Below are 144,179 nucleotides of genomic sequence, written 5' to 3' on the forward strand. Positions count from 1 at the left end.
GACCCACTTGAAGAAGACAGGCACACTTGATACAATCTTACTTTGCGCATTGTCCATGCAGTAGTAGAAATGAGCGGCGACATTGGTAAAAGTGGGGTGTGCTGAAAAAAAGTGGGTGGCCTCCTACGAAAACTTTAGGCACTTCTGCTTATTTATTTAATTATTTATTTATTTATATTTTAAAATAATTAAGCACTGATCCTCTGTATTGTGAAACAAACCTCAAACTGTTTCTTTAATCTTCGAATGATCAGAGAAACTGCTCCCGCATGGTTATCTAGAAAAATGAGCCCGATGTGGTGATAATCCCAATGTTGCATCCAGCACTTTAAGGTATGTACTAATGAAGTGCTTGTTGTACTTTTCAGTTCTCTCTTCTTTAAAAAGGGTCTCCTTCCTAAAATGCTATTTCATATTTTGTTTTTTCTATCTATACTTCTGAATACGTTATCATCCCTGATTCGCGTTTTATATCATCAAATCGTGGTGCATCTGTGCCCCAGGCCTTGTGCCTCTTCTGTCCCCTTGGCACTTTGAAGTGGGCCTAGGATGGGATAAGTAGTTTAAAAGCAAACAGTGCCATCATGTGAGACACTAGGGCTAGTACAGTGACACCCTGAGGCCTACACTGAGACTAGGAAAGTGACGCAGGGGCACCAGGAACAGCCTCCAACACCATCACTAGCACACTGCCACAGGAGAACTAACAATGACCTGGGGGCATTGATGTGGCCACAGTGGCAAATAGGCACTTATACTCAAAGACTAACAGGGGGATGCTGGCACAGGGGCACTGTTAGTAAGATAATAAAACAGATAAATCAATGCTGGCACTAGGGCACTGGCACAGGGGGTATTGAAACAGGACTGTAGGAGGCCGGCCCTCTAAAGAGTGTCCCAAGCTAGGCACACTGTGCAGGGGGTCCAGGCAACCACACGTTGGTTTACAGAGGTAAGAACTAGATCACCTAATGCTCTAATTTTAAAGGTAGCTTGGTCGAGCAGTTAGGTCAGTCTTGGAGAAGTGGAAAGCATTTGTTGTACTCACAGTATCAATCTTGCAACTCACACACTCAAAGGAATTACTTGAGAACAATTTATAAAAAATACTTCTGATTTTTATGTAATTTTTAAGACCACGATTATCAAAATTGGTTAAGTGCCTTTTGAGATATGAATTTTTAAAACTTAATAAAAATAGTTTGTTTGTGCGTAATTACGCACCATAGGAATCAATGGAAAGTTACTTTAAAAATAGATATATAATTGTACAGTTAGTTTACCAAATTCTTCTTTTGTAGGTTGGTCGGGTGTCAGTGGGCACACTGTGCCAGCTGGAGACGTTCGGGCAGCTCCCGGTTCGGTGGGAGCAGCGATGAAAGGTCTCCCGAGCGGGTGCAGGGCCACTGCAAGGAACCATTTGGAAAAGCACCGCACAAGTTTGTTTAGAGGTGGTTCCTTGGGGTTCCCTTGGAGTGTTGAGGTCACAGGGGTTGGGGGACCCTTAGGACATAGCAGGTTCTTCATTGCAGGGCACAGGGCGCCCGGGTGCAGAGAGAATCGGTGAGCCAGGAGCTGTACGCAAGGATGCCCTTTGGAGTTGGAGGTAAGTCAGTTCAAGGGTCATTTGCAGGACAACGGGGGTGCTCTGGCAGGAAGTCCAGGGTGTTTTTAAATGGTCTTTACGTGGGCTTCCGCCTGGTCCTTTTTCAGCCCCAGGCGGACTGGTTTTCCTGGTGTTCGATGTTAGCTGACGAATACCCAGGTTGTTGGTACGGTTTGACCACTGGAGGTCGCAGTGCCAACAAACTTGGCACACTTGCAGGGTTTGTCCTTGCGGTTGTTGGTGTGTCTTTGGGTCTAGCTGCAACTTCCGGTTCAGGAGTTAGTGGCTGGTCAGTGAAGTGACCCTCACTGGTTTGTGGGTTTCTTGTTGTAGAGTGTTACCTCCACTCTGGAGGGACTTCTTGGGCAATATTTGAAGCCTGGCGGTCCTCTGGGGTTCTTTAGAGTTTTTCCAGTGTCCTCAGTGGCGATTGTAGGGTCCTGGGTGCAGTTGGTAGAGTTTGGCACCTTTTCTTTGTTGCAGCAGGTCCACAGTTCTCGTGCCTTTGATCACCTGGTCTAGGGAGGGCCCACTAAATACTGAATTTAGTGGGAGTTTTACGGGGAACCTGGCAGTGACCAATAGGACACCTATCTCTGGGTCGCTACACCCACTACAGTGACCACTTCCTGTGGCATGTCGAGTTTGTGTTTTTGGTTTGCACCAGGACACTGCAATGGCAGTGCTGAGTGCATCTGGATGCATGGTCCTAGAGGGTGGCACGATCAGTGCTGCTGCCCTCAGGGGCCTACCCTTAGTACCCCATGCCCTATAAGTACCTTTTACTAGGGACTTATAGTGGTAGCTATAGGGGTATCCAATTGTGCCAGTGCATCACAACAGTTTTAGGGAAAGAGCTCTGACCCAGGGAACCTGGTTAGCAGGGGCCTTGGGCACTACATTTTCTAGGCTACATCATACATCAGGCATAAAGTGGGAGCTAACCATGTCAAAAAGAAGCCTTTTTCTCACAAGGACCATCAATACTAACATGGGAACAGTGACAATGGGACCCGGACATGGGACACAAACACTAATGCTGGAACATCGACACAGGACAGGTATGCTGAGACACAGACACAGGGATGTCAGGGCAGAAGGATATTGACACTCAACAGTGGGACCTAATATGAGACTGTGACATGATATACTGACACAGGGACAGCGACTGGGACACATCATTAGTGTACCTGTGGATTCTGACAGTGGTTACTGATGCAAGGACACCTACATGGAGACACTGCTACTGAGACACGGACATTAGAACACAACACAGTGGCACCAACAATGGCATGGGGATGTTGACAATGTGGCAGTGTAAGAAGTTCATTGACATTAGTCACAAACATTGACACTGCGATACATGAGGACATAAACACACCGGCACCAAGGGCATTTCCACTGGGACGGTTCCAGTGGGACACAGATAATGGAACACTAACGTGGGGATATTGACTAAAAACACTGGCACAAACATTGATGCTGGTCCAAAACCATAGAGAAGTAACTTGGCACATGAAGAGTGTCATGGGGACTTTAAAATATAAACTTTTAAGTGCTGCATTTGCGTCATTTATTGACGCAAAAGCCGCGCAAACCTACAAAATACAATTGTATTTTGTACGTTTGCACCGATTTTGCATCAAAAAACTACGCAAATGCAGCCCTAAAAAAGTATAAATATGGGCCTTAGAAACTCCGGCTTACTGGGGAAGAGGGGGTGCAACACTCAGACACTGACTTGTGGTTGCTGACATGGGCCACTGACACTGGGATACGGACACAAGGGCACTGACCTGGGGGCACATACATAGGGTCACAGACCCTGACATTTACACTGTGACACTGACATGGACATTGGGCACTGCAACACTGCCAAGGGGTTACTGCCCAGAAATACTGTTTGGGTACAGGGACAGACACTAGGACAAGTGGGCACTGAAACAGACACACTGAAAGCAACATGGTACATTGAAATTGGGATACTGACATGGGCACATGGGCAACGGCACAGAGAAACTGACAGGGGGCATTGACACAGGGACTCTGGTGCCAGAGCACTGCCACTGGGACATGGATAGATAGGAACATAGGGACACTGACAATGGTACTGGAGCACTGGAGAAATAAAGAGACACACACACACATGTGCAGTAACAGTGGCATGTGGTCAAAAACCCAGTAATACTGATAAGTCCACAAACACTAATGCTGAGGCACTCACACAAGGGAGCCAGCGTTGGGGCATGAACACCAAGTGTGGAGGTACTGACATTTGGTAATTGGCAGGAGAGCACTAAGACAGAGAAACTGCAGCATGGACCGAGACCCTGGGACACCTGCAGAAGCACACTTAGGGATATATAGACACAGGGACAAAGTGATATCAATACTCACAGTGGAACACTAGCAGATCAATAGAGAGGTCCATTCCTGCCACTGAGACACAGCCACAGACATTGTGTGGCACTGACACTGGAAATGTGACACTCGAAAAATGATACACACATTGATGGGGATATTACAAATGGGAAACTCACGTCCGGACACCAAGGAGGTCAAAGGGGCCCATCTGGACATGGGACACTGACACTAGTATGGGATAATTGACATTTGGACAGTGATATGGAGATACTGAAAGACAGACACCCTAAAATCAAATTATTGACACTGTGGCATTGTAGTTGGGAAATAAGGCTACCTGGGCACAGAGACACTGGCACAGGCACTAACAAATACAGAGGACCACTGACACAGAGGCACTTATGAATGGATACAAACACAGGGAGACACACCAGAGACCACACACACGCAGACTATGGACGTAAGAACAAGCAAGTCTATGGTCCCATCTAAACAACATTCTTAAACAGCACCAGGAACGCATACTATTACCAAGAGCTGATCATCAGCAATACTTCCTAGCCTTCTCTTTCTAGATAATACCCCAGAATGGCAGCAGTGACCCCTCCGACCTGCCTAAAGTAACCCCAATCTCTGCCTATTACAGTTTGAGTTGACAGAATCCAGCTTTGGTTTCTAGAGGTAGTGAAGGTGGATGCTTTCTACTGCCACAGCCCAGTGGGGCCTCCATGAGGCCAGACTTGCTGCATGTGGAGATTTCTGAACACTGAGGCTGTCTGTTCTCGATTCCACCGCATGCCTCTCTCTTCCACCACCCTACACTTTCTGCCTCTTTTTGTTATTCTTGCAAGATCTTTTGCGTCTCTGCATTCTGTCTTTGTCATTATTTTATGATATTCCTATTCCTCTTTTTCTTTCTTTCCTGCTGATTTTGCTTCTGGTCTGGGTCAAAATCTGGTAATGAAAAATAGGTCTGGGTCCCCAAAGATAAGTGCCAGTGCCCGCTACCTGCAACCAACCACACAAGTTAAGTACTGGGTACAAGGCTCCAGTGGCGGCTGGCAGCTTTAGGAGGGAGTGGGGCGGGTGGGAAGCACACTCACACTCATTCTTTCACACACACACACGCATGCACCTCCATTAACAACACTCATAACATTCAAACATGCACGCATGCACCAAACATTCATTTTAAAAGATCACACACTCATTCTTTCACACACACGCACATCCATTAACAACACTCATAACATTCAAACATGCACGAAGGCACCAAAAATTCATTTTAAAAGATCACACACACATGCTTACCTTCAGCCTCGGAGGTCCCAGGAGGGTTGGGACTGCTGCCTTCCCTCATTGGCTGACCCTATGTCAGCCAATGAGGGAAGGCAGCAATCCCAGCCTCGTCACAGAGTGGGATGGGGTCAGTGAGACTGACCTGAACATGGAGAGTGTCTGTGACAGACACAATTCATGAGGGGCAAAAGGTAGGGGGGGGGGGGTGTGTGGCCCCTCCGCCCTAAAAGACGGGTCGCGCCTGCAAGGCTCTAAAACAATGACTGCCAGCTACCTGGCAAGCTCCTGCTGTTTATGTAGTAGAAGGGGTCCGAGCACCACACCCACTCCCTATGCTGTGCCCAGGCTTTCCCAGCATCCCATGCGTACCTTGTCTGTTTCTCCTACTAGCTGTTCCATTGAGGTGTGTCTTGGCGAAGATGATTTAGAACTGCCTTAAGACCAATTATTGTCAATGCTTGTTTATAAAATGTACCTTAAAACATTGGATTTGCCTTACTTTTCCAATAAGGTGTCTTGAAAGAGGGAACGCAGACCCATGCATAACTGCATTAATGCTGTATTTAGTTTTCTACGGTTCTATGGATATAACGGTGTGGAAAATACCCTTTCACACCTTTCATGAACATTTCCCAGTGTTCCGCACACTGTGCTTTGAAATGCACCATTTCCTATTTATTATCACTAATAGTGGTAAATGTAGAATACTTTAGAAAAACTGCAAAAGATGTTGCGTTCTTTAAAATCTCACCAGATTGTGCCTTTAATTAAAAAAACACAGCGGAGGACTACACCAACGTCAAACACCAAGAACCGAAACCCTCCTGTAGCTATTCCTTGGGCCATGTGCCCCTTAACATCTACCCCTGGCTACCCCTGGGATGGAAGAGGCCCGAGGTGGCTTCAGGTTTACGCTGCCCCTCTAGTCGCACATTTAATTGCAGCAGCCGCGTGTTTCACAGGAGAGCTTTGGGCACCTGCACGTTTTTATTTACAAATTAAGCACTGCTGGTGCTAAATTTCCAAAACCTGCCAGGACAGCTGGTGAAAAACTAGGACTGTCCCAGCAAATCCAAAAGGAAAACATTTTTCCTCACTACACGTGCTCTGGGGAGGCGTAAGGTTTTGGCGCTGTCTCAGGTTTGCCAGATTTTGTAAATTTGGGGCAGCATCAGTGCTTTAAATTGGCAGGTACTGTCTGGTACTGAGTACCTGCACTTCTTTCATTTGAAAGACAGAGTACCTGCACTTCTCAGCACTGCTGCAATGCATTACAGTGAGTGAGTACCGGCACTTCTCTGGAGCTGGAGACTTCCATTTAAAGCACTGGCAGCATCAAAACCCACGGGGTAGAAGTGGGAAAACCCAGCGCGCCGCACGGCCCATGGAACGCCTGATTGACGCAGAGGAAGGCAACGCGCTGCCTTACTCCTGACCTATCAGGCCATGAAAAGTCATGCAAAGTGGCTCTGCGTGGCCTCGTAGATATGGTTCTGCACTCTGTGCCGCCGCAGCGTCAAAAAAGTGATCCACCAGAGGCGCAAGCGGCTTGTAAATATGCCGTCTTGTTTCACACACTGCTGTGCACCTGCTGGTGTGATGGGACTGTGTCCTGAGCACTGCTGTGCGCCTGCTGGTGAGATGGGACTGTGTCCTGAGCACTGCTGTGCGCCTGCTGGTGAGATGGGACTGTGTCTAATGCACTGCTGTGCACCTGCTGGTGGGATAGGACTGCTGTCCGCCTTCTGGTGGGTTGGGACTGTGTCTCACACACTGCTGTGCACCTTCTGGTGGGATGGGACTGTGTCTAATGCACTGCTGTGCGCCTGCTGGTGGGATGGGACTGTGTCTAATGCACTGCTGTGCACCTGTTGGTGAGATGGGACTGTGTCTAATGCACTGCTGTGCACCTGCTGGTGAGATGGGACTGTATCTAATGCACTGCTGTGCACCTGCTGGTGAGATGGGACTGTGTCTAATGCACTGCTGTGCACCTGCTGGTGAGATGGGACTGTATCTAATGCACTGCTGTGCACCTGCTGGTGGGATGGGACTGTCTCACACACTGCTGTGCGCCTGCTGGTGGGATGGGACTGTGTCTCACACACTGCTATGCGCCTGCTGGTGGGATGGGACTGTGTCTCACACACTGCTGTGCACCTGCTGGTGTGATGGGACTGTGTCTAATGCACTGCTGTGAACCTCCTGGTGGGATGGGACTGTGTCTAATGCACGACCGTGTCTAACGCACTGCTGTGCACTTGCTGGTGGTATGGGACTGTGTCCTGAGCACTGCTGTGCGCCTGCTGGTGAGATGGGACTGTGTCTCACACACTGCTGTGCACCTGCTGGTGGGATGGGACTGTCTCACACACTGCTGTGCGCCTGCTGGTGGGATAGGACTGAGTCCTGAGCACTGCTGTGCACCTGCTGGTGGGATGGGACTGTGTCTCACACACTGCTGTGCACCTGCTGGTGAGATGGGACTGTGTCTCACACACTGCTGTGTGCCTGCTGGTGGGATGGGACACTGCTGTGCACCTGCTGGTGAGATGGGGCTGTGTCTCACACACTGCTGTTCACCTGCTGGTGGGATGGGACTGTGTCTCACACACTAATGTGCGCCTGCTGGTGAGATGGGACACTGCTGTGCACCTGCTGGTGAGATAGGGCTGAGTCTCACACTGCTGTGCACCTGCTGGTGGTATGGGAGTGTGTCTCACACACTGCTGTACACCTGCTGGTGAGATGGGACTGTGTCCTGAGCACTGCTGTGCACCTGCTGGTCAGATGGGACTGTGTCTCACACACTGCTGTGCACCTGCTAGTGAGATGGGACTGTGTCTCACACACTGTTATGTGCACCTGCTGGTGAGATGAGACACTGCTGTGCACCTCCTGGTGGGATGGGGCTGTGTTTCACAAAGTGCTGTGCACCTGCTGGTGGGATGGGACACTGCTGTGCACCTGCTGGTGAGATGGGGCTGTGTCTCACACACTGTTATGTGCACCTGCTGGTGAGATGAGACACTGCTGTGCACCTGCTGGTGGGATGGAGCTGTGTTTCACACAGTGCGGTGCACCTGCTGGTGGGATGGGGCTGTGTTTCACAAAGTGCTGTGCACCTGCTGGTGGGATGGGACACCTCTGTGCACCTGCTGGTGAGATGGGGCTGTGTCTCACACACTGCTGTTCACCTGCTGGTGGGATGGAACTGTGTCTCACACACTGCTGTGTGCCTGCTGGTGGGATGGGACACTGCTGTGCATCTGCTGGTGAGATGGGACTGTGTCTCACACACTGCTGTTCACCTGCTGGTGGGATGGGACTGTGTCTCACACACTGCTGTGTGCCTGCTGGTGGGATGGGACACTGCTGTGCACCTGCTGGTGAGATGGGACTGTGTCTCACACACTGCTGTTCACCTGCTGGTGGGATGGGACTGTGTTTCACACACTGCTGTGCACCTGCTGCTGGTGGGATGGGACTGTGTCCTGAGCACTGCTGTGCACCTGCTGGTGAGATGGGGCTGTGTTTCACACACTGCTGTTCACCTGCTGGTGGGATGGGACTGTGTCTCACACACTGCTGTGTGCCTGCTGGTGGGATGGGACACTGCTGTGCACCTGCTGGTGAGATGGGGCTGTGTCTCACACACTGCTGTTCACCTGCTGGTGGGAAGGGACTGTGTCTCACACACTGCTGTGTGCCTGCTGGTGGGATGGGACACTGCTGTGCACCTGCTGGTGAGATGGGGCTGTGTCTCACACACTGCTGTGCACCTGCTGGTGAGATGGGGCTGTGTCCTGAGCACTGCTGTGCACCTGCTGGTGAGATGGGGCTGTGTCTCACACACTGCTGTGCACCTGCTGGTGAGATGGGACTGTATCTCACACACTGCTGCGCACCTGCTGGTGGGATGGGACTGTGTCTCACAGACTGCTGTGCACCTGCTGGTGAGATGGGGCTGTGTCTCACACACTGCTGTGCACCTGCTGGTGAGATGGGGCTGTGTCCTGAGCACTGCTGTGCACCTGCTGGTGAGATGGGGCTGTGTCTCACACACTGCTGTGCACCTGCTGGTGGGATGGGACTGTGTCTCACACACTGCTGTGCGCCTGCTGGTGAGATGGGACTGTGTCTCACACACTGCTGTGTACCTGCTGGTGGGATGGAACTGTGTCCTGAGCACTGCTGTGCACCTGCTGGTGGGATGGACTGTGTCCTGAGCACTGCTGTGCGCCTGCTGGTGGGATGGGACTGACTCACACACTGCTGCACACCTGCTGGTGGAATGGGACTGTCTCACACACTGCTGTGCGCCTGCTGGTGGGTTGGGACTGTGTCTCACACACTGCTGTGCGCCTGCTGGTGAGATGGGCCTGTGTCTAATGCACTGCTGTGCACCTGCTGGTGGGATGGGACTGTGTCTAATGCACTGCTGTGCACCTGCTGGTGGGATGGGACTGTGTCCTGAGCACTGCTGTGCGCCTGCTGGTGGGTTGGGACTGTGTCTCACACACTGCTGTGCGCCTGCTGGTGAGATGGGACTGTGTCTCACACACTGCTGTGCACCTGCTGGTGGGATGGACTGTGTCCTGAGCACTGCTGTGCGCCTGCTGGTGGGATGGGACTGACTCACACACTGCTGCACACCTGCTGGTGGAATGGGACTGTCTCACACACTGCTGTGCGCCTGCTGGTGGGATGGGACTGTCTCACACACTGCTGCGCACCTGCTGGTGGAATGGGACTGTCTCACACACTGCTGTGCACCTGCTGGTGGGATGGTACTGTGTCTCACACACTGCTGTGTGCCTGCTGGTGGGATGGGACTGGGTCCTGAGCACTGCTGTGCACCTGCTGGTGAGATGGGGCTGTGTCTCACACACTGCTGTGCGCCTGCTAGTGGGATGGGACTGTGTCTCACACACTGCTATGCGCCTGCTGGTGAGATGGGACTGTGTCTCACACACTGCTGTGTACCTGCTGGTGGGATGGAACTGTGTCCTGAGCACTGCTGTGAACCTGCTGGTGGGATGGACTGTGTCCTGAGCACTGCTGTGCGCCTGCTGGTGGGATGGGACTGACTCACACACTGCTGCACACCTGCTGGTGGAATGGGACTGTCTCACACACTGCTGTGCGCCTGCTGGTGGGTTGGGACTGTGTCTCACACACTGCTGTGCGCCTGCTGGTGAGATGGGCCTGTGTCTAATGCACTGCTGTGCACCTGTTGGTGGGATGGGACTGTGTCTAATGCACTGCTGTGCACCTGCTGGTGGGATGGGACTGTGTCTCACACACTGCTGCGCACCTGCTGGTGGGATGGGACTGTGTCTCACAGACTGCTGTGCACCTGCTGGTGAGATGGGGCTGTGTCTCACACACTGCTGTGCACCTGCTGGTGAGATGGGGCTGTGTCCTGAGCACTGCTGTGCACCTGCTGGTGAGATGGGGCTGTGTCTCACACACTGCTGTGCACCTGCTGGTGGGATGGGACTGTGTCTCACACACTGCTGTGCACCTGCTGGTGAGATGGGACTGTGTCTCACACACTGCTGTGTACCTGCTGGTGGGATGGAACTGTGTCCTGAGCACTGCTGTGCACCTGCTGGTGGGATGGACTGTGTCCTGAGCACTGCTGTGCGCCTGCTGGTGGGATGGGACTGACTCACACACTGCTGCACACCTGCTGGTGGAATGGGACTGTCTCACACACTGCTGTGCGCCTGCTGGTGGGTTGGGACTGTGTCTCACACACTGCTGTGCGCCTGCTGGTGAGATGGGCCTGTGTCTAATGCACTGCTGTGCACCTGCTGGTGGGATGGGACTGTGTCTAATGCACTGCTGTGCACCTGCTGGTGGGATGGGACTGTGTCCTGAGCACTGCTGTGCGCCTGCTGGTGGGTTGGGACTGTGTCTCACACACTGCTGTGCGCCTGCTGGTGAGATGGGACTGTGTCTCACACACTGCTGTGCACCTGCTGGTGGGATGGACTGTGTCCTGAGCACTGCTGTGCGCCTGCTGGTGGGATGGGACTGTCTCACACACTGCTGCGCACCTGCTGGTGGAATGGGACTGTCTCACACACTGCTGTGCGCCTGCTGGTGGGATGGTACTGTGTCTCACACACTGCTGTGTGCCTGCTGGTGGGAGGGGACTGGGTCCTGAGCACTGCTGTGCACCTGCTGGTGAGATGGGGCTGTGTCTCACACACTGCTGTGCGCCTGCTGGTGGGATGGGACTGTGTCTCACACACTGCTATGCGCCTGCTGGTGGGATGGGACTGTGTCTCACACACTGCTGTGCACCTGCTGGTGTGATGGGACTGTGTCTAATGCACTGCTGTGAACCTCCTGGTGGGATGGGACTGTGTCTAATGCACGACCGTGTCTAACGCACTGCTGTGCACCTGCTGGTGGGATGGGACTGTGTCCTGAGCACTGCTGTGCGCCTGCTGGTGAGATGGGACTGTGTCTCACACACTGCTGTGCACCTGCTGGTGGGATGGGACTGTCTCACACACTGCGGTGCGACTGCTGGTGGGATAGGACTGAGTCCTGAGCACTGCTGTGCACCTGCTGGTGGGATGGGACTGTGTCTCACACACTGCTGTGCACCTGCTGGTGAGATGGGACTGTGTCTCACACACTGCTGTGTGCCTGTTGGTGGGATGGGACACTGCTGTGCACCTGCTGGTGAGATGGGGCTGTGTCTTACACACTGCTGTTCACCTGCTGGTGGGATGGGACTGTGTCTCACACACTGCTGTGCGCCTGCTGGTGAGATGGGACACTGCTGTGCACCTGCTGGTGAGATAGGGCTGAGTCTCACACTGCTGTGCACCTGCTGGTGGTATGGGAGTGTGTCTCACACACTGCTGTGCACCTGCTGGTGAGATGGGACTGTGTCCTGAGCACTGCTGTGCACCTGCTGGTCAGATGGGACTGTGTCTCACACACTGCTGTGCACCTGCTGGTGAGATGGGACTGTGTCTCACACACTGTTATGTGCACCTGCTGGTGAGATGAGACACTGCTGTGCACCTGCTGGTGGGATGGGGCTGTGTTTCACACAGTGCTGTGCACCTGCTGGTGGGATGGGGCTGTGTTTCACAAAGTGCTGTGCACCTGCTGGTGGGATGGGACACTGCTGTGCACCTGCTGGTGAGATGGGGCTGTGTCTCACACACTGTTATGTGCACCTGCTGGTGAGATGAGACACTGCTGTGCACCTGCTGGTGGGATGGGGCTGTGTTTCACACAGTGCGGTGCACCTGCTGGTGGGATGGGGCTGTGTTTCACAAAGTGGAGTGTGCCTGCTGGTGGGATGGGACACTGCTGTGCACCTGCTGGTGAGATGGGGCTGTGTCTCACACACTGCTGTTCACCTGCTGGTGGGATGGAACTGTGTCTCACACACTGCTGTGTGCCTGCTGGTGGGATGGGACACTGCTGTGCACCTGCTGGTGAGATGGGACTGTGTCTCACACACTGCTGTTCACCTGCTGGTGGGATGGGACTGTGTCTCACACACTGCTGTGTGCCTGCTGGTGGGATGGGACACTGCTGTGCACCTGCTGGTGAGATGGGACTGTGTCTCACACACTGCTGTTCACCTGCTGGTGGGATGGGACTGTGTCTCACACACTGCTGTTCACCTGCTGGTGGGATGGGACTGTGTCTCACGCACTGCTGTTCGCCTGCTGGTGATATGGGACACTGCTGTGCACCTGCTGGTGGGATAGGGCTGTGTCTCACACACTGCTGTGCACCTGCTGGTGAGATGGGACTGTGTTTCACACACTGCTGTGCACGTGCTGGTGAGATGGAGCTGTGTTTCACACACTGCTGTGCACCTGCTGGTGAGATGGGACTGTGTTTCACACACTGCTGTGCACCTGCTGGTGAGATGGGACTGTGTTTCACACACTGCTGTGCACCTGCTGCTGGTGGGATGGGTCTGTGTCCTGAGCACTGCTGTGCACCTGCTGGTGAGATGGGGCTGTGTTTCACACACTGCTGTTCACCTGCTGGTGGGATGGGACTGTGTCTCACACACTGCTGTGTGCCTGCTGGTGGGATGGGACACTGCTGTGCACCTGCTGGTGAGATGGGGCTGTGTCTCACACACTGCTGTTCACCTGCTGGTGGGAAGGGACTGTGTCTGACACACTGCTGTGTGCCTGCTGGTGGGATGGGACACTGCTGTGCACCTGCTGGTGAGATGGGGCTGTTTCTCACACACTGCTGTGCACCTGCTGGTGAGATGGGGCTGTGTCCTGAGCACTGCTGTGCACCTGCTGGTGAGATGGGGCTGTGTCTCACACACTGCTGTGCACCTGCTGGTGGGATGGCACTGTGTCCTGAGCACTGCTGTGCACCTGCTGGTGGGATGGGACTGTGTCTCACACACTGCTGTGCACCTGCTGGTGGGATGGGGCTGTGTCTCACACACTGCTGTGCACCTGCTGGTAAGATGGGACTGTATCTCACACACTGCTGCGCACCTGCTGGTGGGATGGGACTGTTGCTCACAGACTGCTGTGCACCTGCTGGTGAGATGGGGCTGTGTCTCACACACTGCTGTGCACCTGCTGGTGAGATGGGGCTGTGTCCTGAGCACTGCTGTGCACCTGCTGGTGAGATGGGGCTGTGTTTCAGACACTGCTGTGCACCTGCTGGTGAGATGGGGCTGTGTCTCACACACTGCTGTGCACCTGCTGGTGAGATGGGGCTGTGTCCTGGGGCTGTGTCCTGAGCACTGCTGTGCACCTGCTGGTGAGATGGGGCTGTGTCTCACACACTGCTGTGCACCTGCTGGTGAGATGGGGCTGTGTCCTGAGCACTGCTGTGCACCTGCTGGTGAGATGGGGCTGTGTTTCACACACTGCTGTGCACGTGCTGGTGAGACGGGATTTGCTTGTGATCAGTGATAACCTGAAACCTTCCCCTGAAACCTTCGGGGCAGAACAGGATCCCCGCGTAAGGTTCTCCCGCCTCAGTTACTACATGTCAAATAATCCAGCTGCGTTCACTCTTTGTCTGGGTGGATCCGGTGTGGTTTGTAGAGTCACAAAGCTGCCTGTTTCCCGCTCCTCTTCCAGCACAAGACTGTCTCGACTTTCAGGGGATTTCTGCTGTTGTCTTCGGCTCCGTCCTCCTCCGCAGCACAAGGAAATAGGACGAGGTTTGGGGAACTGGGGAGCCGGGTACTTCCTGCTGGCATGTAACATGTAAATCAGCGTTTAACGAGCGGAGGGAGCAGAAGAAACGGCAAAAACATACGAGGGAACCACGGGAGGCATCACAAGGCGCCTAGAATAATATTGTGTTATGTGCCAGGCGCTGCCCTGGGTCTTTCCCAGCCGTGGCCCATAAACAACCCGCGCTCACCCGAGAGGCTTCCGTGTCCCCGGGACACCTTGTGGCGGGGGTGAGGGGACCGGGAGGCCCAGATTATCACCAGCTGCCCGTTTTTAGAGGGGGGCACCTGACAACAGTGAAAGGCACCTTTTTTAGGTGTTCTGAAGCTGTGCTTGTTAGCAGCTTTTATGAATAAACAATTTAATTAACAGGGATGATTTCCATGGTATTTCTTTTCACAGGACCTCTTCTGTGTTCCTAAGTTGATGACAGAAGTCGTTCCTCGATGCTTTGTTGATGTAAAATTGTACTCCTGTTTTTGCGAAATGTGCTGTTTTTTGGTTCTCAAGACCTAGTCACCCTAGACATGAACAAATCGTGCTCCTCCTGCAAGATGCTTCCGTGCCACTGGGACACCTTGTAGCTAGGATAGTGTCACGGGGACTCCCGGATTTGCCGGGACAGTCCCGGTAGATTTCGGCGGCTTTGGGTCCGAACCCGGTTTTGAGTGAGGATCAGTTGAAACAGCATGCGCTACAAAAGAGTACTGGTTACATTTAAATAACATGTATGATACTGGCTTTAAAAAATTGACATTTTTAATTTATTTCCTTGGCAATCCAGAAAATGTATTTCTACATTGATAGGGGCTGTCATTCCACTCATGATGTTGAATTGAGTCCTTCTTCTATTTTTGCGAAATTTCACGGTTTCAGGTCCGGCTTTTAAAGTCTGGTCACCCTAAGCTACGCATGTCTCATTTAACAAACAAGTGCACTGTGGGGGTTGTAGTCTTCGCTCGTTTCAGTGACCCTAAAGGGTGTAAAAGGCCTGAGAAGAGTTACCTGCAAGAGGAAAGCCCTGACTGGAAACATTTTGGAGCGTTCTGCTTATGGTAGCGCTATACTATGTAATGAATGTAATTTAAGTTCAGATTCTTCGCATGAATGTCTCTGGTGTCGACGGCATCCACCAATCCGCGCAGGCTTCACATACCGAGGCCTGCCTGTGAGTCCCATAATTGTGATGGGGCCATTAAGAGCGGTTAAAGCCCCATCAATTGCAGGTGATCTGGGCCCCCCTCATCTCTTGTGTTTTATCAAGAGGTACTCGGGGAACTCAGACCTAACACTACTGATTCCCTCGCTACGTGCTCACCCTCAGGGCAGCAACGCCACAACCCCCCAGAATGGCGTGCACCCCTGTCTGGTAGCTCCGACATACCAGCCTTATCTGCCCTGGACTCTCCTTAGGCCACCCCAGGGTGCCTGGATCTCACACCATATGACCTCTCACCTCCAAGGTGAGACAGACACTTTCTAAACCCAAGAAGACCGCTGGACCAGGTGGGGAGTCAGGCCCGGTAGCATTGGGAAGTCAGGGGGTGTGATCTGTTGAGTTTGTGAAGGGTCCTTCGTGGGAGAGATTGTCTCTGCACTTTTAGGAGCTCCAGATGTTGCCTTCACCGCAGCATTGTCGATTTGTACCTTTACCAAGGGCCTATGATCAGTTCACAGTGTGCCCTGAGCCCCCGCATTTTGCTGGAAATAGTTTACTTCCGGGCAGCCCAGCAGGGCACAGCCAGCCAGTATTTTTACATGCCCACCGCCCTTGTTTGCTGCAATGCTGACTTGAGTTGTGCAGTCTGTTCTCCCCCCTGCAGAGGGCGCCAAGGAGGCCCCTGGCCCTCCTGCCCCTTCTAACTGCAAGTATCAAAGAGGAGGCTGATGTGTGGGCAGTACAAGCAGCGGCTGCTCTGCCCAACTTCAAAGCAGGGTAATTAACACCCGCACTTGTCACACTACAGAGCCGGTCTTAATTGCCAATTTACCGCTCACATTATGCGTTGTGTTGCATCCATCCACATGCATGAATCAGACTTAGACACATTTTCTAGAGTGGATAATAACTGCCCGCTTTACTATTGTGGGCAACCATGACTGCCCGGCGCTGTGAGATATGTGGGCCTGAGGCCAAGGTTTTCATATTATTCATTTGATACATCACATTATCTTTTCCAATTATTACAGTGAGTGAATGGAGGGCCTTCAAAGTCCTGGCCTCCTTTTTTCTTGCCTCCTTTTGGCCTTCGCATATTGCCAGTCCCACCTTTGATTTTGGAGGGGCTCACTCCATTAGAGTTTGTTTTACCATGCTTGCGTTGTTTCAGGGGGTAGCTTCCAGTTCTTTGTATTAGGCCCAACTCGCTACCTGGCGTATCTTATGCCCTGCCATCCGACGTGGCGGGTCTGGGCTGCGAGTGCTGTGTTCTGCTTACTCGCTTTGCTTGGCCACCTTACACCCTGCCGTTAAGGCATCCCCAGGTGTGTGGTTTTGCTCGCACACCCCCTTACTGGGTGTGTCTTCCAATCGCTTTTTGGTAAAACCTTGTTACCTTCCTTCCGTGCCCTTTTGTCCCTCTGGCATCGCGACTGAATGCCTTCTTCGTTGGGGTGGGAGGGTGGTGTTTCTCTTCTGCAGACGCTGCCGGGGTGCGTTGTCCTGGTCTTGATTAGACCGTCAAGCCGGCAGCACTGCTTAAATCAATTTTCCTGTCCCCTGTACCCCCCTGACTTTGATTCTATTGGGGGGTTTGGAAATAGCAAACCCCCCCAATTGGTGGCCACAGGATGGCCAAAGCCACCTGAGACCTTCCTGGGGGTAAAGGGGGTGCGTTGGCACCTATTTGGTGCGCGCCCCCCCAAACCGGTTTAACCGGTCCCTTCCGTTAAGGCGCCGGCCCTCAATGCCCCCCGTGGGGGCAGCCTATGCATGTCTGATCAACGTACCCGGCCCCAGCAGAGGGGGGCATCGGAAGTCTGTAAGGTGCATCTCTCTCCCTGTCTCTTTTCAGACTCTCTCCCTCCCATTCTGAGTCTCTTTCGCCTTCTCTCTCTCCGTCTCTCCTTCCCATTCTGTCTCTCTCTCTCACCTTCTCTCTCTCTGTCTCTCCCACCCTCCCTCTGTGTCTCTCCCCTCATCTCCATCTCTTCTCTCTTCTGCCTTCTGCCTTCCTCTTGCATGCACTCTTCTTCAGTTGAATTGTAGTAATGCTTTAGGCCAGGGTGACCAGTGGCAAACAGCAGAAGCCACCGGTCACTGAGCCCCTGTGTCACTTCTGGTACCACTGTGTTGCAGCTCTAGCATGTGACAGACAGGAAGGTAGGTTTTTAGGTTTCTCCTGCACGGTGCTTGCGAAGACTTTTGTATTTAAAAAAGAAAATCTTAAAAGGGGCTTAGAACCCGCCCAATACTTACCTGAACTTACCATTCATTGATACAAAAACTCCCCCTCCTGTTCTCACCGTTTTCCTCTTTTCCCTTTCCCGCCGCTGCATCCGCTGCGGCCCCACCCCCCAGCCCTCTCATTGGACAGGGCCTCCCGCCTCCCAGCTGCCACTCCCACCCTCCCCTCCTCTTATGGCAGCTGCGGTGCGCCGCGCCAAAGGCAAGCCCGTCTGCGCCTGTCCGCGCTTGGACCGCGCCCAGCACGAGAACCCCTGGCCCTCCCAGACACACCTACTCCCCCCTCACCCTCCACTCTCTCAACCCAGGCCCCCCCCCCCACATGCACCACAACTAGCCTTACACACACTCATGGCCCCTTCACCTGCTACACCTGCCACTTCTCCTGCTCATCATCCCTCACACCACACACCAACCATAGCGACCCCACCCTCAACAAACACGACACCCCCAACACAAAAATCACCCACCCTGCCCCCACCAACCAACCCCGCAACACACCAGCCCACAACCAAAACACACCCTGCAACAACACCGTCACGCACCACAGCAACGCCACCCACCACAACCACCTGAACTGCCTGCTACTCAACATCCGCTCCCTTCACAAACATGCCATAGAACTCTGGGACCTCATCACTACACACTCACCTGACATCGCCTTCCTCACTGAAACCTGGACCAACCTCTCCTCAGAACCCGACATAGCCATAGCCACCCCCAAGGAATACAAACTCCAACGCAAAGACCGCCTTCTGCGACACCATCGCCGACAGCATCAGCCTGTACGCCCTCACCTCCACAGACTACATCATCCTCTGTGATTTCAACTTTCACTTAGAAAACCCACAAGACCACAACACTACCTCCCTCATAGACAACCTCAACAACCTCGGACTCAAACAACTGGTCACCACACCCACCCACTCAGCAGGACACACGCTGGATGCAATCTTCACCTCAAGCCAACACATAGCCTACACCCATACCACCGAACTCCTCTGGACAGACCACCACTGCGTCTACTTCTCCTTCACCAAACCCCCCACACACTACCATCAACACACCACACCCTACCGCATGTGGGACAAGATCCCCACAGAACGACTAAACTCCCAACTGGCCCATAACCCCCCCCCCACACCAACGACCCCAACGCAGGAGCACACAACCTCTCCAAATGGATCACTACCTGTGCAGACACACTAGCAACCCCTCAGAAAACACATCACCACCCGCAACATCAAGAACGGCCCATGGTTCACCCCTGAACTCCAAGACTCCAAGCGCAAATGCCGCCAAGCTGAGAAAATATGGAGACTAGAACTCTCCTCAACCAACTTCTCCACCCTCAAAGCCAACCTTCGCACCCATCACCAACTCATACGCACCGCCAAAAGAGATCACTACAAGACACGCATTGACAACAACTCCCAAAACAGCAAAGAACTCTTCACCATCATCAACGAACTTGCCAAACCCAAAGCCAGCAACATAGACCCCACACACACACAGCCCCTATGTGACGCCCTTTCTAACCACTTCCTCCACAAAATCCTGGACATCCACAACAGCTTCATATCACACACACCCACCACACATACCCCTCTCTCACCCAACTCAACCCCCACTCAAGACCCCCCACCACACTATCCACATGGACCCCTACCACACACAAAGAAACTGAAAAAAACATGAACTCCATCCACTCCGGTTCCCCCTCCAACCCCTGTCCACACCGCATCTACAACAAAGCTATCCCTACCATCGCCCCCATACTCTACAACATAATAAACTCCTCTTTTGACTCCGCCACCTACTGTAGGAGGCTGGCCTGGTTTGTAGTGGGTACCAAGGGGTACTTACACTCTGCACCAGGTATCCCTTATTAGTGTAGAAGAGGTGTCTAGCAGCTTTGGCTGATAGAAAAGGTAGCTTAGCAGAGCAGCTTAGGCTGAACTAGGAGACATGCAAAGCTCCTACTATACCACTGGTGTCATATGCACAATATCATAAGAAAACACAATACACAGATATACTAAAAATAAAGGTGCTTTTTTTTTATGACAATATGCCAAAAGTATCTCAGTGAGTACCCTCAGTATGAGGATAGCAAATATACACAAGATATATGTACACAATACAAAAAATATGCAGTAATAGCAATAGAAATCAATGCAAGCAATGTACAGTCACAATAGATTGCAATGAGAGCACATAGGTATAGGGGCAACACAAACCATATACTCCAAAAGTGGAATGCGAACCACGAATGGACCACAAACCTATGTGAGCTTGTAGAGGGTCGCTGGGACTGTAAGAAAACAGTGAGGGTTAGAAAAATAGCCCACCCCAAGACCCTGAAAAGTAGGTGTAAAGTGCACCTAAGTTCCCCAGAGAGCACAGAAGTCGTGATAGGGGAATTCTGCAAGGAAGACCAACACCAGCAATGCAACAACGATGGATTTCCGGACGAGAGTACCTGTGAAACAAGGGGACCAAGTCCAAGAGGCAGATGCCCAGGAAATGCCAGCTGAGGGTGCAAAGAAGCTGCCACCGGATGGTAGAAGCTGTGGATTCTGCAAGAACGAAGAGGACTAGGAACTTCCCCTTTAGAGGATGGATGTCCCACGCCGTGAAGAAGCTTGCAGAGGTGTTCCCACGCAGAAAGACCGCAAACAAGCCTTGCTAGCTGCAAGGGTCGCGGTTAGGGTTTTTGGATGCTGCTGTGGCCCAGGAGGGACCAGGATGTTGCCAATTGCGTGAGGAGACAGAGGGGGCACCCAGCAAGACAAGGAGCCCTATCAGAAGCAGGCAGCACCCGCAGAAGTGCCGGAAAAGGCACTACAAAGAAGAGTGAACCGGAGCTCACCCAAAGTCACAAAAGAAGGTCCCACGACGCCGGAGGACAACTCAGGAGGTCGTGCACTGCAGGTTAGAGTGTCGGGGACCCAGGCTTGGCTGTGCACAAAGGAAATCCTGGAAGAGTGCACAGGAGCCGGAGCAGCTGCAAATCACGCGGTACCCAGCAATGCAGTCTAGCGTGGTGAGGCAAGGACTTACCTCCACCAAACTTGGACTGAAGAGTCACTGGACTGTGGGAGTCACTTGGACAGAGTTGCTGAGTTCCAGGGACCACGCTCGTCGTGCTGAGAGGGGACCCAGAGGACCGGTGACGCAGTCTTTTGGTGCCTGCGGTTGCAGGGGGAAGATTCCGTCGACCCACGGGAGATTTCTTCAGAGCTTCTAGTGCAGAGGGAAGACAGACTACCCCCACAGCATGCACCACCAGGAAAACAGTCGAGAAGGCAGCCGGATCAGCGATACAAGGTTGCAGTAGTCGTCTTTGCTACTTTGTTGCGGTTTTGCAGGCGTCCAGAGCAGTCAGCGGTCGATTCCTTGGCAGAAGGTGAAGAGAGAGATGCAGAGGAACTCTGATGAGCTCTTGCGTTCGTTATCTAAAGGCTACTCCTCCCCAGCCCTGACACCTTTTTCCAAAGGGAGAGGGTGTAACACCCTCTCTCTGAGGAAGTCCTTTGTTCTGCCTTCCTGGGCCAAGCCTGGCTGGACCCCAGGAGGGCAGAAACCTGTCTGAGGGGTTGGCAGCAGCTGCAGTGAAACCCCGGGAAAGGTAGTTTGGCAGTACCCTGGTCTGTGCTAGAGACTCAGGGGATCATGGAATTGTCTCCCCAATGCCATGGCATTGGGGTGACAATTCCATGATCTTAGACATGTTACATGGCCATGTTCGGAGTTACCATTGTGACGCTGTACATAGGTAGTGACCTATGTACAGTGCACGCGTGTAATGGTGTCCCCGCACTCACAAAGTCCGGGGAATTTGCCCTGAACAATGTGGGGGCACCTTGGCTAGTGCCAGGGTGCCCTCACACTAAGTAACTTAGCACCCTACCTTTACCAGGTAAAGGTTAGACATATAGGTGACTTATAAGTTACTTAAGTGCAGTGGTAAATGGCTGTGAAATAACGTGGACGTTATTTCACTCAGGCTGCAGTGGCAGGCCTGTGTAAGAATTGTCAGAGCTCCCTATGGGTGGCAAAAGAAATGCTGCAGCCCATAGGGGTCTCCTGGAACCCCAATACCCTGGGTATGTCAGTCCCATATACTAGGGAATTATAAGGGTGTTCCAGTATGCCAATGTGAATTGGTGAAATTGGTCACTAGCCTGTTAGTGACAATTTGGAAAGCAAAGAGAGAGCATAACCACTGAGGTTCTGGTTAGCAGAGCCTCAGTGAGACAGTTAGTCATCACACAGGGAACACATACAGGGCACACTTATGAGCACTGGGGCCCTGGCTGGCAGGGTCCCAGTGACACATACAACTAAAACAACATATATACAGTGAAATATGGGGGTAACATGCCAGGCAAGATGGTACTTTCCTACACCTACCCAGACCCCTGGAAGCACGCGGAAATTACCGCTCTCCCAAAAAAAACCCAAGCCGACTCAGAGATCCTCTCCAACTACCGCCCCATCTCCCTCCTCCCGTTCCCCGCCAAGGTTGCAGAGAAATTAGTCAGCACTCACCTATCCCACTTCCTTGAAGCAACCAACACCCTGACCCCTCCCAATCTGGGTTCCGAAAGAATCACAGCACAGAAACCACCCTCATCGCATGCACTGACGACATCAGGACCAAAGTCGACAAAGGCGAGACCGTCGCACTCATCCTCCTAGACCTCTCCGCAGCTTTTGACACCGTCTGCCACCACACACTCCGCACACGCCTCCACAACATAGGAATCCACCACAAAGCCTTAGTCTGGCTCTCCTCCTTCCTCACCGACCGAACCCAGAGAGTCCGCCTCCTGCCCTTCCACTCCAACACTACCAAGATCACCTGCGGAGTCCCCCAAGGGTCCTCCCTCAGCCCCACACTCTTCAAAATCTACATGATCACCCTAGCCAATATTCTCCGAGCACACGGAATCACCATCCTCTCATATGCAGATGACACCCAACTCATCCTCTCCCTCACCCGCAACCCCACCACAGGCAAAACCAACATACACGCCGCTCTCCTAGACACCGCCAACTGGATGACCACTAACCATCTCAAGCTCAACTCAAACAAGACCAAAGTCATCATCTTCGGCCCCAACAAAACCACATGGGACGACTCCTGGTGGCCCACCGCCCTAGCACCCACCCACGCACGCAACCTCGGCATCATCCTCGACCCCTCCCTCTCTATGACACAGCTAATCAATGCTCTAACCTCCTCCTGCTTCCACACACTCTGCATCCTAAAAAAATCCTTCAAATGGATCCCCCCAGAAACCAGAAAGACAGTCACCCACGCACTCATCAGCTGCAGACTGAACTACGGCAACACCCTGTACACCGGCACCACACTCAAACTCAAACGCAAACTCCAAAGAATCCAGAACACAGCCGAGCACCTCGTTCTTGGCCTCCCCAGACACAAACGAATCTCACCGCACCTCAAATCCCTACACTGGCTCCCCATAGACAAGAGAATCACATTCAAGATCCTCATCCACGCACACAAATCCCTCCACAACACCGGCCCAACCTACCTCAATGAAAGAGTAAACTTCCACACTCCCACACACAACCTCCGATCAGCCGACCTCGCCCTAGCCACAGTCCCCCCCATCCAGCACACCACCACAGGAGGCAGGTCTTTCTCCTACCTCGCCCCCAAAACCTGGAACTCCCTCCCCACCGACCTTCGCAAAACCAAAGACCTACTGGTCTTCAGAAAGAACCTCAAGACTTGGCTGTTCGACCAGTGACCCTCCCTGCCCCACCCCCCCTCCCCAGTTCCCCCCCTAGCACCTTGAGACCCTCACGGGTGAGTAGCGCGCTCTACAAATTTCTTTGATTGATTGATTGATACAAACGTCGCTCTAATTTATTTGCTTCTAATTGACCAGCACATCGTATGCACGTTGTCTGCTGTCACTTCCTGCTCTTCCTGCTCTGCTTTTGCCGTCCATGCCCGTGGAGTTTGGACTAAGTGCCCCTTCTAGTCACTACCCACTGCCTAGTGGCCAGTGTCCTTCCACTGGCTACTCACTCTGCAGGTACTTTTTTATCATTTCTGAACAAGCACTCCATACGAGTGCATGTGATTGTTGTCTTCCTGCACCTGGTAGATTTATATAATGCAAACTTGGCAAAGCAGCGTTAGCCACATAAATGAGTACTAGATGTTTTCCATGAAACCCAAATGTTACACATTGTTAAGGCATCAGGATTATGTGATTTGCCCTGAATCACTGGATGTTGAGCTAACGCCAATACTCGAACCTGCTTTCCGGATCCCAATGCCAGCAGCTCAGGCTGTTATTTCCTCTTTGACAGCGCAATTCTCACTTTACTTTGCACACAGTACAGTTAAAAAAAGCCATGACTTGCACAATGCGACTCACAGTCAATTCTACACTGCACACAAACTATCACCGCCCAATACAATCCAGCTCCAGATGCACATTTTTCAAGCTGCAGTGAACAAGAAGTAATTTTCAATTCTGTCTGAGATTAAAAAAAAACATGAAACCTTATTGTAATGGAGGACACGTTTTTAAACAGGAGAATCCTAGAGCGTAACATCGGAAGAAAGCAGAGAAATCGCAATGCAGACTTTCTTTTCACTAGGTGGCTTGGAGTGGGAGAATTCACCTTGCCATCTTATGTAAGCTCCAGCTCGTTTCCCAAACATTGACTTGAACAATGCTAAAATTCATATTAAACTTTATTTAGGCCCATCTAATGTCAGGGGAAAGATTGACCTTCTGCTCTATTTATGGCATGGGCAATCAAACCCGCCCTTCTCACCTGAACAGACACAAACATTTCTAAAGCGACAGTGGTTCCATTCATTGGTTGCATGTCAAACTAAAAAACATTGCTAAAGCCAACAGATTACACATAGGCAAAACATTTTGGCTTTGCCAATGCTTGCTTTCTTCAGCCTGTGAATGATAGAAACAGAGAGCTACATAGGGCCGTGGCTCATTGGCCATTTTTGTTTTTTGTTTTGCTATGCTGAGGCCTGGCCCCGGCCCACTTAGATCACTGCCTAGAAGCCCAAACCCCTGTGTGCAAGTCAACAAAGTGACAACCAGGATATTTGTAATGTCCAGGGCCAGAGGTTTCTAATGTATCAATGAACGTGTTTCACACCCATAACTCCTTTGTCTTCAAACTTTTCTTGACAAGGTGTACTTGTCTGTTTTTCTTTCTTGTGCAGACACACACAAGTCATAGGACACATCCCACAGTGTGATGCTCGGGATCTTCTGTGTGTCATTTTGAATGAGTGGTTCATGTGCTAAATCAGTGTCTGCCTAGAAAGAAAGTTTATCCAGAGAGGACCTCAGAAGAAAGAAAAAAATATTGATCGTAATAGTGTGTTTCTATACAGCGCTGCATATCACTGGTCTGCCGGTCTTGTGGCTTGTAAATAACATTTGCTTCATGGTTGTCAACAAAATTATACGATTTAACTCTAGTAAGTTAGGGGATCTATTTTAAAATTATTTTGTGCGACAGTAATTATTTCCACGTTCCTTCCCCCAAACAAGTGGGCCAGTGCTACAGTAAACCCAGGGTAAACAGGTGCCTTACACTGATACCACAAATGGCCATGTAGGGCATCAGATTACAAAAATACCCAATGGAAAAGTAGAGTCCAAATGGCAGCATAATACTTTGCTTGTACCATCGGAAATCCTTGTATTTGAGCTGAGCCAGAGCTGTGCCAGGAGTGTCTTTCTGCCGGCTCTCCTGACTGTATGGATTCAGTGTGCTGGACCACAAACTACTTTGTGGCAGCCATATCTCAATGGATCAGTGTTTTGTAAAACTTTAGCACATGTGTAAGTGTCATATTAAATTGTTGGAGTTAGAATTTGCCAGACTAAGTTGCACAGTATTTGATGGGAGTGCCCAATTGTATCATACAATGTGTTTAGGTCGAGCTTAAGCGTACAACCTCTTGTATACTTTTAGTATACTTTATTTCTGTGGGCTTAAAGCCACTTTATTTGTTTGTTTTAGTGTCGTTTAAAAATCCTTGCTTGTTAGTGGTAAGTCATGCCTCTTTGTCCCTCCTTTTTCTGTTTGGGAGCAGGGACTAACTACTGTATAATTACGCTTTGTGTTGTTTATCTGTCCTTGGGGGGACTTTTTTCTGTTTCCTGCTCGTGTTCGGTGAAGCTTCCCATTTCATTTGCAGAGCATTCTTCCTCTCAGCTAATGCAACCCTGTTGTTCCTGCATACATTTCACATACTTTACTTAATCTAAGAGTCTCTATGAGTGTTTGCTTTTTACAGGATGTTGTTACTTATTTGTTTTCAACCAGCATATTTCTCTTTTCTCCCCTCCCTCATATCCTGAATGCACAGCGTAAAACTTTTCATAAAACGGGTGCCGCACTTCATTTTTCAGCACAGCGCTTGAAAGTCATTCAGGATGTGTGGAATTTAAGATTGCAGAGTGCAGTACCTTACATGACCAAAAGAGGTCCCAAGGGACACCTAGGGACAGCCTGTGATACTGCACCCTTTCTCTGCTTCATGCACATTAGCGTTCCCACTGTAAGAGATGCTCTCCATCAACAAATGTCTCGTGTATGGTGCAGCGCCAAAGCTGCTCCCTTTGTAACTGGGGAACATGGTCTGAGTCTTGCCATCGGTGCACCATCCCATGATTCTGGGCAATTCAGTTCATCTCCCCGTGGCCCCCCAAAATAAATCTGCACTTGTACAATATAATATAATTGGTGCCCTTGTAAAGCGCTTCGATGCCTGCTGGTTGAGTTCACACTGTATAAAACTGCAAAACAACAGCAGTGATTTTGGAGAGATTATAAGCCATAAATCGTCCAGCACCAAGACTTCACATAGATGCCGAGCTTGATGTCGCTTTAAATTGTACACCCTGTCATCCTTTGTGGCATTGAAAGGTGCTTTTAGTTGAGGATGGTGCGGTGTCTGTCGGATTTCACCAGGAATGTTTACACACAGGCAAAAACGCATCCATACCCTCTCTCTCTCTCTGTTTGGAAAGACTTCAAAAATGTTGGTCATTTCACAGAGTAATGTGCTTTATCCCACTTACTACACCTACAAATCTGCATTCCTCTCTCTCTCCGCTGCCCCCTAAGCCCCTGTCGTGCACCATGCTTTCCATATAATAGTATGTTTCAGCCACTATAAGCATGGGATGAAAAAGTGAATTTACACAGATTGCCGCTTGTCACTCCAGTTCCAACTTCTTAGTAGCAGCAGTGAGGAGATGTCAGCCATCATGACTCAATTTTATCCCATTTAAAGCTCCACGTCTGTTGTAAACTCTTTAGCGAATGCGTTTCAGGAGAAGAAACATCTTCAAAAAATATTCTCTCCCAGCTACTGACAACTGCAGCCTAATCCACTTCCCTACTTGTGCAACCACATTTATCATACTTTTTCCACAGTTCTCCCCTGGGGCATCTTAAGGATTTTGGGACCCTGGGCCAAATGTATTTTGAGGGCCCCTGTTCGTAACAGATTTGAATTTATGATCCAGTTCCACCTCTTTATCACCCTCTTTGGCCATGTCACTGACAATGCACAGGCACACCCGTCCAAATTCTTTGTGTTTACAGCTAATATTCAGGGATAGTGATGTGTGTGATCAATACTTGTAACACAGCAGCTTGCTAATATTACTGCAAATAACCTCTGTGGCACCCTCCTATTTCTCATATGTGAGTGTAAGAGGCTAGCCTGGCTTATAGCGGGTACCTTGTGGTACTTACACCTTGTGCCAGGTCCAGTTATCCCTTATTAGTAGATTAGTAGTGTTCTAGCAGCTTAGGCTGATAGAGGTAGCTATAGCAGAGCAGCTTAGGCTGAACTAGGAGACATGCAAAGCTCCTACTATACCACTTATATCATATAGCACTATATCCTAAGAAAACATTACTAAAAATAAAGGTACTTTATTTTAGTGACAATACGCCAAAAAGTATCTCAGAGGATATACTCCCTTAGGAGGTAAGTAATATACACAAAATATACACACAAACCAAAAATCAGGTAAGTAAAACAGTTAGAAAAGTAGTGCAAAAACTGTAGAACACAATGGAATGCAATAGGAGAAAATAGGCCTACGGTCAACACAAACCATATACTCCAAAAGTGGAATGCGAACCACGAACGGACCCCAGGCCTAGTGTAGTGTGTAGAGGATCGATGGGAGTATAAGAAAACACTAAGGGTGTCCAAGATACCCCACCCCAAGACCCTGAAAAGTAGGAGTAAAGTTTCCCTACTACCCCAGAAAGACCGTAAAGTCGGGATAGGGGATTCTGCAAAGACAACAAGTGACTGCAAAGCACTGAAGATGGATTCCTGGACCTGAGGACCTGCAAAGGAAGGGGACCAAGTTCAAGAGTCACGCAAGTGTCCGGGGGGGCAGGAGCCCACTAAACCCCGGATGAAGGTGCAAAACGGCTGCCTCTGGGTGGAAGAAGCCAAAGATTCTGCAACAACAGAAGGCGCCAGAAACTTCTCCTTTGGTCAGAAGATGTCCCACGGCGTGCTGGAGGATGAAGAGTTGTTTCCACGTAGAAAGACTACAAACAAGCTTTGCTAGCTGCAAGAGTCACAGTTGAAGTTTTTTGGGTGTTGCCAGGGCCCAGGAAGGACCAGGAGGTCGTCCCTTGGAGGAGGAGACAGAGGGGGCACTCAGCAATACAGAGAGTCCACGCAGAAGCAGGCAGCACCCGCAGAAGCACCTGAACAGGCATTCAGAAGATCTGAGCAGGGCGGTCATCTCAGCACAACAAAAGAGGGTCCCACGAAGTCAGAGTCCAACTCAGCGAGTTGGGCAAAGCAGGGTGGAGTGCTGGGGACCTGGGCTGTGCTGTGCACGAAGGAAGTCGTGCAGAAGTGCACAGGAGCACTAGCAGCTGCAGTTCACGCAGTACACAGGATTATTGTCTGGCGTGGACTTACCTCCACCAAATTTGGACAGAAGGGCCACTGGACTGTCGGGGACACTTGGATCCAGCTCCTGTGTTCCAGGGACCACGCTCGTTAAGATGAGAGGGGACCCAGAGGACCGGTGATGCAGAAGTTTGGTGCCTGCGTTGGCAGGGGGAAGATTCCATCAACCCACGGGAGATTTCTTCTTGGCTTCCAGTGCAGGGTGAAGGCAGACAGCCCTCAGGGCATGCACCACCAGGAAACAGTCAAGAAAGCCGGCAGGATTAGGCGCTACAATGTTGCTGGTAGTCTTTTTGCTACTTTGTTGCGGTTTTGCAGGCGTCCTGGAGCAGTCAGCGGTCGATCCCTGGCAGAAGTCGAAGACGGAAGTGCAGAGGAACTCTGGTGAGCTGTTGCATTCGTTATCTGGTGAGAAAACCACAGGAGAGACCCTAAACAGCCCTCAAAGTAGCATTGGCTACCCAACCAGGTGAGAGCCTATCCGGAGGGGTCTCTGACATCACCTGCTGGCACTGGCCACTCAGAGGTCTCCATTGTGCCCTCACACCTCTGCATTTAAGATAGCAGAGGTCTGGGACACACTGGAGGAGCTCTGGGCACCACCCCTAGGGTGGTAATGGACAGGGGAATGGTCCTTTCCCATGTCCAGTTTCGCACCAGAGCAGGGGCTGGGGGCTCCCTGAACCAGTGTGGACTGGCTTATGCAAGGAGGGCACCATCTTTGCCCTTCAAAGCATTTCCAGAGGCTCGGGGAGGCTACTCCTCCCCAGCCCTTAACACCTATTACCCAAGGGAGAGGGTGTAACACCCTCTCTCAGAGGAAATCCTTTGTTCTGCCTTCCTGGGACTGGGCTGGCTGGACCCCAGGAGGACAGAAACCTGTCTGAGGGTTGGCAGCAGCAGTAGCTGCAGAGAAAACCCCAGAGAGCTGGTTTGGCAGTACCAGGGCCTGTGCTGGAGCCCCAGGGATGCATGGAATTGTCCCCACAGTACCAGAATGGTATTGGCTTGACAATTCCATGATCCTAGACATGTTACATGGCCATATTCGGAGTTACCATTGTGAAGCTACATATAGGTATTGACCTATATGTAGTTACATGCGTGTAATGGTGTCCCCGCACTCACAAAGTCTGGGGAAATTGCCCTGAACGATGTGGGGGCACCTTGGCTAGTGCCAGGGTGCCCTCACACTTAGTAACCTTGCACCTAACCTTCGCTAAGTGAGGGTTAGACATGTAGGTGACTTATAAGTTACTTAAGTGCAGTGTAAAATGGCTGTGAAAGAACGTGGACGTTATTTCACTCAGGCTGCAGTGGCAGGCCTGTGTAAGAATTGTCAGAGCTCCCTATGGGTGGCTAAAGAAATGTTGCAGCCCATAGGGAGCTCCTGGAACCCCAACACCCTGGGTACCTCGGTACCATATACTAGCAAATTATAAGGGTGTTCCAGTGTGCCAATCAGAATTGGTAAAATTAGTCACTAGCCTGCAGTGACAATTTGAAAAGCAGAGAGAGCATAAACACTGAAATTCTGGTTAGCAGAGCCTCAGTGATACAGTTAGGCACCACACAGGGAACACATACAGGGCACACTTTATGAGCACTGGGGTCCTGGCTAGCAGGATCCCAGTGACACAGGCAAAAACAAACATACACACAAGTAAAAATGGGGGTAACATGGCAGGCAAGATGGTAGTTTCGTACAGTGAGGTCTTGTTTTGGTCTCAAAGAAACTTTTTTTATGGATGCTGCATGAAACAAACGTAACTTTTCTTTGAAATGTCAGTAACAGTCTCTCACACATCACCCACATAAAAAATGACCAGAAAACTGTACTAAAAACAATTTAGGAAATGTTCAAGATCATCCGGCCAAGACTCTGCAGAAAATGGAAGTGCTTCAGTTAAATGCAGGACCACTGGAATTGTGGCAGAGAGGACCAAATTATACAGCAGGGTTGACCAATTTATGTGGCAAGAAAAGTCCAGTTATGCATTTACAATGCCAATAGCTCTAACTCAAGCAGATGTGAGACCTATTGCATTGCAAATGCTTGTTTTAAATTGCTTCCAGCTGGCTTTCAATAAACAGCTCAATTCAAAAACCACAAACAGTTCTTATTGATGGCAAGTTCAAATAAAGGCGACTCAAAGCTGTCTGTAAGATTCAGGCCATAGCTGCTTCTAGCTCTCTGGTTACATTACTCTTTCTATTTCTGTCCGTGTGATCGCACTAATTGTGCAATTCATTTCCTAGAATAAAATACATGTTACCAATCTCCTGTGATGAAGCAACTGTGACCACAGAAACAGTAAACACAAGACAATGAAGTGGTCCCTCCCTTCTCTGCTGAGATAAAATCTGATATGGCACCAAGCAGAGGAGAAAGATATGTTTTGATATTACAAAATCCTTAAGCAATAGGTAGGTGGAGCTTAACTACATGTAGACTGGCCAAAATGAATGCTCTGAAGGGGGTCTCGGCTAAATGTGTTATTTGCGTTCAACTGCGTCTTGTGCTTCTTTATGTTGTAACTACAGGCCTGCAAACAAACGGTGAGACAATGGGCCAGATGTACAAAGACCTTTTGCATTCTTAATGAGCTGAATCACAATTTCGGTCCGTTAAGAAATGCAAAATAGCCTTTTCCTATGTAGAAATGCCTTTGGGGAATCGAAAATGCATTTTTTGATTCCCTAAATAGGAAACCACAAATAGGGATTTCCTATTTGCGATTCTTGGCACACATACAAAGCATTTCCTAAATGCAAAATGAGCATTTAGGAAATGCAATTACCATTGACTTCAAGTCGATGGTAACCATGTACAACTTTTAAAAAAGCACCTGAAAATGCTTTACTTAAAGTGCAACACAGAAATCCTCATAGCGGGAGAGACAATACTACAATATTCACTGCACTTGGGAAACTCGCCCCATAATGCTTTGCAAGCATTCTTTTACAAAGCATTTTTGCCCATAACTCAGCCTGTGGTGGTCCCTCGACAATGGGATCACGTTCAAAAGGTTCACAACAACGTGCTCTTTCTGTCTACGTCATCTCTGGGTATGTTAGTGGGGACCCCAAAATAATAACCCTTCCAACCATTCAGTGTCTGTTTAAGCTCTCACATGGCTGGAACTTTTGTTTTACAGCTGAGAGTAGTTTGTGTTTTAAGGGCCTTGTTTGTAATATCATTGCAGTAGGCTTCCCAGTCCTGAAAATGTGTAATGCACAACGCTCTCTAGGGGCTAAATATGTACTTGCACTGTGTTATTTTTTGTCATTTTTTTTTCATGGGTTATGTCTTTTATGGGCAAACTCTAGATCATGATCATGACATGGTCATAAATGCTATTTGTTTGTGGTGTCCTCTGGGGGCTGTTCTGAGCATTACAGTCAACATACTACAATATTTGCAGCACTCGGACACTCCCCCCATAATGCTTTTCAAGGCATTCTTTTTCCAAAACATTTTTGCCCATAACTCAGCGTGTGGTGTTCCTAGGACAATGGGACCACCTTCAAAACGTGTTCACCACAACATGCTCTTTCTGACTATCCCTTATTAGTAGAGTGTAGTAGTGTTCTATCAGTTTAGGCTGATAGAGGTAGCTATAGCAGAGCAGCCAAGGCAGAGCTAGGAGACATGCAAAGCTCATGCACTACCACTTGTATCATATAGATACTATATCATAAGAAAGACAATACTCATAGTTACTAAAAATAAAGGTACTTTATTTTAGTGACAATGGGGGTTATTACAACTTTGGAGGAGGTGTTAATCCGTCCCAAATGTGACGGATATACCACCAGCTGTATTACGAGTTCCATAGGATATAATGGACTCGTAATACGGCTGGTGGTATATCCGTCACTTTACCGTCACTTTTGGGACGGATTAACACCTCCTCCAAAGTTGTAATAACCCCCAATGTGCCAAAAATATCTCAGAGGATATACTCCCTTAGAAAGGTAAGTAACATACACAAAATATACACAACTAACCAAATCAGGTAAGTAAAACAGTCAGAAAGTAGTGCAAACACTGTAAAACACAATAGAATGCAATAGGCCTAGGGGCAACACAAACCATATACTAAGAAAGTGGAATGCGAATCACGAATGCACCCCTAGGCAAGTGCAGTGTGTAGAAGGTCGCTGGGAGTGTAAAGGAGACCCCACCCCAGGACCCTGGTAAGTAGGAGTAAAGTACTACCATTTCCCCCAAAACACACTAAAGTCATGATAAAGGATTTTGCAAGGACCACAACAGACTGCAAAGCACTGAAGACGGATTCCTGGACCTGAAAACCTGCAAAGGAAGAAGACCAAGTCCAAGAATCTCTAAAGTGTCCGGGGGGGGGAAGGAGCCCACAAAACCCCGGAAGAAGGTGCAAAATGGCTGCCTCCGGATTGCATGTTTTGCAACAACGAAAGGAGGTAGGAGGTTCTGCTTTGAGCAGAAGATGTCGCACAGCGTACTGGAGGAAGTAGAGTCATTTCCTTGGCAAAATACCACAATCAATCCTTGCTACCTGCAAGAGTCACGGTTGGGGAAAAAGGGTGCTGCTGGGCCCAGGAAGGGCCAGGATGTCGCCACTCAGGTGAGGAGACAGAGGAGGCCCTCAGCAAAACATAGAGCCCATGGACAGGAGGGAAGCACCCACAGAAGTCCTTGAACATGGGTTCAAGAAGACTGAACACGGCAGTCATCTTAACACTGCAAAGAGGGGTCCCACGACACCGGAGGTCAACTCAGGGAGCTGAGCATCACAGGACAGAGTGCTGGGGACCTAGGCTCGGCCGTGCATGCAGGATTTCTTGGAAATGTGTACAGAAGCCCTTGTAGCTGCAGATCACACGGTGCACAGGATTTCTGTCTGGGGAGGGGAGGCAAGGACGTACCTCCTCCAAATTCGGACAGTTGGACCACTGGACTTTCTGGGACACTTGGGCCCACCACCTGTGTTCCAGGGGCCACGCTCGTCAGGATGAGAGGGGACCCAGAGTACCGGTGAAGCTGGAGTTTGGTGGAGCAGGGAGAAGATTCCATCAACCCACTGGAGATTTCTTTGTGGCTTCTAGTGCAGGGTGAAGGCAGGCAGCCCCTGGAGCATGCACCACCAGCAAGCAGTCGAGAAAGCCGGCAGGAGTAGGCGCTACAGTGTCGCTGGTAGTCTTCTGGCTAATTTCTTGCAGTTTTGCAGGCGTCCTGGAGCAGTCAGCGGTCGATCCTTGGCAGAAGTCGAAGAGAGAAGTGCAGAGGAACCCTGACAAATTCTTGTAAGTCGTAATCTGAGGAAAAGCCCACTGGAGAGACCCTAAATAGCCCTCAGAGAAGATTGGCCACCTTGTCAGGTATGCCCCTGTCAGGAGGGGTCTCTGACGTCACCTGCTGGCACTGGCCACTCAAAGACCTCCAGAGTGCCCCCACACCTCTGGAAACAAGATGGCAGAGGTCTGAGACACACTTGAGGAGCTCTGAGCACCACCCCTGGGGTGGTGATGGACAGAGGAGTGGTCACTCCCCTTTCCTTTGTCCAGTTTCGCGCCAGAGCAGGGACTGGGGGTTCCCTAAACTGGTGTAGACTGGCTTATGCAAGGAGGGCACCATCTGTGCCCTTCAAAGCATTTCCAGAGGCTGGGAGAGGCTGCTGCTCCCCAGCCCTTCACACCTATTTCCAAAGGGAGAGGGTGTAACACCATGTTCCCAAAGGAAATGCTTTGTTCTGCCTTCCTGGGACTGGGCTGCCCAAACCCCAGGAGGGCAGAACCCTGTCTGTGAGGTGGCAGCAACTGTAGCTGCAGAGAAAACCCCAGAGAGCTTGTTTGGCAGTACTTGGGGTCCATAGTGGAGCCCCAGGGATGCATGGAATTGGCTCCCCAATACCAGATTTGGCATGGGGGACAATTCCATGATCTTAGACATGTTAAATGGCCATATTCGAAGTTACCATTGTGAAGCTACATATAGGTATTGACCTATGTATAGTGCACGCGTGAAATGGTGTCCCTGCACCCACAAAGTCTGGGGAATAGGCCCTGAACTATGTGGGGGCACCTTTGCTAGTGCAAGGGTGCCTTCACACTTAGTAAATTTGCACCTAACCTTCAGCAAGTGAAGGTTAGACATATAGGTGTCTTCTAAGTTACTTAAGTGCAGTGAAAGTGCTTGTGAAATAATGTTTGCGTTATTTCACGCAAGCAGCAATGGCAGTCCTATGTAAGGGTATGTCTGAGCTCCCTATGGGTGGCAAAAGAAATGCGGCAGCCCATATGGATCTCCTGGAACCCCAATGCCCTGGGTACCTAGGTACCATATACTAGGGACTTATAAGGGGGGTCCAGCATGCTAATTGAAATTGGTAAATGTAGTCACTAGCCTATAGTGACAAATTTAAAGGCAGAGAGAGTATGAGCACTGAGGTTGTGATTAGACAGACAAAAACATACTGAAATACATTTAAAATTGGGGGTAACATGCCAAGAAAGATGGTACTTTCCTACAGTGAAGTGCAGGTTCTCAGGAGCTTCGGGAGGGAGTTCCACAATTTCGTCCCAGGAATGTAAAGGGATGTCTTGCCAGGGGCCGAGCAAATTAGGCACAGTGGCCAAGGACTGGTCTAGTGATCTCCACATGCCTGGGGGCTGATAAGGCACCGCCAGATCCTGAGTATACCATGGTCTTACTCCGGTCTAGCTTTGTACGCACAGCACAAAGCTTTGAGTTGTGGTCGCTTGTAACTGCTCGGTCAGCAGCTCGAAGGGCCAGTGTAGGGAAATGCCTCCCTTGGCATGGTTACCCCCTAACTTTTTTCCTTTTGTTGATGCTAGTTATGATTGAAAGTGTGCTGGGATCCTTCTAACCAGGTCCCAGCACCAGTGTTCTTTCCCTAAACTGTACTTTTTTCCTCACAATTGGCACAGCCCTGGCACTCAGATAAGTCCCTTGTAACTGGTACCCCTGGTACCAAGGGCGCTGTGGCCAGGGAAGGTCTCTAAGGTCTGCAGCATGTATTATGCCACCCTGGGGACCCCTCACTCATGCACACTGCCTCACAGCTTGTGGGTGCTGGTGGGGAGAAAATGACTAAGTTGACATGGCACTTCCCTCAGAGTGCCATGCCTTCAACCCACTGCCTGTGTTATAGGTAAGTCACCCCTCTAGCAGGCCTTACAGCCGTAAGGTAGGGTGCACTATACTACAGGTGATGGCATAGTTGCATGAGCACTATGCCCCTTCAGTGTCTAAGCAAAACTTTAGACATTGTAAGTGCAGGGTAGCCATAAACAGTATATGGTCTGGGAGTCTGTCAATTACGAACTCCACAGTTCCATAATGGCTACATTGAAATCTGGGAAGTTTGGTATCAAACTTCTCAGCACAATAAATCCACACTGATGCCAGTGTGGGATTTATTGAAAAATGCACATAGAGGGCATCTTAGAGATGCACCCTGTATACCAGTCCAGTTCCTAGTGTTAGGCTGACCAGTTCCTGCCAGCCTGCCACAACCAGATGGGTTTCTGGCCACGTGGGGTGAGTCCCTTTGTCACTCTGTGGCCAGAAACAAATCCTGCACTGGGTGAAGGTGCTTCTCACCTCCCCCTGCAGGAACTGTAATACCTGGCGGTGAGCCTCAAAGGCTCATGCCTGTTGATACAGCGCCCCAGGGCATCCCAGCTAGTGTAGGTGCCTGCCCCTCCAGACACAGCGCCCACTTTTGGCGGCAAGTCCGGAGGAGATAATGAGAAAAACAAGGAGGAGTCACCCACCAGTCAGGACAGCCCCTAAGGTGTCCTGAGCTGAGGTGACCCCTGCCTTAAGAAATCCTCCATCTTCGTTTTGGAGAATTCCCCCAATAGGAATAGGGGTGTGCCCCCTTTCCTCAGGGAGGAGGCACAAAGAGGGTGTAGCCAGCCTCCAGGACAGTAGCAATTGGCTACTGCCCCCCAGACCTAAGCACACCCCTAAATTCAGTATTTAGGGGCAACCCTGAACCCAGGAAATCAGATTCCTGCAACCTGAAGAAAGAAGAAGGACTGCTGACCTGAAAGCCTCGCAGAGACGAAGGAGACACCAACTGACTTGGCCCCAGCCCTACCGGCCTGTCTCCAGGCTCAAAGAACCTGCACAGCGACGCATCCAGTGGGACCAGCGACCTCTGAAGACTCAGAGGGCTGACCTGCACCTAAAGGACCAAGATCTCCCGAGGACATCGGCTCTGTCCAGAAACAACTACAAAATAGCAACAAGAAACCAACTTTAAAGAGACTCCAACTTCCTGCCAGAAGCGTGAGTCTTCACACTCTGCACCCGTCGCCCCCGGCTCGAGTTTGGAGAAACCAACACTGCAGAGAGGACTCCCAGGCGACTCCGACGACGTGGACACCCTCAGTCGACCTCCCTGCACCCCCACAGCGACGCCTGCAGAGAGGATCCAAAGGCTCCCCCTGACCGCGACTGCCTGGTAACAAAGGAACCCGACGACTGGACCAAACACTGCACCCGCAGCCCCCAGGACCGAGAGGAACCACCTACCAGTGCAGGAGTGACCAGCAGGCGGACCTCATCCTAGCCAAGTCAGTGGCTGCTCTGGAAAGCCCCCCTGTGCCCTGCCTGCATCGCCAGAGTGACCCCTGGTCCCTCCATTGTTTTTAATACAAAACCCGACACCTACTTTGCACACAGCACCCGGCCGCTGAGGGTGTGTTTTGTGTGCTTGTGTGTGTCTCCCTCCCCCCCCAGTGCTCTACAAAACCCCCCTGGTCTGCTCTCCGAGGACGCAGGTACTTACCTGCTAGCAGACTGGAACCCCTTGTTCTCCATAGGTGCGTATGTGTTTTGGGCCCTCCTTTGACCTCTGCACCTGACCGGCCCCGTGTTGCTGGTGCGGTGGCTTTGGGGTTGCCTTAAACCCCCAACAGTGGGCTGCCTATGCCCAGGAGACTGACTGTGTAAGTGCTTTACTTACCTGAAAAACTATTACTTACCTCCCCCAGGAACTGTTGATTTTTGCACTGTGTCCACTTTTAAAATAGCTTATTGCCATTTTAACCAAAACTGTGTGTACTACTGTTTTAAACCTGTGTGAAGTACCTAACAATTTATGCACTTACGTAAAATTTGAATCTTGTGGTTCTAAAAATAAATTAAGAAAATATATTTTTCTATATAAAAACTTATTGGCCTGGAGTTAAGTCTTTGAGTGTGTGTTCCTCATTTATTGCCTGTGTGTGTACAACAAATGCTTAACAATACCCTCTGATAAGCCTACTGCTCGACCACAAAATAGAGCATTAGTATTATCTAATGTTGCCACTATCAACCTCTAGGGGGAACGCTTGGCCTCCGTGCACACTATCTCTCACTTTGAGATAGTTTATACAGAGCCAGCTTCCTACAGCCAGCATTACTGCTCTGCCTTTCCAACACAGCAAGAGATGGGTTTGTTTATTAAGGAGGCTCAGGAGATCGTATGCAGGGGGTTGGTCTATTTGGGTAACAAAACTCATGTTTCAATAGGTTAGGACTTGGGGCAGCACCATAACAAGTGAGCGAGGTGCCCTCGCCCCCACTTCCTCCAGCAAACAGGCCTGGTTGGGCTCCTGTCATGAACGCAGGAGGGTGTGCAGGACCGAGCAGTGTGGTTTTGGGGATCAGTTCTCTTTCCATGCACTGCCAGGTATTCACAAAAACCTGGCGTTCTCTGTGCAATGCTTTCCATAGCGCTAACCCTGCTGTTTCTCGGCGCTGCAGTCTCTCCTCCGGGGCTGGTGTGTGAACTGATTGCACACATGTGGAAAGATCTCTGCAGCCCAGTTATGTGGCCCCAGCATGTTCTCGCCGCTGCTACCTGGAACTGCTACCCGAAAATGTTAAATTACGCTATCATAATTTCGTGAAATTCATGCTACACTTATTATGCAAAATTCTGAAACTTGGGCCATTACGTCACATCGCTTAACTACGCACCATTCAAGGCAATGGAGGGGCCCGCGGAGAGGGAGACTCGCTCTAGTCTTTCCGCGGGCACGTTCGGGAGAGGACAGGAAGTGGCGTGAGGGAGTTGGATTGGTGGCAGGTAAGTGGGGGTGGGTTTTAGTTAGGGCTTAAAAGGAGGGTGTGAGGGAGGGTCGGCCTCTTTCCGTGCCGACCGTTGTTAGGAAGGAGCAGAATTTGACCACCCACCCGGCAGTCAAGGAAGATCAGAAAGGTATGGAGACTTAGGGGTGTAGTATAAAAGGTGACGACGGATAGGGAAGGGAGAGTCAGTTAGGGCAGGTGATATTTGAAGGCATGGCAGAAGATGGGGGAGGGTGGAGAGCCAGATGCGGGCTTGTCCACCCTTCCAAGGGGAATTACAATGAGGTGAAGGAGCAGATTGAGGGGGTATGATCGAAGCAAGTAGGGCATGGGAGGAATAGGGGAGTGTAGAGGGGAGAAGAAGCGAAGAAAGGTTTGGAAGAGAGCGATGAGCAAAGGAAAACTGGAAGTTGGGGGTTTAGTTAATGTTTGGGTATACATTTGAAGTTCAATGTTGTTCATGTTGAAATCCTGTCCTAAATAAATGACCTTTTGCACTATTGGAAGTGTCACGGGATTTGTGTGTCCCAAAGTGTTACCACAAGCGCTCAAGAGAACGTGAGCAGCCAGACTATAGCTCGTGACACTTGTGTTCTCGATACACTTTCTTTTACAACAAACTGGGTCCTCACGTCAAAAAATGATGCAAGGACGTGGTTTTCTGTAAAATACAGCACTAAATGACAGCTTTGCATGATTATTTGTAATTTCATGTAATTTTTCCTGAAATTTTGTCTAGTAATGCGAAATTGAATTATGCAAATTTTACACACACCTACTACTGAGCTGTCATTGGCTGAAGCTCCTTGTTCACACATTGATGTTTGAACCTTTGTATTCCAAAACGTGTGTTGCTTCTGTGCTGACCAGTTCCTGCCTTGCTCAGAGCCTTTTCCTGATCCAGTGTTCTATTTGTTGAAGATTTTTTCCAATCCTTCACTGCATTTTACTTCACACTGTTTTCTGTATTCAGTCTGAGGTCCGGTGCAGGCCCTGAGCTGCTCCTTCTATGATTAGGAGCTGGTTTATTTCTGTCCCTGCTGTTGTTCCTGCTAGAAATGGGGTCTCTAGCTGGCAGTTGTCTGTGCCCTGTCCAAGGAGGGACCCTCACTAGTCAGAGTAATGGAACCACACAGCTAAGATAACCCCTGCTCACCCTCTTGGTAGCTTGGCTCAAGCAGTCAGGCTTATCTTAAAGGCAATGTGTAAAGTATTTGTACACATACACAGTAACACAGTGAAAACACCACAAAAGTACTCCACACTAGCTTGGAAAAACAGCCAATATTTATCTGAGTAAAACAAGACCGAAACAACAAAAATCCAACATACACAAGTAAAGATACACATTTTCAAAGAATAAATCTTAGTATAGTGCTTAGAAACACAATAGCTCCAACTGGGACTATCAAGGTGTCTTTACCGAGTCACTTCCAACAGTCCGACGCCACTCGCAAGGGAGTGTGGGCCAGTCACAGAGTCGCATGGACCCCGGGTACAGTACCTTGAAAAATGATGAGGAAACAGAGATACTGCACAGAGTCGGGGAGGTGAGGCGTAGCTGGAGCCAGTGTGGCATTAGTTTCCTACTGCTACTAGGGAAGTGAAGTGTCAGTTCCTTACTGCTAGGCAGGGTAAGGCATTGGTTCCTTACGTTGCAGGGGAAGTGATGCAGCATCAGTTGCGTGGCGTCGGTTTCTTACGACAAGGCAAGATAGATGAATTCAGCAGGTCAATATGCGAGGCGTCGACTTTGAGGTGTCCCGATCACACCACTGAGCCACAGGTGCCGTGGTGGAGTTGGTTGTCACAGATGTTGGTGACACAGCACTCGGGACTCATGCTGTGGCTGGACTTGAGAGGCACTGCAGCAGTATCGGGCCTGTGTTAAAGGTCATTGCACTCAGCGGCCACCATGACTCCGGTGCAGGCAGCCGTGCAGAGTCTGAGAGTGGCGCTGTTTCCAGTTGCTCTGGAGTCAATGTGCTTAGTTTTTTCATAGTTGCACCAGCGCTTACTTCCAAGGGTCCAGGAACTGGATGTGGCACCACTTGACAAGTCAGGACTCTCAGCAGGAGAACCCAGACACTCGCAGGTGAAGTCTTTGATGGCCCTGAGACTTCTTAACTGGAAGCAAGCTCAGTTCAAGCCCTTGGAGAACCCTGGAAAGCAGGATGTAGAAAGCTGAGTCCATTGCTTTCACTCCCAGGAAAAAGTCAGCAAGCAGCAGACCAGCACAACAAAGCAACAGGCAGACAGGCAGTCCTACCTACGGCATCCAGCTCTTCTTCCTGGCAGTGTCCTCAGTCCAGAAGTGTTCTAACTATGTTAGTGTCAGAGGCCCAGTACTTATACCCATTTCTGTCTTTGAAGCAGGCAAACCTCAAAGAGAAGTCTTTGTAGTGCACACAACCCTGCCTTTCCTTGCCCTGACCCAGACACACTCCAGAGGGTTGCAGACTGCTTTTTGTAAAGACAGACACAGCCCTATTCAAGTGCAAGTGCCAGCTCCTCCCACCAATCTAGCTCAGGAAGACCCGTCAGGATATGCAGGGCAGACCTCAGCTCCCTTTGTGTGACTGTCTAGAGTGAATACAAAAAACAGCCCAGCTGTCACCCTGACCAAGTCGTGTATTCAGCAGACAGGCAGAGGCACAGAAAATGCCCACTTTCTAGAAGTGGCATCTTCAAACTCACAGTTCAAAAACCAACTTCACCAAAAGATGTATTTTTAAATTGTGAGTTCAGAGACCCCAAACTCCTTTGTTTCCTAGTTTCTCATCCAGTTGTCCCTTCCTCATATTTCTGTCCTTAGCTCCTGTATTTTCTCTTCGGTCTCTGTGTTTTGTGTGCCTATTGCTTCCAATTTCTAGTTACTTTGCAGTCCCAATCTCTTGTTATAGATACTACTCAACTTGTGCTTAGCCTGGCCTATTTTGTCTCCATTTTTGTCCTGCCTAACTCGCAGCAGTTTCTAGTATCTTTGTATTTATCCTGCCTTGTTCCATCTCTAGTTTTAGCTTGGAGCCCTTGTTTTTGTGTGTGTGTCACATTTCCTATGTCTCTTGTGCTTGCCCAGCTTCTTTAGGTCTTGCTAATCCCATACTTGCATTCCAGTGTGCTCTGCTATATGTGAGGTTGTTTACTTAGATCAGTTTTCTCCCTGTTGCTTGCCTTGTTCTCCTCTAGTGCTCTTAGTGTTTGGTACGTGTTCTCCACTGTGTATCTAGATGGAGCATTGAGGCTTATTTATTATAAGTAAGTGCACTCCTTCTTTGTGCTCTAGGGTCCTGAGCCAGAATACGTTCTGATCCCCCTTTCTTTGGGATTTGCAGAGTGACTACCTCTAAGATTCATCTGCACAGACAAGATGAGTTTCCCTGTTGCTGTGGGAATGTCCAAGTCTGACCTCGGTACAACCCTTGTAGTAACCCAGTGCGTTTATCCTCTATTTGGTTCCTTTCCCTGCTTGTACACATTGGGGTTGCCTTTCCTTCCCTGCCCCGTTCCTGTCCCTTCTCCAGTTTGTGCCTGCTCTTTCCTGGTGCATGTCATTATCTGCTCCTCTGTGTTGGTACACAAACGCCCTGCTATGTGGTTGGATATCTCTTAACCTTCAGAGGAGCCCCCAACTCCTGAGCCCATAACACATACTGCCACTTCCGTCCTACTCTTCTTGTGACTGAGTCAGGTGTTTGTAAGTTTCGTATCACCGAGATACTGTATTTCGTATAAGCTTTCTATCTCTTTACTATCACATGTGAATTTAACACTGTTAACTGTTACCATTCATGATACACGAATACCTACAAAGTTAGGGTCACAGAGCTGCACCCCACTATATGCCATTATTGCTCCTGGGATGTCCAGTGTCCCTGTTACTCTTCTCTAGCCTCTTGTTTCTCTTTCATCCCTGAGTGTTGTATCAGATTCACACAAATTCCCTGTGACTCGGAGAGTATTTTGTAGATGAGGGTGACTACATTCTGATCCTTGTTCTAAAACCAGAAAACAATTGTACAGTCCATTGCTTTCTTGATTCCTGTTGTTGAAATGTGTGCGCAGCGATCCGGGTTGTGAATTTCAAATTTTAACCTAAAATAAACACAATAAATATTACAGAAAGCCGAAACTAACACCGGTCCCGCATACATCATCTTCAAGGCTGAAACTAAATGTGAAATTACCCAGGAAGTGTTACTGTCTGAAATCAATAATTCATCCAAATTGCTTTCAAATACATTGCTGGCAGAGTCCCCTTTTAATATAATACCATGACTATTAATCAGTAAATGAAGACTGTTTACCACCTCCTGGACAAAATGTGAATGTGTTAAGATGAATGTGTGATATAAATATTGCATATGAATAGCTCTACATGCCCACCATCAGCCAGATTACTGTTTATTTATGCTGCAAGAAGAGAGTTCTTTGCGATAGTTAAATATGACTCAGTCTGGTGCAAATTCTACCCGGCAGACCAAAATCTGCTCTACCACGTGATGAGCTTTCATCTTTCTAATCTTACAAAACCTTTCATCATTTCAGACTGTGCTACCCATTTTCCTTGAAAAGGTACAATATCCGAATTAATTCAAGTATCGCATTCACACATTATCGCCCTTCCCTCTTTCCACCCCACAATACTTGAGGCGAATATTCTCCAAATACTCTAATAACTTCCTATAGTAATCCTACTATCTGTTTCAAACATATCTAGATTAACAACACAGCTTTCTTTGTCAGCTCCTGCCTTCTTCATTTCTATGATCTAGCAACAAGACGCTTGTTGGACATCCCACCTCAATCAACATCCACCAGGGAGGAACACATTAGGGGTAGGAGCACTCTTTGAGTGACCGAGGACCAATCGTCTTTAATATTGTTGTCTTGGACAGCACACCCACCAATCAACATCCACCAGCGAGGAACACATTAGGGGTAGGACCACTTCTTGGGTGACGGGTGACCCTGGACCAATCATCTTTAATATTGTTGTCTTGGACATCCCGCCCCACCAATCAAAATCCACCAGTGAGGACCATGGCTTCAGTGATCCAAAACCAATCATCTTTAAGATTGGTATCTCAGTACTCACTTGCTAGGTACGGTATGTCTGAAATAAGGCACATGTATCAAGGTGGTACCTTTATAATGGCTGACCAGGGGCACGGCCAACACGCTAGACACACATGTATTAGAGACTATGCCATGCTGTGAAGGACAATACTTTGGAGTTCCCGCAGGAGCCTCCTTGACTTTGCTTCACTAACCGTACTTAAAAGCCTTCAATATTCCAGACGTTGGGTCTGCCAAATATGCAGACTATCAGTAATTTCCCGATAGATGACATACCATCAGTGACCTTGTGGGAGAGGGATCTGGGTGATCTGTTGGATGTGCTAAAGTGGTCATACTAGTGTGCATAAACAGTCTCTATGAAATATAAACAAAAGCTTATCTGTTTTAAAGGTTTACGTAGACTGTATTATACTCATGTTAAGCTACACAGAACTGATAGCTCCAGGTCCCATAAATATCCAGTGCTGTCAACACTTGGATGAATGTTTTCATTTAGTATAAGAGTGAAGTGTCATCCCTATCAACTGGAGGAAGGTGTTAGATATGATAACTCTGGATTCGCCAGATTTTGAAGTATTGGGATATGTTGCCAAGATACCAAAATCCATGAGATAACTGGTGGTGGTGCTCTTATTCCAGGGGAGAAGACTGGATGACAGGTCCCTCCCCTTCTCAGAAGAGATGGCTCAGGAGTGCTACTCTCTGTAACATTAATGCAGACCTTTTTTCAAAGACGCAGCCAATTAGATCTAGGCCCAGAGATACAAGGGCACCCCTGCGGATGTACTTGGTGCAACTGCAGGCAGATTTGTCCGACACTCAATTTGTTGCCCCCTTCAGAGGACCACTATTTGTTGGGACGAGATTTACACTCAACCCAATTGTTGTTTGTGTTGAAATATATATTAAATGGTACTTTGCTCTCTATTCCTCTTCCCCCTTCATTACCTTTGCCAATTGTTATGTTCCACATTCCATTTCAGAATGCTCTGATGAAGCTCATTTTAGCGTGTTGGTGACGAGCAGCTACGATAGAGGACTCAAGAAATAAAGGTCCATATTTGTATTTTTTGGTGCAAAACTGCACTAATACAGTTTTGCGTCACAAAGTTTACAGTCAGCTTGTGTCATTCCAAAGCACCGGCCGGGTGCCAACTTTATGGAATGCCACAAGCCGGCGCTAAGCTTGGGCTACGATCATAAAAAATGACGCTAGCCAGGTGGAGGTGGCGGTAGGGGTGAAATGGGTTTTGCCTCAAAAAATGATGTTAGTCTGGTTAGAGGCAAAATAAATTCTGTTAACCAGCCAAGCGTCATATCCTGACACAAAACCATCCATATCACATGACTCCTGTCTTAGCAAAGACAGGAGTCATGCCGACCACCACAATGGCCAGGACAGGGGACCAGTGTCCCTGGGCATGGCCATTGCACCCAGTGCCATGCAGGGGGCCCCATGTCAGGGCCCCTGACGGCACTTAGAAACTTTTTGTAAAATACTTACCCTACTTACCTAGGATGGGGTCCCCCATCCTCTGGTGTCCCACAGGTGTGGGTGGGTGTGTTCCTGGGACATGGGGTGGGCACCTGTGGGCCAATTCCATGGTGTTTGGCCATGGAAATGGGTCCACAGGTCCCTTAACGCCTGGTCTGACCCAGGCGTTTAAATAATGGCGCTAAGCAGGCTCAGTACCATTATTTAGGCCCGCTTCCCACCTGTGCACCATTTTTGCACAGGGGATAAATATGGCACTATGGGCTTAGAGTCATTTGTTGGACGGAAACGCCTACCTTGCATCTCATTGACGCAAGGTGGGTTCATGCATCTAAAAACTGACATTAACTCTTATATTTTGAAGCTAGAAGGGTCTAGCACCAAACTATAAATATGGAGTTAAGTTTGCGCCATTTTTGGGTCAAAATAAATGATGCACAAACGGCTCAAAGAGAGTAGAAATATGCCCCAAAGTCTTTACTTACCTCACTTATGTGTGGATATTTCTTCAAATTTGGCAACGAGGATGGGATCACTGCACAGGAGGCAGCCTTGAGTCCTCTCCCTTGATTCTGCTCACAGCTGCTGCCTTAGTACAACTGGTTGGGTCCGTCAAGTGGGCCATCATGAGAAGGAGTGCCCTGGGGGGGATCCCTGGTAGTCTCCAAACTCTCTCTTACAGCATTGTGGAGCAAAGTATTTTTTGCTGCTACTTGAACAGCTGTATTGGTTGCTGCTGTGTACACCCCATTTTCTCAAACCTGACTGCATGAGGAGGAATTTGCCATGATGTGCGTCTCGTACGGAGCAGAGAAGGAGCTGGATGGAAGTGCGCTGCATTGCGACACCTGCAGTTCCATAAATGTCCTAGAGATACTGCAGCACTCCTAAACAGTCTGCACTTGTTCATTAATCCATATGAGTCCAGTTGGAGTGAGGTCCTCATATTGATGTTAAAAGCATTGATTTAACAAGTAAGAGAGGAGGACAACTCTACAGCCACAGCTGTGACATAGTTGTGACCATCCATGCTGTGTGCCGACATTCCAAGGAAGGAAGACGGACAAAGTTGTTCTGGAGCAGGAGGACCGATCGAGGCGTATATTTAAGGAGGGGGAGTATTTAAGTGCAGGTGGAGCCATCGAGGCGTGTCCTCAACTGGAGCAGCCTCAACCCTCCATTCCAGCTACACGCAAGGTCCTGGTACCACCTCTGTTGGGCGTAGATACCTTCGAAGTAACGCCTCAAGTCAATGCCTTTCCTTACAGGAACTAGAGTGCCAAGTATGACGCAAAGTTTCCCCGGCAATACTGAAATCTTGTGACTGATTCTGGGAACTTTAGCACTGCATTTGAAGTGTATTCCCTCACCATTACAGAACATTGACTGCTCCGGCATTACTGAAATCTCCTGACTGATTCTGGGAACTTTAGCACAGCATGTGATTCGCATTCCCTCACCGTTACGGAACATTGACTGAAGTATTATATACGCATGACTGCCTGTCTTACTATCCGTGCGGAGACTATCATTGTTCTACAATTAAGGTAAAAAGGGAGGTAACTGTGCAAAGTATACACAATTGAAGTATTATCTGTTTCTGTGAAATTCCATATTATTACATATACAATTTCTGATATATGTATGTCTAACAACCTTTACCTTGCAATTTAAACTGTACTGTTAGAATCTCATGCTAGTATCTCTATATTATATAGTACAGCATTTTCATAAAGTATAAATATTGCTGAATGATTCAGTTACAGCATATTTTCTATTCAGCTGTATTCCTTATGTTACCTTAAGATTCCCTCATTTGCACACATTTACATATATACTCTTACATAATTTAGAGATCCATGCAGAGAAAATTGTGACGACTTGCCTGATTTAAATACTGAAGAGAAGAGGGGATGAGGATGCACAAGGAGATTTGAAATTGGATGCTTAACAAAATACTCTCAAAAACCTTAGAACAGTATGGGGAGAAAATCAATGTTGTATTGGAAAGGCATAAGCTTTTTACTAGGTCACAAGGAAAGAATGAGAAAGGGATTCATTATAGTGCTGCCTTATGAGGATTATCAGCTACATGCAATTTTGGGTTATCAACTGACTTCTCCATAAGAGATCAAATAGTAGGGTGAACGGATGATAACAAAGTTCAAGATAAGCTTCTTGGAGAAAATCCTGAATTAACTCAAGCTATAAGCTTTAATAAAAGCATATAACACACTGCGTTCTGTGTGAAAGAAATGAAGGAATCTTTAGATGCAAATGTTGTCACTAATAGCAGTATAAATATGACGTCAGAGAAAGTTGACAATCATAAAGTAAGCACAACTGAAGTAGATAAACAAAAGTCTGAGAGTGAAAAATTCTGATACTATAGATGTGGAAACGCTAACCACTTAGAAAGCAATCCAAAGTGTTCAGAGAGGGGAGTGACTTGTAGGAAATGCAACAACAGAGGACACTTTGAGAAAGTCTATGAAGACATGGGAAATAAAGTACATATGACTAGTGATGAAGACTTAGAGAAGAATAAAATTGTGATCTAGAATACAAAGGTAAACAATGAGATGACATATGCCATGTGTGACATATCACTGGATGGTGTATCTTTTAAAGTTTTTGCAGATTCCTGCTCCACATACACTTTGATAAACGAGACAACCTTTGAGGAAAACTTTCAAACCAAAGAATATACCATGTTACCTCCTGACAAATGTCCCGGGGGGTATAGCAAGGACACTATTCTTCTTACTGGAATGTTAGTTATGCACATAACTTTCAAGGATAGGACCACATTGGGAAAAGTGTACATTACTAAACAAGGCTGCAACCTCATAGGCTGGAAGCACCAGAAGGAGCTAGGGTTAAAACTGGATCATAATACAGAAGAGCAAGTTTATTTAGTTGGGATATCCGTTACAGGCATGGAGGTATGTGAGAAATTCCCTAAGGTTTTTACAAATAAATTAGGTTTACTTAAAGACTTTCTCCACAAAACTAAACTTAAACCTTGCGTGATGCCTGTGACACACAAAGCATACCCCCACCACTAGTTATTAGAGAGCTCCTGAAGAAAGAATTAGATAAACACGAATCCACAGGGGTAATTGAGAAAAATGAATGTGCAGAATGGTTAGCTACCATTGTCATCGCCTCCAAAGAAGGAGGAAAAATATCCGTCTATGCGGTGATCTTAGGGACCTCAATGCACACATATGGATAGGTAGTCGTCCCTTACGTAACATCAATGAAATGTTGAGTGTCATTCAAGGCACAAGCTGCTTCAGTGTGCTAGACATCTCATCTGCCTATTACCAAATAACTCTTCATCCAGACTCAAAGGCCCTAACATCTTTCATTACTCCCTTCAGAGCTTATCAATTCTGCAGGATTCCATTTCGCCTGGTATCAGCTGCAGCTGGGGCAGTGAGTAATGTAGCATATACCTCAGGGGACATGTAAGGTCCTCTGCTTTCAAAATGATGTTTTAATTTACGGTGATTCTAAGGAGAAACATAACAATGTACTTGAAGCAGTTGTACGTAAGCTGAATAATGCAGGATTTACCATACAAATGGAAAAAATGTAAAATACGTGTCAAGTCAGTGGAGTATCTTGGACATTTCATCTCTGAAGATGGCATTAAGCCTAAGAACAGCTTAGTTGATTGTCAAGTTAGCACCAGCACCCACTAAGAAAGAGGAACTTATTTTTTTTTCTTGGCTTGGTGGGATATATGGCCAAGTACATAAACCATAAAAAACTTTGCTGAACAAGGCCAGCCCTGAGAAACTTACTTAAGAAAGGAGTTCCCTTCATGTGGAGTGATCAGTGCCAATCTGATTTCAGCCAAATGAAGGAAGCTATCACCAATGCCCCTCCAATTAGGTATGTTTGATGTAAAAGCTAAAATCATATTAACTACAGATGCCAGTATGAAGGGCCTGGGTGTGTCAGTCTACCAAGTAATAGATGAGAAGGAAAAGGTCATAGCCTTTGTGTCAAGGACTCTTAGAGATGCAGAATTCAATTACTCCACACTAGAAAAGGAAGCTTTGACATGTTATTGGGCCATAAATCACTTTAAGTTTTATTTGTAGGGAATACTGTTTATCCTGATTACGGACCATAACCCCCTCATTCCCATGTTTTCCACTAAAGGCATTGAAAAAGCTACTCCCCGCATATCTAAATGGGTATTGGGATTACAAGGATACAACTTCAATATTGTCCATGTCCCAGAAATGAGAAACAAAGTAGTGGCCTGTCTTTCTAGATTACCCATAACATGTGAGGATCAACAAACCAAATCCCGAGAGGAAGCAATCTTTTCCGGAGAAGTGTGAGACATCGATAAGGAAGAATGGGAACAGTGTGTATAAGATGATGAAATCTTAGCTGCTGTTAAAGACAAAATAATAAAGGATTGGGTAAGCCAGTGTGATGAATTACCCGACAATCTTCAACCATATTGGAATGTGAAAGACACATTATCCATTGTGGGTCATATGGTTTTTAGATCCACCAAAATTGTACACCCTAGTAACATGCATGATCACATCATTGAAATTGTCCATGAGGGTAATTTAGGGCATAGTATGACCAAGAGTAAGATCAGGAACAACTACTAGTTTCCCTACTTGGACTCCACGGTAGAAGCAAGGGTAAAGGACTGCTTAGCTTGCAGCAACAAGACCAAAGTCAGACACAAGATCCCCCTTCTACATGTAGAGGTACCCACTAAACCATGGGACATGCTAGACCTTGACATCAAAGGAACCATGAATTTGCTCAATGTACATAACCAATACATGTTTGTGTAGGTAGGTTATCACTCACATTGGGTCACAACTAGAGCGGTGAACAACATTAATACCTCCGCATTAATAGAGTTCTTATCCAACACATTTTCTAAGTAAGGCAATCTTGATTCTATCATTACTAATAACGATGTACAGTACACTTCTATAGAAATAATGCTATTCTTAAAAAACGTGTCAGTTAGTCACGTAAAGACACCCCTATATTTCCTGAAGACCAACAGACTAGTTGAAAGGGTAAATATAATGATTAAAGACCCTATACAATTAGCCCATATCATAGGGGAATAAGTTGATAAATCCATAAGGAAAATTCTGTAGTACTACCATACCACTCCTAATGCAGTTTCAGGAGTATCCCTATTTGACTCTCTTGAAGGAAGAAGTCCAGGTTCCAATTGTTTAACTGGTTTAATGGTGGCAGCCCAGTATGGGTAGATAGGAACTCCGTCAAACAGAAAATAGGAAAACATCAAAATGAGTATAAGAGATGGTATGACAAGAAATGGGGTTTGGTGAGATGCGAATGGAGCAAAGGACAATGGGTTGTGATATAAAGACCATACACTACACACTCCAAAACCACGTAATTTTCCAAGCCAGAAAAAATTCAAAAGTGCAAAACGGAATACTGTGGGTCTAGAGGATGGGCATACTTGGATTATGAACAATGTAGCTCGTAGTCAGGGAGTGTTTATTCCTGAAGATAAAATAGTCAATGAAAGATTGAATGGATCCGCAGAAATGTCAAGACGTAAAGTGGCCAGAAATCGCCGACCTTCACGTTGGCAATCAGATCATAAAATGGATTAACTGCATCTTACTGGAACCTCCACTGTACACATGTAACCTATAATTGTCTTCTTCTTTATGTTATCAGTAACTATCTATTCCTGATAAAGGGTGATGTGTTGTAATTTATCTTAAGTGGTACATTCCCTCTTTCCCCCCTTCATTGCCTTTGCCAAGTGTTAAGCTCCACATCCCATCTCAGGATGTTGTGATGAACCTCATTGTGGAGTGCTGGTGACGAGTAGAAAGGAGGCAGCTTCACAGCTGAGATGGATGACTCTGCCAAGAAATAAAGCCTGTACTTACCTCGCTTCTGTGGGGAGATTTCTTCAGTTTAATCTCGCCTGTGCCCTCTAAGATGTTGAAAAACCTTACTAAGATTCCCTGGTTACGTCCATCAATGCACCCCTGTTAGGATAACGCAGGTTGCACCACCAAATAGGCACAGATATATGGCCTGTCCTGTGGCCCTTATAGTATCACTGAGGGGATCTGGGTGGGTACCAGAGGTTACATGCCCATTTAGAATTTGCAGTATTTTGGATCATTATTAGTTCTTAATATTTTGTCCTATTTCTGGGGTACCATAAATGATAACAGGTGTGTCATTTAGGGGACATCAGGAGATTGAACTGGCGCTAACATTCAGCCTCCTGCATCCTCATCATCTTCGGACTCTACAAACCCAGAAAGCTGTCTGAGAGGTGGAAGAATACAAGACAGGTCTAAGTCAGAAAGAAACCTTATTTCAAGCTTTCCTAAAATGAAACCACTGCCTGTGGAGTCACCTCTGAACTGGAAAAGCTCTGTCCGCTCACCTGGACCACATTAACATTCGCTGGAAGGATAGTGCTGCTGGGATTTAAGGTGTTTTGAGCTCCCACCTTGAAGGATTTAACATTTCTCTTTGTGTTCACTTATAGACCATGGCTGAAGACATGTTTTGTACTTGTTTAAGGATGGGCGGGTCTCACTCTTGAAACAATGCTGCAGGAATCGTTTCTAAGCGGTGTCCTCATCTCTGCTTGTGAGCTTGGACTGTCTGCTTTCATTACTCAGGCTTAGGGCAATGTTCAGGGAGATTTAGGGCCATATGTACAAACACTTTTTCCCAGAGACACAGAATTGGTAAAAACATTTGCTACATCTGGCCCTTAATGATCTAGGCTCAGTGCTTAATTTGTAAATAAAAATGTGCCGGTGCCCAAAGCCCTCCTCTTAAACTCGCTGCTGCTGCAATTAAATGTGCGAACACGGAATAGTGAGGCAGTGTAATCCTGAAGCCATATCGGGCCTCGTCAATCCATTTACAGCCTCTCCCTGCCCTCTCAGCTCACTCTTCCAGCTTTCTGCTTTCTCCCATTGTGACGCTTTTTCGTTTTTCTCTTTCTCCGTCTTTCCCGTGTGTGTCTTTTGATCGCAGAAAATGCTTGAGGCAGAAAAATAAGTGTTGGCGCTCCGCACCGGAAACAACAAGCACAAATTAAGCACTGCTTAGGCTGAATATTTAGGGCCATATTTAGGGCCTGGCTTGGGTGCTCTTGCACCAGGTGACGTGCTGCAAGAGTGATGCAAATCTTAAGTGAGATTTATGAAGTTACGAAAGGCCACCTTACATGGCCCTGCGTGGCTTCATAAATCTTAAGTAATGTCACACAGCGCAAATCACTGCATTGCATTACTCTGCGCCAGGGAGGTGTTTCCATGGCTATTGCATGGGTGTTCCCAAGAACTTGTAAACCCGGGAATGCACCAAGAAGACACATTTCCCCAAAAGAGGTGTAACGAGGAGAAATATATTTATTTCTGCTCGTTTTTTATCTTTCTATGTGTGCTGCACAGGGAGGGACACCTTACTGCACGAAAACAATCCTGCAAGCAATACAGGCACCTTTGCACCAAGGGGCTCCTGCGTTGGTGCTAGTCTGCCAACAGGGGGCCAGCTCAAGGGGGAAGAACAGGACTGCGCCACATTGGACAAATACGGCGCAATACTGCTCTTTCCCTGTGACGCAAGGTGACGTGCTGCGCTGCCCTGCGCCACAGTGCCCATAAATATGGGCCCTACTTTCAAAAACACTTGTCCAGTAACTGCTGTTGGGCCAGCCCCACTCACCCACCCCCACATATGGATCACTGACCCCCACATTGTGGGCACAAACAGTTGTATTTACTGGCATCACCAGTTACACCAGAAAACAGAGTTTCAGTTCCCTCCTCAGAACTCCACACAGCACGCGGTAAAACTTCGAATGTCCAGCCAGCACTTTTACTTCTAACAAGAAAAAGTACTTTAATTCACCCAGAAATAAATATTGAACAAAAAAAACAGTCATTTCTAGCTCCTCCTTAAGTATGCATGTCTCTTTGTGCAAAACAATGTAAAGCCCTTCCTATGGGGTTTGTCACAGAGTTCATATTGTAGAAAGCCCTTTCTATTTGATTTGTTAAGGAGGTTGCAATATGAAACCACTTTCTTTTCTATTTGTCACAGGATCACCTCATGATAATCTCTTCGTATTGTATGTCACGTGTGGTCTGTGTTAGTAATGTCTACCAGTTATGAGCAAAGGTCCCACGTCATTGTCAGGCTAGCACAGACGCTGGCCAGCCAAATTAAAAATAAAAATAAAAAACACATATGGGCGGAGCCAAAGCCCCTCTCACACGATTGCTTCCTAAATCTGTGTTGGTTGTTAGGTCCGCGTTGGCAGGCAGCGGAAGCAGTCTCTTGCAAGAAGTAAAAAGAACTTTTGTAGACACCCAAATAAATACTAAACATAAAATTACAAACCCCAGGCCTCTCCCGGTGACTGCTGAACTAAATAAATGTCTAAGAACAGTGGTCCCAACCTGTGGTCCAGGGACCCGGTAGGGGCCACAAAGCCTCCTCAGGGGGTCCGCGACTACTTAGAAAATTAAATAATATTAACAGGTTAATAAACTGTATAGAAATAAAGGGGGTAATTTTGACCCTGGCGGTACAGGACCGCCAGGGCTAAAACGACGGAAGCACCGCCAACAGGCTGGCGGTGCTTCCAGGCGTATTACGACCGCCGCGGTTGCACCGCCGGGGCCGGCGGTATTCCGCCACTTTTGCCCCGGCGGTGATAATCCGCCTGGGCAGCGCTGCTTGCAGCGCTGCCCAGGGGATTACGAGTCCCCGACCGCCAGCCTTTTTCTGGCGGTATGAACCGCCAGGAAAAGGCTGGCGGTACGGGGAATCGTGGGGCCCCTGGGGGCCCCTCCACTGCCCATGCCACAGACATAGGCAGTGCAGGGGCCCCCTGACAGGGCCCTGTGCAGCTTTTCACTGTCTGCATAGCAGACAGTGAAAAGCGCGACGGGTGCAACTGCACCCGTCGCACGGCCGCAACACCGCCGGCTCCATTTGGAGCCGACTTCCATGTTGCGGCCCACATCCCCGCTGGGCCGGCGGGTGGAAACTTGGTTTCCTCCCGCCGGCCCAGCGGGGATGTCCAAATTGGCACCGTGGGAGTGCGGCCGCATTGGGGGGCGCCCGGCGGTTACAGCTTGGCGGTCGGCGGTAGCCACCCGCCAAAGTTGTAATGACCCCCATAGTCGCTAAATGTACAATTAAAATTTTTAAAACCTGCTGTAAATGTCAAGTAATTTGGAATTAGAGGCTAAAATGTAAATTAATAAACTCAGATTGATTCGCAGCAGCAGTGTAGGTGCCTCAAACAGAATATAGTATGGACGCTATGAGCCTGATTACAACTTTGGAGGAGGTGTTAATCCGTCCCAAATGTGACGGATATACCACCAGCCGTATTACGAGTTCCATAGGATATAATGGACTCGTAATACGGCTGGTGGTATATCTGTCACTTTACCGTCACTTTTGGGACGGATTAACACCTCCTCCAAAGTTGTAATCAGGCCCTGTGTGGCTTCAGTTGAATTTAGAAAATCTCCAACCTTCATATTAAAATTGCATTTTTTATTTTTATTTGTTTGCAAATTAAATAAAATGTTATCATTTGTGTTTTTGTTTGATGAAATTATTGTTTCTGTAAGTTTTGTTTATTGTTTTGCGGTTCAAATCCTTGACAATGTTTAGGCCAGGGTCTCCGGCTTCCAGTAATGACTCAGTGGGGATCCCTAGATTCCAGTAATGACTCAGTGGGGATCCCTAGATTCCAATAATGACTCAGTGGGGATCCCTAGATTCCAATAATGATTCAATGGGGAATCAAAAGGTTAACAACTACTGTGTAGGAAGGTTTCTCATGCCTCAGATAGGAGTTAATCACAGTGGTAATTGCCATTTCCCCAGGTAAATAGTGCATGAATCCACTGACTCATCCACCAGAAGTTAAAAAATGCATTTAATATTGATCGCACATTTGGATACCTTATGTACGTCATTCTTGTGCATTATCGAATGCAGTCCATTTAAAACGTGATATTTACTGCATGCAGAAAAAACAGATGTGGTAATTAAAACATAATTACAGGTAGTGGAAACCACCTAAAAAACTCACAGTCAAAATACAGGTGGTAAAGTGTAGCTCATTAAGAAAAAGCACCAAATAACACCAACAAATGAACACAACATTGCACAAAAACACGTGCACTGTGTGAGCTAGAAACGTCATGCACAACTCTACACGTGGCAACACCTACAAAAAGAGCCATGAGCAGATGAAACACTCACAGGTTGATTGCAGCAGCCCACTTTCCCACTCCGCAGTAGACCACCATAAATGTAGACCTGGGAGGTCATATATCGTGCAATGCCAGATTCATGTTCTGCTACAACAAGCCGTGCAGCATGAGGACTGAAACCAGGCCACACAGCCAGAGGGAAGCAAGGCAGGATTAGAGCAGGATGTACAGAGTAAGGAAGAAACGTCTAACCATGAATCAGCCTGGGACCTACAGGTCACACAGGCTCAATGTGGATACCACACAAAACATACTTGCATCATGATAGAGTACCCTGAAGCCCAACATTGGGCTCTGCAATGACATTTCCTTTTTCTGAAAATGCTAGCCGCGCTATAATTATTTGGAACTGGATCTGTACAAAGGACACTATGGGGGTCATTACAACATTGGCGGTAAAAGCCGCTTACCGCCATGCAGAAGACACCGCCGCGCCCGTGGAACTCCGCCACAGCTATTATGACCCACAGCACAGAATCTGCCGAAATACAGACACCCACACAACTCCGCCACACCAAAGGTCAGTGATAAACTGGCGAAAACTAATCCTCCACCGTCACGCCAACAGAAACACGCCCATGCTATCACGACCCACGAATCCACGCGGTGGTCTTACAACCGCGGTATTCCATTGGCGGTACACACCGCCGCGCTCAAAATACACACACATCTCCAAAACACCGCCACATTGGACAATTCGAAATACACACACCTGATACACATACAAACACCACTCCCACACACCCAACACTATATAAAACACACACCCACATCACCCACAAACCCCTACCACCAAAAATTCAGAAAGAAGGCCAGAGAGAGACTACAGCAATAGACAACCCCACCACACAGAGGCACACAACACCATCACCCACAGAACTTCCACGCACCTCACACAACACACCATCAAACATCACCACAGTCATAAACACACACACCACCCCACACATCACCTACACCACCCCATGTCACGCCAAAGACACTCCAGGTTTTCCGAGGAGGAGCTTAGGGTCATGGTGGAGGAAATCCTACGGGTAGAGCCACAGCTATTTGGAGCACAGGTGCAGCAGACCTCCATAGCCAGGAAGATGGAGCTATGGCGAAGAATCGTCGACAGGGTCAACGCTGTGGGACAGCATCCAAGAAATCGGGAGGACATCAGGAAGAGGTAGAATGACCTACGGGGGAAGGTGCGTTCAGTGGTCTCCAGGCACAACATAGCGATTCAGCAGACTGGCGGCGGACCCCCACCTCCTCCCCCACAACTAACAACATGGGAGGAGCAGGTCTTGACCATCATGCATCCTGAGGGCCTCGGAGGAGTCGGTGGAGGAATGGACACTGGTAAGTCAAATCTTAACTATCATATCCCCCACTCTACCTGCATGCCATCACACACCCCCACCCTCACCCCCTCCCCTATCACTCCAACTCCTCACTAATGTACTGATAACACAAACCACACATCCCAACACCAAGCCCTGCATGACACAACTAAGCATGGACACCCATCACTAAAGCATGCTCACTGCACATACCCCTAACAACCCCCCAACCATCATCATACAAGCCCCCACACAGGAATGCTTGCACTGGGGTACACGCACACCCACCCATTGCACACCATGACACACACACATGCAATAATTATGCTTTTCCACCCCTGCAGGACCACTACGTAATGTCACCACACAGGAGGGCCCAGACATCTCCACTCCACCCACAGAAGAGGCCCACAGTGACGACAGCAGCTCTGGCCAACTGGATCCAGATGACCAGCCCGGACCATCGTGGGCCTCGGGACAGTCGGTTCCCCTCGCACAGGCACAGCCCAACACTGACCTTCCACCCTCTGGTAACACCAGCACAGCACCCACCCAGCGGTCCCATACCTCCGTCCCCAGGACACGTCAATCAGCGGTGTGTCCACCACTACAGGGAACCCAGGGTAACCTACCATCCCAACAACAGCAGGGACCTGGGGGCAGTGGTAGTGGGCACACGGTCCAGGGGACGGAGGCACAGCAACACAGGGGAACTGGGAGGGCTGCCGTGCGACAGGGGGCGGACAGGCCAAGGGAACCCACTCTCCACGAGGCCCTCTCCTCCATCATGGGAGCATACCACCACTCCCAGGAGACGATGGCGACGGTCCTGGACAAGTTTCAGGAGACCCAGCGGATGCAGGAGGAACAGTATTTGGGGTTCAGTGAGGAGCTCAGAACCATCAGCACCGCCCTGGGCACCATCGTAGGGGTGCTCAAGGACATTCAAACGACCATGAAGGACACTGTGGCACTCCAAGGGGCCCCTAACACTAGCCTGGACGATGAACTGCCCACCACCTCCGCCGGCGCTAGTGGACAGGACGCTCCGCCACAGGACCACCACACCAGCACCCCACCCCCTGCAGACGGAGAACCACCCCGCAAGCGGGCCCTGAGATCCAGGAACAGGACAGAGCAAGATGGCAAGACCCCCGCTAGGAAATGAGACCACCCTGATTGTCCTCCCACAGTCTCACTTTGTTACCCTGTCCAGATATGAACTGCCCCAGCTCCACTTCCTATGCCTATATGGGCAGTGCACCTGTAGACTAATAGACTGGACTCTGCCATGGACATTCCTCCGCCATCACCCATCACCATTTTGCCACCCCCTCCAATAATTAGCACTTCAATAAACACCCTTGAACCACAAAACAATCTGGAGTCAGTCTGTGATTTTGAAAATGTGTATTAGCAATGACAGTGACAAAATGCGTTTTCAAATGTAATGCCAACATACCTATGTCACACATCACAAGTCCATGAAGGATGCAAGCAGATGACACACGTTGGTAACCACACCTGTGAAACCGTAATGGAAATGTACAACTCAGTTACCAAATACTGCTACTAATTGACAGACAGGATAGAGGTAGAAGTGTGAAAGTGAATGTGATAGTAAAATAATTGTTCTCACCTGTGTGTCACTGGAAATATTGCAGTATGACTGACTCCCTGTTGTCTATGTCTTCTTCCTCAGCTTCCTCCTCATCACTGTCCACAGGCTCCACAGCTGCCACAACACCGTCATCTGGATCATCCTCCTGCAGAAAAGGCACCTGGCGTCGCAAAGCAAGATTGTGAAGCATAGAGCAGGCGATGATGATCTGGCACACCTTCCTTGGTGAGCAGAATAGGGATCCACCTGTCATATGGAGGCACCTGAACCTGGCCTTCAGGAGGCCGAAGGTGCTTTCGATCACCCTCCTAGTCCACCCATGGGCCTCATTGTAGCGTTCCTCTGCCCTGGTCCTGGGATTCCTCACTGGGGTCAATAGCCATGACAGGTTGGGGTAACCAGAGTCCCCTAATAGCCACACACGGTGCCTCTGGAGTTAACCCATCACATAAGGGATGCTGCTGTTCCGCAGGATGTAGGCGTCATGCACTGAGCCAGGGAACATGGCATTCACCTGGGAGATGTACTGGTCTGCCAAACATACCATCTGTACATTCATCGAATTATAACTCTTCCGGTTCCTGTACACCTGTTCACTCCTGTGGGGGGGGGACCAAAGCCACATGGGTCCCATCAATAGCACCTATGATGTTGGGGATATGTCCCAGGGCATAGAAGTCACCTTTAACTGTAGCCAAATCCTCCACCTGAGGGAAAACGATATAGCTCCTTACGTGTTTCAGCAGGGCAGACAACACTCTGGACAACACGTTGGAAAACATAGGCTGGGACATCCCTGATGCCATGGCCACTGTTGTTTGAAATGACCCACTTGCAAGGAAATGGAGCACTGATAGCACCTGCACTTCAGGGGGTATTCCTGTGGGATGGCGGATTGGTGAGATCAGGTCTTGCTCCAACTGGGTACACAGTTTCTGGATTGGGGCACGGTCAAACCTGTAGGTGATGATCAAATGTCGCTCCTCCATTGTTAACAGGTCCACCAGCGGTCGGTACAGCTGAGGATTCCGCCATCTCCTAAATGTCCCAGCTGACGGTGCCTAAGAAGGACAACAGCGACCACAGAGTCAACAAATTCCCAGGTATGTACCCACAGCTACACAGAACACGACACCAAATACAAAACTCTTCCTGTATGTGTGTTGAGTGTAGGCCTAGGTATGTGTGACGCAGTAGTAAATTAAGCCATGTGGGCCCCTGAAATGGCGGCTGCCTGACCTCTAAACTGGGACAAGGGGATGTGAGGTATCTGCGCTGGCGTTGTACACCGTCGCGGTAGGCGGTCGTAGACCGCGGCGCAATGCTGCATTGGTTAACATTGGACCCTATGGGTCCCAGGAGCCAATGATGAAGTGCGCCGGCGGTGATGATACGCACCGCCGCGGACGTAACCGCCGCGGACGTGACCGCCATTTTCTATCTGTTCAATCACTCGATACCTGATCTTCGACAGGAGAGGACCTACACTGCAAGTGCTGCTGTGACCTTGGTCTGGAAGAGACAATGGCTGCTGCGTCTGGGGAAAGGGCCGCTGCCTTCACTGCTCAGGAGTTGGAGAAGCTAGTCGACGGGGTCCTCCCCCAGTAGACGCTACTCTACGGTCCTCCAGACCAACAGGTAAGTACACAGGGAGCACGTTGTATGGGCTATGCTGGGTGGAGAGGGCTGGATGTCAGTAGCAAGGGGGCAGAGTTCAGCGACCATGAAGGACTGTGAATGCATGTGCCACATGGCAAGGGTAGGGATGGGGGCCACTCACTTCGACGGTGCAGTTGTTAATGACTTCTCTTCTTCCGCTGTACATGTCATGTAGGTCAGCACCCACCAGAAGAAGGACATTTGGCGTGCCATCGCCAAGGACGTCCGGACCCTGGGGGTCCACCAGAGACGGGGCACCCACTGCCGTAAAAGATGGGAGGACATTCGCCGCTGGAGCAAGAAGACGGCGGAGGCTCAGCTGGGGATGGCCTCCCAACGTGGGAGGGGTGCCCGTCGCACCATGACCCCCTTGATGTTCCGGATCCTGGTGGTGGCCTACCCTGAGTTGGATGGGCGCATGAGGGCATCACAGCAGACACAAGGGGGTGAGTACACTCTCATTCTGCGGACTTTGACCGCAGTGGAGGGGAATGGGTGGGGGAGGAGGGCTGTGGGTTTCCCTAGGCCAGGGCGAGTTACGTAGGCTAGGCCCCTCCGGAATGCAGGCCATGTGGCACTCCACCCCACCACTGTAGAGTGCCAAGTACAGGTATACATGCCCCCGTGTCATCTATGTGTGCAGATGTCCACCATATCCATGTAGGCCACATCCCAGGAATTGCATCTGTAGAGGCCAAGAGCGTGGCGTAGTGCAGGGGGCTGCTGTGTCTGTATTGTCCGCCAACGGTAGAGGTAAGCCATGCACTCAACCTGTCTTTCTTCTGTCGTCCCCCCCCTCCCCTTTTTGTGCTCTCCCTGTTATTTTGTGCATCAGCATCATCAGGCGGAGGTACAGTGGCACTGGAGCACGAGGGAGCTGCATCCCACATGGCCATGGAGGGCCACACCACAGACTCTGAATACACCAGTGGGACGGAGAGCGAGGGAAGCTTCACGTCGGTCACCGGATCAGCAACCAGTGACAGAGACTCGTCCACCGATGGGAGCTCCCTTGTGGTGGCGGCACCATCTGTGCCCCCCACTTCTACAGGTACAGCCGCCACCCCCCCCTACCAGCACCGCCCTCCCAGCAGCCCCTCAGCCTTCGCCCCGTGCCCGCTCACCCAGGAGGTTGGGCATCACCTTCGCCCCAGGCACCTCAGGCCCTGCCCCAGTCACCCCTGCTGCCCTCAGTGAGGAGGCCATTGACCTCCTCAGGTCACTCACTGTTGGGCAGTCTACCATTGTGAATGCCATCCAGGGTTTAGAAAGGGAGTTGCAACACGGTAACGCATTCCTGGAGGGCATTCATTCTGGTCAGGCTGCCCTTCAGCGAACCCTGCAATCTCTGGCCTCAGCACTGATGGCAGCCATTGTCCCTGTGTCTAGCCTCCCCCCTCCAACTTCCTCCACCCAGACCCAATCCCCTGTACCCCAGCCTATCCCAAGCACACCATCAGACAGGCATGCACACACCCCAACACACAAAAGTAGCTCTGGCAAACAGAGGCACCACACATCCCACAGGCACTCACACAAGCATCACCCACATACAGACACAGCAACATCCACTGCCTCCACTGTGTCCCCCTCGTCGTCGTCTCCCTCCTCCCTCCCAGTCTCGTCCACACTCACCTGCATGCACTACATCTACAGGCACCAGGACTCGCACCAGAACACCCCGCACCACACCCCGCTCACCTGCACTCACCACCCCCACTACCATTTACACGTCCCCTGTGTCCACTCCCAGTGTGTCTGTGACGCCCCCTCACAAAGTACATAAACGCGGGCACACACACACCCAACATCCATCCACCTCACGACAGCCTCCAGTACCTGCACCTGCACCCAAACCACCTAAGGTTGCACCTCCTACAACCACCTCTTCTTCCTCCACTCCCAGACCCCCTTCAGCTACCCAACCCAGTGTTTGTCAGAAACTCTTCCTCAGCGACGTTGACCTCTTTCCCACCACCCCCACCCCTCCAATTCATAGGTCCCGTAGTAGCACCTCAGCCAAAAAAAGTCCGGTACCAGTGGTGCGTGTTAAAGGTGTGTGGAGTGCACCGGCCACCAGGGCAGCCAGTGTGACACAGAGCCAAAGCACTGCCAGTCCACCCCCTGTAAAGCACCTTAAGTTGGAAAGTGGCCGACGGGAGAGGGTGAAGACTCCTGCCATCAAAACAGCTCACAAGGGTCCCGGGGGAAGTGCAGAGTCAGCTGTGACTCCTCCCAAGGTGGTGAAGGGCCAGAAGAAGTCTCCAAAGTCTGGGAAGAGCAGCACGGCGGAGAAGGCCGCCATCGTCCCCGCCGGCCGGGACGCCACCGCCAGCAGTATCGTCACAGGTCAGGAGACCACCGCCAGAGTCAGTGCCCTGGAGGGCACCAGTATCGTCACAGGTCAGGAGACCACTACCAGAGTCAGTGCCCTGGAGGGCACCAGTGTCGTCACTGGTCAGGAGACCACCGCCAGAGTCAGTGCCCGAGTCAGTGCCCTGGAGGGCACCAGTGTCGTCACTGGTCAGGGGACCACCGCCAGAGTCAGTGCCCTGGAGGGCAGCAGTATCGTCACTGGTCAGGAGACCACCGCCAGAGTCAGTGACCTGGAGGGCACCAGTATCGTCACTGGTCAGGAGACCACCGCCAGAGTCAGTGACCTGGAGGGCCCAGGCAGCCACAGCCCCGCTGGGCACTGAGGGACCGTAATGCCACACACCGGTCGGAGACAGCAAAGGCAAGCACCGCTGAACAGGGCAAAGACCGCCATGGTGAAGACCGCTGAACAGGGCAAAGACCACCATGGTGAAGACCGCGGAACAGGGCAAAGCACCGCTGAACAGGCCAAAGACCGACATGGCAAAGCACCGCTGAACAGGGCAAAGACTGCCATGGTGAAGACCGCTGTGTAGTGAATCCTAGTTTGTTGTAACGGGATAGCAGGAGTTAGCTTAGCCGTAGGCTTGTAAACTCGTGCCCCCGTCACCTAGTGACTTTTAACCTACTTAGCTTGCTCTGTCTTAGCCCATTTAATTATTTATTTCCTCTAAGATAGCTGCCTTGTTTATAGTTAGGCCACTTGTTATGAGTTTTATTATCAGTGTCACTGCGCCAAGGCGTCAAGATCAAACACGAAAGACAAACAAACAGTAGGTGTTCACACTTAGGGATTTTCCCTCTCTATACTTTCGAGGGACTGTTGATATTAATTGCCGTCCCAAGCATGCCTGTTATCTATTGTTTTGGAATACACCTACGTCAGGGGACCTTGTAGATCTGTATAAATACATCACACTTTAGACAGATTCCGACCAGAGGGCATCGCCACCATCGCTGATACCGATGCTGCAGTCGTCTTGATGCTGACCCAGTCTTCGTGTCCCTACGGAGTCTGAGGTAGAGACCTCATTCCAAGGTAACGAGGGTTGGGGGCTCCACTCATGGACACGGCTTTGGCAGATTAGGTTTAGCAAACCCAGCTCTCCTTTAGGTAGGAGGTTAGGCCTATTCTCATTAGGGCATTAGGGCATTAGGGTATTAGGGCATATTCCATCTTATACATACATATATTTATATATATATTTCTTTCATATATTGCAAAAATGGTGGGGGTCTTTATAACCATGACTCTCTTCTTCACAATACTGTTGCTTGGTATATTCATTATCCTAATCATTGCAGTTCATGCAACTTATCACAAATTGCAGTTATGTTAAATAAAAACTATTATAACTTCACTGCATCTGTGTTATTGCCTTTGTTTGTGTGAGACATAATATATCTGTGAGAAAAGGGTAATCTCCGTTTAACCACGACAACCCTGAGATATCTTACTTTGAGTCCATGCGTAAGCGACTGCCACAAATCACCTTTTACTATTGTGTTTCTGGTGAGGTGCTGCTAGTGAGCCGGTGAGGTTGGGACAACAGTTGCGACTTGTTGTAGGAAAGACTCAGTCGCCTACAAACAAAAGTACTGTTATCTTTAAACCAGCAGTCTTGCTCAGAGCAAGAGTCCAAACTACGACATGGTGCCACCAACGATGGTGTTTAGGCACTAATTTACGGATACCCTGACTATCACTGTCTCACAGACAACAGGTACCCTAAGTACCATTATACGGAGACGTCCGTGGTCTTTGGGAGAATCCTCCTCAGCTGAACAGGTAACACCTAATTAAGCTGTTGGTTGTTCGAGCTCGAACTCATAAAAAGGAAAAACTTCCCCTATTTGGTGTTCCGTTTCTCTAAACAACTATGGCTAATACCATAGACATTCCTGCAAATGCTAGACATGCGCTTACGCAACATTTATTAGCACATGGCCTTACAGAAGAGGGTGGGGATGTTACTCTGATAATAGAAGCAACTGAAGCATACCAAACAGAAACGTTTTACTGTTGGGTCACCTTTCCTGAGGCTGACCAAAGAACGCACACATTTCACACATATGAAATTGCAAACGTACCTGTACAGTACGAAGCATACCAGTATCATGAAATATCGCTCACATATCAAGAGCTTCAGAACTGGTTTGAAGGCGCCCTACCACATGTACTACGAAGAGTGAGGCTAGGTCCTTTAAGTAATGAGGGCCCTACGTGGCCTATGTTTGCCACATATACACCTCACCCAGGCATACAGAATATGCCGATCGCAGATTTACGAGTATTATATAATGAATTAGTGGCATTATATAGACGATTGGTTCAGTTCGTAATGCGAACATTGAACACTACACCAGCGCGTCCAGCACCGCCAGTAGCTGGTGGATATCAATTGGCTACTGGGATTAATCCACAGACAGTGCATACTATTATGGGTAAAGTGCCCACGGAACGGGAAAAAATACCGTTCTGGATTGCCCAGAAAACTAATCAACTTGAAGCTGTGTTTCCCCATACGGGACCACAGGAAAAACATAGGCTGCTCACTATCTGCTTGCCGTTTGGGATGGTTCCCTCGGTGGATGACTGCGCCACATGGGGCACAGTCTTCGCTGCCGTTTATACTACCACACGTGGCACCCCAACACTTGCCAATTTACCGGAGATGTTAAAACAAATACAAAATGAACATGGGGCTGCACCGGCCCTGGATCTGGGGATGAAATTAATGCGTAACTTTGACGCCGTCTCCTCGATAATACTGAGTAATATTAAAGGGGAAGCGGTGGCACTGGCAATACGCCAGCGTCTCCGGGAAACTCCAAATGTGGAACAAGAGAGACAGCTACTGAAAATAATTTCCGATACATATACTAGTATAGGACGGGATAGTTTGGGAGCCAAACCTAAAAAATTTGAATTACCAAGTACCACCCATAAGGAAGGTACAAAGCAGGCACAAGAGGGCTCTAAAAAGCGCTGGGACAAACAAAAAGATTTCAAAGACAGGAGAAGTAAGAGAGCTGATCCTCCACATCCGGAGTACTCCGAAAGGAGGTATAATCTCAGAAATAGGGAGAACATTAGAACTCCAGACAGATATACTGATTCACGTCCCTCTCGTTCCTTTCAGGACGCACCGGATAAACGTAGCGAGAGAGGGGGCCGTCAAGATCGACGTCCGGAATACGTGAAAGAAAAGAAAGACTCACCACAGTCTGCCATTAAAAAAGAAGAAAAGACTACTCAGCAAAAACAGCAGTTTAAAAAGAAGAAGGTGTCAGCACTGACAGTTAAAAATGCCAGTAGTGTTGAGAACACTGTTGAGGAACAAGAAGTGGGCCGTGACTCTGTTGGACAGCGCGGCAGAGGTCACGATATGTCGCCAGACTCTGAAAGATCATCTGGATGCGACAGCAACTAGCGATTCCATAGCGGTTGAGACAGCGGATGGCCACGTTCTCCCACCCGATCGGGTTTATGATTTAACAATTCATATAGAGGGAGACGTGGAACAAATTATTAGTGTAATATTTTGGGATGAACTTACTAGTGATATCCTGTTGGCCGAGAGAGACTGGCCACCTGAACACGTCCGCAAGCTCCCGCATGGGGAAGATGTCATTTTGCCTTCTTTCTCCGATCTTGTTCCAGAAGCAGACAAAAAAGCCTATGCTGCTGAATGGGCTTTAGCGCAGGCACCTGCACTATACCGTAATCAAGTAGGTTGGGACAAGGACTCTCCTTGTCATGTTATTCCCGTTAGGTCTACACCCCAACCACAGCCACAATACCCTGTTAAACATGAGGCGAAAGCTCCGGTGACGGAGATACTGTCACAACTTGAGTATCAGGGAGTGATTGAGCCCTGTACATCTGCAATGAATAATCCACTATTCCCTGTTGCAAAGCCAGATCATTCATATAGAATAGTGGTTGATTATAGACACTTAAATGGTAATACATGCACATATGCTATACAAAATTCACACAGCACAGCACTGATAAACAATATAGTGCGTAAAAAATATAAAACTACATTGGATATATCTAATGGGTTTTTCTGCCAGAATTTAGCACATGAAAGTAGGGACCTCAGCGCATTTTCATTTGGCTCTCAGAAATGCTTTTGTCGTTTACCTCAAGGCTAAGAAAAAATAGCCCAGGACTGTTTTCAGCCCGTGTAACATCAATTTTGCACGAGCTTGATTCCGATGCATTGTCCTATGTGGATGATATCTATCGCTCTGATGACGCCCTCGACATTCATCTTGCGAGGGTCGATCGGATCATCTTGGGATTTGCAGACCTCGGTTATAAATTTAATTTTAAGAAAAGCAAGATAGCTTTTCTTAGTGTATTGTTCCTGGGATATGAGCTATCAAACGAGGGGAAGAGCCTGGCCCGCACTTCCTAGAAAAGTGTGCTCAATTACAGCCTCCGAACACACTTAAGAAATTACAGTCACTACTGGGTTTCTTCAATTTTGGCAGAACATACATTCCAGATTATGCAGAACGCATCCAGCCACTTTATGACTTAATTCAGCCCAATTTTTCTAGCAGACGATGGACGATTGAACACACACACATCCTTAGAGATATGCAACGGGACATGCTGGAAGCTAAACACTTATACACACGTGACAATAAAACTAATTTGGTCATCAGAATAATTGCTGGTGCCCTTGGGTTTACTTATGTCACCTTTAATGAGGGTGAAACAGTGCCGATAGCATATAAATCACACTTATACTCAAATGCTGAAAAACGTTTTGCACCTACAGAAAAGATTCTGACAGCGGTTCAGATGGCTGTCATAGAGGAGAGGCCACTTGCCCAGGGGAAATGCATTATTGTTGTTTCCCCGGTGCCGGCCTTGGAGACTGTCACTAAAGCAAGCGTTCCGAACGCTAAGGCATTACATCCACGCTGGATTCAATGGGCAACATCTCTGACCGCCACTGATGTTGATTATGTATTTGACCCAAGACTTCAGACACAAGAATTTCTTCAGTATGAACAGGAGTACCCCGCTCCTCTACATATCTTGCCGCTGGACAGTTATACCACTATCATTTATACTGACGGATCAGCACAACCGGCTGTAGGTACAAGACATCAATACTCTGCAGCTTGCGCAGCCGTGTGTGGGGTACTGGAAGACGGAGTTTTCCACCCTCACAATACCTACACGCAGACCTTAGGGGACTGCACAGCCCAGTTGGCTGAGCTTAAGGCTCTTCTTCTAGCGCTCGAACATACTGAGGCAGGAAGCCAGACTTTGATAGTTTGTGATTCATATTACTGCGTCCAGTCATACAATGATTATCTCAATCATTGGAAACTGAACGGGTTTAGAGATTTTAAAGGGAACACCATTAAACACAAAATGTTGTGGGGAAGGGTGGCTGATCTTAAGGATAAGCTGCCATTTGTCCATGTAGTTCATACATTAGGACACCAACGTGTAGGAATACACGTTGCCGGCAATAATTTGGCTGATGAAGCGGCCAAAGCTTCAGTAGCTACGGCTTCTGTGGCTGCAGTGACTCGTTCTCGGACGAGATTGGATAATGAAATACTGATTGCCGTTAAAGCTTCGGCTGCAGGCAAGACCCTTCCGAAAGGATACCCTACAAACTATACTTACCATATCAGTGCACAGAATGTTGCTTATACAACAATTCCTGGGGTTGGAGATCGAGTGATCCCCAATGAAGACCAGAGACTAGAGCTGATTACAGCCGCACATGAGGGTGTCGCTTCTGCACATGCTGGTATACAGGCCACAATAACAATTTTACAGCAGCGATACTGGTGGCCTGGTCTATGCAGACGGACTAAACAGTATGTCCTTTGTTGTGACATTTGTCTGCAGATTAAGGGCTCTAAAATCAAACGCCCTCCGCAGACATCCCTCTTAGTGTCAGACAAGCCACTCCAGTGTGTGTACCTAGACCATTGTGGTCCCTTACAGCCTGATGGTGCATACAAATACATTTGAGCGGCTGTGGATTCCTGTTCTAGATTCCTGTGGGTATGGCCACAGCGGTCGGCTGACGCTCGGACTGTTATAAAAGATTTGCTGATCTTTATCGGGACATATGCGGTTGCAGCATTCCATTTGGACCAGGGCCCTGCATTTGCCTCTAAGGCATTTAGGGACACCATGGGGACGATGGGTGTTGAACTCCATTACTCCTCACCATACCATCCCGAGGGAAATTCGGTTGTGGAGAGGCGGAATCGTGATCTAAAGCAGTCCTTGACAGCTCGAGTATTAGGTTCAGGCCGCAGTTGGTTACACCACCTATATGGGGTCCAGAGAGCACTGAATAATCTGCCAAGACGGTCCTTGGGGGGGAAGTCTCCATATGAGGTTCTCTTTGGGATACCTATGTATGTCCCAGATCTTGATGCCCCTGGTATGGTGGCAGCAGACACACCATTTGACATAAAAGAACGTCTCACTGTTTTACAGGAGCTTCAGCAATTTCGTGATGATAGATCATCTGCAAGTGCTGCCACCTTAGGAATAAGGGAATTGGCGAAAACTTCAACTGGCTGGATTCCTAACATTGGGGATCTGGTTCGTGAGAAGATCGCTGTGAAAAAGGAGTTCGGTCCATCATACAGAGCACCTGTACCGGTCTTGGGAATAAAAGGCACAAGGACTGTCACCCTACCACCATTATTCGGTTCTAAATCGAATAGATTAATCTCCATTGATGACATCAAATTACACCATGTGGCCGATTCTTCACAGTATACCAGGAGGTCCCTTGGGTGGTTCTCGATCCCCTCTCACTACCCAACAGGACATCCATCTACATAGTAGGATGAACATCACTGCTACTGATTATGCAACTATGTCAACTGCTGTTCCAGACACTTCCTCGACCATGGGGAGGGCGGAAAATGAACTTTTGTTGGTTCCAGTCACATCTTCGGTGACCACACCGCTTCAAGATTTGGCTGTATTTTACACGAACACTTCCACGACTAATGACGTTGTCTATCAAGAACATCCACGAGCGGTGGATCAGAGTACAGCGGCTCCTGTGTTTGCAGAGACTACCTCTGGCTATTTCATTGACATTGATGATTTTTCTTCGGATTCATCCTCTACAGTGATTGACAATATTTCAAAAAGTAGTAAGCTATATTGATGGCTTAAAAAGACCTATTTGATCTACCCATGGAACTATCTATGGTTCTGTTTGACATTTATTGCATTATTTTTATGGATTGTTTTTGTGACTGTTTTCTTTTTGCTGATTAATGGTCACTATATTCCTGATCGCTCCTCTGTGGAGCCTGTTGATGAAATGTTAACACCACATCATTCTTCACATAAGGTCCGAAGAGATTTGTCCCCTGTGAATATTACAGCTATACCAATTACTGATGGGATTGTGTGGGACAAAGTTCCATTCGATATATACGGGCCTACAGAGATAATTCAAATACCATACGTGTTCAAAATTTCAATGTGTGATGTTATTACACCTAATGTTGTCTCTGATGATTGGGATGTCCAAACAGTTCATTCCATGCTAGCTGAAATGAAGGACTATTCCGCTTTTGGAAGTGATGATGTATATGATTATACAATGAATTATGGGGAAATGTTTTTCTATAACAATTGGGGACATCACTACCTACACTGTGCGACTAGATATAGGCCTCTCTTGAACTACACACAGTGGGAACACTGTTCAACACCACAGGTGGGGAGTCCAAAGTATTACGGCGATAAATTTACATACTTTTCTGGGCATGATACAAGGAAAGCAGAGTTGTAATATTTTAAAATACCTCTGGCACATATTAGTAAACTTTTGCTAACAGATACAAAACTGATTTATTCAGATCCCTTTGTTTCCCGGCTCTCGCTTGAGGGTTACGAATATTGGAAAAACACTATTGATTTGAAAAGTGTATGGAGAACACAAGATTGACAGATACAGGGTAAAGAGGCTTTGTTTCGGGCATTCCTGATTCCTGTGCAAATGATTTTCTTAAATGACACTATAGAGCAGACATCCTGTCTAGGGTTAGCAAAAATTAAAGACATGAACACACCCAGTATCCCTACTCCTACAAAATATAAAGATTGGCAACACTTTCTTAATGTCTCAGAAGACAGGCTAGATGCAATGGTTAAGGCTGGTGCCTATAATTCTTCACTTTCTCGTCCCGGCGGGTGGTTGGTATGGCCCACCGACACTGATGAGTGTCAAAAGCGTTTCTTGAACTCTTCAGGGTTTTTTTCCATTCACAGGCCTGACCCTCGCTTTCTATCAGGTCAACGTACAGGTATAATTACGACATACAGTGTGGGTAAGCTGTGCCAGCAATGGGTGCAGACAAACACGTTAACAGCGGTTAAGAAACACCTGAACACTCTTTCTGACAGTATAGACTTACAGGATTTCCTGTTAGGTCCTAGAAAACAACACTCGAAACGGTTTTTATATGCTATGTACAATGAAATTTGGAAACTTTCCCAGATTGAGGCTGCTGCACGTTTAAGGCAACTAGATAAAGAAAATTTGGAAAAAACATTAGCTGTTGTCGACAATTTCATGAACACGCTGTCCAACAGGATTTATTCACTATCAAATATAGTGTCGTCTGCTATTGATATCACTCAGACAGACTTGTCCCGGTTATATCATGGGCAAACGCAGCTACGTTCCATCATGCAGCTGGGGTGGACATTACAGACACTGAAAAGTGGCCACATTCCATGGAGGTACATTAATGGGAGTGAACTATTCACTGCTTTTAATTTTTCCAGGTAACAAGAGACAATGGCTAAAAGGGAGGCTAGTTTCACCCTGCTTCAAGTAGAAAAGTTAGATAAGTTGCCCTTCACAGTAGCAGAGAGTCCTTCAACTATCTGGCTCTTGCATGGAATTATTAATTTACCGATTTCAACGTTTTGTTTCTCGAGCTGCCTGAAACATCTTGCCGTGGGACGATATGAGCGGCTAGGAGATAGCTTTATTAAGGAAGAGTGGGAGTTGCCCTTTGACTATAAATGTTTGAATGTTGAACAGGAGGTCTTTCTTAGCGGAAGTGAATGTGAGGCTGCTGTTCGTCATTCATTGATATGCAAACAGGTGTCTCTTCACGGTCTTTGCAATGCAGGGGTCGCGAATTTGGCCTGTTTTCTGAAGGGTACTCCCGTCCCCTTGATTCGTCCAGTATTTCATGTGCTTTCCAATGGCAGTTATGTGGTACTGAACGATCAAAGCTGTTGCGGCTTGCGACCTTGAATTGCCTACGCAATCTCAGTCACGAAGGTCGTTACGTGTTGTGGACATATTTTGTTTCCCCCCACATGAGAGATAAAAGTATCTGACATGTGGCCCCACATAGATACTATTAATGTGAACTATGACAAGTTGAGTAGACTGAAGGCGCTATTGTTTCAGAAACAGGTCGACTTGACTTCCGCAAAAGAGACGTATGCTCTCCAGATTGCGAGATCATCAGCCGAGATACAATCCCTTTTAAATACCGATTTCCCCAAACACTTTGGCCAGCTGGTGTCCAGGATATTCAATGCCTCAAGCACCACTGGGATTGTGCATTTCTTTAAGGCTTTCGGGTCTGGTTTCGTGTCCATCTTCCAGACTGTCTTCGGCGTCATTGCATCAGCCATCCATTCTCTCTTTTCCAGTGTCTTTGGTGGCTTTCCAATTATTTTGGCTTTAATTGGCGTACTACTACTGCTATTTCTTCTGATTCGCGGTGGTTGTTTCTTTCCAGCAACACAGAGCAATGGAGCCGCTCCCGTCAACTCCACTGTGCCGTAAGCGCATGGTTCGGATCTTCGGTACACCTTTGCTGGTGGAACTGGAACTTGACTGGTCGTTGTCATTCCGGCCACTTCTCTGGTGTGTACAACCGGTTTTCCGCTGCATATGGTGTCTCTATGAACATCTGCCTATGGTCTGTCTTGCTGTTGCACCAACATCTCCTGTGGACCACGAACTGCTGATGTCCCCGATGAGGGTTCATACACGGTCATGCCCCTTGAGACTGAGGTTGCTCCGCAAGGCCACCTATGAGCCTTCCGTTATAAGATCTAACATGGATGAGGACACTGCAGCAGGTATCGATGCACCAGTGAATATGGCTCACTTCTGCTCTGTGGATCCGTTTGTCCGCCCAGCACTAGACTTCACTTCGGACGATGTTGACTCATTTTTGAGGTCCTTGACTGGTGACTTCGATGACATTCTTCAAGATCCTGCGTACAACACATAATTTGATGAATTTGCTTACCATTCCCGATTCCAAATTATGCAACTATAATAAACATTTGCTGTACTTGTCATGGTTCAAATTAGCATCTCTGTATGTGTTTTTGGACAGTTTTTTAACGTATTTTCACGCACAGCGATTTTTATTATTAGCTTCTTTTATTAGCTTGTTTTTTGCCTTTGGCTTTTAGTTCAGAAGCAGCTTTTTTAGCGTTTGGGTTCCTGTACCTTCATCATACCTGTTACGGCAATGGGGAGGGTGTAGTGAATCCTAGTTTGTTTTAACAGGATAGCAGGAGTTAGCTTAGCCATAGGCTTGTAAACTTGTGCCCCGTCACCTAGTGACTTTTAACCTACTTAGCTTGCTCTGTCTTAGCCCATTTAATTATTTATTTCCTCTAAGATGGCTGCCTTGTTTATAGTTAGGCCACTTGTTATGAGTTTTATTATCAGTGTCACTGCGCCAAGGCGTCAAGATCAAACACGAAAGACAAACAAACAGTAGGTGTTCACACTTAGGGATTTTCCCTCTCTATACGTTCGAGGGATTGTTGATATTAATTGCCGTCCCAAGCATGCCTGTTATCTATTGTTTTGGAATACACCTACGTCAGGGGTCCTTGTAGATCTGTATAAATACATCACACTTTAGACAGATAATCAGAGGGATTCCGACCAGAGGGCATCGCCACCATCGCTGATACTGATGCTGCAGTCGTCTTGACGCTGACCCAGTCTTCGTGTCCCTACGGAGTCTGAGATAGAGACCTCATTCCAAGGTAACGAGGGTTGGGGGCTCCACTCATGGACACGGCTTTGGCAGATTAGGTTTAGCAAACCCAGCTCTCCTTTAGGTAGGAGGTTAGGCCTATTCTCATTAGGGCATTAGGGCATATTCCATCTTATACATACATATATATATATTTCTGTCATATATTGCAAAAATGGTGGGGGTCTTTATAACCATGACTCTCTTCTTCACAATACTGTTGCTTGGTATATTCATTATCCTAATCATTGCAATTCATGCAACTTATCGCAAATTGCAGTTATGTTAAATAAAAACTATTATAACTTCACTGCATCTGTGTTATTGCCTTTGTTTGTGTGAGACATAATATATCTGTGAGAAAAGGGTAATCTCCGTTTAACCACGACAACCCTGAGATATCTTACTTTGAGTCCATGCGTAAGCGACTGCCACAAATCACCTTTTACTATTGTGTTTCTGGTGAGGTGCTGCTAGTGAGCCGGTGAGGTTGGGACAACAGTTGCGACTTGTTGTAGGAAAGACTCAGTCGCCTACAAACAAAAGTACTGTTATCTTTAAACCAGCAGTCTTGCTCAGAGCAAGAGTCCAAACTACGACAGCTGAACAGGGCAAAGCACCGCTGAACAGGCCAAAGACCGACATGGCAAAGCACCGCTGAACAGGGCAAAGACCGCCATGGCAAAGCACCGCTGAACAGGTCAAAGACCGCCATGGCAAAGCACCGTTGAACAGGGCAAAGACCTCCATGGCAGAGCACCGCTGAACAGGGCAAAGACCGCCATGGCAAAGCACCGCTGAACAGTCCTGAACCTCAATGGCAAAGCACCGCTGAACAGGGCAAAGACCAACATGGCAAAGCACCGCTGAACAGGTCAAAGACCGCCATGTCAAAGCACCGTTGAAAAGGGCAAAGACCTCCATGGCAAAGCACCGCTGAACAGGGCAAAGACCAACATGGCAAAGCACCGCTGAACAGTCCTGAACCTCAATGGCAAAGCACCGCTGAACAGGGCAAAGACCGCCATGGCAAAGCACCGCTGAACAGTCCTGAAACGCCATGGCAAAGCACCGCTGAACAAGGCAAAGACCGCCATGGCAAAGCACCGCTGAACAGTCCTGAAACGCCATGGCAAAGCACCGCTGAACAGGGCAACGACCGCCATGGCAAAGCACCGCTGAACAGGGGAAAGACCGCCATGGTAAAGACCGCTGAACATGGCAACGCACCGCTGAACAGGCCAAAGACCGCCAGATCAAGCATCGTTAGCCCATGTGCAGCTGGGACAGTGACGGAACTGGGAATGTCAAGGGGAGCGTGATGCACTCTGGGCACCAGTCCCCCTCCAGAACTAGTGGAGACCTGCATCCACTTGAGAGACTGTGGCTTTGCACTCCCCAGGATGGTACAGTGGGCAACCCACCCACTGTAGAGACTTGAGAGACTGTGGCTTTGCACTCCCCAGGATGGAACGGTGGGCAACCCACCCACTGTAGAGACTTGTGAGAATGTGGCTTTGCACTCCCCAGGATAATGCAGTGGGCAAGTCACCCACTGTAGAGACTTGAGGGACTGTGGCTTTGCACTCCCCAGGATAGTACAGTGGGCAAACCACCCACTGTAGAGACTTGAGAGACTGTGGCTTTGCACTCCCCAGGATACATCAATGGGCATGGAGCCCCGTCGTGGATCTGGCGTGGTGCTGTAATCCGGCTGAGGTGCCCCCCCTTCCCTTCCCCCTGAGGTGCCTGTTGTATTTCTATCTGATGCCCCTGCAGTGTTCTTTCAGTTTGTGGACAGGTATCTAGTGTGGGCCTCGCCCATGCATTTTGGGCCCAGTGGTCCATGGACATTGACATGTGCATACCTGCACTACTAATCGTGATGTACATATTTGGAATGTGTAAATATATCTGTATATAGTAGATTACTGTATTTTGATACATTACAATTTTTGAACTGATTTCCTTTTGTCTTTGCATTCTTCCGGGGGGTTTGTGGGTTGTTACTGTGCTGTTTGGAAATGCATTGGTGTGTGTGTTGTAGTGGGTGAGGGTCGGGTTGGGGGTGGGGGTGTTGCGGGTGTGTGTCCCTGACTTTTCCCTCGCCCCTCCCATATGTCGTAGGTGCAGTACTCACCGTTGTCTTCGGCGCCTACGTTGCTGGTGATCGTAGAGGAGTAGGAAGACAAGCGCAGGGAGTATTTGTAGTTCGGGCTCCATGGTGGCCTCCTTCCTCATGGAGTGTGTTCAGGTGAGCGTATTCCCATTGCAGAATCTGTTTCCGCCGTGTTTTTATCCACGGTGAATCAACCCCGGAAAAGGTGGCGGATTGGCGGGTTGTGATACTGTGGGCAGTACATTGTCTTCCGCCTGTCTGTTGGCAGTGACCGCTGCGCTGCTTGTCTGTACCGCTGTGGCGGTCGGAGTGTTAAAGTGGCTGTCTTTGTTGGCGGTTTCCGCCACGGTCATAATTCCCTTTTTTGTTCCGCCGGCCTGTTTGCGGTATTACCGCCGCTTTAACACCGTCCGCCAGGGTTGTAATGACCACCTATGATTGGTACATGGTGTTTCAAGTCTCTTTTTGACGTCCTCATCATTATGTGATATGTTGCTACACTTTGATTTTGTCCCTTATCCCGTTCCACAGGTATGTGCTGGTTTTTGGTGGGTTCTGTAGCGTGAGATGTCCAAACATACTGGTGTGGTGTCTTCCCACCTCCTTGGCCCGGATCTCCAGCTCAGGATCCATAAACGTGTACATCCTTACCGTGCTGGGGTCCATGATGTAAGATCCTGGCAGGTTTCTGCTTGTGATGACTGAGCGATGTCAGAAGGCGGCGATGTATTCTGTTTGTTCTGTTCTAAGGTGACTGCTTACACACATCCACCAAGAAGGTGGCATTGTTGTGGTTTGGGGGTGTCTAGATGTCCTTCTGTGTGCTGCTCGGACTGTGTACGCTCTCTAGGGAATAGTCTTCTCACTTCAGGGATCCCCAATACCTGACAAAGGGCACTTCCTGGTGTTCTGTGCACACGCTAGGTATCCACTGTGATATTTACTGCACTGGATAAATACTGCATGTTTGGTATTTAACACATACAATGTTAGATGGTCAGTTTTTATCACTTTCGATAAATAGCAATTCTACAGGGCACGGAAAAGACCCCATTTAGCGTTTTTCACCGCCAAACTCCTATGAGTCCTCAGTGTTAATCAATGTAAAGCTCTTTACTGTGGTGTTTGTCTTAACATTCACAACATAAGGTCTCTTTTTAATGTGTTTGTCAGAGAATTCACAGTGTAAAAATCCCTCCTACAGTATTTATCATGAGATTATGCCATGAAAAACCTCTTCCTTGTGCAGTGGTTCCCAACCTTTTGACTTCTGTGGACCCTCACTTTATCATTACTGGAACTCAGGGACCCCCACGTTATCATTACTGGAACCTAGGGACCCCCACTTTATCATTACTGGCACCCGGGGAACCCCACTGAATTATTTTCTTAATGCCGGGGACCCCGACTGAGTCATTACTGAAAGCAGGGGACCTAATCTGTTAATAATTTTTTACTTTCTAACCAGTCACGGACCCCCTGAGGAGGTTTTGCAACCCCCCCAGGGTCCTCAGACCACAGGATGGGAACCACTGACCTAGTGTATTTGATACTGAGTCTAAGTTGACAATATCTCTACCTGTTATAAGCAATGAAACTACTTTATAGGTGGGCCAACACAACTGCTGCCCTTTCACATGCTCACGAAGAAGCAGATCCACAAGGGGGCAGACCAAAATCTCTCTCTATATTGCTTTTAATTATTCTTCTATGATCATCTGGGCCCTGGCAACCACCTAAATGCCTCTGTGGCCAGACCTAAGAAATATTTTTATAGCTTTCTAAAGGCCACATAGTTCTGTGTTTTCCTAGGGTCTAACAGCAATTTGGTCCTATGCATTGGACTAAAAGTAAAAAGGAATGTCCATGTGTGTGCTCCCCCTTGACCCTAGGGACAGAGACGTGGAGGGAAAGTGAGAAACACAGAGCACAATCAGGGCTTGTATTTACTGGGTGGGCTGGGCGCAGACCGGTACAAGGCGCTGTACTGCAGTGAGTGCACTGTACTACACAGTGCGCTGTACAACAGCGAGTGAGCTGTACTACACAGTGCGCTGTACAACAGCGAGTGCGCTGTACAACAGCGAGTGCGCTGTACTACACTGAGTGCGCTACATTACACTGAGTCTGCTGTACAACACCTAGTGCACTGTACTGCACCGGGTGCGCTGTACTACAGTAAGTCAGCTGTACTACACTGAGTGCACTGTACTACACTGAGCCTGCTATACTACACTGAGTGCACTGTATCACACTGAGTCTTCTATACTACACTGAGTGCGCTGCACTACACTGAGTGCGTTGTACTACAGTGTAGGAAAGTGCCATCTTGCCTGGCATGTTACCCCATTTTTCACTGTATGTATGCTGTTTTAGCCCTTGTGTTGGCCTCCGACGTCGTGGGACCCTCCTTTGTGACTCTGAGCCAGCTCTGGTTCACAAATCTTCTAAGTGCCTGCTCCGGTACTTCTGCGGGTGCTGCCTACTTCTGTGGGGGCTCTCTGAGTTGCTGAGCGCCCCCCGTCTCCTCCTCCAAGGGGCAACATCCTGGTCCTTCCTGGTCCCCAGCAGCACCCAAAAACCTATACTGCGACCCTTGCAGCTAGCAAGGCTTGTTTGCAGTATTTCTGCGTGGGAACACTTCTGCAACCTTCAGCATGACGTTGGACATCTTCCATCCAAAGGAGAAGTTCCTAGTCCTCTTCGTTGTTCATCTACCCTTTTACTCAAACATTCATCCATACTTGACTTACTCACCCACCCATTCACGTCAATTATGAACCTTTGTTTGCAGACAGAAGAGGCCCCTCAACAACTCCACCCCAACTGTAGCTGCTACAGCGGGGGGTTCACGACGCCACTGCTTCAATGTCATCTTCTGTGTAGACTCACTACCCTCATTACTACGATTTTGGTGAAATGATGGCATCCATGACCAGGGGCTCAAATTAAGCCATGAGTGGCAGGAGGAAACACCACCAATCCCAGCCCTGGGGCTCCCATTTATTATCTCTCCCTCTGAAAGTGCATCAGTGCTCAATCAGTGGCAGGCAGAGACTCCTGTAAACCATCCTCGTGGGCTCTGAATTCTTACATCTCCCTATGAAAGTGCATCAGCACTCACCACCATCCAAACAATAGCAAGCAGAAACTCCTATAACGCCGCCCTCCTCTCTCCTATTCGTTGACTCTCTGTCTAAAAGTGCGCCAGCACTCACCGTCCAATCAAGGGCATGCAGACACTCCTTCCCCCCACCCCTGGGGCTCCTATTCATTATCCCTCTGAAATTGCACGAGCAATCACCACCATCCAGTACTAACCCTGCCCTCCTGTCCTCTAGTCATTGGCTGTCACTCAGAAAGTGCACCAGCACTTACTGTCCAATCAGTTGTAATGGTCTGTCCATTGGGACCTTATCTAAGAGACACATAGGTTGGACTCCTCAACATGGCTCATCTCACTAGTCCTATCTCTATAAAAGCAGGTCCATCAACTCATTACTCAGTTGAGTAAACCAGTAAAATCACTCTTACCTCCAATTTACTCTACCCACCCCTAAACCCTAAAATCACCCTTACCTGTCTTTACCTCTACCCACCTCTTAACCCTAAAATCACCCTTACCTGCCTTTACCGCTACCCACCTCTTAACACTAAAATCACCCTTACCTGTCTGTACCTCTACCCACCTCTTAACCCTACAATCACCCTTACCTGCCTTTTCCTCTACGCACCTCTTAACACTAAAATCACCCTTACCTGCCTTTACCTCTACGCACCTCTTAACACTAAAATCACCCTTACCTGCCTTTACCTCCACCCACCTCTTAATGCTAAAATCACCCTTACCTGCCTTTACCTCTACGCACCTCTTAACGCTAAAATCACCCTTACCTACCTTTACCTCTACGCACCTCTTAACAATAAAATCACCCTTACCTGCCTTTACCTCTATTCACCTCTTAACACTAAAATCACCCTCACCTGCCTTTACCTCTACCCACCTCTTAACACTAAAATCACCCTTACCTGTCTGTACCTCTACCCACCTCTTAACCCTACAATCACTCTTACCTGCCTTTACCTCTACCCACCTCTTAACGCTAAAATCACCCTTACCTGTCTGTACCTCTAGCCACCTCTTAAACCTAAAATCACCCTTACCTGCCTTTACCTCTACCCACCTCTTAATCCTAAAATCACCCTTACCTGCCTTTACCTCTACCCACCTCTTAACCCTAAAATCACCCTTACCTGTCTGTACCTCTACACACCTCTCAACATTAAAATCACCCTTACGTGCCTTTACCTCTACCCACCTCTTAACACTAAAATCACACTTACCTGCCTTTACCTCTACCCGCCTCTTAACACTAAAATCACCCTTACCTGTCTGTACCTCTAGCCACCTCTTAACACTACAATCACCCTTACCTGCCTTTACCTCTACACACCTCTTAACCCTACAATCACCCTTACCTGCCTTTACCTCTACGCACCTCTTAACACTAAAATCACCCTTACCTGCCTTTACCTCTACGCACCTCTTAACACTAAAATCACCCTTACCTGCCTTTACCTCCACGCACCTCTTAACACTAAAATCACCCTTACCTGCCATTACCTGTACCCACCTCTTAACGCTAAAATCACCCTTACCTGCCTTTACCTCTACGCACCTCTTAACACTAAAATCACCCTTACCTGCCTTTACCTCTACGCACCCCTTAACACTAAAATCACCCTTACCTGCCTTTACCTCTACCCACCTCTTAACACTAAAATCACCTTTACCTGCATTTACCTCTACCCACCTCTTAACGCTAAAATCACCCTTACCTGTCTGTACCTCTACCCACCTCTTAACCCTACAATCACCCTTACCTGCCTTTACATCTACACACCTCTTAACCCTACAATCACCCTTACCTGCCTATACCTCTACCCACCTCTTAACACTAAAATCACCCTTACCTGTCTGTACCTCTACCCACCTTTTAACCCTACAATCACCCTTACCTGCCTTTACCTCTACCCACCTCTTAACGCTAAAATCACCCTTACCTGTCTGTACCTCTAGCCACCTCTTAAACCTAAAATCACCCTTACCTGCCTTTACCTCTACCCACCTCTTAACCCTAAAATCACCCTTACCTGCCTTTACCTCTACCCACCTCTTAATGCTAAAATCACCCTTACCTGCCTTTACCTCTACCCGCCTCTTAACACTAAAATCACCCTTACCTGTCTGTACCTCTACCCACCTCTTAACACTAAAATCACCCTTACCTGCCTTTACCTCTACCCACCTCTTACCCCTAAAATCACCCTTACGTGCCTTTACCTCTACCCACCTCTTAACCCTAAAATCACCCTTACCTGTCTGTACCTCTACCCACCTCTTAACATTAAAATCATCCTTACCTGCCTTTACCTCTACCCACCTCTTAACACTAAAATCACCCTTACCTGCCTTTACCTCTACCCGCCTCTTAACACTAAAATCACCCTTACCTGTTTGTACCTCTAGCCACCTCTTAACCCTACAATCACCCTTACCTGCCTCTACCTCTACACACCTCTTAACCCTACAATCACCCTTACCTGCCTTTACCTCTACGCACCTCTTAACACTAAAATCACCCTTACCTGCCTTTACCTCTACCCACCTCTTAACACTAAAATCACCCTTACCTGCCCTTACCTCTACGCAACTCTTAACGCTAAAATCACCCTTACCTACCTTTACCTCTACGCACCTCTTAACACTAAAATCACCCTTACCTGCCTTTACCTCTATTCACCTCTTAACACTAAAATCACCCTCACCTGCCTTTACCTCTACCCACTTCTTAACACTAAAATCACCCTTACCTGTCTGTACCTCTACCCACCTCTTAACCCTACAATCACCCTTACCTGCCTTTACCTCTACCCACCTCTTAACGCTAAAATCACCCTTACCTGTCTGTACCTCTAGCCACCTCTTAAACCTAAAATCACCCTTACCTGCCTTTACCTCTGCCCACCTCTTAACCCTACAATCACCCTTACCTGTCTGTACCTCTACCCGCCTCTTAACACTAAAATCACCCTTACCTGCCTTTACCTCTACCCACCTCTTAACGCTAAAATCACCCTTACCAGCCTTTACCTCTACCCTCCTCTTAACACTAAAATCACCCCTACCTGTCTGTACCTCTACCCACCTCTTAACACTAAAATCACCCTTACCTGCCTTTACCTCTACCCACATCTTAACCCTAAAATCAACCTTACCTGTCTTTACCTCCACCCACCTCTTAACCCTAAAATCACCCTTACCTGCCTTTACCTCCACCCACCTCTTAACGCTAAAATCACCCTTGCCTGCCTTTACCTCTACCCACATCATAAACCTAAAATCACCCTTACCTGCCTTTACCTCTACCCACCTCTTAAACCTAAAATCACCCTTACCTGTCTGTACCTCTAGCCACCTCTTATCCCTAAAATCACCCTTACCTGCCTTTACTTCTACCCATCTCTTAACACTAAAATCACCCTTACCTGTCTGTACCTCTACCCACCTCTTAACCCTAAAATCACCCTTACCTGCCTTTACTTCTACCCACCTCTTAACCCTAAAATCACCCTTCCCTGTCTTTACCTCTAGCCACCTCTTAACCCTACAATCACCCTTACCTGCCTTTACCTCTACACACCTCTTAACCCTACAATCACCCTTACCTGCCTTTACCTCTACGCACCTCTGAACACTAAAATCACCCTTACCTGTCTGTACCTCTAGCCACCTCTTAACCCTAAAATCACCCTTACCTGTCTGTACCTCTAGCCACCTCTTAACCCTAAAATCACCCTTACCTGCCTTTACCTCTACCCGCCTCTTAATGCTAAAATCACCCTTACCTGCCTTTACCTCTACGCACCTCTTAACCCTACAATCACCCTTACCTCTACCCACCTCGTAACCCTACAATCACCCTTACCTGCCTTTACCTCTACGCACCTCTTAACGCTAAAATCACCCTTACCTGTCTGTACCTCTAGCCACCTGTTAACCCTAAAATCACCCTTACCTGCCTTTACCTCTACCCACCTCTTAACCCTACAATCACCCTTACCTGCCTTTACCTCTACACACCTCTTAACCCTACAATCACCCTTACCTGCCTATACCTCTACCCACCTCTTAACACTAAAATCACCCTTACCTGTCTGTACCTCTACCCACCTCTTAACCCTACAATCACCCTTACCTGCCTTTACCTCTACCCACCTCTTAACGCTAAAATCACCCTTACCTGTCTGTACCTCTAGCCACCTCTTAAACCTAAAATCACCCTTACCTGCCTTTACCTCTACCCACCTCTTAACCCTAAAATCACCTTACCTGCCTTTACCTCTACCCACCTCTTAATGCTAAAATCACCCTTACCTGCCTTTACCTCTACCCGCCTCTTAACACTAAAATCACCCTTACCTGTCTGTACCTCTACCCACCTCTTAACACTAAAATCACCCTTACCTGCCTTTACCTCTACCCACCTCTTACCCTTAAAATCACCCCTACCTGCCTTTACCTCTACCCACCTCTTAACCCTAAAATCACCCTTACCTGTCTGTACCTCTACCCACCTCTTAACATTAAAATCATCCTTACCTGCCTTTACCTCTACCCACCTCTTAACACTAAAATCACCCTTACCTGCCTTTACCTCTACCCGCCTCTTAACACTAAAATCACCCTTACCTGTTTGTACCTCTAGCCACCTCTTAACCCTACAATCACCCTTACCTGCCTTTACCTCTACACACCTCTTAACCCTACAATCACCCTTACCTGCCTTTACCTCTACGCACCTCTTAACACTAAAATCACCCTTACCTGCCTTTACCTCTACGCACCTCTTAACACTAAAATCACCCCTACCTGCCTTTACCTCTACCCACCTCTTAACCCTAAAATCACCCTTACCTGTCTGTACCTCTACCCACCTCTTAACATTAAAATCATCCTTACCTGCCTTTACCTCTACCCACCTCTTAACACTAAAATCACCCTTACCTGCCTTTACCTCTACCCGCCTCTTAACACTAAAATCACCCTTACCTGTTTGTACCTCTAGCCACCTCTTAACCCTACAATCACCCTTACCTGCCTTTACCTCTACCCACCTCTTACCCTTAAAATCACCCCTACCTGCCTTTACCTCTACCCACCTCTTAACCCTAAAATCACCCTTACCTGTCTGTACCTCTACCCACCTCTTAACATTAAAATCATCCTTACCTGCCTTTACCTCTACCCACCTCTTAACACTAAAATCACCCTTACCTGCCTTTACCTCTACCCGCCTCTTAACACTAAAATCACCCTTACCTGTTTGTACCTCTAGCCACCTCTTAACCCTACAATCACCCTTACCTGCCTTTACCTCTACACACCTCTTAACCCTACAATCACCCTTACCTGCCTTTACCTCTACGCACCTCTTAACACTAAAATCACCCTTACCTGCCTTTACCTCTACGCACCTCTTAACACTAAAATCACCCTTACCTGCCTTTACCTCCACGCACCTCTTAACACTAAAATCACCCTTACCTGCCTTTACCTCTATGCACCTCTTAACACTAAAATCACCCTTACCTGCCTTTACCTCTACCCACCTCTTAACACTAAAATCACCCTTACCTGCCTTTACCTCTACGCACCTCTTAACGCTAAAATCACCCTTACCTACCTTTACCTCTACGCACCTCTTAACACTAAAATCACCCTTACCTGCCTTTACCTCTATTCACCTCTTAACACTAAAATCACCCTCACCTGCCTTTACCTCTACCCACCTCTTAACACTAAAATCACCCTTACCTGTCTGTACCTCTACCCACCTCTTAACCCTACAATCACCCTTACCTGCCTTTACCTCTACCCACCTCTTAACGCTAAAATCACCCTTACCTGTCTGTACCTGTAGCCACCTCTTAAACCTAAAATCACCCTTACCTGCCTTTACCTCTGCCCACCTCTTAACCCTAAAATCACCCTTACCTGCCTTTACCTCTACCCACCTCTTAACCCTACAATCACCCTTACCTGTCTGTACCTCTACCCGCCTGTTAACACTAAAATCACCCTTACCTGCCTTTACCTCTACCCTCCTCTTAACACTAAAATCTCCCTTACCTGTCTGTACCTCTACCCACCTCTTAACACTAAAATCACCCTTACCTGCCTTTACCTCTACCCACATCTTAACCCTAAAATCACACTTACCTGTCTTTACCTCTACCCACCTCTTAACCCTAAAATCACCCTTTCCTGCCTTTACCTCCACCCACCTCTTAACGCTAAAATCACCCTTGCCTGCCTTTACCTCTACCCACATCATAAACCTAAAATCACCCTTACCTGCCTTTACCTCTACCCACCTCTTAAACCTAAAATCACCCTTACCTGTCTGTACCTCTAGCCACCTCTTAACCCTAAAATCACCCTTACCTGCCTTTACTTCTACCCATCTCTTAACACTAAAATCACCCTTACCTGTCTGTACCTCTACCCACCTCTTAACCCTAAAATCACCCTTACCTGCCTTTACTTCTACCCACCTCTTATCCCTAAAATCACCCTTCCCTGTCTTTACCTCTAGCCACCTCTTAACCCTACAATCACCCTTACCTGCCTTTACCTCTACACACCTCTTAACCCTACAATCACCCTTACCTGCCTTTACCTCTACGCACCTCTGAACACTAAAATCACCCTTACCTGTCTGTACCTCTAGCCACCTCTTAACCCTAAAATCACCCTTACCTGCCTTTACCTCTACCCGCCTCTTAACGCTAAAATCACCCATACCTGTCTGTACCTCTACCCGCCTCTTAACACTAAAATCACCATTACCTGCCTTTACCTCTACGCACCTCTTAACACTAAAATCACCCTTACCTGTCTGTACCTCTAGCCACCTCTTAACCCTAAAATCACCCTTACCTGCCTTTACCTCTACCCGCCTCTTAATGCTAAAATCACCCTTACCTGCCTTTACCTCTACGCACCTCTTAACCCTACAATCACCCTTACCTCTACCCACCTCGTAACCCTACAATCACCCTTACCTGCCTTTACCTCTACGCACCTCTTAACGCTAAAATCACCCTTACCTGTCTGTACCTCTAGCCACCTGTTAACCCTAAAATCACCCTTACCTGCCTTTACCTCTACCCGCCTCTTAACGCTAAAATCACCCTTACCTGTCTGTACCTCTAGCCACCTCTTAACGCTAAAATCACCCGTACCTGTCTGTAGCTCTACCCACCTCTTAAACCTAAAATCACCCTTACCTGTCTGTACCTCTAGCCACCTCTTAACACTAAAATCACCCTTACCTGCCTTTACCTCAACCCACCTCTTAACCCTAAAATCACCCTTACCTGCCTTTACCTCTACCCACCTCTTAACCCTAAAATCTCCCTTACCTGTCTGTACCTCTACCCACCTCTTAACACTAAAATCAGCCTTACCTGCCTTTACCTCTACCCACCTCTTAATGCTAAAATCACCCTTACCTGTCTGTACCTCTACCCACCTCTTAACGCTAAAATCACCCTTACCTGCCTTTACCTCTCCCCGCCTCTTAACACTAAAATCACCCTTACCTGCCTTTACCTCTACCCACCTCTTAACCCTAAAATCACCCTTACCTGCCTTTACCTCTACCCACCTCTTAACCCTAAAATCCCCCTTACCTGTCTTTACCTCTACCCGTCTCTTAACACTAAAATCACCCTTACCTGTCTGTACCTCTACCCACCTCTTAACCCTAAAATCACCCTTACCTGCCTTTACCTCTACCCACCTCTTAACCCTAAAATCACCCTTACCTGCCTTTACCTCTACCCGTCTCTTAATACTAAAATCACCCTTACCTGCCTGTACCTCTTCCCACCTCTTAACCCTAAAATCACCCTTACCTGCCTTTACCTCTACCCACCTCTTAACCCTAAAATCACCCTTACCTGTCAGCACCTCTAGCCACCTCTTAACCCTAAAATCACCCTTACCTGCCTTTACCTCTACCCACCTCTTAATGCTAAAATCACCCTTACCTGCCTAATCCTCTACCCACCTCTTAACCCTAAAATCTCCCTTACATGTCTGTACCTCTACCCACCTCTTAACCCTACAATCACCCTTACCTGTCTTTAGCTCTAACTGCACCTGAACCAAATCTTTTTGTAAATAACATGTAAATATATGTTATTTAAAAAAAGATATACTTACCTGTGTGTTAAAGTACCCAGTATAAAGGATGTGTGGTAAAGGTTAAAAAATGCAGTATATACTTACCTGCATTGTACTTATCTGCATAACAAAGATTGCGGAGTAAGGGCAATGCTGGGTGAAACCATCAGGGTAAAGCCTGCAACTGCGGGGTAAAGACTGTGGGGTAGAGACTGCGGGGTAAAAGCAATGCAGTGTAAAGCCTGCAGAGTAAAGCCTCTGGAGTAAAGCCTGCAACTGCGGGGTAAAGGCAATGTAGGGTAAAGACTACAGGGTACAGACTTCAGGGTAAAAGCTGCGGGGTAGATGAGTAAAGGAAATGTGGGGTATAGACTGCGGGGTAGCTCGGTAAAGGCAATGCGGAGTAAAGACTGTGGGGTGAAGGCAGCAGGTTAAAGGCAATGCGGAGTAAAGGCTGTGGGGTGAAGGTAATGTGGGGTAAAGACTGCACAGTAAAGACCACAGGGTAATAACTGCAGGGTAAAGTCTGCTGGATAATGACTTGGGGGTAAAGACTGCAGGGTAAAGACTGCGCTGTAGAGACTGAGGGTTTCAGGCAATGCAGGGTAACGACTGCTGGGTAAAGACTGCGCTGTAAAGACTGAGGGTTTCAGGCAATGCAGGGTAAAGACTGCAGGGTAAAGACTGCGCTGTAAAGACTGAGGGTTTCAGGCAATGCAGGGTAAAGACTGCAGGGTAAAGACTGCGCTGTAAAGACTGAGGGTTTCAGGCAATGCAGGGTAAAGACTGCTGGGTAAAGACTGCGCTGTAAAGACTGAGGGTTTCAGGCAATGCAGGGTAACGACTGCTGGGTAAAGACTGCGCTGTAAAGACTGAGGGTTTCAGGCAATGCAGGGTAAAGACTGCTGGGTAAAGACTGCGCTGTAAAGACTGAGGGTTTCAGGCAATGCAGGGTAAAGACTGCTGGGTAGAGACTGTGGGTTAAAGGCAATATGGGGTAAAGACTGCACCGTAAAGACTACGAGGTAAAGGCAATGTGGGTTAAATACTGCGGGGTAAGGGCTGCAGGGTAAAGACTGCAGGGGAGCTGGGTAAAGGCAATGTGGGGTAAAGACTGTGGGGTAAAGACTGCAGTGAAAGGCAATGCGGGGTAAAGACTGCAGGGAAATGACTGTGGGGTAATGACTGCGGGGAAAAGGCAATGCAGGGTAATGAATGCAGGGTAAAGACTGCGGGTTTAAGGCAATGCAGGGTAAAGACTGGGGGGTAAAGATTGCAGGGTAAAGACTACGGGGTAAAGATTGGGGGTAAAGGCTGCGGGGTAAGGACTGTTGGGTAGAGACGGCAGGATAAAGACTGAGGGGTAAAGACTTCAGGGTAAAGACTGCGGGGTAAAGACTGCGGGGTAAAGACTGCATGGTAAAGACTGTAGGGTAAAGACTGTAGGGTAAAGACTGCAGTATGAAGACTGCGGGGTAAAGACTGCGGGGTAAAGACTGGGGGTAAAGACTGAAGGGTAAAGACTGAAGGGTAGAGACTGCGGGGTAAAGACTGCAGGGTAAAGAGTGCGGGATAAAGACTGGGGGGTAAAGGCTGCAGGGTAAAGACTGCGGGGTAAAGACTGCGGGGTAAAGACTGCATGGTAAAGACTGTAGGGTAAAGACTGTAGGGTAAAGACTGCAGTATGAAGACTGCGGGGTAAAGACTGCGGGGTAAAGACTGGGGGTAAAGACTGAAGGGTAAAGACTGAAGGGTAGAGACTGCGGGGTAAAGACTGCAGGGTAAAGAGTGCGGGATAAAGACTGCGGGATAAAGACTGTGGTGTAAAGACTGCGGGGTAATGACTGCGGGGTAAAGACTGCGGGTAAAGACTGGGGGATAAAGACTGCGGGATAAAGAGTGCGGGGTAATGACTGCGGGATAAACAGTGCGGGGTAAAGACTGCGGGGTAATGACTGCGGGGTAAAGACTGCGGGGTAAAGACTGCGGGGTAAAGACTGGGGGATAAAGACTGCGGGATAAAGAGTGCGGGGTAAAGGCTGCGGGGTAAAGACTGGGGGGTAAAGTCTGCGGGGTAAAGGCTGCGGGGTAAAGACTGCGGGGTAAAGTCTGCGGGGTAAAGACTGGGGGATAAAGACTGCGGGGTAAAGACTGAGGGGTAAAGTCTGCGGGGTAAAGACTGCAGGATAAAGACTGAGGGGTAAAGTCTGCGGGGTAAAGACTGCGGGATAAAGTCTGCAGGGTAAAGACTGACTGACACACTCAGAAGAAGTTTGGACGTGAAGTGCAGATTCTTCCAGTGTAGACACCAGGTAAAGGACCTCCCCCACATCCCGTCAGACGAATACGGGGACTGTCAGGCCTTTGTCTCTAGAGCGCCAGTCACGGGTTGGGCAGGAAGGTTTGAGTTTCTGGGCTGAATAAGAAGGACCGCTGCCCATTAGAGATTTATATGTCAAGCAGCAGATTTTAAAAATAGACCTTTTCTTGCTAGGCAGCCAATGCAGGGATCTCAGCAGAGGTGCAGAAGCAGAGCGGCCATTAGATTACAGACAAGCCGGGCAACAGTGCTTTGGACCACTGGCAGTTTTTAATGGAGTCTCATTAGCAGCAGCAAGCAAAGGTGAGCTGTAAGCCAATGTATTAATGATTTTTCATTTCTTAGATTTTTATTGAACAGGACATTGGTACATCATGACAGCTAATCAACATGTCGACCATTGGTTTGAAAGTTGTAAGGAAATGCCTCCTTGGCATGGTTACCCCCTGACTTTTTGCCTTTTGTTGATGCCAGTTATGATTGAAAGTGTGCTGAGGCCTGCTAACCAGGCCCCAACACCAGTGTTCTTTCCCTAAACTGTACCTTTGTTCCACAATTGGCACAGCCCTGGCACTCAGGTAAGTCCCTTGTAACTGGTATCCCTGGTACCAAGGGCCCTGATGCCAGGGAAGGTCTCTCAGGGCTGCAGCATGTATTGTGCCACCCTGGGGACCCCTCACTCACCACATGCATACTGCCTCACATCTTGTGTGTGCTGGGCGGGAGAAAAAGACCAAGTCGACATGGCACTCCCCTCAAAGTGCCATGCCAACCTCACACTGCCTGTGGCATAGGTAAGTCACCCCTCTAGGCCTATGCCTTACAGCCCTAAGGCAGGGTGCACTATACCACAGGTGACGGCATATGTGCATGAGCACTATACCCCTACAGTGTCCAAGCAAAACATTAGACATTGTAAGTGCAGGGTAGCCATAAGAGCATATGGTCTGGGAGTTTGTCAAACACGAACTCCACAGTTCAATAATGGCTACACTGAAATCTGGGAAGTTTGGTATCAAACTTCTCAGCACAAAAAATGCACACTGATGCCAGTGTGCAATTTATTGTAACATACACAAAGAGGGCATCTTAAAGATGCCCCCTGAATACCAACCCGACTTCCAGTGTAGGCTGGCCAGTTTCTGCCAGCCTGCCACACACCAGACAAGTTGCTGGCCACATGGGGAGAGTGCCTTTGTCACGCTGTGGCCAGGAACAAAGCCTGTACGGGGTGGAGGTGCTTCTCACCTCCCCCTACAGGAACTGTAACACCTGGCAGTGAGCCTCAAAGGCTCACCCCTTTTGTTACAGTGCCCCAGGGCATCCCAGCTAGTGGAGATGCCTGCCGCTCCGGCCACTGCCCCCACTTTTGGCAGCAGGGCTGGAGGAGATAATGAGAAAAACAAGGAGGAGTCACCCACCAGTCAGGACAGCCCCTAAGGTGTCCTGAGCTGAGGTGATCCCTGCCTTTAGAAATCCTCCATCTTATTTTTGGAGGATTCCCCCAATAGGATTAGGGATGTGCCCCCCTCCCCAAAGGGAGGAGGCACAAAGAGGGTGTAGCCACCCTGAAGGACAGTAGCCATTGGCTACTGCCCTCCCAGACCTAAAACACACCTCTAAATTTAGTATTTAGGGGCACCCCAGAACCCAGGAAATCAGATTCCTGCAACCTGAAGAAACAAGAAGGACTTCTGACCTACAAGCCTGCAGAGAAGACGGAGGACGACAACTGCTTTGGCCCCAGCCCTACTGGCCTGTCTCCGACTTCGAAAACCTGCAACCAGCGACGCATCCGACAGGGACCAGCGACCTCTGAAGCCTCAGAGGACTGCCCTGGATTAAAGGCCCAAGAAACTCCCATGAGCAGCGGCTCTGCTCAAAACCAACAACTTCTTTGCAACAAAGAAAACACCTTCCAAAGACTTCACGTTTCCCTCCGGAAGTGTGAGACTTCACACTCTGCACCCGACGCCCCCGGCTCGAGATCAAGAGAACAAACACCACAAGAAGGACTCCCCGGTAACTGCGACCCCGTGAGCAGCCCAAGACGACCCCCTTGGACCCCCATAGTGACGCCTGCAGAGAGAATCTAGACGCTCCCCCTGACCGCGACTGCCTGGAACAAGGGACCCGACGAAGCCCCCCGTGCCTGCCTGCACCGCTAGAGTGACCCCTGGGTCCCTCCATTGTTTCCTACCAGAAGTCCGATGCCTGCTTTGCACACTGCACACAGCCGCCCCTGTGCTGCTGAGGTGTGTTTTGTGTGGCTACTTGTGTCCCCCAGTGCTCTACAAAACCCCCCTGGTCTTCCCCCCGAGGACACGCCTATGTGTTTTGGGCACCTCTTTGACCTCTGCACCTAACCGGCCCTGAGCTGCTGGTGTGGTAACTTTGGAGTTGATTTGAACCCCCAACGGTGGGCTGCCTATGCCCAGGGACTGAAACTTGTAAGTGTTTTACTTACCTCACAAACTAACCATTACTTAGGAACTGTTGATTTTTGCAGTGTGTCCACTTTTAAAATAGATTATTGCCATTTTAACAAAAACTGTATATGTTATTGCTCTAATTCAAAGTTCCTAACTTACCTGGGGGGAGTACCTTGCATTTTATGTATTTACTTCAAATCTTGAACTTGTGGTTCTTAAAATAAATTAAGAAAATATATTATTCTATATAAATCCTATTGGCCTGGAGTAAGTCTTTGAGTGTGTGTTCCTCATTTATTGCCTGTGTGTGTACAACAAATGCTTAACACTACCTTCTGATAAGCCTAACTGCTCGACCACACTAACACAAAATAGAGCATTAGAATTATCTAATTTTGCCACTATCTTACCTCTAAGGGGGAACCCTTGGACTCTGTGCACACTATTTCTAACTTTGAAATAGTATAAACAGAGCCAACGTCCTACAAATGTTATCTTGGTCTGTTTCAAAGGTCTGCTCCAAGCTCCAATTTCCATAGAAAAGCTTCTAAAACAAGCCACAGTGGTTTCATGTTTCCACTACTATTCCAGGTGTACTCTCAGCCAATCTACAGGTAGTCCAAACAGAGTCGTCAGAGCCATCATATGTATAAAATGTGTCCCACAGAAAGCTTACATCCTTGACCAAATCTACTTCAGATGCTCTTGTCTGATATGTTAAGTCATTGATAGTTGTGCACCCAAGTGCTTGCCAGACAAGTCACCGTCACACACCCATTGCATATCTGCAGCATCCACCCACGGTCATGAAGGCAAGATGCAAAAAAATGAGTGGCTGAGTGTAGGAGGCTGGACTGGCTTGTAGTGAGTACCAAGGGGTACTAACACCTTGCACCAGGCCCAGTTATCCCTTATTAGTGTATAGGGTGTCTAGCAGCTTAGGCTGATAGATAATGGTAGCTTAGCAGAGTAGCTTAGGCTGAACTAGGAGACAAGTGAAGCTCCTACAGTACCACTAGTGTCATATGCACAATATCATAAGAAAACACAATACACAGATATACTAAAAATAAAGGTACTTTATTTTTATGACAATATGCCAAAAGTATCTCAGTGAGTACCCTCAGTATGAGGATAGCAAATATACACAAGATATATGTACACAATACCAAAAATATGCAGTATAGTATTAGAAAACAGTGCAAACAATGTATAGTTACAATAGGATGCAATGGGGACACATAGGGATAGGGGCAACACAAACCATATACTCCAAAAGTGGAATGCGAACCACGAATGGACCCCTAACCTATGTGACCTTGTAGAGGGTCGCTGGGACTGTAAGAAAACAGTGAGGGTTAGAAAAATAGCCCACCCCAAGACCCTGAAAAGTGAGTGCAAAGTGCACTAAAGTTCCCCAAAGAGCACAGAAGTCGTGATAGGGGAATTCTGCAGGAAAGACACAAACCAGCAATGCAACAACAATGGATTTCCAGTCGAGGGTACCTGTGGAACAAGGGGACCAAGTCCAAAAGTCACAAGCAAGTCGGAGATGGGCAGATGCACAGGAAATGCCAGCTGTGGGTGCAAAGAAGCTGCTACTGGACAGTAGAAGCTGAGGATTCTGCAGGAACGACAAGGGCTAGAAACTTCCCCTTTGGAGGATGGATCCCTCACGCCATGGAGAGTTGTGCAGACGTGTTTTCCTGAAGAAAGACCGCAAGCAAGTCTTGCTAGATGCAAGTCGTGCGGTTAGGGTTTTTGGATGCTGCTGTGGCCCAGAAGGGACCAGGATATCGCCAATTGCGTCAGGGGACAGAGGGGGCGCCCAGCAAGACAAGGAGCCCTCTCAGAAGCAGGCAGCACCTGCAGAAGTGCCGGAACAGGCACTACAAAGTGGAGTGAAACGGTGCTCACCCGAAGTTGCACAAAGGAGTCCCACGCCGCCGGAGGACAACTTAGGAGGTCGTGCAATGCAGGTTAGAGTGCTGTGGACCCAGGCTTGGCTGTGCACAAAGGATTTCCGCCGGAAGCGCACAGAGTCCGGAGTAGCTGCAAAAGATGCGGTTCCCAGCAATGCAGTCTGGAGTGGGGAGGCAAGGACTTACCTCCACCAAACTTGGACTGAAGAGTCACTGGACTGTGGGAGTCACTTGGACAGAGTTGCTGGATTCAAGGGACCTCGCTCGTTGTGCTGAGAGGAGACCCAGGGGACCGGTGATGCAGTTCTTTGGTGCCTGCGGTTGCAGGGGGACGATTCCGTCGACCCACGGGAGATTTCTTCAGAGCTTCTAGTGCAGAGAGGAGGCAGACTACCCCCACAGCATGCACCACCAGGAAAGCAGTCGAGAAGGCGGCAGGATCAGCGTTACAGAGTTGCTGCACGCGTGTAATGGTGTCCCCGCACTCACAAAGTCCGGGGAATTGGCCCTGAACAATGTGGGGGCACCTTGGCTAGTGCCAGGGTGCCCACACACTAAGTAACTTAGCACTCAACCTTTACCAGGCAAAGGTTAGACATATAGGTGACTTATAAGTTACTTAAGTGCAGTGTAAAATGGCTGTGAAATAACGTGGACATTATTTCACTCAGGCTGCAGTGGCAGGCCTGTGTAAGAATTGTCAGAGCTCCCTATGGGTGGCAAAAGAAATGCTGCAGCCCATAGGGATCTCCTGGAACCCCAATACCCTGGGTACCTCAGTACCATATACTAGGGAATTATAAGGGTGTTCCAGTATGCCAATGTAAATTGGTAAAATTGGTCACTAGCCTGTTAGTGACAATTTGAAAGGAATGAGAGAGCATAACCACTGAGGTTCTGATTAGCAGAGCCTCAGTGAGACAGTTAGTCATAACACAGGTAACACATACAGGGCACACTTATGAGCACTGGGGCCCTGGCTGGCAGGGTCCCAGTGGCACATACAACTAAAACAACATATATACAGTGAAATATGGGGGTAACATGCCAGGCAAGATGGTACTTTCCTACACTGAGCCCATCATTGGAACACTCAACCAAAAAGGTCTCCGTGACATCTCCACTCCTCCTCCTCTTAAAATTCAACTAAAGTGATACTTGCAGGAGAAAAGGCGGTCATCTTGTCTTCTATGGGGTTACCTAATTGTCTGAATTTGGGAAGCAACCTACTTTTATGCAATCTGTTTTTTTACTGGCTTAGTTTAAGTAGGGGGTCCATACTCAGATTATTCATTAAATTTTCACGTTTTTTCATACTGAATGTTCTGTAATCATATTGCCTCTTAACAGTGTCTTTTATTGTTACACGTATAGGTGCCTTGAAGCTCACAACAATTCCATTGCTGGACTTTATAAATTATAGACTAAACAGATGCCAACTGTGGGCATGGGAAACCCTGATATTTTGACACCCGAATATTCTACTTCAACAGAACACCCACAGGTTGATGAATTGGAGATGATGTTAAACCTCAGTTTCATGGGGCAATGTGTCCCCGAGGCAAGGCACCTCCTAAAACATCAGAAATACAGTAATTAAGTAAAAGGGCCCACTCAATAATTGAGTTCCAGATCAGCAGAATAACTTTAAATTTAAATATTTATTACTAAAATTCAAAGGAATTCTGATACAGAGACAGCATAAAGTCACTGACATGAAGGCTCTTAGCAAATAGGGCATAGAGATTAAGTGAAAGATTAAAAAATTTAAGTCCCAAATGAGCAGCAACATCAATAGAGAAACGGGCAGTATCCCTAACAACATCAGAAAGTCTTCTACAAAGTCTTCTAGCTCATCCCCACCATTGAGGGTTTATATACTCTGGCCCATATTTATACTTTTTTAGCGCCGCTTTGCGTAATTTTTTGACGCAAAAGTGGCGCAAATTGTATTTTGCAAGTTTGTGCCATTTTTGCGTCAAAAAGCGGCGCATATGCGGCGCTAAAAAAGTTGAAATATGGGCCTCTGTTTTTGTATATTAAATCACAATATTCGCTAAATCATTGTGGTATGATCAAAACTGTCACATTCTTGCCCAATCAGATCAGAGTTTTATTAAACGTCATATTGCCTTAGCACCTAAGCAGTATCTCACTACATGACTGTTGATTCTGCCCTCTATGCTAATGTTATCCGGAGATGGCAGAACTAACTAGTTACATGAACAACAGCAACATTCATGAATAAATAAGGCACAGTTAGCTAGCGGAAGGAAGATACAGTCTTAAGACCGTGCTAGGAAGATTTCATTGATAACAGCAAAAACGTCAATGGAAATTAACATGACTGCTTGACTGTGTGCTGCAGAAATAACCAACAATGAAATGTGCAGGGAGAAGACATCCATTTTGAAAAACATGGCTAACAGGCGGAAACTGGGGCCTTGTTAACAAGAGTCTGGAAAATACACTTCAACATGCCGCAGGGAATTTCTTTCAAAGATGATAACACAATTATCACTGTGTGCATATGTATAATCAGGAGTAAACCTACATTCAGGGCATTGTTAATGCTGCACAAAAATATAACAGCACAAAAAACTTTAACATCGCAACGTGGTAAAACTTGCCATCACGCTGCAAGAACCACAGTGCCCTGAATGCCTTAAATATGCTATTTTTGTTATTTTCTTTACTTAGCATTAGAATTTATAAAGCACAACATTCACCGAAGGTGTCTTGGTGCTGCGATTCTAAGACCAGAGCACCACTTGGAACATAGAGAAGCTACGTATCAGCAGACTACACAGCATTACCATTAGTGTACTACTGGCAGTATGTTAACAGGGGTATGATTCATGCCATGGATACCCACAAGTTGGCCGGACATATCACCATTGTGCTAGAGAAAGCACTGTTACCAGGGAGAGGCAATGGCATTATAGCATGGATACTTTTGGGACGGGAAGGCTTCCGCATGTCTCTGGAGAACGTGCTTTTCCTGCCTTATGTTGATTTCCAGGCAAGTCACTTAAAAGTTACTGTATGGTTTCTAGATCTCCACCTCAGTGAACATGACAAACATGCATGTCCACTGAGGGTCTCCCTGTTTAAATGGATTGAGACACTAAAACGTAGATCTGAGGTTGAGGGGGCCATGAATAGTACACCTCTGTTTTACAGAGGGGCTACTGTCCTGTCTACCCAGGCGGTGGTAGCCTGACAGTGGTGGCAGCATTAAATCTATAGACATAGATACCTGTATCCCTGTACCCTAGGAGGGGTGAACTGCTAGCCGCCCTCCTGATCAAGTCTCTGCAGTTCCCCTTGCCCATGGTCCTCTTGCCTTTGTCTACCTAGGATGTGTGTTTGAGAGCCAGTGGGGTTACTGGGTGAGGATGCGGAGGTGAGCCATTGTGTTTAATGTGAGCCGAGCTCTTCTGTTGGACATTCCAGCCCCCCCCGCACCTGCCTCTTCCTTGGAGAAGCCGGGTGGGCTGGGGGTGACACTTGTGTTTATCTGTGTTTAGCTGCACTCTCTGCTAGGAGGGACTCGCCGCCCCTTTCTTTTGGGTGAGGGTCAGGGCCTCCTGGTCTGGAGTTAATTTAAATTCCCCTCTGTGGGAATAGCCCAGGCTGGTACCAAGGGCCTGGGAGGAAAGACAGTAAGTCATCCTTTGCATGCCGTGGACATGCAATGAACATGCCACAAGTGTTCCTCAACATTGGAGGGGCACCCAGGATTCAAAAGTAGCAGACCCTCTGGTTGGATCAGCCTATCAAACAGAGGTGATAAAAGTCTGGCCTTAGCGGTCAGTTGCTGTTCAAGGCTGGTGTACTCTTCGCACGAGGCGGCCTACACTGGGTTCATCTAAGTAAGCCAGCCAAGGTTTGTCGTGTAAAGGCAAGGGAAGAAGCTTGCTCTCCACGTCTCCAAACTCCTTGACTGGGGTTGAACTTCAGAAAGTTTTCTCTGTGATGGATGGATTATGCTGCAAAGGAATTTGCCAGGTTGACTAGGAGCAAGGGCATCAGCTTGTGGTGTGTCCGCTTGCTCAAGATAAGGGAGCTTGCAGCCCATCAACAGAGATGGAGGGAGATGGGGAAGCTTGATTTCCAGTCCTTGAAGGTGAGATAACTTTGCCTAGATCCCTCCCCTGTGCTGTGGGAGCCTTTCCAGTTACAATCTGCAGCTGTGAAGAGTGTCTAGTGGTATAAGCCCCCACTTTTCCCTTTGTGACATCTGGGTGTATCGGGGTATACTGGCAGTCTGGCCAGCCACTACCCTCTTATAGCTAGCTAGTGGCTATTGGACTAGTGGGCCTCCAGTAAAGTGTGCCAAGACATCAGACACCTGTTATCAGATCCCTGATTCCACCAGAGTGGTGTCCTAGCGAAGGACAAAATGGCACTTCTGTTCTTTGGGTGGTGGGCTCAGGGGCTGATCTGGAACATTTGACTTCACATCATATGTTGAAACTACATCATTTCCATACAAGGATTGGTATCCTGGCTCTAGCGAATGAGAGAAACCCTGTGCAACATGGTGTGTAACATGCAATGGTAATTGCCTGTCTACATGTTAACTGTGTTTTCATAGTGCTTAGCGTCTGGGCGCTATAGTACTGTTTGGGGTCAGAACTCTGGCCCAGAAGGTTGTAGGGACATCTAGTTTTCACAGTCTATCCTAGTTGTATGTGTAGTATATTTCTCTTATGTGTATTAAAGTGCTTTTCTTTTTAAAGAGTAAAGCACTGACTGGACATTGATCTTATTAGCTGGTAGTAGAGTGTACCCTGTATTCTGAATGTCTAAACCCACCTCACCTCCTTGAGCAAGCCTTGGACTGCTGTGTCTCGCTACCCTGAGAGAGTCAAGGGCTGGATCCTGTTTAGCATCCACTAGTACTGAGGCCCCAGGACACCAGTGGGGAACACTCCAGTTCATGCGACTGGAACATAGAGTGCCCTGGTGCCCAGGAAACTGGGTCTAACATATACCCACAAGTTGTCCAGAAAAAACACCATTGTGCCAGAGCCTGCACTTTTACCAGGGCTGGGCAATGGGCATCATGCCGTGGACACCCACAAGTGACAGGAATTGTGGAAATGCTAGCATTTTTAGGAGTGGCTAATGTGTCTCACGTCATGGATGTGTAGAGGTACCCAAGGAAATCCAGCTGATAAGTTTGGTAAATTCATAAACATATGTCCAACATATTAAATAATACATGTCATTCTCTGGTAAAAGAAGCTCAATTTACCACCATCTCTAATTAGCTTAATTGTTGCATCAGCATCTGAAATCTAGTATTAATTCGTGGATGCTGAACCTTTGATGCTCTCCATGTGCTGTGCAGCTTAACACAACAGTCCTGCTCTGACCGAAACAAATGTCTCGACTTGCTCTCCGCTTCTCTCATCTAGACCCCTTCTAGGAGCACTGTCACACGCTTTTAAATTAACAAATAGATGCCTAGTGTTTTTAAAATGCACTCCCCTTTGTCACTGAACGTCTGCAATTACAAAATGTTCTGTAATCCGGAACAAGGCTGGAATTCAGAGTTATTATTAATCTCTGTTGTGTTCCAGTTAGGTGTGGTTTGCATTTCTCGGTTATATCAGAGTGGTGACGAGCATGGTTTACTTGCAGTCCTCCTTCGGCTCCTATGGCCTTGCTGCTGGCTTCTCGGAGGCGTTCTAAGGCCTGGACAAGGGGAGCTCCTTCTCACCCCGGCCCGCCTCACGAGCTGCCTCTTGGGATGATCAGGCAGAACCAGCACACCTAGAAGAGGTAGAAACGAGGAGAAATAAAGATATGTCTCCTTGTTACTCCTCACCTGTGACGGTGTAGCATTTTGAAGCATTCCCAGGTCTAGCAGTAATGGTAAATCTGGGAATGGCCAAAACTCCATGGGTGGATGCTTGGGAACACCCACTCTCCACGCACGGAACGTCTCTCCCGGGCAGAGTAACACAACCCAGCGATTTGCACTGTGTTGCCTTACTCTAGAGTTATCACGCCATGCAGGGCCACGCGAAGTGGCCTTGCCTGGCTTGATAAATCTGCATTAAGACTTGCGTCACTCTTGCACCACGTTGGGTGGCGCTAGAGTGACGCACATCTTTGATAAATATGGCCCTATGTTTTTTGCACGCCAGCGAGAGCTAAAGATAAGAAAGCGGGGTTGAGGTTTGGCTGGGCCCAGCTGTCCAGCCCAGCCTAACATGTGCCTTTTCAATGTGCAGCAGTTACTGGTCCTAATCGGGGAGGACAAGGGCTGGACCATGGGTGTCGAATGATGCATCGCGGTGACTAGATTGCAGCATTCAAAACAGGCAGCATTCTGGGAGCTCATGTGTGTGGGCAAATTAGAAGCCCTGAAGCCCGTTTAAGATACCTGGTCCTCGATATTGTGATGGACGGAAACGAGACACCAGTACCACTGTTCTGGGTGTGGCCACGAGCGGTCCACAACCTGTTAATTTAAATCCTTTTGTGGCGCCTGGCCTCTATGATGTGTGTGACATCTGTGTTGGGCGTAGAGGCTGGGTAGCACTCTAACCCCTCAGTTTCTTCGGGCACGTGGTGTGGTCCAGTGACCATGGTGGGGTCCATTGCTCAGCAGGTGTAGAGGCGCGTGGTGAAGGACTTCAAAGAGTGGGCAGTTAGTAGTTGCTGGGCAGGGGGAGCTGGGGATTGCAAGCAGTGGGGAGATGGGGGAAACTGAAAGTTGTAGTGATGTCCTCTTGAACCCACATTCGTTCCCTATTGCAGCTTCATTTTACATGTTTTAGCTGCATTGTTTTTATCGTGGCTTTTTAGCAATGACATTTTACACACTTCACCTGCATGATATTATTCTCCAAATGTATGGTACAAGTTGATTGTTTTAGTTAGCTTTTTCCCTACATATAATCAGTACATTCTGTTCAAGGCAAGGAACACAATACATGATATCCCAGAGCTAGCGTTGCCCGATAAGGAGACAGCCTCTAGCATCTAGACATAGCATTACATCAGAGCTATGCCTCTAACACAGTGGCTTTTATATAAGCAGTGGATTGACCCGGAAGGGACAAAGAGGCACTCCAGCCGCGACCGTCCTGGGACGAATGCTGCATTTGACAGGTAGCTCTGTTGGCGCTAATCTACCAGCTTCCCGTGTGGATAACCATCACACTACCGGCTGACTCTTGACGCAGTTTCCGGGTCTGGGGCTCAGGCTAATCCCTTAGATCGAGCACAGGCAGAAGGGTACACCCACAGTCTCTCAGTATAGCCTTAGGGTTATGTAGGAACATCTAGAAATAATTTATCAGGTGGGTTTATTCATCCTCTTTCCCATGTTTGTAATGCTTATTACTTTGCTTTGTTTCATCTGCCTAATTATTGCAGCTCATTTTCTCCATGCAACGATTACGATTCTTTCAATAAATGTTTTGAAAATGTATTTTGTATTTCTCTTGTGTTTTGCCTGGGCATGCATGAGTAATACAACAAAAAGGTGAGATATGTTTCCACAACTTCCTTGGGAGTCACAGTGTCATGTTCAGGTTGTCACAATCACCTTTCACCTCAGCAGGGTTGGGGTGTAGGTGAGGCACTGCACGCTAGCCAGGAGTTGGGCCGGTGGTTTCTGACTGTGGGGTGGACTTAGGGCCTGATTTAGAGTTTGGTGGAAGAGTTACTGTGCGACGAATGTGACGGATATCCCGTATGCCGTATTATGATTCCCATAGGATATAATCAGATCATTATACGGAGGACGGGATATCTGTCACATTTGTGACAGAGTAACCTCATCTGCCAAACTCGTAATCAGGTCCTAAGACTCCCAAATTCTAACGTTCTGTCGTCCTAATACACAGTCCTATTACAGTAGGATAACAAAGCTTTGAGTACACTTTGGTATGTTATTTACTAATTGATGAAACCCTGGAGTCATGAGAGTTGGCCATCATACTGGGAATGTTTAAGGGTTTGTTTAAGGGAAGTGGATGGTCAGGTTTTGTTTAAATGTTTAGTGAGGCTGTATTTTTGTAGTCTGTACAGCACGTGCTAATGGAGTGTTTACCTGCTTTACCCACCTGTCTCATTAAAGCAGACTTCTTCACATACTATGGGACTTGAGTGGTTTCTGGCTGCGCTGTCCCACCCGAAGCACTGTTCTTGCAACCCCTGGGCCTTGTGTTAGGGTAGGCTGCAGTGGGCTTGTTTCTAGCCTACTGCCAAAAAAAAAAAACTTTTATTCATTTTCAGGTTTTGCCTGCATACCACCTGTGCTGTGCTTGCAAAATCTCTTGTATTTAATAAAAACGGGGCTTAGAACCTGCCCATTACTTACCTTTACTTAGTATTTGTTGGAATCAATGTTGCTCTAATTTCCAAGCTTCTGATTGTTCAGCACATCATCTGCTTTTTATTTTTGTTTATATAGCACAAGCTTGGCCCACAGGCACTGGAGTACTTCACAAAAGCACCAGATTCCATTACAGATTGCACTACACAATGTCAGATTAATTTGTTTGAAGGCACGGAGAGATTAAGGTGGTCATTATGACATTGGCAAAGACTGTAAAAGTGGCGGTAATACTGCCAACATGCTGGTGGTAATTGCTGCCAAATTATGACCATGGCGGTGATAACTCCCATAGACAGCCAATGTACCACACCAATTACCAGGGTGTAAACACCACTGACCATGGCGGCAGCCATCAACAGCCAGGCGGAAGACAAGGTACCGCCCACCATATTATGGCATAGCAAGCCGCCATGGTTTCCGGGCCGGTACCAACACCATCAAAAGCCTGGCGGGAACAGAACACAGAAAACAAAAGACTCACCAACAAGTACACAGAGGAGACCACCGCCGCCATGGAACTGAAAATACAAGTCTTCCGGATGGTCTTCTACGTCATGCTCCACCTGGAACACCAACGCCGACGAAGACGACGACGGTGAGTACAGCCGACTAACACACAAGGAAGGGGGGAGGAAAAAGAGAGTGACACATACACGCACAACATACACCATCATCACACACACCATACACACAACCAGCTGCAGAGGAAAACCAATGTCACTGGACTCACGTCATATTAATGCAAGGACTACATTTAGGTATAACTGATATTTTAATTAGATGCCAACAGCCACCATATTGTCTATATGAAAAAATAGAATTGAAGTAAATGTCCAGAAAGGGCCAATGGCCAGTCCAAAGTACAAAAGGCCCACATGGCCACAGGGCACAGTCGAAGCCCAAACTTGTTTCCTGACAATATCTGCACTACACTGTGCAGGAGCATCATGTTGGAAATGGGCAGGCACCTCAGAGGGAAGAGGTGTGGGGGGAACCTCACCTGAAGTGGGGAACTTGTCCACTGGTTCGGGAAGGGGCTCCATGCCCATATCTCTTTGCTGGGGAGTGCAAAGTCACCGTCTCTGAGGTGGGGAACTTGCCTACTGGTTCTGGAGGGGGTTCCTTGTACTACAGTCCCTGGAGGGTGGCCTACACACCCTCTGCTGGAGGTGAGGGCTGCTGTGTCTCAGCTGGAGGTGAGGGCTCCTTGCCCACTGCTGGTAGAGGTGTTACCCTGCCTGCCTCAGCTGGAGGTGAGGGCTCCTTGCCCACTACTGGTGGAGGGGGCCTCTTGTCTCTCTTTTTTGGTGGAGTGGGAATCTTCCCTTTTTTGGGTGGTGGAGTGGGATTATCCCCTTTCTTGGGTGTGGAGTGGAATCCTTCCTTTTTGTGGGTGGTGGAGTGGGAACCTTCCCTTTCTTGCCTCCACGACTAGGAGGTACCTGCACTGTCCCTGTCTCATGTCCCTTGGGTTTCACCATACTAGTCCTCCCTTTCTGATGTGGAGGTGTGCTCACAGTAGGACTGGCAGCCATCACACTCTGGGGCCCCTACGTGCCAGCAGCTGTTGACTTGATGGGAGCAGTGACAGACTGTTTGGCTGAGGTGCTGGGCTGGGTCGTTGGGAGCCTGCTCTTATGGGCAGGACAGGTGGGTGGGGAGAGGGAATAGGTCAAGTTGGGCAAGGAAAAGCTTCTTAGGGACGGTGGGGCGGGATGAGGGAGGAGGGATGGGAGTGGAGGTTGAAGAAGTGGTTGTTGGAGGTGTACGTCTGCTGGACTTGGGTGCAGGTGCATGGGCAGTGTGCTGATGTGAGGTGGATGGCTGTTGGGAGTCTGAGTGCGTGCGTTTTTGTCTCTTGGGGGGCAGACAGGGTCGGAGAGGACACAGGGGATGCGCGGATGGATTTTGTGGAGTTGTCTGCAAGTGAGGTGTGTGAGCTGCTTGGTGTGGTGATGGTGGTGGTGGCTGTTGAGGCAGTGCATGCAGTTGTGAGTGTGGATGTGACTGTGAGGGAGGAGGAGGAGCAGGAGGGGGAGACAGTGGAGGCAGTGGATGTGGTTATGTGTGCAATTGTCTGTTGTTTGTGTGAGTGCTTGTGGCCTGAAGTGTGCTGCCTGTGTTTTTCTGTGCCACTTTTGTCTGAAGTTTTGTGTGCATGCTTGTCTGTATGTGTGCATGGGATGGGTTGGGGTTGAGGTGACAGGGAAGTGGTAGTTGGAGGGGGGACGGTAGGAACAGGGACACTGGCTGCCATCAGAGAGGAGGCCAGAGCCTGAAATGATCTCTGTTTGGCCACCAATACACTGTGGATGCACACCAGGAATGCACTGCATTGCTGTATCTAGGATGCCAGCCCTAGATGGCATTCACAATGGTTGACTGCCCTACAGATATGGATCTCAGGAGGTCAATAGCCTCCTCACTGAGGGCAGCAGGGCTCACTGGGGCAGGGCCTGAGGTGAAGGAGATGCCCACCCTCCTGGGTGAGCGGGCAAGGGCAACTCAGTGGGGGGCTACTGGGAGGGCAATGCTGGTACAGGGATGGCGGCTGTACCTGTAGCTGAGGTGGTCCCAGAGGTGTCCGCCACCATCACAGAGCTGCCATTGAAGAAGGAATCAGAGTCAGTGTTGTCACCTCCTGTCTCCGCCGTGGTGCTCTACTCGCCCTCCGTCCCACTGGTTCCCTCGGCGTTGGTGGACTCTGCCTCCTGGGTCCTGTGGGATGCAGCTCCCTCTGTCGCCGGTTCCCCTGCTCCTCCGCCAGATGATGCACAGGATGACAGAAGAAAAAAGGGGGAGAGAGAGAAAGGGAGCACTGGGTCAATTACAGCACCAACACCACAGTTGGCATACACATTACCATCACACACAGAGATCAGGATTGTGCACTATGTACCACACTGGCATTCAATTGACTAGGTGCCACAGCAAGATGAGAGCCAACTGCACCCCTCCTGGGACCCACCAAGCCCTGTCTGACATGGAATGCAACCAAGCTAGGTTACCAGATTTTGCAATACACCCATTTCCCTTGAGCTGGATCACGCTGCAATGTCTGACCTGGTATGAAGGGGCACCCACTCACTGAAACCCACCACCAGGATCCCATGCCACCTACCAATAGTTGTTGTTACGCTCACTGTACTCACCCCCTTGTGGCTGCTTTGATGACCTCATGCGCCCATCCAGCACTGGGTAGGCCACTGCCAGCATGCAGGCCATCAGGGGGATCAGGTTCCGACGGGCACCCCGCCCTCATTGGAAAGCCATCCCCAGCTGGGCCTCTGAAGTCTTCTGGGCCCAGCGTCTCAGGTCCACCCACCTTTTCCTACAATGGGTGCTCCTCCTGCTGTAGACCCCAGGGTCCGCACATCCTTGGCAATGGCACTCCACAATCCCTTCTTCGGATGGGCACTGATCTGAGGAGATAATACAGATAGGACACCATTACACATACAATCCAGCCTGTCACACATATGGCCCACAAATCCCATTATCATCTCCTTTGGCACACACTTCACCTGGTGCACACCATGTACACTTCCACCAGACATACCACCCCCCCAAATGACACGATGCTTGCACACACATCTACATTCAACCTTGTCACATGCATTGTGCCCAAGGTGTACTCACCTGTTGGTCTGGAGGCCCATACAGCTGCTCATACTGGGGTAGGACCCCATCCACCAAGCGCTCCAACTCCTCCGAAGTGAAGGCAGGGGCCCTTTTCCCGGTCACCGGGCCATGGCAGGATCCAGACACAGGTCACAGCAGCACACACAGTGTAGGTGTTGTCCTGTGGAAAGTCAAGAATCAAGTGAGGTTATAGACAGAAAATGGCAGTCACGTCCGCGGCAGTGTACACCGTCACCACCGCTGGTGATCCCCATTGGCCACTGTACTCCATAGAGCCCCATATTAGCCAATGAGGAATAGCACAGCGGTGCAAGACCGTCTTCCGCCATGACGCCCAACGCCAGCAGAGTTAACTGACTTCCACCTGTCCCTACATACAGGGCAGGTGGTCACCATTTTATGGTGGTGGACAACATTCAGATAATGGAGAACTGCGTCATTGCTATAATTTGCACATACATTTCGATTCCCATTGTCCCATCACATTAATGCTCCATGTCCACTAAGGTGGTGGTTTCATTGTTCACATTGTGACACCCTACTCACTCTTGTGTCCATTAGATACCTACCACTGCAGATGAATCGGACGAGGAGACAAGACCACATGTACATACCCCTTGTGGACTTGGCTACACTGGAGGACAGGCACATAATACTGACCTATAGACTGGACAGGGCCACTATCACAGAGCTGTGTGCTCATTTGGAGCCTGATCTGATATCAGCTATCCGTCATCCCACTGGGATCCCCCCTCTTTTGCAAGTTCTATTAGTGCTCCATTTCCTGGCAACTGGTTCTTTCCAAGTGACAGTGGCCTTGGCAGCAGGAATGTCACAGCCAATGTTGTCAATCGTGCTGGCAAGAGTTTTGTCAGCCTTGGTCAAACACATGTGCAGCTACATTGCTTTCCCCCAGGTGGAAGATTTGGCCACTGTGAAGGCAGTATTCTACGCAATGGGACATATACCCAACATTATTGGGGCGATTGATGGAACACATATTGCATTTGTCCCCCCCACCACAATGAACAGGTGCTCAGGAATCAGAAGAGTTTCCACTCACTCAATGTCTAAATGGTGTGCCTGGCTGACCAGTACATCTCTCACGTCACTGCCAAACATCCTGGGTCAGTGCATGACGCCTTTGTCCTGAGAAATAGCAGCATCCCAAATGTGATGGCACAACTACAGAGGCACAGGGTGTGGCTAATAGGTGAGCTTGAGTCCCCACGCAATGTATGTCAGTGTATGCCATTGGGAGTTATCCCCATACCATTGTGTCAGGCTAATGTTTGTCCCTCAATACTTGCAGGTGACTCTGGCTACCCAAACCTATCTTGGCTCCTGACACCTGTGAGGAATACCATAACAGGGGCTGAGAATCGGTATAATGATGCACATGGGCGAACCAGGCATATCATCGAACGTACCTTTGGGCTCCTGTAGACCATGTTCAGATGCCTCCATCTGACATGTGGATCCCTGTGCTACTCCCCCGAGGATGTCTACCAGATAGTAGTAGCATGTTGCACAACCTGGCCCTCAGAGGACATGTGCCTTATCTGAGATTGGAAATGCCCCTGTGGCAGCAGCGGACCCTGAGGACAGTGAGGACAGTGAGGATGAGGAGGCAAAGGATGAGTATGTGGCCAACAGAACATCAGTTATACGTCAATACCTCCAATGACACACAGGTGAGACAGTGGAACTGACCATTCCTTGACTATTGGTGTTTTCTGTATGGCTGTAGCAGGATGGCAGTCACTTCCTTTGCATCTCAACTGACTGCCACCTATGCCTTGTCATTTTGCAGATGTTGGTGTTATAACAACTGTGTACTGATGTGATGACTACAGACAGCTATAGGTCATTATTTGTATGCTATCACAGTGTTCAGATCATTTGCACAAGATGTGACTGTTTCCATTATTGCACATTTTCATCACATAAAACACTATCTCTCAAGCTGTGTTCAAGGGTGTTTATTTTAGTGCAAATTAGAGACGGAATAGTGCAATGGAATGGTGTGATGGTAGAGGTAAGTCCATGGTATTGTTCCAGTCTGTTTGTAGCACAGGTCCAGTGTCCAGGGGCCATAGGAAGGGGAGCAAAGGCAGTTCAGAGTGGACAAGGTGACAGGGTGGGACACAAGGGGGACATTCAGGAGGGTCTCATTTCCTGGTGGTGGTCTTGGCAAGTGTCTTTGGCTTCTGCCTGGGTCGCAGGGAACGCTTGCCGGGTGGTTCACCTTCTGTGGGGGGAGGGGTTCTGGCGTCCTGTGGGTCCTGTGGCCGGGCCTCTGTCCACTAGCTGTAGCAGATGTGGAGGGCTGGTCAGTAGACTGGCTAGTGGTAGGGGCCTGCTGGTGTGCTGTCCATTCCCTCATGATGTTGGCCATATCAGCCAGCACCCCTGCTATGGAGACGATGGTGGTGTTGAGGGCCTGCAAATATTCCTTGACCTCCTGCAGCCGCTTTTTCTCCTGCATGTCGGTAAGGATCTGCTCCATCTTGTCCTGGGATTGTTGGTAGGCACCCTGGACATTAGTGAGTGCCTCCTGGTGAGTCGGTTACCTGGGCCTGTCCTCCCCCTGGCGCACAGCTGACCTCCGAGTGTCCCTGTCCCCCTGTGCCTGTGTCCCCTGAACGGTGTGCCCACTGCCACTGACCCCAGGACCCTGATTGTCTTGGGTGTGAGGTGTGGACAGCAGTCCCTGTACAGGTGGGCACACTGCTGATTGACGTGTCCTGGGGAAAGAGGTGTGGGGATGTTGGGTGGGTGCTGTGGTATTGGATACTGAGGGGGGAGGCTCTGTGGTGAACTGGGAGTGGGATGTGGTTGCCGACTGACCAGTGGTCCCTGATAGGCCAGGTAGTTCATCCAGATCCAGAAGTCTAGAGTTACTGTTATCACTGGGAGCATCTTCTGTTGAGGGACTGGATAGTCGTGGCACCTCCTCGCCGCTGGGATTGGCTGGGCCACCTGTGGGGATGTAAGTGATGTATTATGCTTCATGTCTGTGACATATGGTACATCCTTAGCTTCCCCTTTATCATAGCTGTTGTCCTGCACCTTTGTTTGTGTATGGTGATGTATTGTGTGGTTGTTAGTACTCCATGCTGTGCATACTTTGGTGATGGGTGTACATGCAGGGCTGGGAGGGCTTTCAACGCATTGGTATGGCATGCAGGACTTGGCATTGTTGGTGACATGTGGAGGTGCACTGTGTGGGATGGCGTGGAGTGATGGAAGTCAGTGTGAGGGGGTGAGATGGTATGCAGGTACGGGGGTGATAAGTAGTACGTATTGACTCACCAGTGTCCAGTCCTCCGGCTACTCCATTGAGTCCCTCAGGATGCAGGATTGCCAAGACTTGCCCCTCCCATGCTGTCAGCTGTGGGGGAGAAGGTGGGGGTCCACCGCCAGTCCTCTGAATGGCAAGCTGGTGCGTTGCTGCCAAGGAACGTACCTTACCCCGTAGGTCGTGCCACCTCTTCCTGATGTCGTACCTTGTTCTTGGATGCTGTCCCATGGCGTTCACCCTGTCCATGCTCCTTCGCCATAGCTCCATCTTCCTGGCAATGGACATCTGCTGTACCTGTGCTCCAAGCAGCTGTGGCTCTACCCTGACTATTTCCTCCACCATGACCTGCAACTCCTCATCAGTGAAACTGGGGTGCCTTATTGGGGACATGGGTGTTGTGTGTGTTGTGCAGAGGGTGCTGAGTAATGTGGTGGGGTGTGGGATGTAGGTGCGTGACGGATGAATGGGTGTTTGTGTTGTGTGTGTGTAGTTGTCTCTGTGATATTCGTGTCTGTCTCATGGCAATTTTTGGTGTTTGTAAAGGGTTGTGGGTAGTGTGGGTGTGTGTTTTATAGTGTTGTGGGTGTGTGTGGTATGTGTATCAGTGTCAGGTGTGTGTTTTGGTACTGTCCAATGTTGAGTGGTTTTGTATTTGGGTGGCCACTGAGACCGCGCCCGTGTGTACCGCCAATGGTTTATCGCCATTGAATGTCCGCCGGGGTGATTTGTGGGTCATAATGTGGTGGGTGTTGTTTTGGTGGCGTAACGGTCTGGATGGTGGTACCGACGCTTTAACACTGACCTTTGGTCTGGTGGATGTGTTTGTGGCAGTATTCTGTTGGTTTGGTGTGTGTCTGTTTCATAATATGGCCAACAGATGTTCGCCTCTGCAACGGTATGTTGGCGGCGGTCACCGCGGCAGTAAACAAGATTTGTCACCATTGTCATAATGAGGGCCTAAATGATTTGTTGAGAATCACAGAACGGCAGCACTTGCAAGCCAGATCACCTACCTGAATGATTAGAATGAAAGCAATTCAAGGCATCTTTTTTGGCTTGTGTCTTTCAGGTTAGTTACACCTGTGATGTTTCCCGCTGGCTGTCCTACTGACAGCAAGCATGCAGCCAACCTAAGAGTATGTGAGAATGCACTTGTTATACTGCAGTGATTGTCTACAGCTGTCACCCAGAAGGTTTAAGAAGGGAATAGGATGACCGCTCATTCATAATTTACATCAACCATCCATAATGTAGGTCCAATGTCAGTTCGTAATGAAACTTGTAATAGGAGTGATTCCAAAGATGTGCGCTGACAAGGCTTTGAGGCCTTATCTGTAGGAAAGTACCCTCTTTTTGGCATACTTACCCCAACTTTTTGCCTGCTGCCACTGTTTTGACTGTGTTCACTTGGATCCTACTAACCAGGACCCCAGTGACTGTGCTCTCTCCCTCTAAATTTAGTTGCTTAGGACTAGCACACCCCACAATTGGCATACTTGTGCCCCCATATAAGTCCCTAGTATATGGTACTTAGGTACCTGGGGCATTGGGGCACCAAGGGTCCCCGTAGGCTGCAGCATGTATTGTGCCACCAATGGGAGCCAATGTGAAATGTGTTGAGAAGCCTTCAATTGCAGCCTGCGTGAAAAGGTGCATGAACCCTTTCACTACAGGTGACTGCACTAGGTCACTGTAAGTCTCCCCTATGGTAGGCCTTCCTAGCCCAGAGGGCAGGGTGCAGGTACTTATGTGTGAGGGCACCCCTGCATGAGCAGAGGTGCCCCTACGAACTGCAGCACCGTTACACTGAACTTCGTAGGTGCTGGGAAGCCATTTTACCCTGTACTGGACATAGGTCACTACCTTTGTCCAGCTACATAATGGTAACTCCGAACCTTGGCAAACAAACATGTCAGAATCATATCCCAGTACTGCAAGGACTGGCTGTATGATTCCATGCACTCTGGGGGCTCCTTGGAGGTCCTCCAGGATTGCTCCTACTAGTCTTCTGGGGTTTGCCGGGCAGCCCGCACTGCTGCCACCCATCAGACAGGTTTCTGCCCTTCTGCTGCATGACCAGCTCAGGCTGAGGAGAGCAGAACAAAGGATTTCCCCTGTAAATAGATGTTACATGGCTTGGGAGGGGTAGCCTCCCCAAGCCACCTGTATGCTTTGAAGGGCACATTTGGTGCCCTCCTTGCATAAACCAGTTTGCACCAGTCCAGGGATCCCCAGTTCCTGCTCTGGCGTGAGACTGCACAATGGAAGGGGAGTGACCACTCCCCTGTCTATCACCACCCCAGGGGTGGTGCCAAGAGCTCCTCCAGGTGGCCACTTGATTCTGCCATCTTGAATCCAAGATGGGCAGAGGCCCCTGGGAGCACCTGTGTTGCCAGGTCAGGTAGGTGATGTCACAGCCCCCTCCTGATAGATGATCACCTTGCTATGTGACCAATCCCCCTTCCTGGGCTATTTAGGGTCTCCTCCTCAAGTGGGTACTCAGTTTCGAAGTGCAAGATTTCAGCAGAACTCCTCTGCATCATTTACTTCATCTTCTGGCCACTGGGACTTCAAAAGGACCCTCCAAGAACCGACAATCTGTAATTCCAGCGACGACTCCGCCTTGCAGCATTGTTTCTCCGGCTCTTTCCAGCAACTTCAACATTTCCCAGGCGGTGCATCCTCTTAGGGCGACGAGTCTTCAGCCTGCACAAGAAGTAAGAAGGAATCTCCGTTAGAGTGAAGGAGTTACCGCCCTTCATCTGCAGGCACCAATTGCAACGTTGATCGGCTGCGTGGATCCTCTCTCCTCCAGAACTGCATGGATCCTGCATCACAGGTGGTGATCTGTAGTTGTCCCCTTGATCCTCTCTACCGGCTATCCAACTTGGGAGACGGTAAGCCCTTGCCTCTCCTTGCAGGACTCTTGCAGCTACCAAAGCTTGTTTGTTCCTCCTCCAGGAGATCTTAAGGCGCTGTGTAGCCCCAGCCTCCAGCACTCTCCCATGCAAAGCACAGTCTCCTGCCTTCTGCTCCAGCGATGTGGGACTCCTCTTCAGGTGTGCTGAGTGGGTTTTACTGCAACTTTTGTGCCTGCTGCCTGTGGGTCACCTGTGGGGGCTGTCTCCTCTTCTTGTGACTCTCTGAGCTGCTGAGGGTCACCTCAGACTCCCCTCTTTGGGTCGAGTCCCCTGGGCCTTGCTGGTCCTCTTCAGCTGTGCAAAACCTAATTCTCAAACTCTTGCATTTGCCAAAGCTTGTTGATGGTCTTGCAGCACCACTGACCAACTGCATCATGACTCCTGACGTGGAACATCACTTGCATCACTTCTGGAACTCCTCTTCTGCTCCTGTGCTGCACTGCTGACTTTCTTCATCCACCATCGACCTGGTCCTGCATCCACAGAAGGGTGGGTAGTGACTCCTGCCACAGCCGGACACTGCAACTCGAACTGGACTTGGTCCCCTTCTTTTTCAGGTCCTCTTCTATAAGGACCCACCTTTGGTTTCCTCCAGTCTTGTCTGGGTCTTGCACAGTCCTTTTCCAAAGTTCTCCCGTGGGCTTTGGGGAAAACCAGGTGCTTACCTCTTCTCTCCTGGTCGCCGGGGGCACCCTGGTACTTACCTCTTGGGGTTCCTAGTTCCTTCAGCTCCCCTCTACTGATTCCACTTTCTTGGCTAGGGGACTACCATTCGCATTCCACTTACTTGGTGTATGATTTGGTCTCCCCCTAGGGCCTTCACTCTTTACCATTGGTTTCCTATTTGCTACTGCTTTCTATGCTAATCACTGACTTCTAATGTGTATATAATAGTGCGCTTACTTACCTTCTATTGGAGTATTGCCTAATCAGTATTTTAGTATTTGTGTTACTATAATAAAGTACTTTTATTTTTGTAACACTGTGTGGTTCTTTCATGTGTGTAAGTGCTGTGTGACGCCAGTGGTATTGCATGAGCTTTGCATGTCTCTTAGATAAGTCTTGGCTGCTCATCCACAGCTACCTCTAGAGAGCCTGGCGTCCTAGACACTGACTACACTACACTAGGAGGGGACACCTGGTATAAGGTGATAACACCAGGGTAGCTTCCTACATTATCATTATCAGCCAATCATCTCCTCTAACTCAGGTCCTGATTTAGAGTTTGGCAGATGGGTTATTCCATCACAAATGTGACAGATATCCTGTCCACCATATTATGAACCAATAGGATATAATGGGATCGCAATGCAGTGGATGGGATATCCATCACATTTGTGACGGAGTAACCCCATCTGCCAAACTCTAAATCAGGCCCTTAGTGTGATGTTTTTCCATATTTCCGTCTTATTTAGATTGTTTGAAACTGAAGTTCCGTAGTTTAACCTCCAGGGGTGCTGTCTCCCTGTATAAGGCATTCATCCATTGACAAATGTGCAAAAACACACATGCATGTCAAGCAGCAGTCATGTGAAGTGGCCTGTGCTTGCCTTTTTCAATCTTTATTACCTGCGGCTAGGGTGAAATGGTGTTTAGTCACAGGCAGACTGGCCACAAGCAGAATTAATATTCTTGTGTTTTCAAATTAGTGCATGAAAAGAAACGGGTGATTCTGTGTTGGGAAAAGGTTGAAAGGGAACAGGGATGGTGCATGTGCTTGAAGCAGATTTCCACTAAAGTGAAGTATTTCATAGCTTTGCATAGCGCATACTAGGTTTCTTGGCGTCAGAGCACTTTACAAAGTGAAAAAGAAACAAATTACTTAAAAACAAGCATTTTCAAAGTCATATGGTTTCACCTGGCTTAAAAAAACTAAGTTTAAAAAAAGTCGGCTAAGGTACAGAAGTCCAGTCATTTTGTAGGTGCACAGGGTGCATGAATGCCTACAAAATGGTACAAGCTGTTTTTTTTTTTACTTTTTGATTTGGAACAATAAATCAAAAAAGTAGCACAAAAGTTTTTTTTTTTTTACTGTGGCCGGGTAATTAACACAGATGGACACGGTTGTGGGAAGCAACACAGAGGGCTACGGTGGGGGAAAATACCACAGAGACTGTGGGTGGAGTGGAAGCAACGCAGGGAGAGACAGGGACAACACTGAGGGGGGATGGGAGGAGAAGCAACATGCAAGAGAGAAGGACAGCGTAGATGGAGGAAGCAACACAGACTATGGGGGAGGAGAAGCAGCGGGCGAGAAAGGAGGACGTGACTGCAGGGGAACAACAGAGAATGTGGAGAGAAGAAGCAACATGCACAAGAGAGGGTCCCGGGTGGGGGAAAGCAACACAGAGTATGGGGAGGGGAAGCAGCAGGCGAGAAAGGAGGACGTGACTGTGGGGGAACAACAGAGAGTGTGGAGAGAAGAAGCAACATGTACAAGAGAGGGGCACGGTGGGGGAAAGCAACACAGAATATGGGAAGGGAAGCAGCGGGGAAAAAAGGAGGATGTGACTGTGGGGGAAAAACAGAGAGTGTGGAGAGAAGAAGCAACATGCACAAGAGAGGGTCCTGGGTGAGGGAAAGCAACACAGAGTTTTGGGGAGGGAAAGCAGCGGGCGGGAAAGGAGGACGTGACTGTGGGAGAACAACAGAGAGTGTGGAGAGAAGAAGCAACATGCACAAGAGAGGGGAGTGGGTGGGGGAAAGCAACACAGAGTATGGGGGGGACGCAGCGGGCGAGAAAGGAGGACGTGACTGTGGGGGAACAACAGAGAGTGTGGAGAGAAGAAGCAACATGCACAAGAGAGGGTCCCGGGTGGGAGAAAGCAACACTGAGGATGGGGGAGGAGAAGCAATGGAAGAAAGAGCAACACGGAGCAGGCAGGAGAGAAGCTCACAGGTGATGAAGCAATGGAGAGAATTGCACGAGGGCAAGTACACACAAACTGTCTAGTATGATCGATCTAAAAAAAGGTATCGCAGGAATAAAAATTACATTTTAGGTTTGGTACTTTAGTAGACAATCCAATATTTTTTTCTCTCTCTCCGCCTACTGTTTTTCTTCCTATCATGTCTCTCTTCTTAATATATCTCTTGCTTCTTATTGCACTTGTTTCTTTGTATTGTGTACCTCTCTCTCCTTATATTTTGCGCCTCTTTCAGTATTGTTCCTCTCGCTGGATAGTATTGTACTACTCTCTGCACAGTGATGGTCCTATATTAAGACCTGCACCCATGAACACATGTGCAAATAAACCACATGCATATTAAGTACCAGTCAGCTGATGTGGCCTTGTTTGCTTTTCAAGCTTTGCCACCTGCAGCTAGCGTGAGATGGTGTTTAGATAGAGGTGGATTAGCCGCAAGCAGTATTAATATTATTGCGATTTCAGATGATCTAGTGCATGAAGAGAAAGGGGTGCCACATGGAGATTCTGAAATGGTAAAAGGTAAGAAGAGGGGTGCAAGGGTATGTCCTCGAAGCAGATTTACATAAAATGGACTATTTTCTAGCTTTGTGTAGCGCACTCTTGAACCCTTGGCGCCAGAGCGCTGTACACTGTAAAAAGAGTAAAACATATGACTAACACAAAAAAGAAAGCTATTGCAGGGAAAACATAAGATTGTGGGTAGGGTGCATTAGAAAACCATGCATTCACCTGCTCCAGTGTGTGGCTGGAGGCAGGTTGGGAAATGCCACTGAGAGGAATCAGTGAAACCGTAAGGCACAATTGCCAGCAACCTCCACAACAGTGATAAAACCGTCCTGATGCTGATACTAAACTGTGGGTCTCCCACAGTGAGGGTGGATCTGGACAAAGTATGCTCAGAAGTAGACTCAAGACCTAGTTCCTCAGCTGAGACCTGAAAAACCCTAGCGCCCTTATATCCTCAGGCGTGATAGTGCTGCGCTATACAAATACTGATCGATTAACTGATAATTAGTAAGTGGATTTAATTAGGAGGATGACTCCCTTTCAGTTCTACTTCTCTTGGTCGGCTAGCTGAACAGTTGTTTTTGCCAATGCTCTTCTATTTTCACTGACCTAGCATGTGTTAAAAGGGCCATCCGGTATAAGGAAAAGTATTGCTTTACTCAGGACTGCATTGCTAACTCTCACCAGCAACAAGCACTCAAGAATGTTCCTTGGTTTGCTTAGGTAAACTTTTGTTTCTTGAGCCCAACAGTGCGATCATTGACTAGATGCTCCCTTTAATATCATGGCCACAAAGTGCACTAATATAGCATCCATGCTTGCCCGTGTGTGGACTTTTAAAAATTATAGTTCTGCCACCCAAGTACTCCCTGATGCATGAACACATTGCTCACATGTAGGCACTCTGCATGCAAAGACACACCACAAGACCTTTTTTTGGGAGCAGGAGAGATTATGACTCAAGGAGCACATTTGTGGGATTAATTTCATAACCGCCTTCTCTAAAATAGGCCTTCATAAAAGGTATCACTTGGCCGGACATTGAGCTTATTAAGTGTGTATTGCAACTGGCCCTTTTTGCAGGGTCATCCCCAAACGTTTTGCCTCCCTCCTCCTATTTTTTCTGACCTGTTTATGTTGGCTTTAGGGCTCTGGGCACTTTACCACTGCTAAAGTGCATGTGCTCTCTAAGTAAATTGTATCGGTGATTGGTTTATCCCTGATTGGCATATTTGATTTACTAGTGAGTCTCTAGTAAAGTGCACTAGAGGTGCTCAGGCCTGTGAAACAAATGCTACTGGTGGGCATGCAGCACTGATTGTGCCACCCATATGAGTAGCTCTGTAAACATGACTCAGACCTGCCACTGCGGTGTCTGTGTGGGCAGTTTTGCACTGCCAATTCGGCCTGGCAAGTGTACCCACTTGCCAGGCCCAAACCTTCCCTTTTTGTGCATATAAGTCATCCCTAAGATAGGCCCTAGGTAGCTCCATGGGCAGGGTGCAGTGTCTTTAAAAGGTAGGACATGTACTGGTGTGTTTTACATGTCCTGATAGTGAAATACTGCCAAATTTGTTTTTCACTATTGCAAGGCCTACCTCTCCCGTAGGTTAACATGGGGACTGCCTTTAAATATGCAGTTTCCCATTGGGAGCAGATAGAGATCTGGAGTTTGGGTCTCTGAACTCACAATTTAAAACATATATCTTTTGGTAAAGTTGTTTTTTAGATTGTAGTTTGAACATGCCACTTTTAGAAAGTGGGCATTTTCTTGCTTAACCATTCTGTGCCTCTGCCTGCCTGTGGAATCCACGTCTGTGTCAGACTGACAGTTGGTCTGTTTGTGATTTCCCTCTAAACAGTGACGCAAAGGGAGCTGGGGTGCAGCCTGCATATCCTGATGAGTCTCCTGGGCTACAGTAGGGAAGGAGGAGCTGACACTTACACCTGAAAGGCCTGTCCTCCCACCATGCAGTCTCCAACCCACTGGTGTGTTTCTGGGGCCGGGGCTCCTAGGCTTGGCAGGATCTTGTGAACAACAGAGACTTTCCTTTGAAGTTTGCCATCTTCAAAGGCAGAAAGGAGTATAAGTAGTGGACCCAAAATCCTAGATTTTCCGATTACTTCTGGATCAAGAGGAACTTCTGCCAAGGAGAAGAGCTGAAGAGCTGGAGGAGGAGTATTGCCCCTTTGCTTTGCGCTGGAAAGTGAATAGATAAAGAAAGATTTTGCATCGATTTGCGTCACTTATGATGCAAACATGGTGCAAAATTATAGTAAGTATACCCAGGAGTTTTAAAGTGAATAAGTCCTTGGAATAGATCTCAGATTAGTCACTGGTAGCAAGAGCTAGGATGCCTGTTTGGTAACAGACTGCCCTTTACAAGTGAATTAATAATAAGAAGAAGAAGAACAAGGAAGGCGAAAAATTAGTCCATCATCCACATGGAATGAAATAGTCTTAAGGCCTGAAACATCAATGGTAAACAGCAGAATCCATCACGGATACACCCAGTAACCACCTCCCTCCCCCGGACCTAAAGAAAATGTCTTGCAATCTACTTCAGCCATTTTCTATTGTCTGCAAATATTGGAGTGAGGCTTAGAGCCACAATACAGAGAGTGACTGCCGTGTTTGACAGGACCCCTAGCAACTCAGGCCATTCACTGGGATGGGCAGGCACCACCTTTAGACTTAGGGCTGATTCACAAAGGTAAACTTAGACCAAAAGTCTAAACTTAGCAACTACTATTAGTAAAGTTAGACTTTAAGTGTAAACTTAGACCCTTGGTCTAAACTTAGACTTTTGGTCTAAATTTACCGTTGTGAATCAGGCTCACTATATCTTATTTTGACTTTACCATGTTACCTAAATATACCAAAAAGTAACACTGAATTATAAATCAAGGCATGTTCCACAATACAGTGGCATTTCCCAAAGAAGGTAGGGCCAGATGTAGCAAGGCTTTTGTGCCTCGCAAACAGCATAAATTGCTGTTTGCAAGGCGCAAAAGCCACATTGCGATGCCCATTCCCATTTAGCGAGTCGGTAACCTGGTTACCAACTCGCAAAATGGGAATGCGACTCGCAAATAGGTAGGGATGTTCCCCTTCCTATTTGCGAGTTGCATCGCGATGCACAATTGCTTTGCAATTCGCAGTTACTACCAGTGTCACACTGGTGGTAACCTATTCGCCCTTCCCCTTTGTGAATAGCCCTGAAATTTTTTTTCAGAGCAGGCATGCCTGACACGTTTCATTTTTTCGTGTGTAATGCAACTCGTTTTCCTTTAAGGAAAACGGGCTGCTTTACAACAAAAAAAAAAATCTGCTTTATTGAAAAGCAGTCACAGACATGGTGGCCTGCTGTCTCCAACAGTTTGTTTTTAACTTTAGTTCTGTCCTTTAGAACTTTTCCTCTGGTCTCTTTTCCTTTTCACCTCCTCCTTCTAATTTTCTTCTCCGTTAATCTTGTGTTTTTATTGTCCCTGGTTTTCCGGTTTTCCCAGGCATAGCTCGGGGTCCCGGTGTCACTGTTCCAGAGGATGGAAAACAAAACAACGGACAGAAGGACAAGAGGTAAGTGGTTTATATTTCTGATACTCTCTATATCCTGGCAAAGGGGGGGGGGGCGTAATGAGGGGTGGTGCCTATCGGTGAACACACTGTAAATCCCTTTTTGTTTCTATGTAGTGTTTTTGAGAGTGTACTGGTGAAAAGTGCAGTAGAAGAAGGTAAAAAGAAAATACCTCTGATGTGCTTTTATGTGCACGAGACAGACTGGTTATGGTAGTCCCTTATTACATATTGGGACTTATAGTGGAATTTCTCCTTCCCCTCCCTCGCTTTTCTCGCTGCCTCCCACTTCCCAATTCCTTCTTAGGAAGTTCGTGGCTGAACCCAGTATGCAGGCCCATACCTGCGTTAGCCAGGTCCCTCCGGGGACGTGACGGCTTGTTGCATCCAGGGCCGGGATGCCGGTACTTTGCAAGGCTCCCTCGTTCCCGTGGGTCTCTCCTTCCTTCGTTGCTGCACGGATTCCCTCTGGGACTTCAGAGGTCTCTTTCTCCGGTCCTCAGTCTTCTTTTTCGCTCCCTCCTCTCACGGCATCTTCCTCCTCTCCTGCGGAATCCTCCTTCACTCCTGCTGCTTCCTCCTTCACTCCTGCGGTGTCTTCCTCCTCTCCGTTTTCCCCACCGCACGTCGCCTCTTCTTCCGGGTAGATGTGCTTACGTAGGCACAGAGCACTCTCCAGAGTGACCCCGGGGCACTCTTCTGTCGGCCCAACCACCATCTTGAAGGTGGGGAAGCCGGCCGCCTGTTACATACGCTCCCCCGTGCAAAGGGCTGATCGAGTCCTGCCTCTATAGGATGTCTGGACAAATAATCTGCAGTAATCAACTGTGACCCTGGGAGATGTTGAATCTGAAACATAAAAGGATGAAGCACCATGAACTAACGTAATATTCTGGAGTTGGCATCTTTGTGCTGGGCTAACCAAGTGAAAGGAGCATGGTCCGTAGTCAGCGTAAATTGGTGTCCCAGTAAGTAGTATTGTAAACTCTCAATAGCCCATTTGATTGCCAAACATTCTTTCCCAATTACAGGATAATGTTTTTCTCTTGGTAGCAACTTCCTACTTATATAAACTATGGGATGTAATATCGTGTTTTCGTCTTTTCGGGACAGGACGGCCCCTAAGACAACATTTGACGCATCTGTTTGCAAGAAAAAAGGTTTTGTAAAATCTGGGCAATGTAGAACAGGTTTGGTTGTCAGATAATTATTTAGGGTTTGATAACTCCTGGTTTGAGATATAGTCAACCCACTGAATTTACTAGGCTGCTCTTTTTTTAGAAGGTTAGTTAAAGGGGCTGTGAGGGTGGACTAGTTAGGAATGAAACTGCGATAATATCCAACCATCCCTAAAAATGATCGTACTTCTTTCTTTGTTTTGTGGGGGGGGGTATTTTAGTGATAGCCTCAACCTTGTCAAGCTGAGGCCATATTTGTGTTCTTTCTATATGGTATCCGAAGTAGGCAATAGTGTCCCTTGCCAAATTAAATTTTTCTGGGCTGGCTGTCAAGCCTGCTTCTAATACACTGTGGAATATCTTAGAGAGATGTAGTAAATGCTGTTCCCATGTTTCACTATAAGTGACAATGTCATCTAAATAAGCTGCTGCATAACCCACGTGGGGTCTTAGTAGTTTGTCCATTAACCGTTGGAAGGTGGCAGGAGCTCTGTGTAGGCCGAACGAAAGTACAGTAAACTGATATAATCCTGAGGGTGTAGAAAAATCCATTTTCTCCTTATCTTGTGGATTTAGTGGTATTTGCCAATACCCTTGGTGAGGTCTAGTGTGGACAGATATTGTGCTTTGCCTAATTGTTCAATTCGTCCACTCTTGGTATTGGATAGGTATCAAAATCACGCAAGTTGTTAAGTTGTCTAAAGTCAATGCAAAATTAGATTGTTCCATTGGGTTTTGGAACTAAAACTACTGGGGAACACCATGGACTTGTGGAGGGTTCCTTTATGCCCATGTTTAGCATGTTATTTACTTCCTTTTCAACCACTTTCCTACGAGCTTCTGGTATGCGGTAGGGTTTTAAACGAACAACTTTCCCTTCTTTGGTAAGAATCCTGTGCTGTATCAAAGGGGTCTTTCCAGGCATTATTGAAAAAAGCTTCCGTATTTGTTGTAATATCTCTAGTAGTTGAGTTCTGGATTTATTAGGTAGATCGGGATTAATGTGGGGAAGCCATTCGCACAAGTCATTGGGTTGGGGACATAGAGTTATCTCAAGTGGTTTTATGTTGTTCACAAGTAAAATGGAATCTACAATTGGGGCCTGGGGGTCATACTCTTCCCATTTTTTTAGTAAATTGATGTGGTATATTTGGGTTTTCTTCTGTGATTCTGATGTTTGTAGTCGGTAGGTAACGGGGTTTACTTTCGCAACTATTTCATACGGACCTTGACATTTAGCCAATAATTTATTCTCGGAGCTGGGCAAAAGAACTAATACTTTATCCCCCTTTTTTAGTTCTCTCAGGGTGGTACCTACGTTATAATACTTCTTTTGCTTCTTTTGAGCCTCTTCTAAGTGTATTCTGACATCATCCCATAACGTTTGTATATGGTCTTTCAACTGTTGAGTATATTCTAGGATATCTTTACAATCTTTCTCTTTCTACTCCCACTTCTCAGCAGCCATGTCTAAAAGGGTCCGGTGTTGTCGACCAAAAACTAATTCAAATGGGCTATGCCTTGTTGAAGCCTGAACGTGAGTACGAATGGCGTATAATGCTAAAGGTAACTTCTTGTCCCAATCTCTTCCTGAGTCTGATATTGTCTTCTTGAAGAGTGTTTTGATGTTACGATTGTATCTTTCTACCAACCCATCTGTTTGAGGATGATAGACAGAGGTGTGAATGTGTTTCACCCCTAGTATTTGGCATATTTGGGACATGAGGCGAGACATAAATGAAGTACCTTGATCTGTCAACAACTCTTTCGGAAATCCTACCCGTGAAAAAAAAACAATCATGGCATGTGCCACACTTTTGGTGGTGGTTACTGGTAAGAGGAATGGCTTCTGGATATTGCGTTGCATAATCCACAAGGACCAAGATGTACATATACCCTCGAGATGAAGAGGTTAAAGGTCCCACTAGATCCATACCAACCCTGGAAAAAGGGACATAAATAACCGGCAAAGGGTAGAGGGGAGCTTTTCGGGACGTTCCTGGGTGCACAACTTGACACTTTGGGCATTGTGCACAGAACTTACGTATGTCAGAAAAAAACCCAGGCCAGTAGAAACGTCGGAGAATATATTCCTCAGTTTTTTCTCTCCCATAATGCCCTCCCCCTACTTTCCCGTATGCTAAATGTAGTACCTGTGCGAGATATGGGTTGGGTACCACTAATTGAGTTTTTTCTATGTTGTTATATTTTATAACCCTATATAGTAGACCGTTCTGTGTAATGAAATATGGACCCACCTGCTCTGTTATTTCGGTGACTGCAGAGGCTCAAGCATGTTGTAGTGCGGGATCTTCCCTTTGACTGACCCGGAAGGGTGGTGGAGTTGACAAAACGGGTTTTTCTGTTGGGGATAAAGGAAAACAGTCAGATCAATCAGTCATACGAAGAAAAAAAAATTGTGCTCTTTTATCCTGTCTACTTAATATTAGTTTTCCCTTACCTGGACTAATGGTGGTCTGAGCAAATGGAGCTTCCTTGAGCCAGGAGTCGGTCTTATGACTTCCACTTACGCTGTCTAATAATTCAGGGAAATCAACATAGTCAGTTCCTATAATGACATCTTCAACTAGATGAGGTATTAGCCCTACTATGAGGGGTTCTTCCCATCCCCTCCACTGTATACGGATCTCCGCTATTGGTATTGCCTCATGCCCCATGGATACAACAAATAGATACTGATTTGTTTTGTCTCCATTGCTCCATTGTTAATAATTCAGCTCTAGTCACCGACTGACTACACCCGGAGTCAACCAACACCTTGGTGGGTTTATTATTGACTAACATTTCTTTAGTATATTGGGAAATGCTTCGGGCTGTACATAGTACCCTATCTCTGGTGATTCCTATTTCCATTGACTCAGGTTTGGGTAATTTGTGAGGACAGTTACAGGCAATATGTCCCCACTCTGCACAATGATAACATTGTGGTGTTTGAAGTGGTAGGGCTTCTAAGAACGGTTCTAGTAAGATTATCTATATTACTTCCTCCCTGTTCGTACCGATGGGACTCAACCATTTTAGTCCCAAATCCTGTGCTCTATAGTGCAAAGCTCAGAGGTTTTCCATTGGAATCCATTTTGTCTTCCTGAACTTTATACGATAGTACTCGGTGTCAAAGCCCACTCGTTCAAGAATGGCCTTCTTTATATCCATATATGGTGTTGTTCCCCCTGGATTTACTGCCTGATAGGCGGCTTGTAATGTTCCCGTCAACATGGGTGCCACATATTGTCCCCATCTATCTTGAGGCTAGTTCGCCGATGCTGCCACCCTCTCAAAATTTGTAAAAAAGGCATTGGGGTCTTCTCCCTCTTGAAACTTCTGTAACACAGAACTGGGTCCATTGGGATGAACCCGGGTGGTGGCTATAGTATCAGTCAATTTTTGTATAGCCGTTTCATGGACCAGCTGATTGTTTGCTACTATAGTAGCCTTGCTTTTTAATGTGATTTTTAGAGTTTCTCTATCATTCGGGCTTCCCATAGCTGTTCTGCCCAGACTATCTGTGAATGTCTTGCCCTTTGGCAAGTTGGTTAATCATGTCTTCTAGGGAGGGTTTTTCCTCCATATCCCCTCTCTCTGTTAGGGAATTTATCCTACTTCTGACACCAATATGTAGTGGGTAGTTGGGTGGTTCTTAATTTACTCTCTTTTTTTTGGCTACTGGTCAGATCAGGGGGCCCATAATAAATTAAACTCCCAGACAACTCGTAAGATATAATGGTAAAGTGGATACTCTTTTATTTCTATTTGTCAGGGTTCTTCTTTTAATGGTACTCTTAACAGTTTGTTTTTAACTTTAGTTCTGTCCTTTAGAACTTTTCCTCTTGTCTCTTTTCCTTTTCACCTCCTCCTTCTAATTTTCTTCTCTGTTGATCTTGTCTTTTAATTGTCCCTGGATTTCCTTTTTTCCCAGGTATAGCTCGGGGTCCTGGTGTCACTGTTCCAGAGGATGGAAAACAAAACAACGGACAGAAGAAAAAGAGGTAAGTGGTTTATATGTATGATACTCTCTATATCCTGGCAAAAGGGGGGGGGGGAGAAGTGAGGAGTGGTGCCTATCGGTGAATACACTGTGAATCCCTTTTTGTTTCTATGTAGTGTTTTTGAGAGTGTACTGGTGAAAAGTGCAGTAGAAGAAAGTAAAAAGAAAATATCTCCGACGTGCTTTTATTTGCACGAGTCAGGCTGGTTATGGTAGTCCCTTATTACATATTGGGACTTATAGTGGAATTTTACCCTCCTTTGCTTTTCTCCCGGCCTCCCACTTCCCAATTCTTTCTTAGGAAGTTTGTGGCTGAACCCAGTATACAGGCACGTGATTGTGTTAGCCACATCCCTCCGGGGATGTGGCGGCTTGTTGCGTCCAGGGCCGGGATACTGGTACTTCGCAAGAATCCCTCGTCCCCGTGGGTCTCGCCTTCCTTCGTTGCTGCACAGATTCCCTCTGGGACTCCAGGGGTCTCTTCCTCCGGTCCTCGGTCTTCTTTTTCGCTTCTTCCTCTCGCAACGTCTTCCTCCTCTCCTACGGCGTCCTCCTTCACTCCTGCGGCTCCCTCCTTGACTCCCGCGGTGTCTTCCTCCTCTCTGTTTTCCACACCGCACGTCGCCTCTTCTTTCGGGTGGACGTGCTTACGTAGGCACAGAGCACTCTCCTGTCGGCCCAACCACCGTCTTGAAGGTGGGGAAGCTGGCAGCCCTGTTACATGTATACATTAAAAAGGGAAAGTATTGCAGGATGCAAATAACATTGTGGGGAGGGTACGTTACTAAACAACAGAATGTTTCTAACTCTCTTTCTGTCCCTTGCCACCCCTCTCACAATTAAACGTTGTCTTGTGTCTATGGCCCTCATTATGACTTTGGCAGTCTTTTTCTCAGACCGCCGACGTTACCCCCGCCACATAACCGCCAGTGTTGACGGTCTTCAGACTGCCATATTATGGCTGCTGGCTGCTCTCTTCCAGTATTTGGCGGTGAAGCCACCAGCAGCCATACTGGTGGTCGGCGGTCTAGTGGAGCTTGCTTCGTCGCCACCGCCACGTCACCACAACACCGCCCGCCATATTACTACATTGTAGACGGCGTAGCGGTGTTGTGTTGGTGGGGCACTGGCGGTGGAGCAAGCTCCATGGACCCCGTTCCCTTCCGGACAACCACCAGGTAAGGTGATCGACCGACAGGGGAGGGGGGGTGTTGAATGTTGTGTGTGTGAATGGGGGTGTATTTGTGTGAATGCGGGGGGTGGGGGGCTGTTGCGTGTGTTTGTATGCGTGTGTGTGCAAGTGACTGTGTGACTGCATGTATGCGGGGGTGAGGGGAGTATGTGTGCGTGTAAGCGGGGGGTGGGGGAGTGTCGTGGCCATGTGCGTGTGAATGAGTGCACGTGTATGTGTGCATGTATGTATGTGTGGTGTGTGTGCCTGGATGGGGGCAGAGGTACAGTACAGGATGGGGGTACAGTACAGGGATGGGGAGGATGGGTGTTGCTGCTTGGGGGGTGGGGGCTTCTGATGGGGTCAGGGGTGGGGGGGCTTCGACATGGAGGGGGGGTTGGGGAGTCCTGTAGTGGTGACAGGAATGAGTATTCCTGTTGCTAGTATCCTTACAGCCAGGGATTTCAAAATACCGCGGGTGGTGTTAGGTGGACTGCTGGGTCGAAGGTGGACAACCTTCGGCCTGGCGGTCCTACCCCCCGGCAGTACAGGTGGTGAACTGGCTGCAGTGCAGCCAGTTCACTACCGTTGTCATAATTTGGTGGTCCTGCACTGCCAACCTGTCGGCGGTCTGGCCACCACCGCTGGTGCGGCAGGGCAGCACTGCAAGGGTCATAATGACCCCCTATGTTCTTTCAAAAAATAGATTGAGTGTGGAAAGTGACTAATGGATAAAACGTGCAAGAGGAATCACTGCCATCTGTTACCTAATAACTATAAACACTGTAGGAAGAGGTTAGCCATGTAATTGAAAAGTATTTACAGATATTCTTTCAAGGTTTGTTGGTTGAGGGTGAACCTTTGACTGCTGGGACATTTCTATCAATCAACTTTTTCAATTTTAATAGCTCCTTTGTGTAGGAGGCTGGACTGGCTTATAGTGAGTACCAAGGAGTACTTACACCTTGCACCAGGCCCAGGTATCCCTTATTAGTGTAGAGGGGTGTCTAGCAGCTTAGACTGATAGAAAAGGTAGCTTAGCAGAGCAGCTTAGGCTGAACTAGGAGACGAGTGAAGCTCCTACTGTACCACTAATGTCACATGCACAATATCATAAGAAAACACAATACACAGATATACTAAAAATAAAGGTACTTTATTTTTATGACAATATGCCAAAGTATCTCAGTGAGTACCCTCAGTATGAGGATAGCAAATATACACAAGATATATGTACACAATACCACAAAATGCAGTAATAGCAATAGAAAACAGTGCAAACAACGTATAGTCACAATAGAATGCAATAGGGGCACATAGGGATAGGGGCAACACAAACCATATACTCTAGAAGTGGAATGCGAACCACGAATGGACCCCAAACCTATGTGACCTTGTAGAGGGTCGCTGGGACTGTAAGGAAACAGTGAGGGTTAGAAAAATAGCCCACCCCAAGACCCTGAAAAGTGGGTGCAAAGTGCACCAAAGTTCCCCAAAGGGCACAGAAGTCGTGATAGGGGAATTCTGCAGGAAAGACCAACACCAGCAACGCAACAACAATGGATTTCCAGACGAGAGTACCTGTGGAACAAAGGGGCCAAGTCCAAAAGTCACAATCAAGTCGGGAGTGGGCAGATGCCCAGGAAATGCCAGCTGTGGGTGCAAAGAAGCTGCCACCGGATGGTAGAAGCTATGGATTCTGCAAGAACGACAAGGGATAGAAACTTCCCCTTTGGAGGATGGATGTCCCACGTCGTGAAGAGTCGTGAAGAAGTGTTTTCGTGCAGAAAGACCGCAAACAAGCCTTGCTACCTGCAACGGTCGCGGTCAGGATTTTTGGATGCTGCTGTGGCCCAGGAGGGACCAGGATGTCGCCAATTACGTGAGGAGACAGAGGGAGCGTCCAGCAAGACAAAGAGCCCACTCAGAAGCAAGCAGCACCCGTAGAAGTGCTGGAACAGGCACTTCGAAGTGGAGTGAACCGGAGCTCACCTGAAGTTGCACAAGAGGGTCCCACAAAGTCGGAGGACAACTCAGGAGGTCGTGCAATGCAGGTTAGAGTGCCGGGGACCCAGGCTTGGATGTGCACAAAGGAAATCCTGGAAGAGTGCACAGGAGCCGGAGTAGCTGCAAAACACGTGGTTCCCAGCAATGCAGTCTGGCGTGGGGAGGCAAGGACTTACCTCCACCAAACTTGGACTGAAGAGTCACTGGACTGTGGGGGTCACTTGCACAGAGTTGCTGAGTTCAAGGGACCTCGCTCGTTGTGCTGAGAGGAGACCCAGAGGACCGGTGATGCAGTTCTTTGGTGCCTGCGGTTGCAGGGGGAAGATTCCGTCGACCCACAGGAGATTTCTTCGGAGCTTCTAGTGCAGAGAGGAGGCAGACTACCCCCACAGCATGCACCACCAGGAAAACAGTCGAGAAGGCGGCGGGATCAGCGCTATAAGGTCGCAGTAGTCGTCTTTGCTACTTTGTTGCAGTTTTGCAGGCTTCCAGCGCGGTCAGCAGTCGATTCCTTGGCAGAAGGTGAAGAGAGAGATGCAGAGGAACTCTGATGAGCTCTTGCATTCGTTATCTAAGGAATTCCCCAAAGCAGAGACCCTAAATAGCCAGAAAAGGAGGTTTGGCTACCTAGGAGAGAGGATAGGCTAGCAACACCTGAAGGAGCCTATCAGAAGGAGTCTCTGACGTCACCTGCTGACACTGGCCACTCAGAGCAGTCCAGTGTGTCAGCAGCACCTCTGTTTCCAAGATGGCAGAGGTCTGGAGCACACTGGAGGAGCTCTGGGCACCTCCCATAGGGAGATCTGACAATTCTTACACAGGCCTGCCACTGCAGCCTGAGTGAAATAACGTCCACGTTATTTCACAGCCATTTTACACTGCACTTAAGTAACTTATAAGTCACCTATATGTCTAACCTTTACCTGGTAAAGGTTAGGTGCAAAGTTACTTAGTGTGTGGGCACCCTGGCACTAGCCAAGGTGCCCCCACATTGTTCATGGCCAGTTCCCCGGACGTTGTGAGTGCGGGGACACCATTACACGCGTGCACTACATATAGGTCACTACCTATATGTAGCTTCACAATGGTAACTCCGAATATGGCCATGTAACATGTCTATGATCATGGAATTGCCCCCTCTATGCCATCCTGGCATAGTTGGCACAATCCCATGATCCCTCTCCCTTTGGAAAATGGTGTGAAGGCAGGGGAGGAGTAGCCTCCCCCAGCCTCTGGAAATGCTTTCATGGGCACAGATGGTGCCCATTTCTGCATAAGCCAGTCTACACCGGTTCAGGGACCCCTTAGCCCTGCTCTGGCGCGAAACTGGACAAAGGAAAGGGGAGTAACCACTCCCCTGACCTGTACCTCCCCTGGGAGGTGCCCAGAGCTCCTCCAGTGTGCTCCAGACCTCTGCCATCTTAGAAACAGAGGTGCTGCTGGCACACTGGACTGCTCTGAGTGGCCAGTGCCACCAGGTGACGTCAGAGACTCCTTCTGATAGGCTCCTTCAGGTGTTGCTAGCCTATCGTCTCTCCTAAGTAGCCAAACCCTCTTTTCTGGCTATTTAGGGTCTCTGTCTCTGGGAATTCCTTAGATAACAAATGCAAGAGCTCATCCGAGTTCCTCTGCATCTCTCTCTTCACCTTCTGCCAAGGAATCGACTGCTGACCGCGCTGGAAGCCTGCAAAACTGCAACAAAGTAGCGAAGACGACTACTGCAACTCTGTAATGCTGATCCTGCCGCCTTCTCGACTGTTTTCCTGGTGGTGCATGCTGTGGGGGTAGTCTGCCTCCTCTCTGCACTAGAAGCTCTGAAGAAATCTCCCGTGGGTCGACGGAATCGGCCCCCTGCAACCGCAGGCACCAAAGAACTGCATCACCGGTACCCTGGGTCTCCTCTCAGCACAACGAGCGAGGTCCCTTGAATCCAGCAACTCTGTCCAAGTGACTCCCACAGTCCAGTGACTCTTCAGTCCAAGTTTGGTGGAGGTAAGTCCTTGCCTCCCCACGCCAGACTGCATTGCTGGGAACCGTGACTTTTGCAGCTACTCCGGCCTCCGTGCACTTCCGGCGGAAATCCTTTGTGCACAGTCCAGCCTGGGTCCACGGCACTCTAACCTGCATTGCACGACCTCCTAAGTTGTCCTCCGGCGACGTGGGACTCCTTTGTGCGACTTCGGGTGAGCACCGTTTCACGCATCCTTGTAGTGCCTGTTTCTGGCACTTCTGCGGGTGCTGTCTGCTGCTGAGAGGGCTCCTTGTCTTGCTCGACACCCCCTCTGTCCCCAGACGCAATTGGCAACATCCTGGTACCTCCTGGGCCACAGCAGCACCCAAAAACCCTAACCGCACGATTTGCAACTAGCAAGGCTTGTTGGCGGGCTTTCTTCAAGAAAACACTTCTGCACGACTTTCCACGGCGTGGGGGATCGGTCCTCTAAAGGGGAAGTTCCTAGCCCTTGTCGTTCCTACAGAATCTCCAGCTTCTACTGTCCAGTAGCAGCTTCTTTGCACCCACAGCTGGCATTTCCTGGGCATCTGCCCATCTCCGACTTGCTTGTGACTTTTGGACTTGGTCCCCTTGTTCCACAGGTACCCTCGACTGGAAATCCATCATTGTTGCATTGCTGATTTGTGTCTTTCCTGCAGAATTCCCCTATCACGACTTCTATGTCCTTTGGGGAACTTTAGTGCACTTTGCACTCACTTTTCAGGGTCTTGGGGTGGGCTATTTTTCTAACCCTAACTATTTTCTAATAGTCCCAGCGACCCTCTACAAGGTCACATAGGTTTGGGGTCCATTCGTGGTTCGCATTCCACTTTTGGAGTATATGGTTTGTGTTGCCCCTATCCCTATGTGTCCCCATTGCATCCTATTGTAACTATACATTGTTTGCACTGTTTTCTAATACTATTACTGCATATTTTGGTATTGTGTACATATATCTTGTGTATATTTGCTATCCTCATACTGAGGGTACTTACTGAGATACTTTTGGCATATTGTCATAAAAATAAAGTACCTTTATTTTTAGTATATCTGTGTATTGTGTTTTCTTATGATATTGTGCATATGATACTTGTGGTACTGTAGGAGCTTCACTCGTCTCCTAGTTCAGCCTAAGCTGCTCTGCTAAGCTACCATTATCTATCAGCCTATGCTGCTAGACACCCTATACACTAATAAGGGATAACTGGGCCTGGTGCAAGGTGCAAGTACCCCTTGGTACTCACTACAAGCCAGTCCAGCCTCCTACATTGGTTGTGCAGTGGTGGGATAAGTGCTTTGAGACTACTTACCACTTTTGTCATTGTACTTTTCATAAGAGAAAAATATACAAAACAAGTTCAGTGTATGTACACCTAACCAAAAAGTTTTGCATTTCTTTTCTCACTTCTATTCTAAAGTGCTGAAAAGTACTTCTAAACTTTCAAAAAGTTCTTAAAAGTTTAAAAAGTTTTTTTTTCTGTCTTTCCAAAAGTTCTAAAAACTTTTTTTGTTTTTCTTTTTCTATCACTTTAACACTCTCTAACAAATGTCTGGCACAGGCCAAAATGTTGATCTGTCCAAACTTGCATATGATCACCTTAGCTGGAAAGGAGCAAGGAGTCTCTGCATAGAGAGAGGTTTGAGTGTAGGGAAGAATCCTTCTTTGGAATTATTGGTTAACATGCTTAGAGAACAAGATAAGGCCAGAAGGGCCCCATCTGTTGAAAAAGTAGCAAATGGTTCCCAATCTGATCCAGAGACTCCCCTAGGAAAAGATTCAGGAAAGAAACTTCCTAGCCTGCCCAATACTAGACAGCCTAGCATAGTTGGTACTGATGTTGGGTCACACCATACAAATAGTGTTGTCTCACATCATAGCAAGAGTATTCACTCTCACCACAGTAGAAGTGAGGTCTCTGTTAACCAAGCTGTTAGGGTGCCCTCTGTAAGGGGTAGGTCTCCTTCTGTCCATTCACATCATACCTCTGTTTCTAGACATGTCTCTCCCACACACCTTGATGACAGATTAGTAGAAAGGGAACTCAATAAATTGAGAGTGGAACAAACCAGACTGAAGCTTAAGAAGCAACAGCTGGATTTGGATAGACAGTCATTTGAATTAGAGAAGGAAAGACAGAAATTGGGTTTAGAAACCCATGGTGGCAGCAGAAGTATTCCCCATAGTCATCCTGCAAAAGAGCATGATTCCAGGAATTTGCACAAGATAGTTCCTCCTTATAAGGAGGGGGATGACATTAACAAGTGGTTTGCTGCACTTGAGAGGGCCTGTGTTGTACAGGATGTCCCTCAAATGCAGTGGGCTGCTATCCTATGGCTATCATTTAGTGGAAAAGGTAGGGATAGGCTCCTTACTGTGAAGGAAAGTGATGCCAATAATTTTACAGTGCTTAAGAATGTACTTCTGGATGGTTATGGGTTAACCACTGAACAATACAGGATAAAGTTCAGGGAAACCAAAAAGGAGTCTTCACAAGACTGGGTTGATTTCATTGACCATTCAGTGAAGGCCTTGGAGGGGTGGTTACATGGCAGTAAGGTTACTGATTATGACAGCCTGTATAACTTGATATTGAGAGAGCATATTCTTAATAACTGTGTGTCTGATTTGTTGCACCAGTACCTGGTGGACTCTGATCTGACCTCTCCCCAAGAATTGGGAAAGAAGGCAGACAAATGGGTCAGAACAAGGGTGAACAGAAAAGTTCATACAGGGGGTGACAAAGATGGCAACAAGAAGAAGGATGGTAAGTCTTCTGACAAGGGTGGGGACAAATCTAAAAATGAGTCTTCATCAGGCCCACAAAAACCCTCTGGTGGGGGTGGTGGGCCCAAATCCTCTTCTAATCAAAACCAAGAAAATAAACCATGGTGCTATTTATGTAAAATAAAAGGCCATTGGACAACAGATCCCAGTTGTCCAAAGAAAAGCACCAAGCCTCCTACCACTACAACCCCTACTGCTACACCTAGTGTCCCTACTAATAGCAGTGGTGGTGGGAGCAAACCTACTAATAGCCAATCCAAGGGAGTAGCTGGGCTCACTATTGGTAACTTAGTTGGGGTTGGTCTAATTAGGGAGACCACAGAGGCTGTGTTAGTCTCTGAGGGGGCTATTGATTTAGCCACCTTGGTTGCTTGTCCCCGTAACATGGATAAGTACAAGCAACTACCCCTAATAAATGGTGTTGAGGTTCAGGCCTACAGGGACACTGGAGCCAGTGTGACTATGGTCATAGAGAAACTGGTCCACCCTGAACAACACCTACTTGGTCACCAGTACCAAGTAACCGATGCTCACAACAACACACTTAGCCACCCCATGGCTGTTGTAAATCTCAACTGGGGGGGGGTTACTGGTCCAAAGAAAGTTGTGGTAGCCACAGATTTACCTGTAGACTGTCTACTAGGAAATGATTTGGAGACATCAGCTTGGTCAGATGTGGTGTTGGAGGCCCATGCAGCAATGCTGGGCATCCCAGGGCATATTTTTGCTTTAACCAGGGCTCAGGCCAAGAAGCAAAAAGGACAGGGTGACTTGGATCCTGGAACAATGGACCAAGTGCTCCCTAAAGCTAGGGCTAGTAGAAGTAAAGCACTACCTACTATCCCTCCCTCTACAGTGGATTCTAATTCTGAGGAAGAAGAATTTCCACCCTGTGCAGAACCTACACCAGAGGAGCTGGAAGCAGACACTGCTGAGCTTTTGGGTGAAGGGGGGCCTGCCAGGGAGGAGCTGAGTGTGGCACAGCAAACCTGTCCCACACTAGAGGGTCTAAGACAGCAAGCTGTCAAACAAGCTAATGGGGATGTCAGTGACTCTCACAGAGTTTACTGGGAGGACAACCTCTTGTACACTGAGGCAAGGGATCCTAAACCTGGAACTGCCAGGAGATTAGTGATCCCTCAGGAGTACAGAAAGTTCCTCCTAACCCTTGCTCACGACATTCCCCTAGCTGGACATCTGGGACAAATGAAAACTTGGGACAGGCTTGTTCCCTTGTTTCATTGGCCTAGAATGTCTGAGGACACAAAAGAGTTTTGTAAGTCCTGTGAAACCTGTCAAGCCAGTGGCAAAACAGGTGGCACACCAAAGGCACCCCTTATTCCACTGCCTGTGGTTGGGGTTCCCTTTGAAAGGGTAGGGGTTGACATAGTTGGCCCCCTTGACCCTCCTACTGCTTCAGGCAATAGGTTTATCTTGGTGGTAGTGGACCATGCCACAAGATATCCTGAAGCAATTCCTCTAAGGACCACTACAGCACCTGCAGTGGCAAAGGCCCTCCTGGGAATATTTTCCAGGGTGGGCTTTCCAAAAGAGGTGGTATCAGACAGGGGAAGCAATTTCATGTCTGCTTACTTAAAGGCCATGTGGAAGGAGTGTGGTGTGACTTACAAGTTCACTACACCCTATCATCCACAAACAAATGGACTGGTGGAGAGATTTAACAAAACTCTCAAAGGCATGATTATGGGACTCCCTGAAAAACTCCGCAGGAGATGGTATATCCTTTTACCATGCCTCCTTTTTGCCTACAGGGAGGTACCCCAGAAAGGAGTGGGCTTCAGCCCCTTTGAACTCCTCTTTGGGCACCCTGTTAGGGGTCCACTAACACTTGTCAAGGAGGGTTGGGAACAACCTTTAAAAGCTCCAAAGCAAGATATTGTGGATTATGTACTTGGCCTCAGATCAAGAATGGCTGAGTACATGAAAAAGGCCAGTAAAAACCTTCAGGCCAGCCAAGAGCTCCAAAAGCAATGGCATGACCAGAAGGCTGTTTTGGTTCAGTACAAACCAGGGCAGAAAGTGTGGGTCTTGGAGCCTGTGGCCCCAAGAGCACTCCAAGATAAATGGAGTGGACCGCACACAATTGTTGAGAAAAAGGGTGAAGTCACCTACTTAGTTGACTTAGGTACTGCCAGGAGTCCCCTTAGGGTGCTCCATGTCAATCGCCTGAAACCCTACTATGACAGGGCTGATCTCACCCTGCTCATGGCAACTGATGAGGGACAGGAAGAAGAGAGTGACCCTCTCCCTGATCTCTTCTCTTCCACAGAACAAGATGCTCTAGTGGAAGGTGTAGTTTTGGCTGATTGTCTTACTGCTGAGCAGAAAGACCGTTGCATAAATCTCCCGGGTCAGTTTTCTGAACTCTTCTCTACTGTGCCAGGTACCACTTCTTGGTGTGAGCACACTATAGATACTGGAGACAGCTTGCCTGTCAAAAGTAAAATCTATAGGCAGCCTGACCATGTCAGAGACTGCATAAAGCAAGAGGTGCAGAAAATGTTAGAACTGGGAGTAGTTGAGCACTCTGAAAGTCCATGGGCTTCTCCTGTGGTACTTGTACCAAAACCTCATTCCAAGGATGGAAAGAAGGAAATGCGGTTTTGTGTAGACTACAGAGGTCTCAACCAGGTAACCAAAACTGATGCTCACCCTATACCCAGGGCAGATGAGCTCATAGATACACTGGCATCTGCCAAGTATCTAATCACTTTTGATTTGACTGCAGGGTATTGGCAGATCAAATTATCAGAAGATGCTAAACCTAAAACTGCATTTTCAACCATTGGAGGACATTACCAATTCACAGTAATGCCTTTTGGATTGAAAAATGCACCTGCCACTTTTCAGAGGTTGGTGAATACAGTCCTGCAAGGGCTGGAAGCTTTTAGTGCAGCATATCTGGACGATATAGCTGTCTTTAGCTCCAGTTGGGATGATCACCTGGTCCACCTATGGAAAGTTTTGGAGGCCCTGCAAAAGGCAGGCCTCACTATCAAGGCTTCAAAGTGCCAGATAGGGCAGGGGAAGGTGGTTTATCTGGGACACCTTGTTGGTGGGGAAAAGATTGCACCACTGCAGGGGAAATTCCAAACTATTATAGATTGGGTTCCCCCTACTACTCAGACCCAGGTGAGAGCCTTTTTAGGCCTCACTGGGTATTACAGGAGGTTTATTAAGATCTATGGCTCCATTGCAGCCCCTCTTAATGACCTCACATCCAAAAAAATGCCTAAGAATGTATTGTGGACAGCTAGCTGTCAGAAAGCTTTTGAGGAGCTGAAGCAGGCCATGTCGTCTGCACCTGTCCTGAAAAGCCCTTGTTACTCTAAAAAATTATATGTCCAAACTGATGCATCTGAATTAGGAGTAGGGGCAGTCCTATCACAACTTAATTCTGAGGGCCAGGTTCAACCTGTTGCTTTTATTAGTAGGAGGTTGACCCCTAGAGAAAAGCGTTGGTCTGCCATTGAGATGGAGGCCTTTGCTGTGGTCTGGGCACTGAAGAAGTTGAGGCCATACCTGTTTGGCACTCACTTCATTGTTCAGACAGACCACAAACCTCTACTTTGGCTAAAACAAATGAAAGGTGAAAATCCTAAATTGTTGAGGTGGTCCATATCCCTACAGGGAATGGACTATACAGTGGAACATAGACCTGGGAGTAGCCACTCCAATGCAGATGGACTCTCCAGATATTTCCACTTAGACAATGAAGACTCATCAGGTCATGGCTAGTCTTATTGTCCTTCGTTTGGGGGGGGGTTGTGTAGGAAAGTACCATCTTGCCTGGCATGTTACCCCCATATTTCACTGTATATATGTTGTTTTAGTTGTATGTGTCACTGGGACCCTGCCAGCCAGGGCCCCAGTGCTCATAAGTGTGCCTGAATGTGTTACCTGTGTTATGACTAACTGTCTCACTGAGGCTCTGCTAACCAGAACCTCAGTGGTTATGCTCTCTCATTCCTTTCCAAATTGTCACTAACAGGCCAATTTCACCAATTCACATTGGCTTACTGGAACACCCTTATAATTCCCTAGTATATGGTACTGAGGTACCCAGGGTATTGGGGTTCCAGGAGATCCCTATGGGCTGCAGCATTTCTTTTGCCACCCATAGGGAGCTCTGACAATTCTTACACAGGCCTGCCACTGCAGCCTGAGTGAAATAACGTCCACCTTATTTCACAGCCATTTTACACTGCACTTAAGTAACTTATAAGTCACCTATATGCCTAACCTTTACCTGGTAAAGGTTAGGTGCAAAGTAGTTAGTGTGTGGGTACCCTGGCACTAGCCAAGGTGCCCCCACATTGTGCAGGGCCAGTTCCCCAGACTTTGTGAGTGCGGGGACACCATTACACGTGTGCACTACATATAGGTCACTACCTATATGTAGCTTCACAATGGTAACTCCGAATATGGCCATGTAACATGTCTATGATCATGGAATTGCCCCCTCTATGCCATCCTGGCATAGTTGGCACAATCCCATGATCCCAGTGGTCTGTAGCACAGACCCTGGTACTGCCAAACTGCCTTTCCCGGGGTTTCACTGCAGCTGCTGCTGCTGCCAGCCCCTCAGACAGGCTTCTGCCCTCCTGGGGTTCAGCCAGGCCTGGCCCAGGATGGCAGAACAAAGGACTTCCTCTGAGAGAGGGTGTTACACCCTCTCCCTTTGGAAAATGGTGTGAAGGCAGGGGAGGAGTAGCCTCCCCCAGCCTCTGGAAATGCTTTCATGGGCACAGATGGTGCACATTTCTGCATAAGCCAGTCTACACCGGTTCAGGGACCCCTTAGCCCTGCTCTGGCGCGAAACTGGACAAAGGAAAGGGGAGTGACCACTCCCCTGACCTGTACCTCCCCTGGGAGGTGCCCAGAGCTCCTCCAGTGTGCTCCAGACCTCTGCCATCTTGGAAACAGAGGTGCTGCTGGCACACTGGACTGCTCTGAGTGGTCAGTGCCACCAGGTGACGTCAGAGACTCCTTCTGATAGGCTCCTTCAGGTGTTGCTAGCCTATCTTCTCTCCTAAGTAGCCAAACCCTCTTTTCTGGCTATTTAGGGTCTCTGTCTCTGGGAATTCCTTAGATAACGAATGCAAGAGCTCATCCGAGTTCCTCTGCATCTCTCTCTTCACCTTCTGCCAAGGAATCGACTGCTGACCGCGCTGGAAGCCTGCAAAACTGCAACAAAGTAGCGAAGACGACTACTGCAACTCTGTAACGCTGATTCTGCCACCTTCTCTACTGTTTTCCTGGTGGTGCATGCTGTGGGGGTAGTCTGCCTCCTCTCTGCACTAGAAGCTCCGAAGAAATCTCCAGTGGGTCGACGGAATCGTCCCCCTGCAACCGCAGGCACCAAAGAACTGCATCACCGGTACCCTGGGTCTCCTCTCAGCACGACGAGCGAGGTCCCTTGAATCCAGCAACTCTGTCCAAGTGACTCTCACAGTCCAGTGACTCTTCAGTCCAAGTTTGGTGGAGGTAAGTCCTTGCCTCCCCACGCCAGACTGCATTGCTGGGAACCGCGACTTTTGCAGCTACTCCGGCCTCCGTGCACTTCCGGCGGAAATCCTTTGTGCACAGTCCAGCCTGGGTCCACGGCACTCTAACCTGCATTGCACAACCTCCTAAGTTGTCCTCCGGCGACGTGAGACTCCTTTGTGCGACTTCGGGTGAGCACCGTTTCACGCATCCTCATAGTGCCTGTTTCTGGCACTTCTGTGGGTGCTGCCTGCTGCTGAGAGGGCTCCTTGTCTTGCTCGACGCCCCCTCTGTCCCCAGACGCAATTGGCGACATCCTGGTACCTCCTGGGCCACAGCAGCACCCAAAAACCCTAACTGCACGATTTGCAGCTAGCAAGGCTTGTTGGCGGTCTTTCTTCAAGAAAACACTTCTGCACAACTCTCCACGGCGTGGGGGATCCGTCCTCCAAAGGGGAAGTTCCTAGCCCTTGTCGTTCCTACAGAATCTCCAGCTTCTACTGTCCAGTAGCAGCTTCTTTGCACCCACAGCTGGCATTTCCTAGGCATCTGCCCATCTCCGACTTGCTTGTGACTTTTGGACTTGGTCCCCTTGTTCCACAGGTACCCTCGACTGGAAATCCATCATTGTTGTATTGCTGATTTGTGTCTTTCCTGCAGAATTCCCCTATCACGACTTCTATGTCCTTTGGGGAACTTTAGTGCACTTTGCACTCACTTTTCAGGGTCTTGGGGTGGGCTATTTTTCTAACCCTAACTATTTTCTAATAGTCCCAGCGACCCTCTACAAGGTCACATAGGTTTGGGGTCCATTCGTGGTTCGCATTCCACTTTTGGAGTATATGGTTTGTGTTGCCCCTATCCCTATGTGTCCCCATTGCATCCTATTGTAACCATACATTGTTTGCACTGTTTTCTAATACTATTACTGCATATTTTGGTATTGTGTACATATATCTTGTGTATATTTGCTATCCTCATACTGAGGGTACTCACTGAGATACTTTTGGCATATTGTCATAAAAATAAAGTACCTTTATTTTTAGTATATCTGTGTATTGTGTTTTCTTATGATATTGTGCATATGACACTTGTGGTACTGTAGGAGCTTCACTCGTCTCCTAGTTCAGCCTAAGCTGCTCTGCTAAGCTACCATTATCTATCAGCCTATGCTGCTAGACACCCTATACACTAATAAGGGATAACTGGGCCTGGTGCAAGGTGCAAGTACCCCTTGGTACTCACTACAAGCCAGTCCAGCCTCCTACAAGCCATAATTTAAGAGGCTCTAATTGAGGAGGTTTCAACGCTGTAGATGGCGCAACCACAGGTGAGAGTCATTCCTCTTTCAGGAGTGATTCTGAGGGGAAGGCTAAAGGGGCATAATACAGTCTGGGAATGCATCTCTTAGAACCCGTGGGTATTGCATACGGTCCAGGGATTCAGACTAGAATTGTACTCTTCCCGTCAGCAGAAAGTTCCTCCAATTCTCATTAATTTTTCCCAAACAGAGAGTGTTTTAATAGACTTTGAAGTCAATGCGCTTGTTCGCAAGAGAGCGATAGTCACAGCGATCCAGCATCCCTACGGGTTTGCCAGCATGATCTTCTTGGTGCCGAAGAATGGCGGGGGCTCCTGGCGAGTTCTCAAGAGAGTTCAACTCTTGGATTAGGTACCGTCATTTCAAGATGGAAGGTATCCATCTGTTGGGAGATCTTTTGCAAGAGGGAGATTTACTGGTGCGGCTAGACCTCAAAGACCCGTATCTTACTGTTCTAATTTACGGTCCGCACAGACGGTATCTTCAGTTCAGTTGGCAAGGCCAATGGTACGAGTTCACTGTGCTCCCCTTTGGTCTATCCCCGCCCCCTTGGTGTTTCACCAAGCTTTTGAGGCTGGTAGTGCAGTTCCTCAGGGAAAGAGGCGTCTGCCTCATTATTTATTTCAATGATATTCTGATCACGGATCAGAGCAAAGAGTGAAGAGTTAGTCCTGAGGCATCTGTCGTGGATGATGCAGCTTCTTAAGGACCTGGGCTTCCTCATAAACTCAGACAAGTCAATCCTGATCCCGTCTCGAGTTATCAAATTCTTAGGGTTCCAAGTAGATTCTATCAAGACTCAATTGTTGCTTCCCCTGATGAAGAGGAACTCTATCACGAAAGAGTTGAGGAGAGCCCTTGCCTCTCTAACTATATCATTGTTGATGCTTGCTCGTCTGTTGGGTGTCTTGGCCTCTTCTATCCAGGCGATATTTCTGGGCTCTCTTCTTTACAGGGCTGTTCAGCGATTGAAGATTCTGCTTCTTCGCAAAGGGCTCTCCTATTTGGAACGATGAGGCCAGAGAGGAGATAAACTGGTGGTTGGATCACATGGATGTATGGAACGCCGGGGCCATATTTGCCTCCGTTCTGGAAGCGGTGATAGAATCAGATGCCAGCTGGTGGGGCTGGGGAGCTCGGTGCAGATCAGTGGAGAAGCTCCATATCAATTGTCTGGAGCTCCTAGCAGGAGCGTTTGAGATTCGATCTCTTTCTCCACGCAAAGCGAATTGTTGTATCCTGCTTCGCATGGACAACATTTCGGCGGTACGATATATCAATCCCCTGGGCGGTACCTAATCACAAGTTCTAGTAGAGATAGCCATGGAATTCTGGCAGTTTTGTCTTCAGCATCATAGTTCGGCGACGGCGGAGTATATCCCGGGTTGCGCCAATCTGGTGGCGGACTGGAACTCTTGCTTCCTGAAGGAAGGCAGCAATTGTAAACTCAATCCGCAGATTTTTCGCAGCCTGAGACAATTTTAGAGTCTGTGTTTAGTAGACCTATGTGTGTCAAGACTGAATACTCAGCTGCCTAGGTTTTTAACTTGGAGACTGGATCCCGCAGCAGTGAGATCAGATGCCTTCCTCCAATCGTGGGGGACGGGGCTGCTATTTGCATTTCCCCCGTTTTCCATGATTCAGAAAGTACTCTCTCAGGTGCGTAGACAGGTAGCGGAGATCATTTTGGTGACTCCGCTTTGAAAGGCTCAATCGTGGTTTCCTGTGGCAATGACAATGTGTGCATGACTGATTTTCATCCCTTTTGATCCCTCTCTGCTTCTGGATCCAGCGGGGTTGCCTCATCCTTTGGTAATAGTGGGGCCGTTGTCCCTTATGACGTGGAAACTTTCCAGCGGTGCTCCCAAGTGCCAGGAGTTTCAGACAACGCAATGGTTTTCTTGTCCAAATCCTGGGCCCCTTCCACACATAAATGAGATGAGTCATCTTGGAAGAGATGGGTCTGTTGGTGTGGTGAACAACATACTGATCCCCTGGAGTGAACATTAATATGATTGTTAATTTTCTGTCAGAGTTAGCTTCTCAGGGTCTGGCTTTCTGAACCATTAATAATTTCAGGTCTGCAGTTTCTGCGGGACGTCCCCATTTAGAGAATAAGCCTGTAGGAGAAGATCCGTTAGTATGCAAGTTGCTATGGGGCATCAGGATGGTTGGGCCTCCTCAGTCTAGATATTCTTCTTTATGGGATGTAGATGGGCGCTTACGTTTTTTTGAGAGCTTGGCCTTGTAAAGAGGACCTCTTTCTCAAACAGTTGTCGGCAAAGATTACTGTGCTTCTTTGTCCGATTTCTTGTTGCTGTGTCTCAGATGTTCGGGTGTTAGACTTAGCAGGTAGAGTATTTACTCCTTCTGGAGTTTCTTTGACTGTTTCCAGACATACAAAAACTGCATTAAATGTATTTCCTATCCAGCCTTTCCTTATAATCATAAATGATGTGTGGTCAAGTGTTTGAAGGCTAATGAGGATTGTACTCGTGAGATTCGTCCAGATGTCCAGGGACAAGTATTCATTTCATTACAAAGGGCCTGATTACAACTTTGGAGGAGGTTTAATCCGTCCCAAAAGTGACGGATATACCACCAGCCGTATTACGAGTCCATTATATCCTATGGAACTCGTAATACGGCTGGTGGTATATCAGTCACATTTGGGACGGATTAACACCTCCTCCAAAGTTGTAATCAGCCCCAGAGTCTTTTTGGCCCAGTTTCTGTGGCTACGTTGGCCAGGTGGGTCAGATGGTTGTTAGGGGAGGCTGGAATTGACATTTCCAAGTTCGGGGCACACTCTGTCCGTGGAGACATGGGTGGTCATTATGACCCTGGCGGCAAATGACGGGAGCACCGCCAACAGGCTGGCGGTGCCTCCCGGCGTATTTGGACCGTGGCGGTAGCGCCGCGGTCGCACTGCCGGAGCCGGCGGTATACCGCCATTTTAGCCCCGGCGGTGATAATCCGCCAGGGCAACGCTGCAAGCATCGCTGCCCTGGGGATTATGACTCCCCTACCGCCAGCCTGTTTCTGGCGGTTTGCACCGCCAGGAAGAGGCTGGTGGTAAGGGGACTCAGGGGGCCCCTGGGGGCCCCTGCACTGCCCATGCACTTGGCATGGGCAGTGCAGGGGCCCCCAGGCAGAGCCCCGTCGCGCATTTCACTGCCTGAATTTCGGGCAGTAAAATGTGTGACGGGTGCTACTGCACCCGCTGCACATCAGCATTGCCGCTGGCTCAATTACGAGCCGGCAGCAATGTTGATGTGACTTTTCCACTGGGCCAGCGGAAAAGTCAAAATAGGGAGCCAGCCATACCGCCAGCAATGGCGGTATTCTGGCTCCCGCAACCTCGGCGGTCTGCCAGGCAGACCGCCGAGGTTGTAATGACCCCCATGGTCTTGAAGGCGTTTTGTACAGGTTCTTGTTCAGAGGACATAATGGCAGCTGCAGACTGGTCTTTGGATTGTACCTTCAAGGTATTTTATCATAAACGTTTTGTTAATGTGGCATCTACTGTAGTTGATCAGCTTTGAACTAGCACAATCCGAAGCCTGCGTTCCTGACATAGAATAAAAAATGTCTACCTCACGCGTTAAGAATTTTCAATTTTATGAAGGACACAGAGGCGAGGATTATCTCACCCATAAGATGAAAGACATTGCATATTGTTATGAATAAACATTGATATCTATACATAAAACTCTAATGAGCTTTTTGATATACCAACTTGTTGATCCATTTGGGTCAGAATGAGTATTATTTGTATGTTTTTCATTTGTCCTAGGTTCAGACAGTAACGGTACATGAATGATCGGGAAATATCGATAAGTTTTCAGCTCTTTCATTTGGGTTCTAGTTCTGAGTCAGGGTGATATGTTCCAGTTGATAGCAAAGAAAGAAGAACGACTGTTTTAGTTTTGGACCTATATATGTGGGAAAGGCATATGGTTGGATGTCAGTATGGACTACAGGGGCTCTTGGGTAAGTAGTTTTTGTGTTTAAAGTTTTTTGACTGGCTGCTGTTTATTCTCCAGTAAAGAAAGAGAAGCATAATCCTCGCCTCCATGTCCTTAATAGAATTGAAAATTCTTGACGCGTAAGCTAGAATTTATTTTATTTGAAACTAAATATTCGGTTTGGTCCCGTGGAGATTACATAACATGTCATGGGGCTCAACTCATATTAAAATAATTGCAAGTAACTCAAACAAATGAACTGAACAATAAACTAAACTGTTACAATAAAAACATACTTTGTAATTGCTTGGTAACATTTTACAAATCTCAAAGAAATCATATGTTGCTGTGACGTATTAAAGCAGCAGGGCAAACCCAAAGCATGATGAACAGGTTCAAGCAGCAAACAATGCTCCTTCACGTGCAGATCATCCTCTGACCCAGAAGGAAGCATTAGAGGGACATTCCCTACAGGAGATGGTATGCTAGACCGCTAACCCATCATCTCAACCTCCATGTTCCTATTCCCCAAAGTCTCCACCCACTCGGTGTTGACCCTGCATGACTACGGAACTCTCCTGTTCTTAAAATGACTGACACCCACCTCTCAACACAAACATCATTTGTGCAGAATTTAGGATCGAGTGGTCTATGTGCACATTTTAATAGGCGTGTGTTTTTTTATTTTGTTGAACGAATACAAATATGATTCCATTTGTAATATGAATGTTGGAGGACAATTTAATCTCGTCACATGGTCAGGAGAAGCAGGAAGGTTGACTGCGGACCATTTGAAAGGCAGCAAATTTTTATCTTGTAATTCAAAAAGAGGGTTTGCAATAGGGCACCGACGCATTGCTTACTTGTGTAAAGAAAGATGGCTGTTGTGCATAGAGAGACTGTGTTTGTTCTGAATTTAGTCTTTTCAAATTACATTTTAGCATTACATAGTCACACAACTTACCTCACATTTAGGCCCTCATAACAACACTGGCGGTCAGCTGACCGCCACGTCGGCGATGGCGGTAGTTTCGTCGCCAGGCT

Source organism: Pleurodeles waltl, chromosome 2_1 (genome assembly GCF_031143425.1).
Source record: "Pleurodeles waltl isolate 20211129_DDA chromosome 2_1, aPleWal1.hap1.20221129, whole genome shotgun sequence".
In the NCBI taxonomy this organism is placed as follows: Eukaryota; Metazoa; Chordata; class Amphibia; order Caudata; family Salamandridae; genus Pleurodeles; species Pleurodeles waltl.